The sequence below is a fragment of the Dama dama genome, chromosome 12, assembly GCF_033118175.1.
Source record: "Dama dama isolate Ldn47 chromosome 12, ASM3311817v1, whole genome shotgun sequence".
NCBI classification, from domain to species: Eukaryota; Metazoa; Chordata; class Mammalia; order Artiodactyla; family Cervidae; genus Dama; species Dama dama.
The window spans coordinates 95,868,729-95,997,894 of NC_083692.1; the positions used below are offsets into that span (position 1 = coordinate 95,868,729).

Sequence of the window (129,166 nt, forward strand, 5' to 3'; positions counted from 1 at the left end):
CAGCAAATTCAAACTCTCCTGAAATTCCTGGCAACAAGATGAGATACACAGATCTAGCACTCACCTGTGGACTAACAGGGAACTTCAAAAATCAAGATGAACACCCAGCCCAAGATTTACAAAATATTTGAGAAAAATTCTAACATCAAAACTGATAAACACTACATCTCACAAAAGACAGACATTAACACTTAAGGAAACAGAACTAATAGAGCAGACAGAACAGGCCATGTCTCTTCTCTCCCCTAAGTGAAGGTGAAGAGACTGGCTCCGGACGTCCTACAGCTACACCTGAGCCTCGGCCAGGAACTTCACTAGCCGAGAATTTGCCTCTTTTTCACTCTGATTCTATTGTGACAATCTCCCTCATGGCAAAGGATGACTAAGGGTTTAGTCATCTAAATGGAAAAACAGTTACATACTGGATAAAAACACACAGCTTTAAATACCAAAATATTTTCCCAGCATATCAAACAAAGACTGTGTTATGTATGTTACAATGTTAATGTAACAAATGGTAAAAGTCAAAATGAAAAGCACTAAAAGGGACAAACAGTACTATTTCATATCAATACAAGAACAATTAACAAAGAACAAAGTAGCATTGAATTTTTATTTATCTCACATTAGACCTTGCAAAAATATAAAACAAAATCTAATAGAAACATTAGACTTCTCAGTTACGATGATAAATTTTCTCTTTCAATACCTAATGAAATAAGCAATAAATGGTACACACACACACACACACACACACACACACACACACACCCTTAGACACCCACTCCATCAACACTGGCCAAATAAGATTGGTGGCCAAGAAAATAACCAGAATTGTCTGCAGCAAATAGAGAAGTCCAACTTAGCTGAGCTCCTACTTTCAACCTCATCTCTCAGCAGCCTTTCTGATGAATTAATAAGATCCTGAAAATTCTTGCCATCAAACCTGGAATGATTCAACCTGAGTAAGAATCCTTATCTTTTGCCCCTTCTGACTAAGAAGTAATACATACAGGTCCTAGGGTTATCAATGGGACTGACTCTAAAACAAAAGGGAAAATTTCAGAACTACCCACTAAACTGGGAAAATGTCCCAGAGAAGAAGAAATTCAAATGGACGATACACTTTGCAAAGATTGTTTTAAAGACTACTGACCAAAGACCTTCAGGAACATGTGCTGCACTGTGGTTAGTTGCTCAGTTGTGTCCGACTCTTTGAGACCCCATGGACTGTAACTCGCCAGGCTCCTCTGTCCATGGGGATTCTCCAGGCAAGGAAACTGGAGTGGGCTGCCACCATGCCCTCCTCCAGGGAATCTTCCCAACCCAGGGATCGAACCCAGGTCTCCCACATTGCAGGTGGATTTTTACCGTCATATCCGTAGTTAAAAAAAAAAAAGAAAGAAAAGGTTTCTTTACCTTGCTGCCACAAGGGAGAAAATTCTCCAGAGGAATTATAGGGCTCAACAAGAGGATTGGAAGGGGCTTCTCACAGAACTTGCACTTGTGCTGGGTTATTCCAGAAAAGTTAAAGAAGTGGAGACCAGTTATGGATTGAAGGTTGTCAAGAAACCTTCAATGGGGCAATTTAGTAGTTGGATAGAAACCTTCAATGGGGCAATTTAGTAGCTGGATAGGTTCATAATTTTTATCTAGTAAGTAGCATTAAAGCAAGGCTAAAGTTGTCCTTGGTAAAAGAGCAGCTGTCACTCAGGCTAGGCAGAGTGGGGGATGTTTTATTGTTTCTATGGTTGCAAAGTGGTCTTGTCTCTCTCGTTCCAGATATGTCAGAGTGGCCTTGTGTACAGCTTATCTAGATTCTAGAAAGTATTATGTAAGTTCCTTTGGGAACACCACGGCCTAGATGCTAGCTGCCAGTGAGGAAGCTTTACACTCTCTCGAGATGATAAACCTCACTAACAATAAAGTAAATGCAAATGACGGCAACTAACACCTTTTTTTCACACATCAGATTTTCAAAAATAGAAAAAGTAATGCTCAGTTTTAAGGGAAATGTATGGAAATAAGTTTTCTCGCTAGATATAGTATGACTTGTTAATTTTTGAAAATTATTATTGTGGAGAATTTCAAACATAAAAAAGATCATGATATAATGAACTCCCATAATAACAGCTTCAACAACTATCAAGTCATGACCACTCTTATTTCATTCATCCTTTCATTCACTTCTCTCCCTCCAGCAATTTTCTGAAGTATTTCATCCATAAATATTTCATTTTGTAGCTATACCATTATCACATATAAAAAATAACAAAAATTCCTCAATTTAACAAAATATCTAGTCAGTGTTTGAATTTCCAATTATCTTACAAATGTCATACTTACTTTCATAGTTTGCGTGAATTGAGATCTAAATAAGGTCCACACACAGCTTTTTAAAGTAATATGGCCTTATATATTAAAAACAAAAAGTATACATTTCCTTTGATCTAATGGTTTCAGTTCTAACCATCTAAGGATGACATTATGAGAATATCTATTGTGGCATTATTTATAATGACAAAAAACTTGAAAACTACTTTAATTTCCACAAATGGAAGAAGAGTAAATGAATGTATCCATGTGGAGTATAGATAACTATGTTGCTATTTTAAAAAATCAAGTTGAATCTACAGCTCCTACTCTGGCAGACTACCCTGATAAATTAGGTAAGAAAGGATATAACTAAGAAATGTATATAGTTTGTGATTTTATGATCTCACTTTTGTAAAACCAAATGATAAACTCATAATTTTTCATATATTTTATGTATTTATTTGTACATATCTGTATCTATATATATATAGATATATATTAGATGTTTACATGGTTATGGAGAAAACTGTGTGGGCTCATATACCTGGGTAAATGACATAGCATACATGATGATTGTCGAGAGAGCATAGGCAAAACAAAATAAGAATAAAATCAGATTAAAATATGGAAAACTATTTATGGTACATGTTAAATAAAATGTATGAGTCAAAATTCTAGTAATAATAACATTACAAATAAGTATGTAAAACTGAATGTAGTGGTAACGAGGACAAAGGAAAACATAATTGAAACCATAGATTTTCATCTTGGAGTTTTTGTCAAGTAAGTAACACTGGAAAAAAGAAAATCAGATTAATGTTTTATATGTACTTATATGTATATATCCTCATAATAATCAAATAAATCCATATTTGATCAATAATGAGAACAAACCAATTTTTGTCCCCTTGATTTTGTCTGTCAATAATACAAATGCAGAAAACATCTGTTCAGATATTTATGTTGTATGAAATGGTGTTAATAACTTCATTCTTTACTAACCCAAGCAATCTCAGAATACTAGTTTAATGCAGTTAAAATTAAAAATCCCCATAACTCCTATAAAACTGAGGCTGGCACTGTGGTTATTAATACAATTTGGCCTAAATTGGTATTCTAATCCAGTTATTATTCAAATCAGAAATGTAAAGTTTCTTCACTCTATATTTTCTACCACACTTATCATTAATTAACATGTTAGGTACAAAGACAGGATTTAAGTAATTCATCCTCCACCAAATAGTCTCCTGCATTCTTCTAATCTAATGGGTTGCTTTGTGCAGAGTTTCTTTTGAACTCTGCTTCCCCAGGAGTCCACCAGTGCCACAGGTAACTGACTTAATTCTCCCACTACTTCTCTCTATTCAGTTTAAATTCATGAACTACCACAATGCTAAATGTGCCTTCAAACAGTATGTACCAACTCAGACAGTTGTAAACAGAAATGTAAAGCCAACATAAAAACTGCATGGCCATAAAATGATTCAGAATGTACATACAATTTTTAAACATTATTATTCAATTTAAAATTACAAAGCTATTATAATAGCTATAAAAGCTATAGCTTTTTTCTTTTTTTCTCCATAGAATTTATAGACTCCTGGGAGGTCTGTAAATAGAGAACACAAATAGAGAAGGAGATTTGGGATTTTTCAGAAGCTCACTAATGAAAGCAATGCAGATGATAACATCATCAATTAGACTAATAGTTCAGCTCTGATTTAGAGCTGATGAGCCTCACACTTATGAGAGACTATTTCATTCCTCTTCTTTTCTCCATGTGTACCTTTCCCCCATCAAACAATGGTGTTTTGAAAATTTTGACAAATATTTTGGCTGTAACTAAGGAATTTCATTTCTAAAAATCTAACTTAAAAGGGATATTTGGTACAGATATGTATGTCAGTATAAGAATGTTCAAAACTGCAGCATGATGTTGTAAATGCCCTAAGTGTTCATTATTAGGTAGTTGAATAAATTATAAAATTATGTAATGCTTTGCTTAATAAGCCTTAGGTATTCATACAAATTCTACTGGTAACTTTTTAAAAAATTTTATTTATTTTAATTGGAGGCTAATTACTTTACAATATTGTAGTGGTTTTTGCCATACATTGACATGAATCAGCCATGGGTGTACATGTGTTCCCCATCCTGAACCCCCTCCCACCTCCCTCCCCATCCCATCCCTCTGGGTCATCCCAGTTTACCAGCCCTGAGCACCCTGTCTCATGCATCAAACCTGGACTGGCAATCTGTTTTACATATAATAATATACATGTTTCAATGCTATTCTCTCAAATAATCCCACCCTTACCTTCTCCCACAGAGTCCAAAAGACTGTTCTATACATCTGTGTCTCTTTTGCTATCTCGCTTATAGGGTTATCATTACCATCTTTCTAAATTCCACATGTATGCATTAGTATACTGTATTGGTGTTTTTCTTTCTGACTTACTTCACTCTGTATAATAGGCTCCAGTTTCATCCACCTCATTAGAACTGATTCAAATGTATTCTTTTTAATGGCTGAGTAATATTCCATTGTGTATATGTACCACAGCTTTCTTATCCATTCGTCTGCTGATGGACATCTAGGTTGCTTTCATGTCCTGGCTATTATAAACAGTGCTGTGATGAACATTGGGGTGCACGTGTCTCTTTCAGATCTGGTTTCCTCAGTGTGTATGCCCAGGAGTGGGATTGCTGGGTCATATAGCAGTTCTATTTCCAGTTTTTTAAGGAATCTCCACACTGTTCTCCATAGTGGCTGTACTAGTTTGCATTCCCAACAGTGTAAGAGGGTTCCCTTTTCTCCACACCCACTCCAGCATTTATTATTTGTAGACTTTTGGATAGCAGCCATTCTCACTGGTGTGAGATGGTACCTCATTGTGGCTTTGACTTGCATTTCTCTGATAATGAGTGATGTTGAGCATCTTTTCGTGTGTTTGTTAGCCATCTCTATGTCTTCTTTGGAAAAATTTCTGTTTACTTCTTTGGCCTATTTTTTGATTGGGTTGTTTATTTTTCTGGAACTGAGCTACAGGAGTTGCTTGTATATTTTTGAGATTAATTCTTTGTCAGTTGCTTCATTTGCTATTATTTTCTCCCATTCTGAAGGCTGTCTTTTCACCTTGCTTATAGTTTCCTTCGTTATGCAAAAGCTTTTAAGTTTAATTAGATCCCATTTGTTTATTTTTGCTTTTATTTCCATTACTCTGGGAGGTGGGTCATAGAGGATCCGGCTGTGATTTATGTCGGAGAGTGTTTTGCCTATGTTTTCCTCTAGGAGTTTTATAGTTTCTGGTCTTATGTTTAGGTCTTTAATCTGTTTTGAGTTTATTTTTGTGTACAGTGTTAGAAAGTGTTCCATTCATTCTTTCACAAGTAGTTGACCAGTTTTTCCAGCATGACTTATTAAAGTGATTGCCTTTTCTCCATTGTATATTCTTGCCTCCTTTGTCAAAGATAAGATGTCCGTGGGTGCATGGATTTATCTCTGGGCTTTCTATTTTGTTCCATTGATCTCTATTTCTGTCTTTGTGCCAGTACCATACTGTCTTGATGACTGTAGCTTTGTAGTATAGCCTGAAGTCAGGCAGTTTGATTCCTCCAGGTCCATTCTTCTTTCTCAAGATTGCTTTGGCTATTCAAAGTTTTTTGTATTTCCATACAAATTGTGAGGTTATTTGTTCTAGTTCTGTGAAAAATACCATTGGTAGCTTGATAGGGATTGCATTGAATCTATAGATTGCTTTGGGTAGTATACTCATTTTCACTGTATTGATTCTTCCAATCCAAGAACATGGTATATTTCTCCATCTATTTGTGTCCTCTTTGATTTCTTTCATCAGCATTTTATAGTTTTCTATATATAGGTCTTTTGTTTCTTTAGGTAGATATATTCCTCAGTATTTTATGCTTTTCATTGCAATGGTGAATGGAATTGTTTCCTTAATTTCTCTTTCTGTTTTCTCATTGTTAGTGTATAGGAATGTAAGGGATTTCTGTGTGTTAATTTTATATCCTGCAACTTTACTATATTCATTGATTAGCTCTAGCAATTTTCTGGTGGAGTCTTTAGGGTTTTCTATGTAGAGAATCATGTCATCTGCAAACAGTGAGAGTTTTACTTCTTCTTTTCCAATCTGGATTCCTTTTACTTCTTTTTCTGCTCTGATTGCTGTGGCTAAAGCTTCCAAAACTATGTTGAATAGTAGTGGTGATAGTGGGCACCCTTGTCTTGTTCCTGACTTTAGGGGAAATGCATTCAATTTTTCACCATTGAGGATAATGTTTGTTGTGGGTTTGTCATATATAGCTTTTATTATGTTGAGGTATGTTCCTTCTATTCCTGCTTTCTGGAGGGTTTATATCATAAATGGATGTTGAATTTTGTCAAAGGCTTTCTCTGCATCTATTGAGATAATCATATGGTTTTTATCTTTCAATTTGTTAATGTGGTGTATTACATTGATTGATTTGCAGATGTTAAAGAATCCTTGCATCCCTGGGATAAAGCCCACTTGGTCATGATGTATGATTTTTTTAATATGTTGTTGGATTCTGTTTGCTAGAATTTTGTTAAGGATTTTTGCATCTATGTTCATCAGTGATATTGGCCTGTGGTTTTTTTTTCTGTGGCATCATTGTCTAGTTTTGTATTAGGGTGATGGTGGCCTCATAGAATGAGTTTGGAAGTTTACCTTCCTCTGCAATTTTCTGGAAAAGTTGGAGTAGGATAGATGTTAGCTCTTCTCTAAATTTTTGGTATTCAGCTGTGAAGCTGTCTGGTCCTGGGCTTTTGTTTGCTGGAAGATTTCTGATTACAGTTTCGATTTCCAGGCTTGTGATGGGTCTGTTAAGATTTTCTATTTCTTCTTGGTTCAGTTTTGGAAAGTTATACTTTTCTAAGAATTTGTCCATTTCTTCCAAGTTGTCCATTTTGTTGGCATATAGTTGCTGATAGTAGTCTCTTATGATCCTTTGTATTTCTGTGTTGTCTGTTGTGATCTCTCCATTTTCATATCTAATTTTGTCTGATTCTTCTCCCTTTGTTTCTTGATGAGTCTGGCTAATGGTCCATCAATTTTATTTATCTTCTCAAAGAACCAGCTTTTAACTTTGCTGATTTTTGCTATGGTCTCTTTTGTTTCTTTTGCATTTATTTCTGCCCTGATTTTTAAGATTTCTTTCCTTCTACTAACCCTGAGGTTCTTCATATCCTTTTCTAGTTGCTTTAGGTGTAGAGTTAGGTTATTTACTTGACTTCTCTTCTTTCCTGAGGTAAGTCTGTATTGCTATGAACCTTCCCCTTAGCACTGCTTTTACAGTGTTCCATAGGTTTTGGGTTATTGTCTTTTCATTTTCATTCATTTCTATGCATATTTTGATTTCTTTTTTTATTTCTTCTGTGATTTGTTGGTTATTCAGAAGCGTGTTGTTTAGCCTCCATATGTTGGAATTTTTAATAGTTGTTTCCTGTAATTGACATCTAATCTTACTGCATTGTGGTCAGAAAAGATGCTTGGAATGATTTCAATTTTTTTGAATTTACCAAGGCTAGATTTATGGGCCAGGATGTAATCTATCCTGGAGAAGGTTCTGTGTGCACTTGAGAAAAAGGTGAAATTTATTGTTTTGGGGTGAAATGTCCTATAGTTATCAATTAGGTCTAATTGGTCCATTGTATCATTTAAAGCTTGTGTTTCCTTGTTAATTTTCTGTTTGGTTGATTTATCCATAGGTGTGAGTGTGGTACTAAAGTCTCCCACTATTGTGTTATTTCCCCTTTTATACTTGTTAGCATTTGCCTTACATATTGCAGTACTCCTATGTTGGGTGCATAAATATTTATAATTGTTACATCTTCTTCTTGGATTGATCCTTTGATCATTATGTACTGTCCATCTTTGTCTCTTTTCATAGCCTTTATTTCAAAGTCTATTTTATCTGATATGAGTATTGTGACTCCTATTTTCTTTTGGTCTCCATTTGCATGAAATATCTTTTTCCAACCCTTCATTTTCAGTGTGTATGTGTCCCTTGTTTTGAGGTGGGTCTCTTGTAGACAGCACATATAGGGGTCTTGTTTTTGTATCCATTCAGCCAGTCTTTGTCTTTTGGTTGGGGCATTCAACCCATTTACATTTAAGGTAATTATTGATAGGTATGGTCCCGTTGCCATTTACTTTGTTGTTGGGTTTGCGTTTATACAACCTTTCTGTGTTTTCTGTCTAGAGAGGATCCTTTAGCATTTGTTGAAGAGCTGGTTTGGTGGTGCTGAATTCTCTCAGCTTTTGCTTGTCTGTAAAGCTTTTGATTTATCCTTCATATATGAATGAGATCCTTGCTGGATACAGTAATCTGGGTTTTAGATTTTTTTCTTTTCATCACTTTAAGTGAGTCCTGCCATTCCCTTTGGTCTGAAGAGTTTCTATTGATAGATCAGCTGTTACCCTTATGGGAACCCCTTTGTGTGTTATTTGTTGTTTCTCCCTTGCTGTTTTTAATATTTGTTCTTTGTGTTTGATCTTTGTTAATTTGATTAATATGTATCTTGGGGTATTTTGCCTTGGGTTTATCCTGTTTGGGACTCTCTGGGTTTCTTGGCCTTGGGTGGTTATTTCCTTCCCCATTTTAGGGAAGTTTTCAACTATTATCTCCTCAAGTGTTTTCTCATGGCCTTTCTTTTTGTCTTCTTCTTCCGGGACTCTATGATTCAAATGTTGGGGCATTTAACATTGTCCCAGAGGTCTCTGAGGTTGCCCTCATTTCTTTCAATTCTTTTTTCTTTTTTCCTCTCTGCTTCATTTATTTTTACCATTCTATCCCTACCTCACTTATCCTATCTTCTGCCTCTGTTATTCTACTGTTGGTTCCCTCCAGAATGTTTTTGATCTCATTTATTGCATTATTCATTATTGATTGGCTCTTTTTAAATTTCTAGGTCCTTGTTAAACATTTCTTGCATCTTCTGAGTCCTTGTCTCCAGGCTATTTATCTGTAACTCCATTTTGTTTTCAAGATTTTGGATCATTTTTACTATCATCATTCTGAATTCTTTTTCAGGTAGATTCCCCCCCTCCTCTTTTGTTTGGTTTGATGGGCATTTATCATGTTCCTTTACCTGCTGAGTATTTCTCTGCCTTTTCATCTTGTTTACATTGCTGTGTTTGGGGTGGCCTTTCTGTATTCTGGCAGTTTGTGGTTCCTCTTTACTGAGGAGGTTCCTCCCTGTGAGTGGGGTTGGATGAGTGGCTTGTCAAGGTTTCCTGGTTAGGGAAGCTTGCGTCAGTGTTCTGGTGGGTGGAGCTGGATTTCTTCTCTCTGGAGTGCAATGAAGTGTCCAGTAGTGAGTTTTGAGATGTCTATGGATTTGGTGTGGTTTTGGGCAGCCCGTATATTGAAGCTCAGGGCTATGTTCCTGCGTTGCTGGAGAGTTTGCGTGGTCTGTCGTGCTCTGGAACTTGTTGGCTATTGGGTGGTGCTTGGTTTCAGTGTACGTATGGAGGCTTTTGCATGAGCTCTTGTCGATTAATATTCCCTGGAGTCAGGAGTTCTCTGGTGTTCTCAGGTTTTGGACTTAAGCCTCCTGCCTCTGGATTTCAGTTTTATCCTTACAGTAGCCTCAAGACTTCTCCATCCATACAGCACTGGTGATAAAACATCTAGGTTAATGGTGAAAAGATTCTCCACAACGAGGGACACCCAGAGAGGCTCACAGAGCTACATGGAGAAGAGAAGAGGAAGGAGGGAAATAGAGGTGACCAGGAAGAGAAGAGGAGGACTCAAAAGGGGAGAGAGTAATCTAGCCAGTAATCAATTCCCTATGTGCTCTTCACAGCCCAGAATACACAAAGAGATTCACAGAGTTGGGAGAAGAGAAGGGGGAGGGAGGAGATAGAGGTGACCTGGGGGAGAAAAAGGAGAGTCAAAAGGGGGAGAGAGTAAATCAAGCCAGTAATCACACTCCTAAGTAAAGATGGGTACTGAAGATTGGATTCTTAAAGGTACAAAATTGATAACAAATACCAAAAAGCAAAGATTAAAAATCTAGAGTAGAGGTTAGACTCTTAAAAATACAATATTAAAAAAACAAAACAAAATCACAAAAATTATAAAAAATATACATGAAATTTACTTTAAAAATAGGGTCCTTTTTTTTTGCAAGGTAATAGTAGGTTGTAAAAATGAAAATTAAAGGAGTAATAGAGGACTTAAAATTTAAAAAAAATTTTTTTTTAATTAAAAAAATGATAATAGTAAAAATCTATCTAGGAATTTCTCTGGAGCTGTTGCAGGCAGTGTGGGGTCAGTTCAGTTTCAGATAGTTCCCTGTTCCAGCTTATACTTCTCAAGATCTATAGGCCCCTTCCAATGCAGTTGGTGCTAACTACAGGGTTTTAATTTGTTGCACCTCTCACTTCCAAAGCGGTTCCCTCTGTTTATTTTGGCTTCTTCTGTTTGCAGGTCTCTTCAGTGTCTAATTTCCGCCCTGACACAGGGGGCAAAGGTGGTCACTCATTTAGGCTCGCTTTTTCAGTCGTGCTGTGGGGAGGGAGGAACATTGCAGACAAATGTCACTGGCGTGTGTGGGAAGTGCTCGCAGTGCCTGGGCCACACTGGGTTTGCCCCCGCTCACGGCATGTGTGCTTTCCCGGTCTACACTGCTCAGGCTCCAGGTTGCTCTGCAGGGGAACTGTCTAAAGCGGGCCCTGGGTTGCATGCATTTCCCAGGTCTAAGCCGCTCAGGTTCAGGTTCCCGGGTACTCCACAAAGGCACAGACTCAGTTGGGCTTGCATTTTGTGCCCTTCCCAGGTCCTAGCAGCTCAGGTGACCAGGTGCTTGGCCAGCACACACTCCCCGGTGGGTGGTGCGTCTTATCACCTCCCCCATCCCAGCCGCTGGGTTTCCTGGGTGCGCAGCGGGCGCGCCATCTCAGATGTGCCGTGTGTCTCTTCTGGGGAGCTGACCTCTGGCTGCGACCCTCCCGGAGGATGGCAACCATCCAGAATCCCGGGACGTCTTGGTTAGCAACTGGGAGCCTGCTCGCAGTTTGGTAGAGGATGCCTCTCTGGGGCTGAGATTGCCCCTTTCCAGATCTGGCTGCCTCCCACCTGCCTCCCTGCCTCTGGCGGGTGATGGGCCGGTCCACAGCCAGCTAGCTCTCCTCTGGTATTCGCTCAGTCCTTTGTTCTGTGAGCCAGCCAGCAGTGCCTTAGGTTAGAGATTTTTGGAGGAAAGTTTTCTCTCTCTCTTTCCTCTTTTTTTTTTTTTTTCTCTCTCTCTGGCTATCCCACAGTTTGGGTTGCTATCTCACGTTAGCTCCCTCAGATTGCCCTCAGGGCATTCAGGCTTGGTCCTTACCCTAAGGAATGCAGCCCCCGACTCCCTGTTCAGCCCCCGCTTGCTGGTGGTGGATACAAACATCTGGGCTACTTCTCTGCTGGGAGTTGCCATTAGGCACATAATCTGTGGGTTTTATTTATTTATTTATTTTTCCTCCCAGTTATGTTGCCCTCTGAGATTCCAAAACTCCCCACAGACCTGCCGATGAGAGGGTTTCCTGGTATTTGGAAACTTCTCCTCTTTTAAGACTCCCTTCCCAGGACAAGTCTCTGTCCCTAACTCTTTTGCCTCTCTTTTTATCTTTTATATTTTGTCCTACCTCCTTTAGAAGACAATGGGCTGACTTTCTGAGTGCCTGATGTCCTCTGCCAGCATTCAGAAGTTGTTTTGTGGAATTTGCTCAGTGTTCAAATGTTCTTTTGATGAATTTGTGGGGGAGAAAGTGGTCTCCCCATCCTATTCCTCTGCTATCTTCTACTGGTAACTATTGAAAAAGATGAACAGCCCAGGAGAAAAACACAGTGAATAAACATTTCAAGGAAAAAACTACAAATGGCCAATGAACATTCTTAAAGTATCTCAACTTCACTCATAATATAGTAAATGCAAATCAGAACAAGATACTAATTTTAATGTATTTGATTGGCAACAACTAAAACTTTTGATAACCAATGCCTGTGGAATTTTAGGAAACAAGCCCTCGGACACTTTTGTTGGCTTTCTGGAAAATAATGTACAAGCTTTCTCGAAAATAATTTGGTAATTTCATTCAAAATGTAAGACACATATATCCTTTAACCGAGCCCTCACTTCTTAGGATTCTCTCTGTGGATATGCTGGCAAGACTTCTTAAGATAAATGTTGAAGAGAAGAAGCAATTCTGACTCCATGTTGTAATCATTTCTTTGACTTGCTTTTCACTGTGAATGCAAAAAAGTCACATTCTTTGCCTCAACACCTCATCTCCGATTCATTGGCCTGTTGTGTGGCCAGCAAAACAAGCTTGGACTCAGTGACATAAGTACATAGGTATTCTTGTAATGTTATTTGTAACAGTAAAATCAAAACCCACAATAAACAAACAAGGAAAACTCTAGCAACAGTCAAAATTACCATGATAGGAAACTGATTAAATAAATTGTGGCACATTCCAACAAATGACTTTTTTAGCAGCCCAGAAATATATTTATTATATATTATGTTATATTATATTATGGGCTTCCCAGATGGCACAAGTGCAAATATATACCCACCTGCAAATATAGGAGATGTAAGAGATGCAGGTTTGATCCCTGGGTCAGGAAGATCTGAAGAAAGGCATGGCAACCCACTCCAGTATTCTTGCCTGGAGAATTCCATGGACAGAGGAGCCTGGCAGGCTACAGTTCATAGGGTTGCAAAGAGTTGAACACAACTGAAGTGATGTAGCATGTATGCACATTCTATTACACTATATTATATTTTATACCTTCCTGATAAGGAAATAACCTTATAATATATTAAATGATAAAAGCAAGGTAAGTAACTGTATACTGTGATCTTTTGTGTTAAAAACAGAAAAAAAAAAAGAGACAGAAATAAGAATATGTAAACAATTCTGTATGTTTTGAAGGATTCACAAGAAACTAAGAAAGGCCTTGGGTAAATGAACCTAAGAAAGGAAGGGTGGCTCTCAACATTCACTTTTTATTGTATAACTTTTTGAAAGTGAACGTGAAAGTTGCTCAGTAGTGTCCAACTCTTTGCAACCCCATGGACTATCCAGTCCATGGAATTTCTCCAGGCCAGAATACTGGAGTGGGTAGCCTTTCCCTTCTCCAGGAGATCTTCCCAACCCAGGGATCGAACCCAGGTCTCCTGTGTTGCAGGCGGACTCTTTACCAGCTGAACCACAAGGGAAGCCACCCCTCAAAAAGGGGAACTTTTTGTAGCATGAATTTTCTAATCTCATAGATGTGTTTCTTTTAACTTAACTACTCCCTGTAGGCATTCAAGGTTGGGAGAATGTTTGCTTCTTTGTGCTTTTCTATAGAATAAGAGCAAATCCCATTCTATTTTTAAAAGTATTGTTGTAAGTCAAAAATGGGTTTGTATATATATTCACTGACACAGAAAACTATACAGATTTCTTTTTATAATTTAAAAAAGCAAATTGCAATACAATGTGCATAGTATGATCCTACTTATGTAAAATTATGTGTTGGCACCTGTGGGTAATTACACTAAGAAATGTCTGGAAAGATTATCAAAGTGCATATACACTCTGTTTTGCAACCATTCTAAATTGTCTTAATTTTCTCAGAATGAGGATGCATCATCTTTGAACACAGAAGATAACAATTTTTTAATATAAATTCTGACATATACTTGATATTTCTGTAAACTAGAAGCTGTAATAGAAATGGGAAAAGGAAAAGAAAATGATTTAAATAAAGTTATACACACTGAGAGACTGCCTCCTAAAGCAGCCCTGTGCAAAAAAGAGCAGTGACCCGAAACTGGGAGTCTATACCTGGAATCCAGCAAGGAGAACAGAGTGTTCCCTAGGGCAGGAGTGAAACCTGAGCTGGCCAGCTTTAGCATAAACAAAAGTGGGTCTGCAGGCACTAACCCTGCCACAACAAAAAAAAAAGAAAACTGAAAAAAAAAAAAAAAACTTTTAGAGATACATAGCCATCAAAAAAAAAAAGAAGTCTCCATTAATAAGCCAGGTAGCCTTGCTGCTTAGAACATTTTCACTGCAAACCATGGATTCACATCTCCATACTAAAGCAGATATGTTTTTTGGATAAAGCTGAAAATACATAGCATTTTGATAAGTACATATGAATACAGATAAATATTAAAAAAAAAAAAAAAAACTCTAGAGAAGTAAGCACAGAAGCACTGAACAGGTTTGACTAGAATCAGGATGAAGGAAGTGGTCAAAGAGGGCTCTAACCGTATCTATAATGTTTCGATTTTCTAGTAAACTGGAAGTATTCATATGTTGTGGCTAAAATACATATAAAATTCATATTATAGCCATTTTTAAATGCACAATTCAGTAGTACAGTAAAGTCACAGTATTACACAAACTTTACCACTTTCCATTTCTAGAACTTTTTCATCATCCCAAATAAAAACTCTGCACCCATTAAATAACTCCCCATTTCCCTTCCCCCTACCTCTGATAACCAAAATTTTTCTGTCTCTATGAATTTACCTATTATAAGTAACTCATATTAGTAGAATCATAAAATATTTGTCCCTTTTGACAGGCTTATTATATTTAGCATAGGTTTCTCAACTTTCATCCACGGTATAGCATATGTCATATTTTCCACCCTTTTTAAGGCTGAGTAAAATTCCATTATGTGGATATACCACATTTCGTTTATCCATTTATCTGTTAATGAACACTTGATTTCTACCTTTGGCTATTATGAATAATACTGTGAAGATTGGTGGATAAGTATCTGTTTGAGTCTCTGCTTTCAATGCTTTTGGGAAAATATCTAGGAGTAGAATTGCTGGTACATACGGTAATTCTACCTTTTAGAGGAACTGCCAAACTGTTCTCCACAGCAGCTGCGCCATTTTACATTCCCAGGATTGAGGGTTCCAATTTCTCCCCATCCTCACCAAAACTTGTTTCCCACCCCCACTTCTTTTTTAAAATAATAAGCCACTGTAATGGGTGTGAAATGGTATCTTACTGTGGTTTTGATTTGCATTTTGACATATTATTTTTTCATGTACTATAAATTTTTAATTAAAAATTATTTCAGAAAAAGAAAGTAAGGGATCAGGATTTCTTTTCTTCATCATAGACAAGGGATACTTTCTTAATTGCTAAACTCTGTGGCAACGCTTGCTCCTTGGAATAAAAGCTATGACACACCTAGACAACGTATTAAAAAACAGAGACATTACTTTTCCAAAAAAGATCTGTTTGGTCAAAGCTATGGTTTTTCCAGTAGTCATGTATGGGTGTGAGAGTTGGACCATAAAGAGGCTGAGCACCAAAGAACTGATGCTTTTGAACTGTGGTGTTGGAGAAGACTCTTGAGAGTCCCTTGGACTGCAAGGAGCTCAAACCAGTCAATCCTAAAGGAAATTAGTTCTAAATATTCATTGGAAGGACTGATGCTGAAGCTCCAATACTTTGGCTACCTGATGTGAAGAGTTGACTCATTAGAAAAGACCTTGATGCTGGGAAAGATTGAAGGCAGCAGGAAAAGGGGACGACAGAGGATGAGATGGTCGGATGGCATCACCAATGCAATGCACATGAGTTTGAGCAAGCTCTGAGAGATGGTGAAGGACAGGGAAGCCTGGCATGCTGCTGTCCACAGGGTCCCAAAGATCTGGACTCAATTGAGTGACTGAACAACAATAAAACACTGTGGAGATTGAGGCCAGGGTTGTCTTGCTCACTGTTGCATTCCCAACCCCTAACAAGGTGCCTGGCATCTACTGGGAACTCATTCATGAGGGTGTACACTTGAGGAATAAATGGCTGCATTATTCTCCCAATTTATGTATGATTGAGGGGAATAAGTCATGAAGAAGTGTCACCTTGAAAAATAGACACACAAATATTATTCAACCATAAAAAAGAAGAAAATCCTACCATTTGGGACCATATGGATAGACCTTGAGGGCACTATGCTAAGTGAAATAATTGTACAGAGGAAAATAAATACTCTATGATCTCACTTACATGTGGAATCTAAAAACACCGAACTTAAAGAAAATGAGAGTAGAATGGGGGCTGCTGGTGTCTGGGGGCTGGGGAAGATGTTGGTTAAAATTACAACCTTTCAATTATAAGATGAATAATTTCCAGGGATCTAATGCATAGCATGATGACTACAGATAACAATACTGTATAATATACTTGAAAGTTTCTTTACTGTTCTCACCATAACAACAAAAACAAAATGGTTATTATGTGACATAAAAGATGTGCTGTGCTGTGTGTTAAAAAAAAAAGTCCTTTGTCTCTGACTCTCTGTGACTCAATGGACCATAGACTGCCAGCCTCCTCTCTCCATGGGTTTCTTCAGGCAAGAATACATGGAGTGGGGCATGGATTTGCCATGTCCTCCTCCAGGGAATCTTCCTGACCCAGAGGTTGAACCCAAATCTCTTAGGTCTCCTGCACTGGCAAGTGGGTTCTTCATCACTAGTGCTACCTGGGAAAAGATGCATTAACTAACCTTATTGTGGCAAACACTTCTCAACATATACATACATAAAAACACCACACATTTAAAACTTACACAATACTATATGTCAACTATATCTCATTAAATCTGGAAAAAATAAGCCACCCAGAAGAAAAAGAAAAACACATATACATACTAATTTCTGAAAAAGACATCATCATAAATTTCGAAGTCTTGAGTAAACAGCATACTTCTAGAACGATCCAGGATGGCCAAGAAAACATAAGTGACGCTACTTATGGTTTTAAGAAAGGCAACTTCAGGGCCAGTATTCATCCATCTAGGTTGCCAGCTAAGGACAAGGAACTTTGCAAGTGTACTCACATTATATAACCAGGGATTCTGTATTTCTTGAGTTTCAGGCAGGATGGATGATGAGAAAGATACATACAATCAGAACACTGCTGTACCCCTAAAGTCTTATCACTATTTATATGCTTAAAAGTCAGCTACTAATATTAATCCCTTTATCATATTTTCTGCAACAGAGGTAGATATTTGAATTTTTTCCAATTAGTTCATATATCCATGAATGAAAATCACTTATTATAGATAGCAACCATCCATTTGCTTTTCCCTAGCTAAAGAAGATGCAAGCCATTCATCTTGTTCTCCAATCCCTTCCCACAAGTTTACAGTGCAATAAACTACTCTCTCTACTCCCCAAGATGAGACCTTGTCTCAAAGTCACTGAACTATTGCCTTGACAAGTCCCTGATAACCTTTGTGGTAGAGGAAGGGGGGAGAGAGGGAGTTGATGCTGACAGAAGGGCACCAAGATGGGAGTTGCCTGCATTCCTTTCCTCGAGTTACACATGTAAATTCTCCATGCATGAGTCAACTGGAGAGCATAGAAGATGGCCAAGACTTCAGTCCCTTGCTATCACTCCCCAAGAAGCTCCTCTAGACAAGGATCTCCCAACAACAAAAGGCTGTATGTTAGACTACCCCTGGCAGGGATGGGGATGTCCGGGAGAGAGAGTTGAGACTGACCTCTCCTACCTTAGAGAGGGCACAGGGGAGGCCCTAGAAAGCAAGGATGTTCCCAGTCCAAGTAAGAGAGCTGGCATCTGGGCTCCTGACACATTGGGAGAACCAATGTGTTTGTTACTAAAATAGCAAAAACCAGAAGAAAAAGAGCAGACAACTCTTCATAGACAGTCTTGCAGAGAACACCCTTTCTCCCTTCTCCTCATCCCTACTTAGCAGGACCAAGAGCTAAGGGGAGAAACCTAAAGATGCAAGTGAATACAAGAATTATTTAGGGGGTAAAAGAGACAGGATTTGTTGAGAGCATAAAGCTCAGATTTCTGACTTGAGCAATTACTGGCTGGTGGTACCACCAGTCCCTGAAGGAGGGAACACAGAGAAGAAACAGGCTTTATTTTTGGAGAACAGGGTAGGGGAACAGGTATTTTTGAGTTCACTTTTGGACATACTCAACTTGAGACGCCTGTGAGCTTCAACAGACATTTGGATATATACATCAGGAACTTTGAAGACAGGGCTAGGCTGAAGATAAACATATGGGAGCAACCACCATGAAAATTATCATTAAAGCATGGAAATGGTTGAGATTGTGTAGGGAGAGTATGGGAAGGTCATGAGGAACACTATGATTTAAGGAGTAAGTTAGAGGACTTACTACTAAGTCAGCTAAGGAGAATCAAAAGAAGTGGTAACAGAGTTGAAAGTTACAGAAACCCAGAAAAGAAGTTAAACTAAATGTTTAATGGCATTTGGTGAAGATACAAAATTTAATGAATCCCTTCACAAGGATGATTTCAAACATACCACCAGAACATCTGAAATCTGTTGGCCATTGACATGTGGGTTTTTGATGCAGTGGTCCCCACAATAGCAGCATTAACATCACCTGGGATCTTGTTAAAAATGAATTTAGGCGGCCCCATCTCATACCTACTAAATCAGAAAATCTGGGGTGAGGTCCAGGAGTCTGTTTTAATAAGCCTCTTGCTGCTGCTGCTAAGTCACTTCAGTCGTGTCTGACTCTGTGCAACCCCATAGACGGCAGCCCACCAGGCTCCGCTGTCCCTGGGATTCTCCAGGCAAGAACACTGGAGTGGGTTGCCATTGCCTTCTCCGAACAAGCCTCTTGGGTGATTCTAATCCTCACTAAGGTTAGAGAATCGCTGCTCTAGACGGTGCTTAGATAGCACCTGATAGCCATTCCTTTAGGAACAAATCCCCTTTCTGATAAACTCATTTTCCTTTGGATCTGTTAATAACATGTTGCCAAATTGCTAGAGCCTGAGCAGCAAGATTGGGTCAACACCCCACATTCATTGTAACACAATTCCTATCCTATACCAACTACTGACCACTTCTCCTTCCACTGGGTTATCTTTTTTGCTCTTCATCACATCTAACTATTCACAATGTCTGCTCCTTCACTGCTTCCCTGTGGGCATTTTTTCCCAATCTCTGATCCTGCTATCAACTGAACAAATCTCTAAATCTCAGTTTAAATTCCTGAGTGACACAGATTGTTGGTGAAACTCGCAAATTGGTACAACTTAGTATTCTGCCTCACTTATCGAAAGAACAGCAACAGCGCCTTCGACTCAGTAAGTCCACTTCTGGGAAGTGATCCTACAGAGGGGCCTGCACGTATGCACAAAGAAGGGGGCCTTTCTCCGCCTACTCAACCAAAGGCCAGCTCACCCACCCTCAGTCAGCCTCCCCACCAAACCGCACCCCGCCAGTCCAAGCCTGGGTCCCATCCTCAAAAGGCCTCTCCGGGTGAGTCCGTTGAAGCCCTTACAGTGGTCAGAAAGGCCTGTTCACACCTCACTTCACACTGGAGTCAGTTGGAAGCAGCGGGGAAAGCCCTCACAGCCTCAGCGTTCCGCACGACCGGCCCCAACACCAGCCCAAGCCGGCTGCGACTTGATCTGTCCCCTCTCTCCCTTTTCTCCTCGCGAAGGGAGGACCAGGGCCACTGCCAAGTACCGTGACGGCAGCCCTGACCCTGCCGCCAGCCGCCGGCCGCCAGGGGGCGGGCCCCGGAGGGCAGGGGGCGGGGCCGGCGGGGCGGGAAGGGGCGGGGCCGGCGGGCTGATCGCTCTGGTCGCCGTCCGCCCCCAGCGCAGCAGCAGGAACCGAAGTCGCTGCCGCCTGGGTCGCTGGTCGCCCGCGCGCTGTCTCGGCCGGTCCCGCAGCCATGGAGGACTTCATCGTGATCTCGGACGACAGCGACTCGGAGAGCTCCGGGGGAACCCGCTCGGGCCGGGCGCGGAGGCTCCGCCGGGCCCTGTCCCGGACCCCCGGCGCGCTGCCTCGCCGGACTGTGGTGAGTGAGCGAGCCGCCGCTCGCCGAGCCTCCTGCGGCCGGAGCCCGCCGCCGCTCGCACAGCCCTCGGCCCAGCCCCCTGCTTTCCGCGGCTCCGCCGCCCGCCTCCGGGCGCCTCACGACTGCAGCCGCTTCCCGCCTTCCCGGTGTGTTCCGCCCCGAGGAGCGCGGCGGGCCCCGGGTCTAAACGCGGGGCCTCCCGGGCTCCGCGCTCAAGCCCGAGAGCGGCTGAGGCTGGAGAGTGGCCGCCGAGCACATGGACGAGGTCCTGGCGCGCCAGGTGCGGGGGCCGCTGGAGCCCACAGCCGGCGGCGGTCCTCAGGCCAGGCCGCGGGCTGCCCAGAGCCTTGGGCGGGGGGCGGGGACACACGGGGTCCTCTGGGGAGACCCGGACCTCGAGGCGGGCGTGCGGGAGCGCGTAATTGTTTGGCCTGTGGTGTGTACAGATGTGTGCAGGAGGTAACAGGAGCCCAGGCGGGTAGGGAGGGAAGCTGGGGCCTGGGCCAGACGGTGGCCAAGCTCTAGGGCCTGGCAGTCGAGCGAGGGGCCGGGTTTTGGAGTTGTGCGGGAGGGCGGTTCATGGCGCTTCGCAAACATTTACCAAGCTCTAAAGGAATAGGGAGGGAAACATCCACGGTTTCTTTACCCCTCGGGCTGGTTAGTCTTTGTCCTTCTGCCTAAAGTGGCGAATAAAACATTTGTGGTCCCTGCCTTTCTAGAATCCTCCACAGATATTTATTGAGCCCCTACTATGGGCCAGGTATACTAAGAGCTGGGGATGCGATGAAGAACTCAACATCCCTGGCTTCTGTCATAGAAGGTGATAAAATCAACAGGTAGCTATAGAATACTCAAGGGATGGGAGGTGGGCGGGGCTTTCTCGGTATCAGGAGACTCTCAGCATCAGACTTCCAACAATCTTCCCAGCCTCCTAAAGCTACACTCCAAAAATAACAGAATTGTCACGCTGATGTTATTTGTAAACGCCTTTCTTCCTATGTAAATATTTCATCAAGACAAGTCCAGCTTCTGCTCCTCCAATCCCCTTCCCAGAGTTTTTAGTCCCTAAGCCTCCACTGTGAGCCACTTCTGTCTCGGTTATAGTGTTAAATCTAGGAGGTCACTATAAGAATGAATGGCATGCAAAACCAATTAACTTATACTGCTGTGCTGCCATGGTTCAAGCAAGAGGAATTCTCTATAACTTTCAGTAAAGAATTTAGAAGAGATGGACAGACAAGAGATTTTCAAGGTAAAAGTGACTGGATGTCCCTAGTACAGTGTGGGGGACATACTAGATATATTTGTTGGATGAAAGAATGGTTGACGGAATGGGGGAGAGAGCATTTCAGACAGACGTTTGATGGTGAGAGTGAATGTAACAGAAGCAGGCTTGAGGTGGCAGAAATGCTGCATTCACTTTGGACCTCAGAGGACTTGAACTCTGGAGAACAGTCAGGATTGGAGAGATTTGGTAATCATCTAAATAGAAAGAAGCACTGAAGGCCTAATTATGTTTGAGATAATCAAGGGAAAGAATATAGAAAGAAAAAAGGTGGAAGAAAAAAGTACTGCAGAATAACCCTCAACTGCCTCTCCTAATTCTTCCTCTTCCCTCCTCCTCCTTCTCTCAGTCCCCCTTTAACTTTGTACTTCCTACCAGCTTTGCTTTTTCCTCCCAAGGAGTGTCTACCTCCCATCATCCTGGGCCGGCTTCCTTCTTCAAGTACCCAGATGTCATCCTTAGCCAAGTCTGTGGTATGTGCTATAACCGTTCTTGCACATACATAGGAGTGCTCACAAACTTCCCCTCCTCCTCTGTGACCACTCAATCAAACATTTTGAGCTGGAGCCATTTAGAACTGAAGAGACGTGAAAGGCACATTCCAGAGTAGCACCCAATGTAAATCTCGCTTCTCCAGATATTTCCTCCAGCTTTCTCAGAACTCCTGGCTGGTTCTCCTTTTATCCTTCTTGCAAGTTTATAAGGGTGGTAGGATAACCACACAAAATATCAGAGGCATTAAGAGACTCTCAAGGTTATAAAGCCTAAAGCACCTTTGTCCAGCTTTTCCTCGAGGCCCTGAGGTCAGAGAAACCTCTGTTTAAATCCCAACTCTGCTTCCCAATCTGCCCAACAGCTCTGGGAGCTTTGGCAAGTTCTGTTGTCTCTTTCAGCTTCTGCATTTGAGAATATTAATACCTACCAGGCAGGACCCTTAGAAGGTTTTTAATGAAACTGATGCAAGGACAATGCCCAGCATAAATTGATAGCTGTTGCTACACTTTATGCTGTTTTCTCAATCTTGGCAAGCAATGAAATAAAAGAAACAAGTTTTGTGATTTTTTTTTTCTTTTTTGCAAATATTGACTGAGGGGAAACAACTTGCTTGAATTCAGGAAATAAGGAAATCATTGGAGGTGAATGCTGAAGTTGATGTTTCTGAACTTCTGGCTCTTAACCTGGGCTTTAGACTTCAGTAAGTTGATGAAATATGTCTGTGTTTTTTATATTTGTTGCTTCCCCGTCTCCCCTCCCCCCCGACACACACACTTATAAAAGCAGAACATGTTCAGCTAATTTTGGTTGGCCTAATTACAAAGATTGAGAAATGTATACAAAAGAAAATTTAAATTGCCCTTAATCTCACCTTGCAAAGATAACCATTGCTAACATTTTGAAGTATGCCTGCCTAAACTGTTCTTTGTGAGAGCCAGTGTGTGCTCATATATACCCATGTGTCTCCCACTGTGTTTTTGCAAATATGAAATCTTGCTGTACTTCTTTTTTTTATTTGCCTTTTGTCTTAATATACTTTTCTACATCAACAAATATACATTTTCACCAATATTTATAATGTATTTCATTGTACAGATTTATAATTACATGTACCTTTTCCTATAAATGAGTATTATGCTGCCATTTCTAAACTTTCTCTGTTATAAGACAAGTCAGAAATTTCCTAATAAGTAATCTTTGTACCTTTGTTCATTTGTTTGTTTAGGATAAGTTCCTCTTAGAAGTGAGATTGCTGAGTCTAAAGGTATGCCCTCTTTGGGGATTTTTGATATATATTGTCAAATATCCTACAGAAATTGTACACCAATTATATTCTCACCATACCCCTTTCTCTACTACCTACTCACCCCTAGATATTGTCAATTTACTGAATATGTAAATAATTATGGAACACTTATTATATGCCAGACACTGTTGTTGGCATGCAGTTGCTAAGATTACAGCTAAAAATACAAAATCAAGTCCCTGTTTTTGTGGAGATTTCATTTTAGTCAGAGGGAGACAAAGAGTAAACAATCACATAGGTGTCTAACACAGAGTGTTAGAAAGAAAAGTAAGGCATTTTCGGTTTCTCAGTATTTGCTGGTTTGATAGCTAGATTCTGTGAGCTGTCATGGTTTTAATTATTTCCTTTGGTTGTAGGTAGTGATTTGTTCTCTCATTAAATACTTGTTGAGCACATGCTCTGCCCATGGGTACCAAAGGTGGACAGGGTGACAATGAACCTATGTTCTAGTGGGGAAATAGCAATAAACTAAAAAATAAGTGAACAATATAATAGAGAACAATTTGGGTGGGTTTGGGAACGTTAGATTGTGTCTTCAAAGAAGGCCTCTCTGAAGAGTTGATATTTGATCTGAGACCAAAATGACAGATTTGTTATGAGAAGATCTTGGGGAATAAAGTAACAGCAAAGGGTGTAGCAAAAGCAAAGATTGGAAGTAAGAAGGAGCATGACTAATTGAAGGAATCAAAAGGCCTGTGGGGCTAGAATGTAGGTGACAGAGTTGGAAGCGATGAGAAGTAGGTGGACTAGACTATATAAGGCCTGTAGCCCACGGTAAGGAATTTGGATTTTATTCTTATGTAATAAGAAATCTTTAAAAAAAAAAAGAAATCTTTGAAGGCTCTTAAGCAGGGGAATAACATGATCTAATTTACATTTTTTAAAAGTGACTTTAGCTACTGTGAGGAGAAAAGACTGTAAGGTAAGGTGACCATATAATTTATCATCCAGATGGGGATCCTTTTGCAAATGAAAGAGGTTGCTAACTGGACAGAGTGTCAAACAACAGGCAAAAACTGAAACTGTCCCATACAAACCAGTTTCACCTTACTGTAAGGGGACAAAAGTGAAATCAAAGAGATTTGTCTTGGAGGTTGCAGCAGTAGTCCAGACCAAAGATCATCATAGCTTTGTAGGTGGTGCGACTGGATAACTGGAGGGATATGGAAGGTGCCAATGAAGTAAAATCAGCTGGTCATAAAACAGCAGGACCCTGTGGTCGTTGCCTTGTACGTCCTCTGCCTGCCTTTTGTCTGTGGAAAAACTTTAGCTACATAGTAAGTTTAATCAGAGAAGGGAGAACATGCAGAAACAAAGGAAAGCAGTCAAGGAGACCAATAATAATTTAGTCCGTAAACAAATTCAAGGACCTTTCCTTCCTTCTCAGGCATTATAGATAATATTCTGAGCCAAATCCTGTGAGCTGTCTTCTGGTTACTGAAACCCCCACCAGGCAGAAGTTAACCACATAATGACCAGACTGTAACCATGACATAAGCTGCCACAATTCCAAGAACTGGCTTCAAGGGAGTGAGAACAAACCAACCCTGGAACTGAAGACTAAGTGTACTTAAAACAATCAAGGTGACGCCGATCAGACCACTGTTGACCAATTTCAAGATAACTGTCAGAGCTGACTGTACAGTTTCTGCATGTAGCCCCTTCCCTCAGCCTATAAAAGCTCTTGTCCACTGATTTTCAGGGGGCGGAGTTGGCCTTTGGACAGGTGTCCACCCTCTGTAACCCCCATACCCTAGCTGCTGGCATCCAAAATAAAGCAAACTTTCCTTTCCAACAATCTTGCTTCTTTATTGACTTTTTGAATGACAAGCAGCCAGACCCCACTTTTGGTTACATTCCTGCTCCTTGGTTGTGGTTAATGAGGGAAAGGGGGGAATCCTGAATGATGCCTTGGTTTGTCCCTAGCAACTGGATGCAAGTTGGTGTCGGTCATTGACGTGGGGATGTCTTGGGGAGGAACAGGGTTAGAGGAGAGATTCATGAGTTCTTGAATGTAGTGTGCTATATATGTGTGAGTGTGTGTGTGTATAGTTTATGTGAGTTAATTGCCTGTTCTTGTCCTGTTGGACTTTTTGTGGATTTTTTGTGTTTTTGTTTTTACTAACTTGTCAGTTTTACTTGGACTTCTCAGGCGGTGCTAGTGGTAAAGAGACAAAAGAGACATGGGTTCAATCCCTGGGTTGGGAAGATCGCTGGAGAAGGAAATGGCAACCCACTCCCATATTGTCTGGAGAATCCCATGGACAGAGGAGCCTGGCAGGCTGTAATTGGTAGAGTCAGACACAACTGAAGCGACTTAGCCCAGTTTTACTTACATAATAAAGACTTTGTATAGGTTGGATTGGGTCCTCCAAAAAGATGTGTTGAAGCCCCCGCTGCCACTACAGAATGTGACTTTATTTGAAAATCAAGTCATTGCAGATGTAATCAGTGAAGATGAGATTACAGAAAGTAGGGTGGGCCCTTAGTCTGATATAAGTAGTATCTTTATAAGATGTGAAGACTGAGGAAGAATACTGTGAGACTTTGGGAGTTATTCAACTGCAAATCAATGAACACTAGAAGGTAAGAGAAGGGCACAGAACAGTTTCTCCCTAGAGCATTTAAGAGAACATGGTCCTGCAGACACCTTAATTTTGAACTTCTGAGCCTCCAGAACTGTGAAAAACAACAAAAAGACCAGGAACAAGTCAAGGACATCCTCTGTCACCAATGCTTTTCAGCATTGTACTGGAGGTCCTAGCTGATGTTATTAGGCAAGAAAAAGTATACAGATTAGGAAAGAAGAAATAAAATTTTTACTCACAGATGTCATAATTGCCTATGTAGAAAAAAATCCAAAAGAATTAGCAACCAAAAAAAAAAAAAAACTATTAAGTAATAATAGCAACGTTGTAGGATGCAAGATCACTTTACAAAAGTCATCACTTTCCCGTATACCAGCAGTAAACAAGGGGAATTTGAAATTTAAAACATACTACCATTTACATCAAAACTGTGAAAATTAAATACTTAAATATAAATCTCATAAAACATCTATGAGAGAAATCTATATGAGGAGAACTATAAAACTGATAAAATATATCAAAGAGGAAATAAATAAATGGAGATATATTCCATGTTCTAGAAAAACATCTGCTTTATTGAATACACCAAAGCCTTTGACTGTGTGGATCATAACAAACTGTGGAAAATTCTTCAAGAGATAGGAATACCAGACTACCTGACCTGCCTCCTGAGAAATCTGTATGCAGGTCAAGAAGCAACAGTTAGAACCGGACATGGAACAATGGACTAGTTCCAGATTGGGAAAGGAGTATGTCAAGGCTGTATGTTGTCACCCTGCTTATTTAACTTATATGCAGAGTACATCATGAGAAATGCCAGGGTGGATGAAACACAAGCTGGAATCAAGATTGCTGGGAGAAATATCAATAACCTCAGATATGCAGCTGATACCACCCTTATGCAGAAAGCAAAGAGGAACTGAAGAGCCTCTTGATGAAGGTGAAAGAGGAGAGTGATGCTTAAAACTCAACATTCAAAAAACTAAGATCATGGCATCCAGTCCCATCACTTCATAGCAGATAGATGGGGAAACAATGGAAACAGTGCAAGACTTTATTTTCTTGGGCTCCAAAATCAGTGCAGATGGTAACTGCAGCTATGAAATTAAAATACACTTGTTCCTTGGAAGAAAAGCTATGACCAACCTAGACAGCATATTAAAAAGCAGAGACATTACTTTGCCGACAAATGTCTATCTTGTCAAAGCTATGGTTTTTCCAGTAGTCATATATGGATGTGAGAGTTGGATCACAAAGAAAGCTGAGTGCTGAAGAATTGATGCTTTTGAACTGTGGTGTTGGAGAAGACTCTTGAAAGTCCCTTGGACTGCAAGGAGATCAAACCAGTCAATCCTAAAGAAATCAGTCCTGAATATTCATTGGAAGGACTGATGCTGAAGCTGAAACTCCAGTACTTTGGCCAGCTGATGAGAAGAACTGACTCACTGGAAAAGACTCTGATGCTGGGAAAGATTGAAAGCAGGAGGAGAAGGAGACATCAGAGGATGAGATGGTTGGATGCATCACCAACTTGATGGACATGAGTTTGAGCAAGCTCCGGGAGTTGGTGATGGACAAGGAAGCCTAGCGTGCTGCAGTCCATGGGGTTGCAAAGAGTCAGACATGACTAAGTGACTAAACTGAACTGAATCCATGTTCATGGAAAGGAAAACAGTATTGTTAAGATGTCAGTTCTTATGAACCTTATCTATAGATTCAATGCAATCCTGATCAGAATCCCAGCAAGTTATTTTGTAGATATCAGTAAACTGGTTCAAGTTTATATGGAGAGGCAATTTGTTGTTGTTCAGTCACTTAGTTATGTCTGACTGTTTGAGACCCCATGGCCTGCAGCACATCAGGCTTCCCTGTCCTTCATTATCTCCTTGAATTTGCTCAAACTCATGTCCATTGAGTTGGTAATGCTCTCCAACCATCTCACCCTCTGCTGCCTTCTGCCCTCAATCATTCTCTGCATCAGAGTCTTTTCCAGGGAGTTGGCTCTCCACATCAGATGGACAAAGTATTGGAGCTTCAGCTTCAGCATCAGTCCTTCCAATGAATATTCAAGGTTGATTTCCTTTAGGATTGACTGATTTGATCTCCTTGCTGTCCAAGGGACTCTCAAGAGTCTTCTCCAGCACCACAATTTGAAAGCATCAGTTCTTCAGCACTGAGCCTTCTTTATGGCCCAACTTTCACATCCATACATGTCTACTGGAAAAACCCCATAGCTTTGCTTATATGGACCTTTTTCAGCAAAGTGATGCCTATGCTTTTTAATATGTTGTCTAGGTTTGTCATAGCTTTCCTTCCAGGGAGCAAGCATCTTAATTTCATGGTTGCATGATTTTGGAACCCAAGAAAATAAAATCTGCCACATATTTCCACTTTTTCCCCTTCTGTTTGCTATGAAGTGATGGGACCAGATACCACGATCTTAGTTTTTTGAAAGTTGAGTTTTAAGCCAGCTTTTTCACTCTGTTCTCTTCAGCCTCATTAAGAGGCTCTTTAGTTCTTCACTTTCTGCCGTTAGAGTGGTATCATCTGCATATTTGAGGTTGAAAAGATAATCTTTTTATTTATTTATTTTAAAGGATAATTGCTTTACAGAAATTTTGTTTTTTTCTGTCAAACATCAGCATGAATCAGCCATAGGTATACATATGTCTCTTCCCTCATGAACCTCCCTCCCATGTCCCTCCCCATTCCACCCCTGTAAGTTGATACAGAGGCCCTGTTTGAGTTCCCTGAGACATAACACAAATTCCCATTGACTATCTATTTTACATATGGTAATATAAGTGTCCATGTTACTCTTGCCATACGTCTAATCTTCTCCTCCCCTCTCCCTGTGTCCATAAGTTAGTTCTCTATGTCTCTTTCTCCATTGCTGCCTTGCAAATAAATTCATTGGTACCATCTTTCTAGATTCCATAAATATGCTTTGGCATACAGTATTTATCTTTCTCTTTCTGACTTACTTCACTCTGTAAAATAGGCTCTAGGTTCATCCACCTCATTAGACCTGACTCCAGTGTGTTCCTTTTTATGGCTGAGTAATAACCATTATGTACATGTACCACAACTTCTTTATCCATTCATCTGTTGATAGACATCTAGGTTGCCTCCTTTTTCTAGCTATTGTAAATGGTGCTGTAGTAAACATTGTCTCCCAGTAATCTTGATTGCAGTTGTGATTGAATCAGCCCAGCGTTTCACATGATGTAATCTTCGTATAGGTTAAATAAGTAGCATGACAATATACAGCCTTGATGTGGTCCTTTCCCAATTTTGAACCAGTCCATTGTTCCATATCCGGTTCTAACCGTTGCTTCTTGATCCACAGACAGGTTTCTCAGGAGACAGGTAAGGTGGTCTGGTATTCCCTTTCTCTTTAAGAAGGTGCAATAACCAACTGAATATTGGAGAAGAGCAGAGTCAGAGGACTGCCACTTTTGACTTCAAAATTTACTACAAACCGCAGTAATCAAAACAGTATGAAATTGGTGAAAGCATAGACAGATAGATCAGTGGAACACCATAGAAAGCCCAAAGATAGACCCAAATTACTCTAGTCAACTGATCTTTGACAATGCAGCTAAAGTAGTAGAAGGGAGCAGAGAGTCCTTTCAACAGTGGTGCTGGAGCAGCGGGACAGTCACAGGCAAAGATGTGAATCTAGACACAGACCTTACAGCTTTCATAAAAATCAGCTCAAAACCTGCACCATAGACCTGAACCTAGGATGCAAAACTGTGAAATTCCTAGAAGACAGGAGAAAACCTAGATGACTTTGGGTTTGGTGATGATGTTTTAGATATAACATCAAGAACATAATCCATGGAAGAAATAATTGCTAAACTAAACTTCACTACCACTAAAAACGTCTCTGAAAAACAAGAGAATGAGAAGATAAGCCACAGACTGGAAGAAAATATTTATGAAAGACACATATGATAAAGGACTGTTACTGAAAACATGCAAATAACTCCTAAAATCAACAATAAGAAAACAAGCAACCTGATTAAAAAATGGGCAAAAGACATAAACGGACACATCATAAAGAAGGCATACAGATGGCAAATGTTCAACATCATACATACGCCATTCAATTCAATTCAGTCACTCAGTCGTGTCCAACTCTTTGTGACTCCATGCATCACAGCACGCCAGGCCTCCCTGTCCATCACCAACTCCCGGAGTTTACTCAAACCCGTGTCCATCAAGTCGGTGATGCCATCCAGCCATCTCATCCTCTGTCGTCCCCTTCTCCTCCTGCCCCCAATCCCTCCCAGCATCAGGGTCTTTTGCAATGAGTCAACTCTTTGCATGAGGTGGCCAAAGTATTGGAGTTTCAGCTTCAGCATCAGTCCTTCCAATGAATATTCAGGACTGATTTCCTTTAGGACTGACTGGTTGGATCTCCTTGCAGTCCAAGGGGCTCTCAAGAGTCTTCTCCAACACCATAGTTCAAAAGCATCAATTCTTCAGTGCTCAGCTTTCTTCACAGTCCAGCTCTCACATCCATACATGAGCAATGGAAAAACCATAGCCTTGACTAGACGGACCTTTGTTGACAAAGTAATGTCTCTTCTTTTATGCTGTCTAGGTTGGTCATAACTTTCCTTCCAAGGAGTAAGTGTCTTTTAATTTCATGGCTGCAATCACCATCTGCAGTGATTTTGGAGCCCAAAAAAATAAAGTCTGTCACTGTTTCCACTGTTTTCCCATCTGTTTCCCATGAAGTGATGGGACCAGATGCCATGATCTTAGTTTTCTGAATGTTGAGCTTTAAGCCAACTTTTTCACTCTCCTCTTTCACTTTCATCAAGAGGCTTTTTAGTTCCTCTTCACTCTTTGCCATAAGGGTGGTGTCATCTGCATATCCGAGGTTATTGATATTTCTCCCAGCAATCTTGATTCCAGCTTGTGCTTCTTCCAGCCCAGCGTTTCTCATGATGTACTCTGCATATAAGTTAAATAAGCAGGGTGACAATATACAGCCTTGACCTACTCCTTTTCCTATTTGTATCTAGTCTGTTGTTCCATGTCCAGTTCTAACTGTTGCTTCCTGACCTGCATATAGGTTTCTCAAGAGGCAGGTCAGGTGGTCTGTTATTCCCATCTCTTTCAGAATTTTCCACAGTTTGTTGTGATCCACAGTCAAAGGCTTTGGTATAGTCAATAAAGCAGAAATAGATGTTTTTCTGGAACTCTCTTGCTTTTTCGATGATCCAGCGGATGTTGGCAATTTGATCTCTGGTTCCTCTGCCTTTTCTAAAACCAGCTTGAACATCTGGAAGTTCACAGTTCACGTATTGCTTAAGCCTGGCTTGGAGAATTTTGAGCATTGCTTTACTAGTGTGTGAGATGAGTGCAAATGTGCAGTAATTTGAGCATTCTTTGGCATTGCCTTTCTTTGGGAATGGAATGAAAACTGACCTTTTCCAGTCCTGTGGCCACTGCTGAGTTTTCCAAATTTGCTGGCATATTGAGTGCAGCACTTTGACAGCATCATCTCTTAGGATTTGAAATAGCTCAACTGGAATTCCATCACCTCCACTAGCTTTGTTCGTAGTGATGCTTTCTAAGGCTCACCTGACTTTACATTCCAGGATGTCTGGCTCTAGGTGAGTGATCACACCATCGTGATTATCTGGGTCATGAAGATCTTTTTTTTACAGTTCTTCTGTGTATTCTTGCCACCTCTTCTTAATATCTTCTGCTTCTGTTAGGTCCATACCATTTGTGTCCTTTATTGAACCCATCTTTGCATGAAATGTTTCCTTGATATCTCTAATTTTCTCGAAGAGATGTCTAGTCTTTCCCATTCTGTTGTTTTCCTCTATTTCTTTGCATTGATGGCTGAGGAAGGCTTTCTTATCTCTCCTTGCTATTCTTTGGAACTCTGCATTCAAATGGGTATATCTTTCCTTTTCTCCTTTGCTTTTCACTTCTCTTCTTTTCACAGCTATTTGTAAAGCGTCCTCAGGCAACCATTTTACCTTTTTGCATTTCTTTTTCATGGGGATGGTCTTGATCCCTATCTCCTGTGCAGTGTCACGGACCTCCGTCCATAGTTCATCAGGCTCTATATGCCATTAGGGAATTGCTAATTAAAACAACAGTGAAGTATTATTACATTTGGATTTTAGAATAAACAAAATTCAAAACACAACAGCAAATGCTGATGAGGATGTGGAATAATGGAATTCTCATTAATTACTGGTGGGAAAGCAAAATGGTACAGCAAATTTGGAAAACAGTTTGGCAGTTTTTTACAAAACTAATGTATTCTTATAGTACAAACCAACAGTTTTGCTCCCTGGTATTTACCCAAATGAATTGAAACAAATCCACACACAAAAAAACTGAATATAGATGTTTATATATCAGCTTCATGCGTAATTGCCAAAACTTGGAAGGCCACTAAGATAAGTAAGTAAAGTCCTCCAGTAAGTAAATGGATAAGTAAACTGTTACCTCCAGACACTGAAATATTATTCAGCGCTAAAAAGAAATGATCTATCAAGCCATGAAAATACTTGGAGGAAACTTAAATGGCTCTTTTCACTTAGTAATATGCCGTCTTGGAGAAGGCAATAGAAACCCACTCCAGTACTCTTGCCTGGAAAATCCCATCGACAGAGGAGCCTGGTAGGCTGTAGTCCATGGGGTCGCACAGAGTCGGACACGACTGAATCGATTTAGCAGCAGCAGCAGCAGAAATATGCAGTCTGAAAAGACTATACTGTGTGATTGCAACAATATGACATTCTGGAAAAGTAAAAACTATGGGACAGTGAAAAGATCTTGGTTTTCAGGAGTTAGTGGAGAGAAAGTACTGAATAAGCGGAGCACAGGATTTTCAGGCAGTGAAACTTCTGTGTGATACTCAATAGTAGATACATGTTGTTATGTATTTGTCAAAACCCATAAAATGCAAGAGTAAACCCTGATATAAACTGTAGGCTTAGGGTATTGATAATGTGCCAGGTTGGGTTTATCAGTTATTACTAATATACCACTGTGATGCTGGATACTGATAGTGGGGAAGTTGTACATATGTGGGGATTGGACTATATGGTAACATTCCATACTTTCTGTTCAGTTTTGCCATGAACCAAAAACTGCTCTAAAAAGTAAAGTTTATCAATTTAAAAAATGTACCAGTCCAAAAAATTCAAATACTGGAGAATGGTATGCAGTGAAAGTTAGGGTAGTATTGGTCCCCAGCTCATTATTTTCCAGAGTTTTTTTCTAGGTTTTCTCACATTTCTCCTGTTTTAAGTTATTTATTTAAATTTTTTGGCTTTGTTGATGTGTAATTGACGAAACTAAGATATTTTAAGTATACATCATGGTGATTTAACTAAGAAAGTTTAATTAATTAATTAACAAGGTTTTTACCTTTTAATCAAAGTTTCACACATTATAAATGAACTTTAATGTCATGTTCCCCTTTCCAAAAATCCTTCACTTATTGACATATACCGTTATATTAGTTTCAGGAGTACATCATAATGCTTCAGTATTTATACACACTGCAAAATGACATCCATAATAAGTCCGTCTACATCATTTGTCATAATCAATATATTATAAAACATTATTGATAGGAAGTTTATACCTCTTGACCCCCTTAACCAACTTTGCTTACCCTCCCAACCCTCCCGGCAACCTCCATTATATTCTTTGTACCTGTGAATTTCATATGGTGTGTTTTTGTTTTTAGATCCCACGTGTAAGTGAAATCATATGGTATTTTTCTTTCTCTGACTTATTTTACTTAGCATGATACCCTCAAGTTCCATCTATGTTGTCACAAATGGCAAAATTTCATACTTTTCGTACTTTTTTATGGCTGAGTAGTATCCTGGGGTGTGTGTGTGTGTGTGTGGTGTGTGTGTGTGTGGTGTGTGTGTGTGGTGTGTGTGTGTGTGTGTGTGGTGTGTGTGTGTGTGTGGTGTGTGTGTGTGGGGGTGGTGGGTGTGTGTGTGTGTGTGTGTGTGTGTGTGTTGCTCGGTCATGTCCAACTCTTTGTGACCCCATGGACTGTAGCCCACCAGCCTCCTCTGTTCGTGGAATTCTCCAGGTGAGAATACTGGAGTGGGTAGCCATTCCCTTCTCCAGGGGATCTTCCCAACCCAGGGATCGAACCCCAGTGTCCTGCATCACGGGCAGATTGTTTACAGTCTGAAACACTAGGTTAGCCCCACGTGTATGCGCATATATATACATATATGCACTACGTGTTTATTCAGTCATTAGCAGACACTTATGTTGTTTTCATTTCTTGGCTATTGTAACTAATGCTTCAGTGAATGTAGGGGTGCATATATGTTTTCAAATCAATGTTTTCATTTTCTTCAGATAAATAACCAGAAGTAGAATTGCTGGATGGATCACATGTTGGTTCTATTTTTAATTTGGGGGGAAACTTCTATACTGTTTTCCATAGCACTGTGCTAAACATTACACTAACAGTGCACAAGGGTGTCCTTTTCTAGAACATCCTTACCAACCCTTGTTATTGCCTGTATTTTTAATAACAGCCACTGTTACTGGAATAAATGGATATTTCATTGTGGTTTTGATTTTCATTTCCCTGATGATTAGTGATATTGAGCATCTTTTCATGTGTCTGCTGGCCGTCTGTAAATGTCTATTTAGGTCCTCTGTCCATTCCATAATCAGATTTTTGGCTTTTTGTTATTGAGTTGTATGAGTTCTTTATATATTTTGGTTATTAATCTTTTATCAGATACATGATTTGCAAATAGTTTCTCTCACTTAGGAGGTTGTCTTTTCATTATGTTGATGGTGTTCTTTGCTGTATAGAAGCTTTAGTTTGATGTAGTCCCATTTGTTTGTTTTTGCTTTTGTTGGCTTTGCTTTTGGAATCAGATACAGAATAATCACCAAAACTAATGTCATGGAGCTTCCTGCCTCTATTTTCTTCTAGGAGCTCAGTGGTTTCACATCTTATATTCAAGCCTCTAGTCCGTTTTGAGTTAATTTTTGTGTGTGGTGTAAGATGGCAGTCTAGTTTCATTCTATGGCATGTGGCTTTCCAGTTTTCCTCGCACCATTTACTAAAGAGTGTCCATTGTATAATCTTTCCTCTTTTGTCATAAATTAATTGACCATGTAAGCATGGGATTTGTTTCTGGGCTATTTTTCTTAAAATTGATCCACATGTCTGCTTTTATGCCAAAATCATATTGAGTTTGAAATCAGTGAATGCAGTGTCTTCAGCTTTGTTCATCTTTCTCAAGAATGTTTTGGCTATTTAGGATCTTTTGTGGTTCCATATAAGTTTTAAAATTGTTTGTTCTATTTCTGTGAAATGTGCCATTGGGATTTTGATGGGGATTACATTGAATCTGTAGATTGCTTTGGGTAATATGGACATTTTAACAATATTCATTCATCCAAACCATGAGCATAAAACATCTTTCCATTAATTTGTGTTTTAAGTGTCTTTCATCAGTGTCTTATAGTTTTGGATATACAGGTCTTTTGCCTCCTTGGTTAAATTTACTCATAGGTATTTTATTCTTTTTGATACTATTGTACATGGGATTGTTTTCCCAACTTCTTTTTTAACAGTTTGTTGTTAGTATGTAGAAATACAGCAGATTTTTTTATATTTAGTTTGTACTCTGCAACTTTTCTGAGTTCATTTATTAGTTCTTATAGTTGTTTTTTTTTTTTTTTTGATGTGGTTATTAACATTTTATATATTATCCACAAATAGTGAAAATTATACTTCTTCCTTTCCAGTTTGAATGCCGTTTATTTCTGCATCTTGCCTTATTGCTTTGGCTAGGACTTCCAATACCATGTTGAATAAAAGTGACAAGAGTGGACATCCTTGTCTTATTCCTGATATTAGAGGAAAAGCTTTCAACTTTCACCACTGAATATGATGTTAACAGTGGGTGTGTCATATATGGCCTTTATTTTGTTGAGGTATGTTTCCATCTCTACCCACTTTATTGAGAGTCTTTGGCATAAATGAATGTTGAATTTTGTCAAATGCTCTTTCTGCAATTGTTGCTATAATCTTGATTTTTATCCTTCATTTTGTTCATGTATATCTTGTTAATTGATTTGTGGGTGGTGAACCATCCTTGCATTCCTAGAATAAATTGTTGGGTTTGGTTTGTTATTATTTTGTTGAAGAATTCTGTATCTATGGTCATCAGTGATATTGGCCTGTACTTTTCTTTTCTTTTCTTTTGATATTCTTGTCTGGTTGGTATCAAGGCCATGTTGGCCTTGTAAAATGAATTTGGAAGCATTCCTTCCTCTTCAGTTTTTTGGGAGAGTTTGAGAAGGATAGGTATTAAATCTTATTTAAATATTTGGTAGAATTCACCAATGAAACCATGGTCTTGGACTTTTATTGGGGGGTGGCAGTTTTTGATTACTGATTCCATCTCATTATTAGTAATCTGTCTATTCAGATTTTCTATTTTTTCATGATTCAGTCTTGGAGGATTATGTTTCTAGGAATTTATCCATTTCTTCTAGGTTGTCCAATTTGTTGACATATAATTACTCTTAGTATTTTTTATGATCCTGTGTATTTCTGTGGTATCACTTGTAACTTCTCTTTCATTTCTGAGTTTATTCATTTGAGCCCTTCCTATTTTTTTTCTTGGTGAGTCTAGCTAAAGATCTGTCTATTTTCTTTTCAAGAACCAGCTCTTAGTTTCATTGATCTTTTCTGTTGTCTTTTTAGTCTTTCAATTCTTTCTACTCTGATCTTTATTATATCCTTCCTTCTACTAACTCTAGGCTTCACTTCTTTTTCTAGTTCCTTTAGTTGTAAAGTTAAATTATTTCTTTGAGATTTGTCTTGTTTCTTGAAGTAGGCCTGTATCATTGTCAAGTTTCCTCTTAAAACTTATTTTGCTGCATCCTATAGATTTTGGTAAGTTGTATTTCCATTTTCATTTGTCTCAAGGTATTCTTTTTTAACTTCTCTTTTTCTGAAATTTATTGGGATTTGTTTTATTAAATAGGATCTATCCTGGAGAGTGTTGCATGTGCACATAAGAAGAATGTATAATATCTTGCTTTTGGCCGGAATGTTCTATATATATCTATTAAATTAACCAGGCCTAGTGTGTCTTTTAAGGCCAGTGTTTCCTTATTGTTCTTCTGTCTGAATGATCTGTCCATTAATGTAAATGGGGTATTAAAGTGTATCACATTTTTTATTGCTGTCAGTTTCTCCCATTACATTTATTAATATTTGCTTTATATATTTAGGTGCTCCTATGTTGAGTACATAAATATTTACAAATGTTATATCCTCTGGTTGGATTGACCCCTTTATCATTATGTAATGCCTTTCACTACAGTCTTTATTTTAATGTTTATTTTGTCTGATATAAGTATAGTTACCCCATCTTTCTTTTGGTTTCCATTTGCATGGAACATCTTTTCTATCCCTTAACTTTTAGTCAGAGTGTGTCCTAACCTCTGAAGTAAATCTAACAGGGAGCATATGTTTATTTTTTTAATGTCTTGTTTTTTTAATCCACCCAGCCACTCTGTGTCTTTTGATTGGAGAATTTAGCCTGCTTTATTTAAAGCTATATTTTAATATCTATATTAAAGCTATGTATTTAGCCTGCTTATATATAATTATTGATAGGTGTGTGGTTACTGAGAGATGTATACTTACTGCCATTTTTTTCATTGTTTTCTGGCAGTTTTCTGGTTTGTTTCTCTTCTGTCTTCTCCTGGTCTCTTACCTTGTGGTCTGATGAGTTCCTTTAGTGTTATGCATACATTCCTTTCACATTATCTTTTATGTACATATTAGAGAGTTTTGCTTTGTGGTTACCATGAAGCTGACATATAGGTTCTGGTTCAAGACAGCGCAGTAGAAGGATGTGTGCTCATGTCCTCCTGTGAGAACACCAAAATTGCAACTAGCTTTTGAACAGTCATTGACAAGAGAACACTGGAACCCACCAAAAAAAGATATCCCACATCCAAAGACAAGCCACAGCAAGACAGCGGGAGGGGTGCAACCATGATAAAAATAAAATCTGACAAAGGAACTGGGAATCCCTAGGGAATCTGGCCTTGAAGGCCAATGGGATTTGATTATAGGACTTCCACAGGACTGGGGAAAACAGAAACTCCAGTCTTAGAGAGTAGAAACAAAATTTTGTGTGCACCAAGCCCCAGAGGAAAGGAGCAGTGACCCCACAGGTTACTGAACCAAAACTGCTTGCTACTGTTGGAGGGTCTCCTGTGGAGGCGTGGGTTGGCAGGGGCTCACCACAGGGACAGGCACACGGGCAGCATCAGGCAACGAAGGTTCCACTTGGTGTAAACCCTCTTGGAGTTCACCATAGACCCTACCATACAGCCCCTAGACCCCAGGGCAGGGTTGCCTCAGTCCAAACAGCTACCAGGGATGGAGTGCAACCCCACCCACCGGCAAATAATTGGAGTAAAGCTTTGCTGAGCAAGACCCCGCCCACCAGAGCAAGACCCAGTTTTTCCCACTGCCAGTCCCTCCCACCAGGAAGCTTACACAAACCTGTTAGCTTCATTCATCAGAGGGCAGACAGAAGAAGCAAGAAGAAGCACAGTCCCACAGCAGCTGAAACAAAAACCATATTACAGAAAGGTAATCACGATGAAAAAGCAGAAAGTTATGTCACAGATGAAGGGACAGTATAAAACCACAGAAAAACAACTAAATGAAATGGAGATAGGCAGTGTTCCAGAAAAAGAATTCAGAATAATGTTAGTGAAGCTGATTCAGGATCTCAGAAAAGAATGAAGGGAAAGATTGAGATGCAAGAAATATTTACAAAACACCTATAAGAACAAACAGGTGAATAATACACTAGAAGGAATCAACAGCAGAATAACTGAGGCAGAAGAATGGGATAAATGACCTGGAGGACTGAATGCTGGAAATCACTGCTGTAGAACAGAATAAGAGAAAAGAATGAAAAGAAATGAAGACAGCCCAGGAGAACTCGGGGCCAACAGTAAACCCACCAACATTCACAATATAGGGGTCCCAGAAGGAGAAGAGAGAAACAGACCAGAAGAAATGTTTGAAGAGATAATAGCTGAAAACTTCCCCAACGTGGGAAAGGAAATAGTCAACCATGTCCAGGCAGCACAGGGAGTCCCAAGCAGGATGAACCCAAGGAGGAACACACCAGGATACATAGTAATCAAACTGACAGAAGTTAAAGACAAAGATAAAATATTAAAAGTAACAAGGGAAAAATGACAACATACAAGGGAATTCCCATCAGGCTATCAGCTGATTTCCCAACAGAAACTCTACAAGCCAGAAGGGAATGGCACCATATATTTAAGTGATGAAAGGGAAGAACCTACAACCAAGAATACTCTACCCAGCAAGACTCTGATTCAAATTTGATGGATAAATCCAGAGCTTTCCAGACAAGCAAAAGTTGAGAGAGTTCAGCACTGTCAAACTAGCTTTACAACAAATGCTAAAAAGGAGCTTCTCTAGGCAGGAAACACAAGAGAAGGAAAACACCTACAGAATATAAGCCCAAAACAATTAAGAGAATGGTAATAATATTATTCAGTTCAGTCGCTCAGTCATGTCCAACTCTTTGCAACCCCATGGACTGCAGCACTCCAGGCTTCCCTGTCCTTACCAATTCCTGGAGTTTGCCCAAACTAATGTTGATGATGCCATCCAACCATCTCATCCTCTGTCATCCCCTTCTCCTCCTGCCTTCAATCTTTCCCAGCATCAAAGTCATTTCCAATGAATCAGTTCTTTGCATCAGGTGCCAAAATATTGGAGTTTCAGCTTTAGCATCAGTCCTTCCAATGAATATGCAGGACTGATTTCCTTTAGGATGCACTGGTTTGATCTCCTTGCAGTCCAAGGGACTTTCAAGAGCCTTCTCCAACACCACAGTTCAAAAGCATCAATTCTTCAGTGCTCAGCTTTCTTTATAGTCCAACTTTCACATCCATACATGACTACTATAAAAACCAGAGCTTTGACTAGACAGATCTTTGTTGGTAAAGTAATGTCTCTGCTTTTTAATATACTGTCTAGGTTGGTCATAGCTTTTCTTCCAAGGAGTAAACATCTTTTAATTTTATGGCTGCAGTCACCATCTGCAGTGATTTTGGAGCCCCAAAAAAAAAACAGTCTGTCACTGTTTCCATTGTTTCCTCATCTATTTGCCATGAAGTGATGGGACCGGATGCCATGATCTTAGTTTTCTGAATGTTGAGCTTTAAGCCTTTTTTTTCACCCTCCTCTTTCACTTTCATCAAGAGTCTCTTTAATTCTTCGCTTTATGCCATAAGGGTGGTGTTATCTGCATATCTGAGGTTATTGATATTTCTCCCGGCAATCTTGATTCTAGCTTGTGATTCATCCAGCCTGGCATTTCGCATGATGTACTCTGCATATAAGTTATAAGCAGGGTGACAATATATAGCCTTGACATACTCCTTTCCCAATTTGGAACCAGTCTGTTGTTTCATGTCCAGTTCTAACTGTTGCTTCTTGACCTGCATACAGATTTCTCAGGAGGCAGGTCAGGTGGTCTGGTATGTCCATCTCTTTCAGAATTTTCCACAGTTTGTTTTGATCCATACAGTCAAAGGTTTTGGTGTAGTCAATAAAGCAAAAGTAGATGTTTTTCTTCAACTCTCTTGCTTTCTTGATGATCCAATGGACGTTGGCAATTTGGTCTTTGGATCCTCTGCCTTTTCTAAATCCAGCGTGAACATCTGGAAGTTCACGGTTCACATAGTATTGAAGCCTCACTTGGAGAATTTTGAGCATTACTCTGCTAGCATGTGAGATGAGTGCAATTGTGCAGTAGTTTGAGCATTCTTTGGCATTGTTTTTCTTTGGGATTGGAATGAAAACTGACCTCTTCCAGTCCTGTGGCCACTGCTGAGTTTTCCAAATTTGCTGGCATATTGAGTGTAGCACTTTCACAGCATCATCTTTTAGGATTTGAAATAGCCCAACTGGAATCGAAATAGCTCAAGTGGAATTCCGTCACCTCCACTAGCTTTGTTTGTAGTGATGCTGCCTAAGGGCCTGCTTGACTTCACCTTCCAGGATGTCTGGCTCTAGGTGAGTGATCACACCACTGTGGTTATCTTGGTCATGAAGATCTTTTTGATATAGTTCTTCTGTATATTCTTGTCACCTCTTCTTAATATCTTCTGCTTCTGTTAGGTCCCTACCATTTCTGTGGTTTGTTGTGCCCATCTTTGCATGAAATGTTCCCTTGGTATCTTGAATTTTCTTGAAGAGATCTCTAGTCTTTCCCATTCTATTGTTTTCCTCTATTTCTTTGCATTGATCACTGAGCAAGGCTTTCTATTAAGATCATACAGACTGATAGTTACCTAAAACGTAAATGGATTAAATGCACCAGCCAAAAGGCATAGACTGGCTAGACAGATGAAAACATGTGCATGTATACACTTCCACTTACCACATCACTCTGCTTGATCCCCCAAATTGTATGTAATTATTTTATATTGTTAAGTGAATCATATTCTTATTATGGCTTGCAATTATAATTATCTTTTTTTTTCTGGCTATTCATTGTGAAAACTGATAAATATCTTTTACTGTGGTGACTATGTAACTATTACTCACTTAATACCATTTAATTGTGATTTGTCAACAGAGAAATAATAGAATTCTATATCACCAAAACTATGATTTAATAGAAAAACCTGTAATCACTTTTTAAAATCCAAATGCATATCAGAATTATCTTGAAATTTTTTGAAAAATACAAATGCTCATGTATTGCTTTTTTTTATCTCCAGAGCTCCAGATAGGTTTCTAATAAGCAGTCATGTTTAAAAACAACTGGACTGTATGACGATCTTTTACTTTTATCTAGTTTGTTTCACTTTTTCTATTTAATATTCAGTGCTCTCATTTCATTTAGTTTGTTTTCCAATTTCTCCATCTCTTTTTTTTTCTGGTGTTCTTTCTCATGCCTTTATCAGGTTTACTAGAAAAGCTTTTGTATGCATATATATATAAATAATATGTGTAATATATATTTTTTAGAAAACTTACCAATCTTTGCCTAAAAATTTCTGAAACTTTGATTCCAATTGTTTGACTTAGTATGAGTACAGTGCTAGATTTCTAATTAAAAAAACATGCAACAAGCAACAAAGGTTTACTATATAGCACAGGGAACTATAGTCAATATCGTCTATAACCTATAATGGAAAATAATTTCAAACATAATGTTTGTATGTGTGTGTGTGTGTATGACTGAGTCACCTTGCTGTGCTGCTGAAACAGTGTAAGTCAATTATACGTCAATAAAATACGTACATTAAAAAAAGAAGCCAGATATAAAAGACCACATAATTGTGATTCCATTTATATGAAATATTAGAGTGGGCAAATTCATAGAGACAGGAAAAGGATATATAGGTCAGATAAATGGATAATAGCAATGTTACTAATAGTGCTTAGTTAGAATAAGCTTCATGGATCTGTAGCCCCATTTGGGTTCCCTAAAACTATAATTAAACCTAATGCTTCTTTGTCCCCTTCCTACCTGACAAGTTTCAAGTTAAAAGCCTGCATGGTAACCTTACCCATGGAAAAAGCAGATAGGATCTTTAGGGAAGAGGGCTTAAAACAAAGAAAGGGGACTCTGTGTTCAGCCCTTGGTTCTAGTTTCACCAGATAATGAAGCCATTCCATTTGCCTTGTTGGAAAAGAGTGATAGGTAGAGAGAAACCTGAAGTATCTGTATTATTTTCAGTGTTGGTGAATGGAAGGTCCATATGTGAGGTATGGAAGATGAGCTTTCCCCCTCAAAATTATTTTTTTTAGATTCAGTTGATGTTTCTTGAGCACTTTGACATTTTTCAAAAGATGCTGTGCCAGTCATTATGGCATTATACTCAGTCCTAGTGGGAAAGATAAGCAGCTAATATTGGAATATTGTAAAAAGACCTGGACCTAGGAACTTCTGCCTTCAGCAATATGACTGACTGACTTTAAAGGGATCTCTGCTAAAACAACAACTAGATTCTGAAAGAAACTAATTTTTCCTGCTTGCTGGATGGGCAGAAATTAACAGAAATCTCCAAGGAGAAAAGTAAAACCAAAATCATGAGATAACCTGGAGTGGTAAAGAGCAAATCCCATTATCGGCACCATAATTGGGAAGTAACTTGGACTAGCCCCTTGAAGGTGTAAATGGATGAGACTTCTCATTTACACAGATCCAGAAACCCAAAAGTAGTTTGCTTTCTGGGTTTTAGTTTTTACAGCTAGAAAATATGAATGATATTCACCTGACAGGGTTGTTGTGAGACATCTGGGTCAGAAAATAAGGTTATTGGGGTGGACAAGGACTTTATGGGCTTATTGCTGTGTTTCATTCTACAGATGCAGACTGTTAGAGGGCCTTGTTATTGTTTAGTTGCTATGTCATGGCCAGCTCTTCTGTGACCCCATGGACTACAGTCTTCCAGGCTCCTCTGTCCCTGGGCTTTCTCAGGCAAGAATACTGAAGTGAGTTGACATTTCCTTCTGCAGGGAATTTTTCCAACTCAGGGACTGAATCTGAGTCCCCTGCATTGGCAGGTGGATTTTTTACCACTAAGCCACCAGGGGAGCCCATTGGAGAGTCTTAGTCATCTATGTTTCCATCTGCTGACATAATTATTAAAACTAGAAAGATAATTTGTTATCTCTGAAAACTTAGAGTAATATGTGATGAAAGAGTTAAGAGGACTGTCAGAGGACAATGAGATGAAAGGATAAACAAACAATTGTCATTAGATTACATTTATTCATTTATCTAATGAGTTAATAAACACTATAAGCTGAGTCTAAAATACTATGCAGGGTACAGGATACAAGAATAAGTTACTGTCTAATGAGGGGAAGCATATGGAAGTCTCTGTGACATGCACTGAAGGATATTAGTATGTACAGAGTGCTTTGGAGTCATCAAAAAGGGAAGCAGTAAGCTCTCCAAGGTTGAGCAATGCAGTTGAATTGTGCTTCCAATCTGTGAAACTCCTTGACGTGCCAAAATACTCCCTGAGGGTCCAGTTAAAAATTAGGCAGACACTAGTGAGAAATCTACTGAAAGAGAGCTGCATAGGGCAATATCTATGAATTTGCTGCTCTTTTAACAGACTGCATTCCCTAATCACTTGCCACTTAAGTGACAGAAAGCTGAAATTTTTATGGTTTTGAAATGTCAGGGGATAGAGGTAAAGGATAGCAGAGCAGCAAAGAATTAGGACTGCAATCCCTAATCTCTAGAAGCAAGAAAATCACGGGAAGGGCAAACCCCAAAATTAAAGTAAAATCTCTGCCCAAATCCTTGGCCAATAGTGAAATCTAGGTAGGCACAAGAGAGAACCACCCTGTCCCCCACCCCCAAAAGGCCAGGTTACAAGGGTAGTAGCTAGAAAGCCTAAGAACAAAGTTACCAGCACCTACATTGTATGAAGGAGACAAAGCTTGCAGTTTGAGTTACAGATCAACTACTAGAGCAACAACTATGAAAAGACAATTTTTGGAAGAAAACAATCAAATCGTTACATGTGTCTATAAAACTCAATTTTCAACCAAAAATTACTAGACATGCAAAAAAACAAGTGTGACTCATTCTCAGGGCGAGAAAAAAAAAGGAGGCAGTCAGTGGAATCTGACTGGAGTGAGCTTAAGTGTTGGATTTAACAAAAACTTCAAAATAATTACTATAAATATGTTTATTCGATTAAAGAAAATATGACATCAATGAATGAATCGATAGAAAATCTCAACAGAGAAATGAAAGCTATAAAAAGCAGAAATTCAGTTTATAAAAACAGAAAATTTGGGTATAGAAGAGGCATCCACAGGGAAGAGAGTGTGAAGACACACGGGGAGAAGGTGGCCATGTGATAGGGGTGATGCCTCTACAAGCCACAGAGTGCCGAGGATTGCTTAATGAACAGGAGCTAGGTGAGCCAAGGAAGGAGTCTCACCTACAGCCGCTAAAGAGAGCATGACCCTGCTGACACCTTGATTTTGGACGTTAGAGCTGTGAGGCAATGAAGTTCTGTTGTTTTAAGAAAAGAAAAGTTCAGGAGTTTAAAAATGCAGTAACTAAAATTTTAAAGTAACGAGATGGGCTGAGTGGAAAGAAAGAGGGCGATAGCGGTGGGGAGGGACAGAGCCCTGGAGTGGGCTGCCATGCCCTCCTGTCCCACAACGGGAGAAGCCCCTGCAGTGAGACCCCCGTGCATCTCAGCTGGAGAGTAGCCCGCACTCGCTGCATCCAGAGGAAAGCCTGCCTGGCAGCGGGGAACCAACACAGCCAACAATAAGTAAAATCATTAAAACATAAGGACAAAATAGTGACGTTTTCAGATGGAGTGAGAGAATTTATCATTAGCACTCCTGTACTACAAGATATTTTAGCTGAAGGGAAATGACACCAAATGGAATGTTGGGTCTACACAAATGAAGAGAACTAGGAATTGTAAATATATGTACAAAAAGGAAGTATTTGCTTCTATTAATTTCCTTAAAAATAAATAACTGAAAGTAAATACTTATGCTATATATATATAATATATTTGACAACAAAAATAAAGAATGGGGCACAAGGCAAGAGAAATATTTTATAAGATTTCTACATTTTTATCTTAAGTATTTTAATATTTTTCCTAAGTACACTGGAATAAATTGAATCTGTATACTGTAGCCACATGAAAAGTGTAAAAGTGTTAGTCGTTCAGTTGTGTCCAACTCTTTGGGACCCCATGGACTATAGCCCTCCAGGCTTCGGTGTTGATGGAATTTTCCAGGGAAGAACACCGGAGTGGGTAGCCGTTCCCTTCTCCAGGGAGTCTTCCCAAGCCACGGATCGAACCCAGGTCTCCTGTATTGCAGACTGATTCTTTACTATCTGAGCCACCAGGAAAGCCCCTGTAACCACATGCGTGCTAGGTCACTTCAGTCGTGTCCAACTCTTTGTGACCCTCTGGACTGTAGCACACCAGGCTCCTCTGTCCATGAGATTCTCTAGGCGAGAATACTGGAGTGGGCTGCCATGCCCTCCTCCAGGGGATCTTCCAACCCAGGGATTGAATCCATGTCTTTTACGTCTCCTGCATTGGCAGGTGGGTTCTTTACTTCTGGAGCCCCCTGGAAAGCCCAAATAAAGAGCTGAAGAGAGTAGTTAGACTGTAGCCCACCATGCTCCTCTGTCCATGGAATTCTCCATGCAAGAATGAACACTGGATTGAGCTGCCATTCCCTTCTCCAGGGGATTTTCCTGACCCAGGGATCAAACCCAGGTCTCCTACATGGAAGGCAGATTATTTATCAACGGGGCCACTAGGGAAGCCCTTGAGTAACCATTAAAAATATAAAAATATAATAAAAAAATACAGCTAGAACCCCAACAGAGGAATTAAAATGGAATTCAAAAAAATATATGATTAACTCAAAGGAGAGTGGGAAAGGAAGAACAGAGGAAGAGTGAACAGATAGGACAAATAAGAAATAAATATATAGATGCAAATATAAAAGAAAATATATCAACAGTTAAGTATAAATGAACCAAAAACTAATCAAAAGGCAGAGGTGGTCAGATTGGACAAAAAAGCAATAACAACTATGAGCTATTTATATGTGGCGCACTTTAAATACAAAGGCACAAATATGTGGAGAATAGAAAGATAGAAATACACTAGGCAAACAATATGCGTAAGAAAGTGTCTCTATTATTTACCAGAAAAAATAGACGTCAGTACAAGGAAGATTGCTGGACACTTGAGAGGATAAATATTGTTTTAATAATGATGACTAGGTTAATACATTAAGAAGGTAAAATAAGTTTATTATTACACTTAATAAACAGAATTTCAAAATACATGAAGCAAAAACTAACCGAACACAAGGGGAAAATGGTCAAAGCCACAATCTTAGTTGGACACTTTAATACACTCAGTAATTAATAGCACAACTGCATCCCTTCAAAGGTGAAGGAAGTCAGAGATCCAAAAGCTACTGTCAACAACCATGACCTAATTGACATTTCTAGCCAACAACTGCAGAATGCACATTTTCCCCCCCAAATATACAAGGAACATTCAGCAAGTAGGCCATGTGTTAGGGCATAAAACAAGCCTCAATGTAGTTCAAAAGATTGAAATCTTAACAGGGTTTTGTTTTCTGACCATAGTGAAGGTAAGCTTGAACTGCATGATAATAAAATGACTTTGTATTAAAAATTGTGGGATGAAGCTACAGCAGTACTTCCAGGAAAATTTTTAGCTTTAAATGCTACTGTTAGAAAAGAAAGATTTCACAAATCAAGTTATCTAAGCTTCCACATTAAGCAGGTAGAAAAAGAACTTCCCTGGTGGTGCAGTGGGTGAGAATCTACCTGCCAGCGCAGGGGACACAGGCTCCGTCTTGTCCAGGGAGATTCCGCGCGCTGTGGAGCAGTGAAGCCCACGCACCACAGAGTCCGTGCTTCACAGCCAGAGAGGTCCCCACAGTGAGGACCCACGCCCCGCAGTGAAGAGGGGCCCCCAGCGCAGCAGTGAAGACCAGCGCAACCAAAGATAGGTGTAAGACGAATGAGGTTAGAAAAAGGCACATTCAAACCCACAGTAAATAGAATGAAGGAAATGATAATGATAAGCATAGAAACAAAGGAAATAGATGAAAAACCCAGTCCTTTGTAAATATCAGTAAAATTGATAAACTTCTAGCTAGGCTGATCGGGGGGAAAATGCAAAGGATATAAGTTACCAATACTGAGCATAAAAAAGAAAATTGGGGATAAATCTATATGAAGTTTAGAATTTAAAAGATATTAAACACTATTTTGATTGACTTTATGCTAATAAATTTGACAATTTAGATGAAACAGACCAGTTTCACAAGTCACAAGATTAACACGAGATGTAGAAAATGTTAATAGCCTTATGTCTTCCAAATTTTAACTACAAGCAAATTTTAGGCCCAGATAGCTTCACTTCTATAAACACTGTAGAAAGATGTGGTACCAATCCAACACAACCTGAATAGAGGGGATGAGAATAGCTCCCAAGTCACTTCAAGAAGCCAATTTAATTTTGATAGCAAAACCAGTAAAAGAAGTTATAAGAATAGGAAACTACAAACTAAGGGGAAGGGGACAACAGAGGACAAGATGGTTGGATGGCATCACTGACTCGATGGACATGAGTTTGAGTAAACTCTGGGAGTTGGTGATGGACAGGGAGGCCTGTCGTGCTGTGATTCACGGGGTTACGAAGAGTCAGACACGACTGAGCGACTGAACTGAACTGAACTGAATATCCCTCAAGGATATGTAAAAATTCTTAACAAAATATTGATATGTTAAACCAAACAATGTCAAAAAAGAGTAATACATTATAACCAAGTGGGGTTTTCCCCAGGATTAATTTAACATTAGAAAATCAATGAGTATAATTTTTGACATTAATAGTACAAGGGAAAATCATAAAATATCAGGTACAGAAAAATCATATGACTAATGACCATTCCCAATTAAAACTCTCAGAAAACAAAATAAACTTTCTCAACATGATATGGGGCATCTATGAAAACAACACAGATAATATGGTACTTAATGATTAAAGTCTTGTACGTTTGCTTTCAAAACTTTTATTGAGAATTGTACTGAATGCCTTAGCTACTGCAATGGTGATGAAAAGGAAATAAAGGGCAGATTGAAAAGGAAGAAGTAAAACTCTTTTATTTACGACATGATTTCTTATATGGAAAACCTTAAGGAATCTACAAAAAAGAGTTACTTGAACTAGTAGGTAAGTATTAGTCAAAGGTACTTAGCCAGGTCAAAGGACACAGAGATAATACACATACATAAATCAATAGTATTTCTTTATAGTAGCAATGAATAATTGGAAAATGAAAAAAATTTCCATTTTCAATATCATTTAAAAGCATCAAATTCTTTGGGATTAAAAGAAAAGTTTTGGGGACTTCCCTGGTGGTCTAGTGGCTAAGACTCCTTGCTCCCAATACAAGAGGCCTGGCTTCAATCCCTGGTCAGGGAACTAGATCCTACATACTGCAGCTAAGACATGGTGCAACCAAATAAATAAACAATTTTTTTTAAAGTGTTTCTTCAAGAGGGTGATGTATGTATAATTATGGCTGATTTGCATTGCTGTATGGTAGAAACCAACACAACATTGCAAAGCAGTTTTCCCCCGATGAAAAATAAATTTAAAAAAAAGAAGTGTCCTTTTTCTTTAAAAAGAAAAAGGTTTGTACAGATGCAGTGGGGATATAAGGAAGGAAACAAATAATTTAACTTGAGACCAGAAGTGGTCTAGAAGAATTTTCAGACACAGTGATATCTGTGCTGAGTCTTGAAAGACAAGAAACATTCAAACAATCAAACAGATGATAGTCATTCCAGGCAAAAGAAAGAACCATAAGCAAACATAAAGATATTGAAATACTGAGAAAGCATGGCATATTTAAGGATCTGAAGTATTTCTGTGTGATTTGCTCAAATGAGGAGGAAGAGTAATCAGGAAGAGCCTAAATTATGAAGGACTCTAGTTCAGCTGGTAAAGAATTCACCTGCAATACAGGAGACCCCAGTTTGATTCCTGTTGTCGGGAAGATCCCCTGGAGCAGGGATAGGCTGCCCACTCCAGTACTCATGGGCTTCCTTGGTGGCTCAGATAGTAAAGAAACAGCCTGCAATGCGGGGGACCTGGGTTTGAACCCTGGGTTGGGAAGATCCCATGGAGAAGGGAACAGCTTCCCACTCCAGTATTCTTGCCTGGAGAATTCCGTGGACAGAGGAGCCTGGCAGGTTATATAGTCCATAGGGTCACAAAGAGTGGGACATGACTGAGGGACTTCAGCTTTTTCAAGAGTCTTACTAAGGCCTTTGTCCTTTATCCTGTACCTCATATGGTGGGTTTTAAAAGAGAGAGACATGATAATATTGTGTTTTAGGAATTGACCATGGCAGAGGAGTTGAATTCAGACCCTTATAGCTATTTATGTTGAGTTCAGCTAGCAGTAGAGAGGCAGTGATACTCTATGGCTGCTTCTTAGGAATGAGGCATTTGGTTTCACCAAGCAATCCCTGTTCCAGGAGGAGATGCATGCCAACTTCTCGCTTGACTCACCCGGAATCCCGTGTTCAGCTTTGGTGCTGTTGACAGTGGTAACCATCACGTTTGCTAAAAGAAATAGTGTGGAAACTGTGGTAGCAGCAATAGCATTGGTAGCCCAGCAGTTGCTACCTAATATACCAGAGGCAGTGGTACCCAACCAAGTGAAGAGATACCTGGAAGATAGAGCAATATTATTCCTGGCTCCTGACACAGAGGTTGTTTAAGTGCCTCCAACTGGCATCATTAGGCTTCGTGAACTGCTTAATCTTTTTGCCAAGGAGTGGTAGTGAAGATAGAAGATATTTTTGTTATTAATGTATGCTTAAACTTACACTGTTAGGTTTATAACCCTTATTGTATTATCCTCCATATCTGACTATAAGCTGATTATACGTTGAATGAGGTTGTACATCTTAGGGCCTAACAGGAAAAGAAAGAAACAGGCCTGGGTTTGAGTGTCTTTCTCTGCTTCATGGCTAAATAATTCATAACCCTCTGAACTCTAGTTTCCCAATCTGTATAATGGAGATGATAATGCCTTCCTGATGATAAAATGCCTTCCTGATAGGGTAACTGTGAAAATCAAAGATGTATGCAAGCACTCACCATGTTCTTAGCACAAAGTAGATTCTCTTGTATTAGCTTCCCTTCTTTCACTTCTATTGTAGGTTATCCTGTGTATTTGTTTTTCCAAAGGTTGCTTTTCACTTTGCCTTAAGGTTGAAATCTTCCCTACTGCTCCCCTGTCCATCATGGACCATAAACCATTTCCCTCTGTGCCCTCTGTTCTGTGCTATGGCCTTTGGGTAATATAAGAAGGTATGGAAGTTGGCAGCTTTGACAACAGCGAAACTTTGACCAAAGGAAATAAACCAATACTTACGTTATACAAGATATGCAAATTGTCAGTGAAATGAAAAGGTAAAATAGGTTTAGCCTTAAAAGCTAAGCTTTAAGTCCTCTTAGATAAAGCTAAGAACCCCGCTGCTTAACCTCTTATCTTCTTACAATCCTTCAACAGGACGTCATTGACTTAACTAGAGAGACCAGACCAAGGGCAAAGGATCGCAGTGGACTCTGTGTGATTGACCTGACAGGATCTGAAGAAGAAAATAGACCTATTGCCACTCTTGACTTGACTCTAGAACCTGTTGCTCCTTCCCAGAAAGAGCCAGCCAGTCTTCAAGCATGTGCCAGCCTCTCCAGCAAAGAGATAACTGAAGGGTGGATGGACAGAAGCTCTAGGCCTGCAGCACGGAGAATCATCAACAGTGATCCTGTGGATTTGGACCTTTTGGAAGAAACTGCATTCGAAGGTCCCCAGCTGCCCATGTCTACCAGTGGGGACTCTTTTTACCCAGTAGAGCCAAACTGTAGCTCAACCATATTCAAAGGTGACCTCAGCTTCTTGGCAAACCTACAACCCTCTTCAAATATTCACTCCCTCCCCCAAACCAGCAATAATAGTAGCAGTAGCAATCAAAGGATAGCCCTGCCATGCCCACAGCAAGATGTGCCATACCCACCACAAGCCTTGCCATGCCCACTGCGAGCCTCACCATGTCCACCTCGAGCCTCCTCATGCCCACCGCGAGCCTTGTCATGCCCATCACAAACCATGCAGTACCAGCTACAAACTTTCCCTCGCCTGCCTCAAGAAGAGCCATGTCCTCCTCAAGACATGCCCTGCCCTCAGAATGTGCCAGGCCCCCAGCAGGATATGCTAGGTCCACCTCATGATTCATCATGGCATCCTCAGCGCTCAGCAAGCCCACCTCAACACTCACTGGGCCTACCTCAAGATGTACCAGGTCCACCTCAGAATACATCATGTCTGGAAGATGTGGCCCATCTGCAGGACATGCCACAGTCCCTGGGAGACATGCCACAGACACCACAAGATACACCGCAGTCATCAGGAGACATGCCGCAGTCACCAAGAGACATGCCCCCGTCCCTGGTCAGCATGCTACAGCCACCAGCAGATACATCACAGTCACCCGTCAACACACCACCGTCACCAGGACATGCGCCAGCGTTACCAGGAGATGCACCACCGTCACTAGCAAGTGTACCACATTCATCTAGAGACGTCGCACGCTTATCAGGAAACGTGCTGCATTCACCTGGGGACATGTCATGCTTGTTGGAAGACATGCCACCCACAGTTGGACCTCATTTACCAAAAATCAGGCCTGCCTCTCCCCAGAACCACATACAGAACCATGACACCCCTATGGATGTCTCGGCTCCATCCTCTCCAAGCTCCTCTCCCAGCCCACAGTCCCCAGAGTTTGAGACTTCCTTAGAGAAAGTTCCTTGGATCTCTGCCACAGAAAATCCAGCCAGAAAAGAGAGATCGTTGTCAGAGCCTGTCAACCCCGGGTGTGCCCTGATGCAGGCACAGATACCGCAAGGCGGGTTGTACAACAGACCATGCCTACATAGACTGAAGTACTTCTTACGCCCTCCGGTGCATCACCTCTTCTTCCAGACACTAATACCAGATAAAGACACAAGAGAGGTGAGCTAACATGCCTTCCCTTGGGGATCAAGTGTCCTTTGTATAGGCCTTGTATATGCTCAACGGGGTCCACACATGACAGAACAGGATCTGTTGAGTTTCACATTTTTATCTTTCTCCCGTTTGTGGAACCATCCCATGTAGAATCAGGTCCAAACTCAGCCTCACACTTAGAAACCAGCACTGGAGACATCACTTTGTTGTAGTTCAGTCGCTAAGTCATGTCTGAACTTTGTGACCCTACGGACTACAGCGCCAGGCTCCTCTGTCCTCCACTATCTCCCGAAGTTTGTTCAGATTCATATCCATTGAGTAGGTGATGCTGTCTAACCATCTCATCCTCTGGTGCCCCTTCTCCTCCTGCCCTCAATCTTTCCCAGCATCAGGGTCTTTTCCAATGAGTCAGCTCTTCGCATCAGGTGGCCAAAGTATTGGGAGTTTCAGTTTCAACATCAGTCCTTCTAATGAATATTCAGGACTGATTTCCTTTAGGATTGACTGGTTTGATCTCCTTGCAGTCCAAGGGACTTTCAAGAGTCTTCTCCAACACCACAGTTCAAAAGCATCAATTCTTTAGTGCTCAGCTTTCTTTGTGATCCAACTCTCACATCCATACATGACCACTGGAAAAACCATAGCTTTGACTAGACAGACCTTTGTGGGCAAAGTAATGTCTCTGCTTTTTAATATGCTGTCTAGGTTGGTCATAGCTTTTCTTCCAAGGAGCAAGCGTCTTTTAATTCCATGGCTGCAGTCACCATCTGCAGTGATTTTGGATCCCAAGAAAATTAAGTCTGTCACTGTTTCCATTGTTTCCCAGTCTATCTGCCATGAAGTGATGGGACCAGATGCCATGATCGTAGTTTTTTGAGTTTTGGGTCTTAAGCCAGTCATTAGAAAGTTTAGTTGCTCAGTCATGTCCAACTCTTGGCTACCCCATGGACAGTAGCCTGCCAGGCTCCTCTGTCCATGGGATTTTCCAGGCAAGAGTACTGGAGTGGGTTGCCATTCCCTTCTCCAGAGGATCTCTCTGACCCAGGGATTGAACTCGGGTCTCCACATTGTAGGCAGATGCTTTACCATCTGAGCCACCAGGAAAGTCAAGCCAGTCATTAGGGAACTGAAAAAAAAAAATCACATCTGCTAGGATGGCTCTAATAATATTTTTATTGAAATATAGTTGGTTTACAATATCATGTTAGTTTCAAGTGTATAGCAAAGTGAGTCCATTATTTTTTCAGATTATATTCCATTATAGGTTTTCACAAGATATTGAATATAATCCCCTATTTAGGGGTTTCTATGTGGAACCCCTAAAAGCTGGTTTCTAAGCTGTTTGGTAGATTCGCCCAGTGCCTTCTTAGCCAGGCTCTGTGCTGCCACTTGCCAGCAATCAGCCTGAATTCCTGAGTCTCTTTTTCTTTAGCTCTGAAATGGGCCATAGCACCTGTATCATGTCATTGTTTGGCTTAAAGGTAAACACACAGAAGCACGAAGCAACCTTTCCGTGTTTATAGAAATGCTCTATAAATAGTCGTTCCCCTCAAGGATAAGGGCTTTAGAACAATTTATAAACTTTATCTAAAATTTGTAGAGGTCCCCATTTGTAGGCAAGTAATGAATAATACAGTTTCAAGATCATAAAGTGCATCACACATAAAATAGTCACCAAAGCAAGATTTTCGTTCTTCTCTTGCTCTTAATTCTTATTACGCTCTATTTATAGTGTTGGTGCCTCAGCAGTGAGGTCAGAGTTTACACTTAGGTGGCTTGAGACACAAGAAGGCTAGCTGGACGTCCTTCCTCCAAAACGCTAACTGCCCTGTGCCTAGAAGGGCAGTTCTAGCCATCACTGTTTTACTGTCACACGTAAGCGGTCACAGTTTTGTCTAGTTGGTGTTTCAAAATGAATGCTTATTCTCAGGTTTTGAATAATGCTTGCTTCCTTAGTATAAAACATCTAAAAATATACAGTATTAAAAAATACTTACCCACATGATGCTATCAGTTGGCATTTATTAAAATATTAATAGTTGGGTATATTTCCTTCCTTTTGGCCTTTCTGTAGGCACTTTAAATTTTTTAATAATTGAGGATTTTAACAAAAATATAGTTATTATTTTTGTCTTTGTTGTTTATAGAGAGTATGAATGTAGAGGGTAGCTCTGAATGTAGAATGAATGTAGAGGGTAGCACCATATGAAACCAACTTCTGTTGCATGACAAGGGCTTTCTCTCTAAATCTGTTTCCTTATGTATGAAATAGGAATAATAATAGTGTGTATTTCTTAGAGTTGTAAGAATTAAGTGAGAATAAGTTAGATGTTAAAAAGATTGTTATTATAATTATTGTTATTCTATTCCTATATCAGTGTTTTTAGCATTTGCTTTTCTTCTGATTATTTGTCTATTACAGAAAAATTGAAAAATACAAAGGTACATAGAGAGGAAAAAGCAGCCATCATTTCACCACCTAGACAATGGAAAGTTTTTTCACACATTCTCAGTCTTTATATATGTACTGTTTGGGGGTAGGGGCAGGGGGTGAAGCAGCTTAATATTTACTGTTGACTCAAAAAAAAATCAACAAAATGAAATTCTTCTAATAGTAAAACATATTTAAAACATCTTTCTTCATCTTTTTGTTTCAGTATCTGATATAGTATCATAACTGCCCCTGAATATCTTACCACCCCCACTTCAAAATCACCTTAGGTTAGCTCTTGATTCTTGTACTTTGCTTTCTATGCTATATTTTAACACAGATGAAGTCATGTTTGCGTGTAGAACTTTGAATTCTTATTTACCTATATTAATATAAGCATTTCCCATATCATATCAGATGAGGCTTTCCGATCTCAGTTTTTCTAATTATGAATATTTCAAGTGCTGTCCTCAACTTGTTCTAGAACCTCTTGTGTGTTTGCCTGTAGAAACCTATCCTGATTTATTAATTTTTTTATTTCTACAGAACAAGGGTCAAAAGTTAGAGCCTATCCCTCACCGCAGATTAAGGATGGTAGCAAGCACCATTGAGGAGAACTTCCCGCTGGGGACTGTGCAGTTCCTGATGGACTTCGTATCGCCCCAGCACTACCCGCCCCGAGAGATTGTGGCTCACATCATCCAGAAAATCCTGCTCAGTGGCTCCGAGACTGTGGGTGTGCTCAAGGAGGCCTACATGCTTCTCATGAAAATCCAACAGTATGGACCTCGGCTATTGGCACATCTTTGAGGGAACCTGGACTCGGGGCACAGTTTTCTCTTGCCTAAGATTTATTCAACTAAAACATTAGAGAGGGTGACAGTATATTAATATTATTTGGATTGCAAGTGACAGGAAACTCGATTCAAACTGGCTTTAACAAATGATAAAAGAGAATTTAATGACACATGTTATTAAAAACCTAGAAACCTAGCAGTAAGATGTGACTTAATGCAGCTCCAAAATGGTTACCAGTATCCATTTTTTAGCTTTACTTTGCTTCTCTTTCTAGGCTTCATATGGTGGCTTTCTCAGACACTCTTAATACAAGAGAGCATCCACTTCTTTTATAATCACACGAGAGTTCTGAAATTGAGTCTTACAGGTTTTAATTGGCATAACATAAGACATGAGTCTATCTTTGAGCCAGTCATGTGAACTGTGGGACAGAATATCATGATTAGCTCAACATGCTTCTTGGGCTTCATCCCAGGGTCCTATTGGGTGAAAGCCACTGGGCTAAGAGTAATAAAGAGTTGATTTCTTCAAGGCAAAATTGGAGTGCTAATGCCTCCCAAAAGAGAAGTAGATACTAGGTAGCCAGAAAAAGAAAATGAAGTTCCACTTCCCCCAGATGACATGGGCGGGCAAGAGCACTGAGGATAGAAAGAGGCCTCTCGCTTCTGTCGTCTTCTGTCACTTCTGTCATCTTCTGTCGCTTCTGTTGTCTTCTATCGCGTCTGTCGTCTTCTGTTGTCTTCTATCGCGTCTGTCGTCTTCTATCGCTTCTGCTGTCTTCTATCGTCTGTTGTCTTCTATTGCTTCTGTCGTCTTCTGTTGTCTTCTATCGCGTCTGTTGTCTTCTATCACTTCTATCGCTTCTGCTGTCTTCTATCGTCTGTTGTCTTCTATCGTGTCTGTTGTCTTCTGTCGCTTCTGCTGTCTTCTATCGTCTGTTGTCTTCTATCACTTTTATCGCTTCTGTTGTCTTCTATTGCTTCTGTTGTTTTCTATTGCTTCTGCTGTCTTCTGTTTTCTGTTGTCTTCTATCGCGTCTGTTGTCTTCTATCGCTTCTGCTGTCTTCTATCGTCTGTTGTCTTCTATCGCGTCTGTTGTCTTCTATCGCTTCTGCTGTCTTCTATCATCTGTTGTCTTCTATGGCGTCTGTTGTCTTCTATCGCTTCTGCTGTCTTCTATCATTTGTTGTCTTCTATCGCTTCTGCTGTCTTCTATCATTTGTTGTCTTCTATCGCGTCTGTTGTCTTCTATCGCGTCTGTTGTCTTCTATCACGTCTGTCGTCTTCTGTTGTCTTCTATTGCTTCTGTCATCTCCTATCGCTTCTGTCATCATCTGTCGTCTTCTATCACTTCTACTGTCCTCCAGATCCCATCCTTCCTTCCACTAAAATCTCCAGAATCCTAACTGCTGTCACTTGACTTTCAGGCTACATCCAGCTAATGCCAAGACGGTGGAGTGGGACTGGAAGCTGCTCGCTTATGTCATGGAGGAAGAGGTAACAACAATTTGCATGCAGAAATCTTTTGCACAGGTAGTTTTAACTAGAAACAAAAGTGAAAGTAAATCTGATAGTACGGTCTTTGCCATTATTCCTTCCTTTTACCTTTTACTTCCCTGATCCAGACCAAAATATTTCTATTGAAATGGAATGTGCTGCCTTCCAATTCAAGATTGAATATACTCACTTATCCCTCCCCTTCTTAAGATTTCACTTAAAATAACAGTAAATGAATAGAAGAAGTTATGAACCTATGGCACTGAAAATAAGGGGAAAGACAAAAGATTTGAATGAAGACTGGAAAAGCTAAAGGAAATATAAAAGTGATGACTGATGAAGCCAGGCAGCAAAAGCTACAGGCTAGAACACAGGCTTGCCAAGGAGGAAGGAAGTCTGCCCTTTAGAACAGAGAATTTTGGGACTTCTTATATTGGGCTTCCCTCGTGGCTCAGAGGATAAAACATCTGCCTGCAGTGCGGGAGACCCAGGTTCAATCCCTGGGTCAGGAAGATCCCCTGGAGAAGGAAATGGCACCCCACTCCAGTATTCTTGCCTGGAGAATCCCATGGACAGAGGAGCCTGGTAGGCTGCAGTCCATGGGATCACAAAGAGTCAGACACGACTTCACTTTCACTTTCTTTCAGGGTAGAGTTGGTGCTGCAGAAAAAAGTCTACATTCTGACCTTTAGGGATCCCTGAGCTTAATTGCCAGCTTTCTGTCTACTTACCCAAAAGAACATGGATGGAACAAATTATTATCAATTTAGAATTCTGTAGTCAGCCAAGCTATTGATCAAGTGTGAGGGTGGAATAAAGACATTTCCAGACATGTACAAGCTTGAAAAAATATTCATACACCCCATTTCATAGGTTACTTGAAGATATGCATACAAAGGATAGAGGAGAAATCAAAAAAGGAAGAGGCACAGGATCCAAAGGACACTGGACCTAATCCAGAAGAATAAGAAAGCGAAGTCCTGAGATTACCACAAATAGTAGACCTAAAGAGTCACTCCAGATTGGAGCAAAAAAAAACACAGGGCTTTAAGAAAGGATGATGTGGGAAACACCACCAAGATGGTAGATGAGGACACTCCAGGCCCTTGTTCCCCAATGGAGACACCAACTTAACAACAATATACGGACCGGAATACCTCTGTGAAAACTCTAGAAACCAGTTGAGAAGTTGCAGTGCGCAGGCCAGAGCACAGCCAAGAAGGGGCTCCACTGAAAGGAGTAGGAAAGTTTTTGGTGTTTCTGTGTGTCCATGCGCCTCCCTACCCAGCCTAGCACAGTGCGACTGGGAGGAAGCCTCCCATACCCTTGGGATGCAAACCAAGGAGAGAACATCAGGTCCCGTGTTCTGACTTGTCATGGGGATAGTTTTTGTCTCACCTGACTCAGAACACTATTGAAAACCCTGGCTTGGTTTTCTGGCTGAAAAGAAAGGTGAGCACTGCAGCATTTTAGAGCTTCAGAGAGTATGCATTTCCATAAACAGATACTGGGGGAACAAGAGACTGTGGGCTCTTGAGAAGAAACAAGGGCAAGCTGCTTGGGGAGTTAAGACAGATAAAAGCACACACACAGCTCAGAGAAAACACATCTCCAGAAAAGTTCTGAGAGCGCTAAGGACCTTTAGCCAGGCTGATTGTTAAGGGCCCTGCCCTGCATGAACTCAATGCATAAGGACTGGGAAAGTTGGTTTTTTTTCCAAATGTTTAAATCTCAAAAGAGCATTACAGGGCACACAAAGAAACAGGGAAGTGTGGCCCAATCAAAAGAATGAAATAAAGTTCCAGAAAGTGACCCTAAAGAAATGCAAATCTCCGATGCTCAAGGAAAGCAGAACACAAAACAGAACACAAACAAAATGAAGCAGGAAAATGATGCATGGACAAAATGAGAATATTAAATTTTTAAACTGTAGATAATAATCAAACATATTCTGGACCTGAAAAGTATAATAACTGAATTGAAAAATTCACTAGAGGAGTTCAACAACAGTCTTGATCAGGCAGGAGGAAAAAATATCAGTGAACATGAAGAAAGGTCTTTGAAATCATTGAGACAGAGGAGCAAAAAGAAAACAGTGAAGAAAATTGAGGAGCACCTGAGGGACTATGGGGCGTCATTAAACGGGCCACATATACATTACAGGAGTTCCAGAGAAGGAAAAGAGAAGAGGGCAGAGAGCTTAACGACCAAAAAACTTCCCAAATCTGAGGAAAGAAATAGACTTACAAATTCAAAAAGGTTAACACCAACAAGGATAAACCAAAGAGATTCACACCAAGAAACGTTATAATCAAACTGTTAAAAGTCAGACTTAAAAGCAGCAAGGAAAAAGTGAATTATCACATATGAGTGAGTTTGTATAAGTCTCTCAGCAAATTCTCAGTGAAGCCATGTAGGTCAGAAGGTAATGGGATGATGTATTCAAAGTTCTAAAAGAAAAAAGCTGTCAACCAAGAATAGCATATCTGGCAAAACTTGCCTTCAAGAAATGAGTGAGCATCTGGAGACAAGTGACACATCAAAACAAATCCTCAGTAAGATTTCTCATCGGAAATGAGGCTAGTAGGCAGTGGGGTGATACACTCCTGTATCCAACAAAACTGTCCCTCAAAAATGAGGGTGAGGTAAAGATACTCCCAGATAAACAAACGCTGAGGGAATTCATTCCCACTAGTCCTGCCCAGCAGGAAACACTGAAAGAAGTCCTGTAGGGTAAAATGAAATACTAAACAGTAACTTGAAGACATATGAAGAAATAGATGTCAGTAAAGATAAATACATGGGCAATTATAAAAACTATTGTGACAGTGATTTGTAACTCCACATTGGTTTTCTATAATGTATTAATTGACTGATACATATTTAAATTATTAATCTAAAAGCTAGTGTTATTTAACTTTGTAACTCCACATTGTGTTTTCTACATAATTTGAAAGATTGAAAAGAACCAGAAAGAATTATTGGACCTCCCTGGTGGTCCAGTGGTTAAGAATCTGCCTGCTAATGAAGGGGATGCGGGTTCCATCCCTGGGCTGGGAAGACTCCACATGCCATGGGGGCAGATGAGCCCCTGTGTCACAACTGCTGAGCCCACGCTCTAGAGCCTGCAAGCCATAGCTCCTGAAGCCCGTGTGCCCTGGAGCCCCTGCTCTGCAACAGAAGAAGTCATCACCACAACAGAAGAAGCCCGTGCGTCGAAACTAGAGAGTAGCCCCCACTTGCAGCAACTGGAGAAAGCCTGAGCACAGCAGTGAAGACCCAGGGCAGCCAAAACTAAATAAATAAACCAAAAATTTTTTAAAGAATTACTAGTTTATTTTTGGTCACACAATGTAGTTCTGTGACTTTAACTAAAACGGGTGGGAACACAGCCATAAAGACTGGAGCTTTTGTGTGTTATTGAAGTGAACCTAGTATAAATTCAAAGTATTATAATTTTAGAATGTTAAATGTAATCCCCATGGTAACCACAAGGACACTAGCTATAGAATGTACAGAGAAGGCAGTTAGAGAAGAATGTAAGCATTTCATTACCCAAAAAATCAACTAAAGACAAAAGATGATGATGCAGGAAATGAGGGACCAAAAAGCTGTAAGGCCTTTAGAAAACAAATAGAACAAGGCCAGAATTAAGTCTCTCTTCATCAGTAAAAGGAAACCAACAAATTGTGCATGCCTGCCTGGCTTTGGTAAGGTTATGTGAAGGTTATGGTTATGTAGGTAAGGTTATGGAAGGTAAGGTTATGTCCTCATGTGAATCATGAGGACACTGAGACTCAGAGCAGTAAGTTAAATAAGGAATGGGGCTGAGTTTCAAAGAAATACATGAGGTCTCTGCATCACCAAAGCCCATGCTCTTTACCTGCATTAGCTGGGCTTCAGCAATTAGGATCATTTCACCTGTAACAAAAAACCCATCTCAGCGTTGCTTAAACAATAGACTGTACATCAGCTCATGTTGCTAGAAGTTTAGCAGTGGGATAAAGATCATGGTGGTTTGATCTAGCAGCTTAGCAGTCATTTTTCTGTCTGTCTCTCCAGATATACACAGCTTGGGGGCTATCCTGAGCCCGGGGTTCATCACTGAGGTTCAGTGAGAGAAAGAGACTGACTTTTCAAGCTCTAGGATTGCCCCGCTTGCCCTCTTTTGTAATAGCCTAGGCTGCTGCTCTCTCCCACAAGCCTCTCTTTTAGACACAGACACACTTGCTGACTCATGCATGCTCCCCTGACTTAGTGTTTGTGGGGGCCCAGTGGTGTGTCATCCAGGAGACAGAGGAAATTCTTGCTTCTCGCTTTTTCTCCCCCAGGGACAAAACCTGCCCGGGCGAGTCTTCTTTCTGCGTTACGTCGTACAGACCCTGGAAGATGATTTCCAGCAGATCCTGAGGCGGCAGCGACAGCACCTGCAGCAAGCCATTGCAAGCACCGTGCTGTCCTGCGACAAGCAGCCCCACAATGTCAGGTAAGCAGCGTCTGCAGCCTGGGGCGACAGGCCGTCCAGTCCCGAAAGCGCAGCGGGCAGCTGAGACTGTCCAGTGACTAGATAATATAACAGGGGTGGTTATCATTACTATGAACGTGAAAGTGTGAGCCGCTCAATCCTGTCTGACTCTTTGCAACCCCATGGACTCTAGCCCACCAGGCTCCTCTGTCCATGGAATTCTCCGGGTAGGAATACTGGAGTGGGTAGCCATTCCCTTCTCCAGGGGATCTTCCCGACCCAGGGATCAAACCCAGGTCTCCTGCATCGCAGGCAGATATAGACAGTCCTAGGGAAAAAAGTCTGTGTACCAACTGTGTGTCAGATGCCATAACTTGTGTGGTTTTTCCTCTTGAGACCATCAAACTTCCTTTAATCTATTTCAGTATTGTTCAGACAGCCTCATGAGATACCGGGAAAACATGAACTTGTGTAAAACTTCACAACTGCTACAAGCCTAAATTTATTTCCACCCCCCTGAGTAACTCAGGATAAGCTTCATTTGTCACTGCTACTTTCTGAGAAGTCTTTTATGATAATAGGTTACATGGAACAAGATATAATCAGGTAGCAAACGTGGTTTGTTATTTTTTTCTGTAAAATCAAGGCTAAAGCTTATGGAAGCTTCAGAGTGGGAAACTACCATATCCTTATAAAAGTGGGGGGAAATGTGGCTTCTAGGGTAGGGATCTCAGACTAGAATTTTCATCCTGGAACTACCTACCCCCTTCTTTTGCTTCTTTTAGAAACGGTTCTCTTCAGCATTCCTTTTTTCAAAACATCACTGAGATTTTTTCAGTCATATATACATTCTCATATGTTCTTGCATATTTGTTAAGAATAGTTTTCACAGGCCAATATGGGATATTGACTATTATAATTCCTTTAATTAAAAAGGAAGGACATTTCATTATGTTTTTGAGTATCAATCAGCTGGGAAAATTGAGGGCAGAAGGAAAAGAGGGCATCAAAGGAGGAGATGGCTGGATGGCTTCACCGATGCAATGGACATGAACTTGGGCAAACTTTGGGAGATGATGAAGGCTAGGGACGCCTGGCGTGCTGCAGCCCATGGGGTCTCAAAGAGTCAGACACAACTGGGCAGCTGAGCAATAACGACAATGGCTTTTTCTCCCTTAGTTTGCATGCTTCTATCCATTTCTGTGGATGTGGCATTTTATGTAAAGTTTAAATGTTAATTATAGGGGGTAGAAAATCAGTAAGTAGAGAAACTACAGAGAGCACAGGATAGTGTAATTGGGTGTAAAATTGAAAAACAACAATTTAAATAGTGACAGCAGCTCTCCTGACCATTCTGCTTTGTGAGCTTAGGCATTGAATTGGGAGATGGGAGACATGAACCCAACTCAATCCGTTAACAAGTTGCTGACTTTCATTTCCACCTTTCAGGGTGTAAGCCTCTCAGTATACCCAACACTATGCTCTTGAGTTTAAACATGGGAATTTATGACCTCTAAATGCAAATAAAATACACTATTTTGTGCTTAGTGAAAAAAGTCAATTCCAGCTGGAGGGAAAACAAGCTGTATTTGATTCAATAAAAAACTAAAACTAAATTGAAGTCGCTCAGTCGCGTCCGACTCTTTGTGACCCTGTGGACTGTAGCCTACCAGGCTCCTCTGTCCATGGGATTCCCATGCAAGAGTACTGGAGTGGGTTGACATTTCCTTCTCCAGGGAATCTTCTCGACCCAGGGATCAAACCTGGGTCTCGTGCATTGCAGGCAGACACTTTACCGTCTGAGCCACCAGGGAAGCCCTTTGATTCAATAAGAGATGGCTATTAGATTGAGGTTGTGGTCCATGGATATGTGCATATATTTATCAAAACATCAAATGATATAACTGTGCTATGACCTTTAGTTGTCAGAGAAGAAGCTATTCCTGGGTTGTAATCCTTAGCTTCGTGCAAATAAAATTTCTGTTTTCTGTATTAAAATTAAAAAAAAACTCGTTAAACAAAAACCAGTGTAAATTTATTTTATGTAAGTTATACCTCAAAGATAAGCTTTCAAAAGAGAGTGGTGGTAAGTCAGTCTCCATGTGACCCCTTAAGGGATTTTCTTTTCTTTTTAACTGTGCTTACAAAGAGTAATCTGGTTCTACACAATTTAAGAAATATAGTTGTCCCCAGATGACCTCACCCACATTTTTTCCCACAGGGGTAACTGCTTTCAACTATTTAAGAGATTCCTTGGATTTAACTTCTTCATGGCTGAATAACTTGCTTGTGTTGCTAATTATTGATGTTTCACTGTTCAGTTCAGTTCAGTCACTCAGTCGTGTCCGACTCTTTGCGACCCCGTGGACTGTAGCACGCCAGGTCTCCCTGTCCACCACCAATTCCCAGAATTTACTCAAACTCATGTCCATTAAGTCAGTGATGCCATCCAACCGTCTCATCCTCTGTCGTCCCCTTCTCTTCCCACCTTCAGTCTTTCCCAGCATCAGGATCTTTTCAAATGAGTCATTTCTTCACAGGAGGTGGCCAAAGTATTGGAGTTTCAGCTTCAACATCAGTCCTTCCAGTGAACACTCAGGACTGATCTCCTTTAGGATGGACTGGTTGGATCTCCTTGCAGTCCACTGTTAGCTATAATCTATTGACTCCCCACCTGAAAGATGAGGAGTTAGCTCTTTTTCCTCTTTCCCTCCTCGCACACACACACACACACACACACTTCCCAGCCCCCATACCACAATATAGCTATATCAGAATTCTGTTTAGATCAGTATGTGATGTTCTGATCACTATAACTGTGTGCTACTCAGAGTTGAGCCCAGTACTAAACTATGATTACTTTTCCTTCCACTCATAACTTTTTCTTTTCTGTAGAGTTAATAATTGCCTCATTTTTAGTTTCCTCCTATTCTTTTGCATATCAGAAGTCAGCCCCAAATTATCTGCCATTTGATTTAAATATCCTGTCAAGATGTTTGCTCACACTTACGAGGTTCTTCTTCTTGAAGGTCTGTTGTGGAGTACTTTGACCTCCTTTAACCCGGATTGGCTGTCCTCTTTGCCAAGTCTCTATCATAAATGTGAAATTCTCTTCACCTGTTCCCAGTGTTGGATATGTTTCATATCTTTTCTTTTTTGGTTTGCTCCCTTGTTTTGATGGATCAGTCTCCAGTAGCTTCTTAGAAAGGTATGTGGGAAGTAAAATTTTTGAGCTTTTATATGTCTGAAAATATCTTTATCTTCAACACATTGATTCATGTGAGTATAGATATTTAGGTTACAAACAACTTTTCTACAGAATATTAAAGGAAATTTTCCAAATTTTCCATTGTCTTCTAGCTTCTTGCTGTTAAGAAGCCATAGGCTACTCTGATTACTGATTCTTTGTATGTGCCTTGATTTTTTTCTCTGGATGTTTGCAGACTCTTCTTTTTGCCCAGTATACTTGTTTTAGGTCTGTATTCATCTGTTATGCTGGGCATTCAGTGGGCCATTTCATATCCTTCATTTCTGGAAAATAGAGTTTTCATTGCTGTTACCATATTTTTAATTTCCAAGAGCTCTTTTAATTTTTCTTTAAGTGTTCCTTTTTAAAATTAATAAATAGGAATCTGTTCTTGTCTTTTTCTTTCATGGATCTGTGTCTTTTCATGTCTTTGATGTTACTAATGACAGCTTTTGTTTTTGTTATTTTTCTGTATAATGTCTGTTTATCCAAGTTGCTTTTTTGAGGCGAGAGGAGGGTTGGTTTGGGGTTTTTTCCTTTATCTCTTATGTTAGAATATGTCCATAGATGTCTGGAAAAATCTGGTGCTCTATTCATGTTTAAGGGCAACTCAAAAGCTGATGAAAGCTCTGAGTACAGGTGGGGACTTGTCATTTCTGAGTTTTCCTGCAGGTGGAACCGGCTTCTCATTTCTTAGAAAATATCTTGTCAGTGACTTTAGATCTTTCCTCTTGGGCTGGATGGGTTTTCCAGAAAAGACTTCAGATCTCCTCCATGAAGGATAGAGACCAGGATGCCAGGTTTTTGAAAGTAGGTGTGGGAAGATGGCAAGGATCTCTGCACTGAGCATGCGCAGTTTCACTTAACACCCTGCTTTTGCTTTGATGCCTTTTGTTTCCCAGCTGTGCCTGATATCCTAGTCCAGAGACCCTATTTATCTCTCCACAGAGTTAACCTGTAGTCTTCAGGGTTGGAAAAGAAGATCTAGGACTCTAAAAGTTTCTTAAACAGATTATAAACCATTATATTTATTTTTTAATTTACCCTCTTTTATCCTAACTTCATGGAAACCTTGTACTGCCTTTTAAATAGGATTGAATAGGATTACTCTTCTCTGCTGGTGGCTTAGTATTCAGCTTCCTCAATTCTGCCAAGTCAGTTCAAATGTATCCCTTTGCCAAAGGTATAGAGTTAGTTTAAACATCATCTAAATATGACATTTGCCTTATTTACTTAGCTAATTGGTTACTCTGAATTTTGTAATCAGCATCTCTTACCCCACCCCTTAAATCAAAGGATAGGACCTTGACAATGACCTACATCTAACCATCTATCCCAGGGACGGGGGAGCCTGGTGGGCTGCCGCCTATGGGGTTGCACAGGGTCGGACACCACCGAAGTGACAGCAGCAGCAGCAACCATCTATCGATCCTCTTATCACCCACTTTTGCACCTTTTTGCATCCAAAGTAATTGGCATCCCAAATATTCATCATTTCCCTTTCTTTTTTATGTAGTTTATTGCATCTGTATGTGTTCCTGTGAAGTATATATTTTTATTCTAGTTCCTTTTAGCTGTATATAAGAGAGTATCATGCTATATATAATCAATTGGTACTTTTATTTCACTTAATATTATAGTGTACTAAAATTTGTCCATATTGTTACCTATCCACTGTAGCTTATTCATTTCCACTACTATATAATATTCTGTTTTGTGAAATACTCATTTTCCTTCCAACTTCCAGATTTTTACTGTTATTATCTGCCTTCCTTTTCTTCCCTTCTTTGTGGATTTTTAAAAAATTATTTACTATTAGTTAAATTTTAGAAGGCAACAAAAGTAGATGTGGACTGTATCAGAAGCTTTTATCTTACTAATGCTGAGAGCCTACACCCTGTACAGGTATGACTGCACTGAACATACTATAAACTTTGGTTATTAGGCTAATAATAGAAAGCCAACGAGGTTGTCTAGTCCAACTTTATGCCTTGTCAAGGAATGTTCCTGGTCAGGAAGCCACAGATAGTACTCTTTAACCTTGGAGATACCTTTCAATAATTCTAACTTAAAGAAAAATGTTGACATTTTACTTACCTTGTGTAACCTTCCTGCAATTAAATGTAGGGTTTCCATTAGACTTGTAAAATATTCAAAATAGCCTAAGTGCCCCTCTCTGTCGCCTTTAGGGAAATCTAGGTGTCTAGGAGTCCATGTTAAAGTTGCAGTTCTGAGCACCGTAACAGTAAGACAGAAGTTTAAACTTTCTTTTTTATCTTTTTCTCCATTGCAGGGATGTCATCAAGTGGTTGATCAGAGCAGTAACTGAAGACAGATTAATCCAGCCCCCAAATGAGAATCAGACCTCTCCAGGAAAAGGAATCTTGAAGACCAGCAGTAGCCACCCTTCCTCCCAACCTAACCTGACAAAGAACGCCAATCAGCTGTAAGGAGCAGGCAGAAGCTATCTTCCCTGGAGCTCTGGGGTTTACTGTGTCGGAGACTAGCACCACTGTCTATGAGCAGTTTCCCCAGAATTAACAGCTCTTATGAAATAGGCTGATTCTTACTAAAAACTGCCTTAGTTTGACTAAAGGCTAAGTTCCTAATTCCAGAGGTAAAACAAAAGCAGATGCTTTCCCCCTAGATGAGCAGGACTTCACTAAGTGAATTCACCAGCTGAAGTGGAGCAAAAGCTCAACATCAGTGTGCTCCCCTTCCTAGACTCCACAGCCACTCACCGCTTCATCTGTCCACTGACAGATGCGGAGTCATGGGTAGTGGGTATTCTAGCAGCCTCTAATCCTCAGGGGCCTGGCTTTCTCTCCTCCAGCCCTGGAAGAATAGCCGTTGAACCTGCAGGCTCCAGCAGGCTGTAGCAGCAACGGCTCAGACCAGATCAGGTCCCATTCCCTCAGACTGCACTGGAAAGAAATTCCTGGCATTTCTTTTACGGAACTGAAAGTGGTCTTGGCATTTTTGGGGAAATGCCAGGATTTTGTGGGCTGGAGCTGCCCTTGTACAAGTAACCTGCTATTCTATGTCAATTATGTTTAAAAAGCCAGTTACGCTTGATATTTCAAATATAGCATTTGTGCCTAAATTCACAGAGCTATAATTTAGTTGCACTGACCGGATTCTTATATAAATACTATGGATTTTAACTAATCTAGGAGACAGTCATATATCTAAAGGGAGAATGTTTTGGAACAATGAACCATTTGCTTGGGCAGAGTGGGGAACGTCCTAAAGTAGGAAAACAAGATTATGTCAGAACCCCAGTATATAGACCAAGAGAGAGGCAGACACTGCTCCCTAAGAGAAAGCTAATATAATAATAGTAATTATAAGTAGATATTAGAAAAATAAAATTAGAGCCCTCAAAAATCAATTTATCATGATCTTAACAAGAGTAGGCACTGCTGTTTACCATTAACTAGTGCCTATATGCCAGATCTCTTACTCAGCACAACTTTCTGAAATAGGTGGCGTTATTTCCCCTTTTTTGAGATGAGAGAGTTTTGACTCAGAGCAGTTTAGTAATTTGTCAAATATTGAATAGCTTGTCATTGCAGAGCCAGAATCTGATCTGACTCTGGTCTACCTATTGTGTCCCTGGCTGCAGATTTTCTGCAAACAGAGCCCTTCTTTGCCTCACAAATAACAGTGCACATTAGAAAGTAATTAGCCTCCAACTAATAAAAATAATTGGGAAAAAAAAATAAAAGAGACATTGGAAAGAAAAGCCTAGCTTCAGGCGAGGCTCACCTTCTGAGGGGTTGCTCAGATTCCTTCTTTCAGCCTGGGTCTCTCCCACAGTTAGGTCTGATGGGAGAGAGGGTCACGTTTCACCAGTTGAAATTCTGACACTGAACTTAGGGAAAGATTGTTGTAAAGGAACCAGTAACGGGAGAAAACTACGTAGTAAATTTGTATTTTCTCCTATCAGAGAAATTCAGATAATTGTTAGTCATTCTGGACCTGTTTCTTCATCCGTAGAATATAGAGGCTTTAGGTTAGATATCCTTAAAGTTCTCTAGATCCTTAAGATTATATGTTCCTAGGGACTTCCTTGGCAGTCCAGTTGTTGGGATGCTATGCTTCCCAATGCAGGGGCAGATTGAGGAAGGTTCTAGAGGTTTGATCCCTGGTCAGGAAACTAAGATCCCACTTGCCTCATGGCATGGCCAAAATTTTTTTTTAAATAAATAGATAAGCAACTATATTTTTAAAAAGATTGTATGTTTCTATTTTTTAATTTAAAAGCAGCTTGCTTTTGCAGCGCAACCCCAGGTTCTGAGAGGTTGATAGTATGATCTGGCAAAAGGGCTTCAGGTAGGTGAAATTGCTAATAAAAGCATGCTGATGCTTGAGTAGTTCTCCCTGACCTAGTGTGTGCTTTACGAGAGCCTTTAGTACGCCGGCGGGTACCTCATCCCAGCCAGCAGGGACCCTCCCGCTCATTTGTGTTCTGTGTTCTGGACTCAGGATTGTGTGCCAGCTCCAGAGGATGCTGTCTATTGCTGTCGAGGTGGACAGGACCCCCACGTGCAGCTCCAATAAAATTGCCGAAATGATGTTTGGGTTTGTGCTGGACATTCCTGAGAGGAGTCAGAGGTGAGTCTTAGTTTTCTTTTGTTTTTTGATCTGGGAACATAATTTCAAAAGAAAATTCCAAACAGTAGTTAAATTAGGGAGAAAAAAGGTAGAGAAATAGTTCCTGTCTCTTTAAGCTTTTGAAAGAAATAGTTTCTCAACCAATTATTATTTGCAACTAAAGCATAATTTCTTAGGAAGAGGCAGGGTACCTTAAATGCAGCCTAAATTTCCCACTTTATCCATTTGTCTAATAACTTTATTTATCCCTCGAGTTTTCAGCTGTTAAGAACTACCATCTTCTCTAGCCCTCAGCCATAGAGCCTGGTATAAATGTTTACTAAAGTCTTGCTGGGTGAAATAGGCCTGTCCGTCTCAGGGGAAGAAGAGTTGATCCAAGAGTGAATACAGCTGTACCTGTAAAATGAGCCCAGTTATCAGGAATAAGGGATTCACTTTCTCTAAACATTAATCAGTGAAGCGTTCCATCAGGAGGAGACAAAGAAATAAGAGTTGGCTAGGACCAATGATTCCTCCTTTGAACCAGTCATTTTAGAACCCAAAGGAGGGAAAATAAGCTATCTTGACTGTAATTTCGTGAACAGTTGCTGGGACAGGACTCACCAGGGGAGAGCCGCCGTAGGCTGGCGACCCCCTAGGGAGTCTCTGTCAGCTCCTGTCTGCCTCCCACCCCACCCCTAAGCTCCCAGCTGGTGACCAAGACTACTCTTGTACATTTCTGGTTCCTCTGTTAGAAGAAAATGTCATTCCAAATAGAATTGTAGTAAAGATTTAGTTAAACTATCCTGCTAAGATTAAGACAAACATGTATTGGATCCATACAATGCACCAATCATTGTTACATTAATTATCCCATGTTTTTGTAAAGCTTTATAATGGTGTTCCCATTTAACAAATGAGAAAAATACTCTAAATAGTTAAATAACTAGCCAAAGTTTACATCGCTAATCAGATTTAGAATCCAGATTTAAACCTAGGACTTCCTAATTCCAAGGTCAGTTCAAAGAAGGCAGTACGTTACAGTGGTCAGCCAGAAGGAAGCATTCATAAATATCATGCTTGCTCTATCACTTCGTTAGTATTTCATTTGGATCCAGCGTCCATACTGTTTATTTATTTATGCCCAGATTTTAGTGAGAGATGGGAAATCTAAGGAGTAGGTAACTGTAAATAAATTTAAACTAAACATAGACAAAAATAGCTTAAATGAAACCTGGTCCTAATTTAAAACTTTTCAGGAAGGGAAAATTTGCAACCACCCCAAATTATACTAGAAGATACTTTATATGGCCTTACCTTTTAATCTTTTAAAGTTTATGTATAGTTTACATTCTGTTAAATGATATAAACTAATTTACATAGGTATCATTCCAAAGTTTTGACAAAAGTGTAACTTATGTAACCTATTATTTTCCAGTGACTCACTGATAGTGGTAGAAATCCTGAAGCCTTGCTGAATTCAGTTATTTTAGTAGGAATTTTTCTGTGATTTCCTTAGAGTTTTCTACCTACACAATATATTGTCTGCAAATAAAAAATTTAATATCTTCCTTTCCAATCTGTATACCTTTTCCTTCTTTATCTTACCCTATTGCAAGGGCTGATACCTCTAATAGAATGTTGGAGAAGTGACAAGAACAGATATCCTTGCCTTATTCCTGATCTTAGAGGAAAAATATTCAGTCTTTGACCATTAAGTATAATAGTAGCTGTGGATGTTTCATAGGTGCCCATTGTCAGATTGAGGAGGCCTCCTTCTTTGTCTAAGATATTCCGTGTTTTATGAAGAATAGGTATTGGAATATATAAAATGTATTTTGTTCATCTATTGAAATAATCATAGTTTTTCTTCCCTCATTCCATTGATATGATGAATTACATTGATTGATTTCTTCATATTATAACCAACCTTGCATTCCTGGAATAAAAAACCCTACTTGATTGTGATATATTATTTTTTTCTATTGACAGATTCAACTTGCTAATATTTTGTTAAGGGCTTTTTCATCTATGTTTACTAGAGATAGTAATTTTATTTTTGTATAATGTCCAACTTCACTTATAAAGAAATGTATATAAAAAATAAATGTAAATTAAAACTACACTGAGATACTATTTCCAACCTATACAAATAATAAAAATTTTAAAGTACTATAAAACAGTCTGTTAGTGAAGGTTTGAGAAAGCAGGTAGGTGCCCATACATTCCTGGTGGTAATGCAAAATGGTACAAGCGTTATGGTCAGTGGGAGGCAGGGGTATGTGTGGTGGAATTTTACAATATCTAACAAAGCTAAATGTACATTACCTCTTGACCCAGAAAAATCATGTGTAGAAGTTTATCCTAAAGATACACATTTAAGAATATGAAAATACATATGCAAAAGGATATTTACAACAGCATGTTTATAATTGCAAAATACTAGAAACAACCCAAATTCCCATACATAGGACAGTGGTTGAAAGTCTGTGGTACATCTACACAATGAAGATGTAGCTATATAAAAGTAAATATTAAAAATAGGAGCAAAATTTTAATGAACTGTTTCCCAAAATATATTGTTAAGTAAACAAAGCAAAATACATAGAGTATGCATAATAAAGATACATATAAGAATGAGAAGTTTTTTAATATACTTGATTATAATTGTAAAAAAAGAAGCAAAGTTAAGATAAATGCAGACCCAGTCCAGTTGCTCACATGTGGGGACAGATGGGCTGGGCAGGAGCGAGGGCGCAGGCTGGAGTGACGATGGCCTCAATAGTGGTGTTGGCAGTGTAGCGCTCCCTGAGTGCACTGCTTCGTATAGTTATAGCTTTTAGACTTTTAGAACCATGTTAATGTTTTATATACTCAAAAAAAAATCAATAAGGAAGTTGGAGGATAGCCTAACAAACAATACAAACAGATAGAAATTAACCTGTGTTTTAAATGAATTATTATTCAATTAAATGGGGCTGAGGGGAGAGAGTTGGGGGGAGGAAAAACCCAAGCAACTTTTTTTTCTTTACTTTTTATTTTTAAATAAAGATTCACAGGAAGTTGCAAAAACTAGTACGAGCGGTCCTCTATACCCTTCACTTTCTTTCCCTTAGTGATTACATCTTGCATAACTGTAACAATATGACAAAGAAGAAACTGACATTGGTATAACCTACAGCACATATTCAGATTTCACCCATTTCATCCAGATTGCGCTCATCATATGTAGTTCTAAGCAGTTTTATCACATGTAGCTTCATATAATCACCAAAACAATCAACATATGCAGAACTGTTCCATCACCACAAAGATCCCTTGTACTACCCTTTTACGATAACTGTTCATCTTCCCCAGCGTATCCAAGTAAGTTAAAACGCAGTATTTGACCAGCCCAGGATGGATGCATGAGACAAGTGCTCGGGCCTGGTGCACTGGGAAGACCCAGAGGAATCGGGTGGAGAGGGAGGTGGGAGGGGGGATCGGGATGGGGAATACGTGTAACTCCATGGCTGATTCATGTCAATGTATGACAAAACCCACTGAAATGTTGTGAAGTAATTAGCCTCCAACTAATAAAATAAATTAAAAAAAAAAAAAAAAAGTAGAGCCCCCCCCCCCCAAAAAAAAAAAAACGCAGTATTTGGACTAAATACCCTCAGGCTAAAGACAAACAAATGAAGTGTAAATAAATATTAAACTCTAGTTAGTAAATTTCTTTTTCACAGGAAGTGTTAACAATTCAAACACTATCTTATATGTATTCTAGGATTTAACACTTAAATGTAGTGTGGATAGTGAGAGCCAAGTTTCTCACTGTCAGAGAAGAGAGTTGCACATATGAAAAGGGGAGAGGATAGAAGGAACGCTGTGGTGCTGGATTGGATTTGGAGGCATCAATATGAGCTTGTGGTTTCTAATAAATAGGTAGATACAGGAATAAATATAGATGTGTGAGCATTCATACATGTATTATGTGTGTGTATGTGTGGATTCGTACATTTCTTTCCTACCTCTACCCACCAAGAGAGCATAGGAACAGCTACACCCTAGGAGCAGTGCGCAGACCTTTGTTCCTAAATACTAGTTTACACTGAAAGGAACCAGAGTTTGTTAAGGAATGCCTGATTCCAGAGCTGAGATAATGTGTGAAATGAGCCTAGAACATCTTGATCCAAAAAGTGAGGAAATGTTCAAAGAATGTTCAGAACATGACAAAAGAAGCTTAAAGAGCTTCCACTGACTAAATCTGAGATAATTTGAGTGTCAAAATAAATATTGACAGTAAAAGACTATAAACTGTTGTGTAGAATAATAACCCATGATTCTAATACTGATAGGAAGGAAGAGAAGGGACTCTCTTCCTTATAGTAGAAAGCCAACTAATAAATATAAGAAGAAATGATGAATTCAGGGGGAGAATACCATTTGGCATCCATCATAATAAGAATTAATTCAGGTATGACCAGATACTAAAATGATGAAATTTTGTGAAGTACCAAAATATTTGCATAGTCTGAAAGTATATTCTCACAAGATATTAATTATGAAGTGAAAAATTACTATGGAGTCAAGTAATCAAAATTAACACCAGCAGTGGGGCAAACTGATAGCATATGCTCCTTGATAGGATGCACAAAACATTTTCGTAGTCCTCTTGCCGAAAAATGCATAACCTCCATCCAGTCATGGATAAATATCAGAGAAATTCCCAATGAGAAATGTTCTACGAAAAAAACTGAACTGCACTTTTCCAAAATGTCAATGTCATAAAAGACAAAGCAAGAATGTGGAACTGTTCCAGACCAAAGGACACTGAAAAAAACAGGCAACTGAATGTGGTGCATAACCTGCGATTTTCTTTTGCTATTAATAGCAACATTAGGACAATGAAAAGAATCTGATTAAAGTCTACAGTTAATATAATACTGTTGCATTAAGACTAATTTTCTGATTTTTTTTTTTTTTTTGGTCATTGTACTTGGTTACTTTGGAAAATGTTCTTGTTTTTGACCTTTTATAACCCTACCCACTCCCCTCCCACCCCACCCCTGGCAACTACTCATCTATTTTCCATTTTTATAATTAGATCATTTCAAAATATATAAGTGGAATCATACAGTAGGTAACCTTTTGGGATTGGCTTTTTCACTTAGCATAGATCTCTTGGGATTCATTTAGGTTGTGATATCTTTTTATTGCTGAATAGTATTCCATAGTATGGGTATACCTTTGGTATTTTTCTTTAAACCATTTTACCCATTGAAGGATATCTGTGTTGCTTCCAATTTGGGGCTATTATGAATAAAGCTTTTATAAATATTCATGTACAAATTTTTGAATAAACATAAATCTTCATTTCTCTGGAATAAATGCCAAAGAGTGCTATTTTTGCATTATATGTTGGTTGTTAGTTGCTCAGCTGTGTCTGACTCTTCGCGATCCCATGTACTATAGCCCACCAGGCTCCTCTGTCCATGGGATTCTCCCAGCAAGAATACTGGAGTGGGTTGCCATTCCCTTCTCCAGGGGATATTCCTAACCCAGGGATCAAACCTGGGTCTCCCACATTGCAGGCAGATTCTTTACCATCCACACTTGTGTGTGTGTGTGTTTGAGAGAGACCTTCATCCTGTTCCTGGCACAGAGCTCTTTTGGAGTTTTTTAAGTGATGAGAGTAATAAAGTTATCTTTTGTCCCATTAATGAGGTATCTCAGAAAACCACTTGGGGACCTGAAGGATGGGGGCCAGTTGCCAGGGGAACCATGTGATTAGACAGCAGAACTTTCCATTCCAGCTCTCCACTGCCCTCCCTCCTCCCGCTCCATCCCCTCCTCCCTGGAAGGGACAGGGGCTGGAGGTTGAGTTCAGTTACCAATGGTCACTGATTTAATCAGCCATGCCTGTCTAATGCGGCTTCCTTGAAAACCCCAAAGGACTAGGTCCAGAGAGCTTCCAGGTTGGTAAATAGGTGGAGATTCTCTGTAGAGTGGTGTACCCAGAGAGCATGGAAGTGCCTCACCCTTTCCCCGTACCTTACACATCTCTTTCATTTGGCTGTTTTATAATAAACTGGTAATCTAGTAAGCAAAGGGTTTATCTGAGTTCTGTAAGCTGCTGTAGCAGATTAATCAAAGCTCAGTGGGGGTCCTGGGAACCTTCCATCTGTAGCTGTGTTGTTTCAGAAGCGCACAGCTTGACAACCTGGACTTTGGGTCGGCATCTAAAGAGGGCAGCCTTGTAGACTGAGCCCTTACCCTGCGGAATCGGACGCTGCGGTGAGTGGTGTCAAAACTGGGTTAATCGCTTAGTGTCGTTGGAAAAAACACACATCAGATCCACACAGTTACCATGTTTGGTGTTCTTTCTTTCTTGATTATCCAAGTTCCATTTGGTATTATTTCTCTTCCATGTAAAGCACTTAACTTCTTTTAATATTTTTTATACTGCAAGTCTACTTGTAATGCATTCTTTGAGCTTTTGTTTATCTGGATTTGTTGTCTCACCTTCATATATGAGTAGTAAATTCTAGATTGATAGGTATTTTTACTTATTTTAAAGATGTTCCACTTTCTTCTGGCTTGCTCATGGGAAGTCATTAGAGCTTCTCACTGTTGTTCCCTTCTACGTCGTGTGCCCCTTTTCCCTCTGGCCGCTGCCTTTTTTTCCGTCTACTTGGTTATGGTAACTAGTTGTAGTCTCCATTATGTTTACCCTGCTTGGGGTTTATTGAGATTCTTGAATCTGTGAGTTGATATTTTTGATCAAATTTTGAAATATCTTGGGCATTTAAAAAAATTTTTTTGGCCTGAATTCTCATCATCTTCTGGGAATTCGAGTACATATATGCTAGGCTGTGTCTCACTGTTCCACAGAATATTACAACTCTGGTGTTTTCTACTATTGTTTCTTTGTTTGTTTTATTTTGTTTGACTTGTCTTTTTTTCTCTCTCTGTTTCACTTTGGATAGTCTTCATGCTCCTTGATCTTTTCTTTTCTTTTTTGTGCTGCCTAATTTGTTGTGGAGCGTATCCAATGGATTTTTTTTTTTTTAAATTTCAGATATTATATCTTTCAGAACAAGAGCTTCCATTTGGTTCATCCTTAGAGTGTCCATTTCTCTTTGCTACGAGTCCCCATCTAGTCACTCATATATCTTGGTTAGTTGGTTGGTTGGTTAATCTTGAGCATATTTTTAACAGCTGTTCTAAAGTCCTTGTCTACTAATTCCAACATTTGTGTCATCAGTCTGCTTCTGTGGGCATTTTGATCCTGGTTATGGATTCATTTTCCTGTTTTTTCCCTCATCTAATAACTTTTATTGTATGCGTAACATTATGAATGGTCCGTTGTTGAGTCTGAAATTTGCTGACTTCCTTTAAAGAATATTGACTTTCATTCTGACAGACAGTGATTTCTTAGCAGATTAGCTTTCTTCTTTTGAAGCTTGTTTCTAGGACTTGTAAGGGTATTCTAAAGCAGCCTTTCTTAAGAGACTAATGTTCTATAGCTTAGTCTTCTGGGGTTGTACCCGCATGCCCAACATGTTCAATGAGATTTCTCCTCTACTTCATTGAAACCTCATCTCTCTCAACACTGGGCACTTTCCTGAATCCCCATTCATCTCACAGCCCTCACTAACTGTTCTACACCAGGCTTTGGCTATCTCCCTGTCCATGTGCCAAGGGGGACCATTACAGATATTCCAGCCACCTCAGCTCCCCGGACCTCCAGTCTCTGCTCTGCCCAGCAGATCCACTGCTTTCTGTTTAGGACCCATACTTTCCTTGGCCTTAGTTAGAAAGTGCCCCCAGCAGGAAATCTGGTGTAAACATGGAGTTCACCACCTTTGTTTCCCTTTCTCTCCAGAACAATAGTCATTTATAGTAGTTTATCCAGTGCCTGAAAATAGTTATTTCATATATTTTGTTCAGGTTTATAATTGTTGATAAAAGAGTAAATCTAACACCAGATATACTTGTTAAGGCTGGACGTGGAAGTTTAGCCTTCCTCTCTATCTTGTTTTTAAAATTTGAATTTGAATTGCTATAGATAATTGTACTTCCATTTCCTACTGTGTCCAACACATTAAAATTACTTTCTTGTCCTTTGTATATTTCTGGGTTTGCCATCTTGGATTATAAAACCCAGGACAAATGCAGGCTCTGGAGTCAAAATTGGAAGAGAAAATACAGTTTGAAATTAAAAGTTATTGAATAGAACAACTGTCTGTGAAAGTCATAACACTAAATGCAGAGTAGAAATTAGACTTTAAAAGAAATTGGAGAATATCTTATGAATGTAATAATTTGTCCTTTGTATTAAAGAAAATTTGACAGAGAAGGTATAGAATGGTACTAACAAATACATTAAAGAGATCAAATGGGTTTTCATAAATATTTTAGACTTTTTTTAAGCTTTAGAATGGTAAGAAGCAAAGGTTTTAAAAGTATTTACTCTGCTTTTTTAATTTCGCTTTTACACTAATAACACGTGTCTGGTGGAACAGCAAAAGGAAAAGGAAGGAGAAAATAAAAACAAAGAGGCACTTTGTTATTTATCATTGTTATAAGCGGCAGTGGCACCAAGAGCCCCCTATTTTTCCAAATGTTGCCCCACTGCAAAGGGGCAGCTGTAGAAGAAAGAACCCTGATACCTGGGGCAGGTTCTGTTGCTGCCATCTCCTTATCTGCTCACTGCCTACTCCTCAGAAACTGTTCTGATGCTCAGACCTGGCAAGAACCACCAACCACACCTTCAGTCAACATCCTTTAGGCAGTCCAGAGATGCTCCCTGTGCCTCTGAGATCCGTCGCGTTCTGGGGGGGAGCCGACACTGCGTTTAGAACAGTGAGTGGGACTCACCTTCCCGAAGCTCAGCCCTTGTTTTACAGCTCTCTTCTCAAGCCTCTGAGTGTGCTCCAGCCCACCCTCGCTGGCCACGTCCCTCGGGGACTCCTCAGAAATGGAAGAAGGCCGCAGTGCCCCAGATGTGTGTCTTTTCTCCTCGGTTGTCGCCGTGTGTTTCCTGGCGTTGCAGTGGACCTTGTTTACTCCCCTCGGGCGCTGTCACCCGCGCCGCCTCCCCCGTCAGGCTGCCTCCAGCCCCTGACCACGTGTGCGGCACGGGAGCACCGCCGCACCGTACACCCGCCCTGCACTTCAGCTTCCTGTTGCACACTTCTTGCCCTGTTCAACCATCAGCTTTTCGAGAGCAATGTCCTCTTTTATTTCTCTTAATAATAATCTTCATTTGCGCCAATTATGGCACTTTATGGCCATTGAGAAACATTTAATCTCATGATCAACTCTCTCGGTTAGAGTATGCTGTAATTCATCTTTAAGTGTCCTAAACTAGTCCTTCACTTTCAGACGTCAAGGTGTTCCCACCCCCCCGCCCCCGGTCTGGCAGGTGTCAATTCATGAACAAATCCGTTTGTGCCCTGTCCATAGGCCTGATTTTGAAGGATATTGAGCATTACCTTGTTCCTTCTTGGCCTTCTCTGGTTTAGGCAAAGTTTAGAGCATTCAGGGAGAACTGTGGTATATGTTCCTTGAAACAATAGTTGTGATGGTGCCCTATCTCTTCTCCATGCAGAGAGATGTTCTTTACTACCATGGAAAGCCACCTTCTACGCTGCAAAGTGCTGGAAATCATATTTCTCCACAGCTGTGAGACGCCCACCCGCCTCCCCTTGTCTCTGGCCCAGGCCCTCTATTTCCTGAACAATTCAACATCACTGCTCAAGTGTCAGGTACGTTTTCCCTACTTCAGTCTAGGCCTAACCACCTTTTCCTTAATCCTGGAGCTTTTTATAAAAGTTACTTAAAAACTGTATACACCTCTTACTGAGGAAAGAATTTATTACCAACTGCTTTTACTATCTCTGCAGTCGGATAAAACCCAGTGGCAGAAATGGGATGAGCTGGTCGAGCACCTGCAGTTTCTGTTGTCCAGTTACCAGCATGTTTTAAGAGGTAAGGAGCATTTGGGCACAAACCAGGTGGTGTGGGAGTCTGGCAGTGGACATTATTATGAATTAAAGTCACATAAGGGACTCTATTAACTTCAGTAAATCCTTGTTCCTTGGTGTCATTGCAAGAAACGAGAAGGGACATAGCTGGAATCGCTGCTCTGAAACAGAGGAATTCACTTAGTGTTTTTGTTACGGCAGATGCTACAGTGCTCCTCGCAGTCCTTCGGGTTGCGTGGGTAAATGAAAGTCGTCCTAACATGAGCAAGATTCACTGATGTCCTGACAGCCCTGGCAGCTTTCCCTGGCCCATCACTGCAGAATCTTTGTTGGGTCTACTGCTCACTGACTTGGATGTTGTAAACATCTGCCAGTATGATACAAATACACAGAAAATCAGTGGCAAGGTAAAAATGTACATCTTGCAAACGATGTAAGACTGTGAAAGTGGCTCTGCCCCAGTCACAGGCAAAGCCAGTAATCTACTTAGGATCTGGGAGAGTTAGGCTGATTAGTTAACTAACACTCAGGGGCAAATATAGACAAGGATAGGGGTGGAATAGGTGCTTCAAATAAGAGTGATTTGATCAGCCAAGGATTAATGAGGCCCCTAGGAAAACTAACGTAATTATAAATTACATAAGGAAAGATAGTAAGTTTACAAGGGAGAAAACTGACAGTCCTCTTGTGATACCCTGAGCACACCTCATCACTTAGGTAATGTTCTTGCCAAAAATTCATGACCTGAATCTAATCAAAAGGAAGCATCAGACAAACCCAGATTGAAGGGCCTTTTACAAACTAACTGGCCTGTACTTTCAAAAGTCCCAATATCTTAAAAACAAAGGAAGAAAAAAAAAAACAAAGGAAGACTGAAGAACTATTCCAGATTAAAATCAAACTAAAACACATGAATATTATATGCAAAACATGATCCTGGATGGGATCCTGAAAAAGAAGCTTCTTTATGGTCCAACTTTTATGTCCATACATGACTATGGAAAAACCATAGCTTTGACTATACAGACCTTTTTTTGGCAAAGGGATGTCTCTGCTTTTTACTGTGCTGTCTGGGTTTGTCATAGCTTTTATTACAAGGAGCATGCTTCCTTTGACTTCCTGGCTACAGTTCACCAACCACAGTGATTTTGGAGCCCATGAAAATAAAATCTGCCACTGTTTCTGCTTTTTCCCCATCTATTTGCCATGAAATGATGGAACTGGAAGCCATGATCTTAGTTTTTTGAGCATTGAGTTTTAAGCCAGCTTTTTCATTCTCCTCTTTCAATCCTCATCATGAAGCTCTTTAGTTCCTCTTCACTTTCTGCCATTATATTGATATCATCTGCATATCTGAGGTTGTTGATATTTCTGCTGAAGTCTTGATTCCAGCTTGTGTTTCATTCAGCCCGGCATTTCTCATGATGTACTCTTCATAGAAGTTAAATAAGCAGGGTGACAATACACAGCCTTGACCTACTCCTTTTCCTATTTGGAACCAGTCTGTTGTTCCATGTCCAGTTCTAACTGTTGCTTCCTGACCTGCATACAGATTTCTCAGGAGGTAGGGAAGGTGATCTGGTATTCCCATCTCTTTCAGAATTTCCCACAGTTTGCTGTGATTCACACAGTCAAAGGCTTTAGCATAGTCAATGAATCAGAAGTAGATGTTTTTCTGTAATTCCCTTGCTTTTTCTATGATCCAACAGATGTCGGCAATTTGATCTCTGGTTCCTCTGCCTTTTCCAAATCCAGCTTGTATATCTGGAAGTTCTCAGTTTATATACTGTTGAAGCCTATCTTGAAGGATATTGAGCATTACCTTGCTAGCATGTGAAGTGAGCTCAGTTGTAAGATAGTTTGAACATTCATCAGCATTGCCTTTCTTTGGGATTGGGTAGGATGAAAAGTGACCTTTTCCGGTCCTGTGGCCACTGCTGAGTTTTCCAAATTTGCTGACATACTGAGTGCAGCATCATCTTTCAGGATTTAAGATCGCTCAACTGGAATTCCATCACCTCTACTAGCTTTGTTCATAGTAATGCTTCCTAAGGCCCACTTGAATTCACACTGCAGGATACCTGGCTCTAAGTGAGTGACCACACCATCATGGTTATCTGAGTCGTTAACACCTTTTTTGTACAGTTTTTCTGTGTATTCTTGCCACCTCTTTTTAATCTCTTCTGCTTCTTTTAGGTCCTTGCTATTTCTGCCCTTTATTCTGTCCTTAATATATATATATGTATATATATATTGCATACATATGTGTGTGTGTGTGTGTGTATACACACACCTATATACACACATACATGATCTACCTGCCATGATCATATTGAGGTTGATTTTAGCTCAGTAATGCTCTTGGGAAGATAAGATGGTCTGTACACCCTCTTGTGCCTGGAATTGAGGAAGGTATTACAGAAACATTTAAAAAAAACTAAAAGCACCGAATTTAATGTAGAAGGTCTGGGTTTGAATCCCAGTTCCATCACCTAGTCACCTACTCTGCATTGGGCAGCTAATTTTATATCTCTAGACCTCAGTTTCTTCCTTCTATAGAATGGGGATGATAATACATAACTTGCCAAGACTAATTGCTAATAGGCATGAAATAAAGCAGAAGGTGCTCAGTCAGCGTTAGCTGGCTCTCAGGCTGCCTGTTGCCTGGCCAGGAGGATGCTACAAGGGTCCTCTCTGTTTCAGACGCTTGTAACTAAAACATAACAGAGCACCGTCAGGGCCACGACATGTGGCTCTGTGGTTTGTGCTGTTTTTAACATGCTCAAAGAAAGGTATGTGTCCTTCTAAGAACAAAGCCCCAAGGCAGATTCCATGTGTCCTCAGCCTCACTGAAGTTTATGTAATTGTTTCTTTTGGAGATCTAGCAGAAAGTTTAATATTAAAGCAGCTTGGTTTTGTTTAAAGTTCACCTTTAATACTTGTTGTTCATTTCTGTTTTGTTTCCCAGGGAATATACCTGGGTCATGGGCAATAGTAATTTAAGGTGGACATGGGATCTATTTTTATTACAGAATATTCTCTTCTACCTTGAATAAGAGAAAGGAAGCTCTCAGACCAGTGTATACTAACCAAGAATAAATGGGGTGTTCAATCCTATTTTATCCTTACCATCCTTTTCAGCTTCTTTGGAAAAGAGTTAAGAAGGAGAAGAAATATTTAGAACCAGCAGTTTGAAAATAGTGTCCTGCAAAGAACAGAACTGAATGGTTCCCTGAAATAGTCAGTGTCTTTATCAGGAGGCACTTTACTGCGACGGCTCCTTAGTCATCTCTGCCCTGTTCAAGTGGGCGGAGGACGTCATTGAGTGCGTTTTGAGGTCAGCCAGAGTTGTCCAATGGGCTTCCCAGGTGGCGCAGCAGATAAAGAATCCCCCTGCAATTCAGGAGGCACAGGTTCAGTCCCTGGGTGGAGAAGATCCCCGGGAGGAGGGCATGGCAACCCACTGCAGTACTCTTGCCTGGGGAATCCCGTGGACAGAGGAGCCTGGCGGGCTGCAGTCCATGGGGTCGCAAAGAGCCAGACACGACTGAGCGACTGAGCACGCACAGAGTGTTGTCCAACTCCAGGGGCGGGGGAGGAAAGAAAGAGGCTGGGGAGTCCACGTTTGCCCTTTGTTGAGAACTTTTAAGGAGGAAGAGAGGAAGGGGGCATAGATAAATTCACATACACTGGCTTAGCTAACCCAGTAAGCTTGTGAGATGAGTGCCAACCCCCTCTCACATGTGGGCAAACAAAAGCTGAGAGGAAAGCACATGCAGAGCCAGGATTCAAACTGAGGTCTGTTGCCAAAGTCTGTGTACGGTGGAAACACACTGGAGGAGATTAATATTCTGTGAAATCCCGGATGAGATTAGATGAGGTTCTAAGGAATTTCTGATGCCCACTTCCTAAACTCTCTATACATGGTTAAATTACTCATACTGACCCTTGACCTTGGGGAGCAATGTATCTTGAACCCCCCACATTTTTTAAATGTTCCCGTAGAGGGCACAGCAGCCCCAGAGAGGTGGATGCTGGGCTGTCACCTGAGCTGAGGGAAGCGTGCCCCCACACCCCAGTTTCACAGCCGTGAAACTCAAGTCCGAGCCTCAGCAAAATTACAAGTTGCCATATGCTGTGAGTTCTCCTGATGCATGTGAGTAATTAGAATATACTTTAAAGCTATGAATCTAGGAATTTAAACATATGGCATTTAAATGAACAAAATGCTTTTCCTGAATTTCACTCTGGGCCACTGAGGGTGATGCAGAAGTCAGACACCTGTCCATTCCAAGGAGAGTCTCACACCAGCCTTCCTGCAAGGGGCCTCACCCACAGAGGGGAGAAGATCAGACTCAGGCACCATCAGTTCATTCCTACATTCCTCCAGACAATAAATATTTACCCAGTGCCTCCTCTGTGCCTGGCTCATTGGAAAAACTTCAGTGTCTAAGACCAGTGTGGCCCCTGCCCTCCTAGAGCTTAACTGTCTGGTGAAGTGATTGGCTGTAAACAAACCATCACACTAGTAACATAATTGCAATGAAAATAAATGCTGTGATGGGAAAAAGTAGGACTTACATTGTTTATGGAGGAACTCAGGAAGGCCTCCCTAAAGGAGGAATACTCAGACTAAGATGTGAAGTACTGGTATTAGCCAGGCAAACAGGGAGGGCAAAGTTTCCCAGAAAGAAGAAACAGCATGTCCAGAGACCTCGAGGCCAGAAGCTACTTAATGAGTCCAAGGAACATAGAACAGACTAGTAGGACTAGGATTCAGTGAGCATGGGGAGAGCAGCAGGAAACAAGACCTAGACTCCTAGACCGGAGTGGGCGCGAAGGGCCCCCCAGTTAGCGCGCTCATTCACCTTGGCTCCAGAGTGAAGGGAACCCAGCAAAACGCCTCGTGTGTGGCAGACAGCTTGGCCGAGGACGCGAGAGGTCAGGGAGGGTGATGGTGACGAGGGTGTGGGTGATGCCGTGGGGTCCCAGTGGTGGAGCAGAAGCACTCTGAAGGGTATTGGGGCTGAAGACGACACCCAGGGTTCCGCCAGCACTGACAGGGCGGTGCGTGGAAGAGCCGCAGAGAAGGGCTCCACGGGACCGTTAGATGGGAGGTCCTCGTGACGATGACCCTGACAAATGATCGTCGCTAGCCCTAGTATTGATCCAGGACCTAGTAACAGCACTACCAGCCCCAGTATCATGAGGCAGGCCTTGTCCCACATAAGCCCTGTGCATAAACTGCCTCACACAACAATCCCAAGAGCCTCTGCAGTGAGAACTCTCGTCCCTACTGAAGCATAAAGTCCAAGGCCCCGCCGCCTGGGCCGGGATGGTTCACGTCCACTGGCCAGGACTTCTGCCCCTTGGGCGATGGCTCGGTGGGCACTGCTGACCTTCGCTTCTCTGAATTTCCTGCATTGATTCTGAGTTCCTCTTGCTCCCAAGTCTCCCATCCCTCTCTCTGCAGTCAATCCTTTCTGTTATTTCGCAGTCATTCTCCTGTTTTTCAGAGTAGCACATGCTTTAAGAAAACCAGATTCTACTAAGAGGATTCTGTCCCCTGTGGCCATGCTTCCCAGGAGCAGACTGAAGTATTGCACATGTCACTGCTTAAAACCCTTCACACCCCTCCTTTTGCTTGTGGAGAAGACAAACTCCACATTGGTCTGTGAGCCAGGCTGCCTGCCAGTCTCTTCTAGTCCTGTTTTCCTTCTTACTTCCCAGATCTGACCTCTAGTTTTCCAATCAAGCTTTTCCTGTATCATGGCATTTGCACTTTTTCTTGCTACATGGACTGCTTTTCCCCTAGACTGCTTTTCTGCGAGACTTTGGCATGCTTACCTCTGTCTCATCCTTTGGGACTCAATTAAGACACCCTCCCCAACTAGAATGCACCGCTTCCCTTATATCCTCAATGTTCCTGTTTATCACAGCACCCAGTTTATTTGGTTGCACTCACCAAAGCCACAACTGTTTCTGTTGACTGGTTCACTGTCAGGCTTCGTGCGGCTGGAATGTCAGTCCGTGAGGGCTGGGCCCAGGTCTCTGATCCCACTGTCTCCCGGAGCCTGGCCCTGTCCCAGAGGCAGGGTGGGCGCTCACTGAACGCTGGTTAAATGTGGAAAGGCCCCTACGATGCATCTCAGTGCAGCTGTGCCTCCTGTTCCCAGACTTTCTGGATATTCTACAATCTGTTTATTACACTTTTTTTTTTCCAGTTGATTGTTTCCCAAATTTCTAGACCCTGTAGTTCAGTCCTTCTAGGAACCCTGTTAATGAGGGTGCCATTACCCCCTTTTATAAATGAGATGGAGAAAATGACGCTGCGCGGTCTCTGGTGCAGCTGGGACTCAAAAGGCCCGCAGGGCCCTCCCGCTGCGTTTGCCTCACGTGACCCTGTGTGCCTCAGCCCCACACGCCGCCAGAGCCCTGCTGGGACTGAGCCGTGGCTTCGTAATGCATACTTTTAGGAGTTTTTACTTTTCCTGGCATTATAGTTTTGGACCTACAGAAAGGTTTACAGAGCAGTACGATGTACACTCATATAACCTTTGCCTTGATTCAGAAGCTTTTAACGTTTTGTCATATTTGGCTTATCTATTGATCCATCCACATACTTCTTTTGCTGAACCAGTTAAGAGTAAGTTGCGCTATCATAATCCTTCATGCTTAAATACTTCAGCTTAAGAATATTCTCCTACATACCATTATTCATTATGCCACTGATTTTATCCTTGATAGAATGTTATCTAATATGTGCCAGTAATATCCTTGACGGGTGTTTAGTTTTGCTTTGGGTCAGGATTCAGGCAAACATCACACATTGTACTTGGTTGTTATGTGCTTCGGCCTCCTGTCATGTAACGCAGCTGCCAGCCTTTATTTGTCTCTCGTGATGGGACATTTTTGAAGAGTCCAGGTCAGTTATTTCATAGAACACTGCACAATTGGGGTTGTCTAGTTATTCTCGCATCATCAGCAAGAACACAGAAGAGATGAGGGTGTTCACCCCTTCAAAAGGCAGTAACATATCATTGATGTTAAGTTGGACCATTTGGTCAAGGCGTGTCTATGAGATTTCTCTATTGTTCTCTTCCCAGATGGTAGAACTTTGAGACTCAGTATCCTGTTCAGCCTTTCATTTGCTGAACTACTTAACTGATTTAGTAGATTGAAAAATGGTCCCTTTCTAGTCATGTATTCCTTCTACATTTAACTGGCCTTCCGGTAAAAATGACCTTTCCCTTCTCCCTGCACTCATTCTTATTTACTATGGATTTGGGACATTTTAAAATTCAGTGTGTTATCGTCCCATTTTGGGGGCCATTATTTACCATCATATTGTTCAAAATGTGGCCAACAAGACCTCTTACATGTCCCCATTAGTTTCTAAGCATTCCCTTACTTTCTTATAAAAAGAGTTCCAGGTTCACCTTGTAACTTCCTTGCCATGATCCTAAAATCAGCCTTTTTGCCAAGAGCTCTGGTATCGTTTAGTGGGGAGGGGGAAATAGTATTTAGAAACCAAGATCTAGGTGCTAAGTATGCTGATTGCTACTGGGACAGCCATCAGTTATTATTGCTTCTAGGCCCTTTCTGACAAGAGCTAGTAAATTATGTGATTAAAAAAAAAATACAAGTTCATACTGATACCTGTTTCCACTTTCATAGAATTCTTCCTCTTCCTGTTCCTTAACTCAATCTTTTCTCCCACAGTGAGTACTCTTACTTTATTCTCAACAACACGAGTAATATTTATCCATTTGGTCTATCCTGCAATACATACAAAATGGATTCTTTTAAATAGAATTACAATAAACCAAAATCACAACAAACTTACCATGTAAATTTTAATATTTCTTTGCAATTCTTTTCCAAGAATAGTTTTCTGATTATATTCATTTGAAATAGTTTCATTATTTAATATAGGTTCATTGTCTAAATCAACAAAAGAAAAAGAACTAAAAGCGAGGCTTTTTTTTTTTTAAATACTAAAACCTGAGGTCCAGAGAGAACCAGAACAAAGGACCTTTCAGAAATGGGCCTTTGACTTGTAGCCTAGTCACTCATCAACAAATCTTTGCCTAGACCCTACCTACCAAAATTCCACCTTCCCCAGTCATAGAGGAATAGAAAGTCGTCCAGAACAGTGCCATTGACTTTTCCCCTCTTGCAGAGCACTTGCGGAGCTCAGTGATTGACCGGAAAGACTTAATAATCAAAAGAATCAAGCCCAAGCCCCAGCAGGGGGACGACATCTCGGTGGTGGACGTGGAGAAGCAGATCGAGGCCTTCCGCAGCCGCCTGGTCCACATGCTGGGGGAGCCGCTCGTCCCGCAGCTGCAGGACAAGGTGCACCTCCTCAAGCTCCTGCTCTTCTTTGCCGCAGACCTGAACCCCGACTCGGAGGCCTCCCCGTAGGCCCGGAGCAGCCCAAGGCCGCCCGAGGCCCTCAACACCAAGAATACCTCCTGAACTCCACCTCCAGCTGCTTGGAGGTCCCAGAAGCATAGAAAGTAGTTTAAAATCTAACAGGACCAAACCTACCTTATTTATCTGTAGGCTGTGAGAACTTTCTAACTCTTTAGTAAACATCTTTTTTTTAACAACCCTGTCCTAGCCTCTTCTCAGATATGACTTAAATACATACAGTGTATATATTTTTTAATAAATTATTTATGTATACCTTTTTTGAAACAGGTAGTACTGTATGCACTATATGTTTAACATTTCCATTCAGGATGTGAAAAAAAGAATCCTTGTGCTGAACAAATTCTAGACGTCAATGTTATGTCATTCAAGGTACTGAGAACCTGTTTCGAAAGATGTTTGTCTCCCTAATGGAAAACAAACATCCCATATTGGACCTGTGATATTGCCTATGAATTTGTGGCCAGTCTATTAAGACCTAATGTAATGAAGGGGGATAGAAACAAAAAACTACTGAGTGTGCTGCAAAAAAATTGATGTTAAAAGGATACAATAAAAAGGCAATGGTGTTTCAAAATATCTTTCAAAATATCAAGTTTATCATGCTTAGGTTTCATGACTGAGTAGGCAGAATGGAATAACTTAATGAAAAAAAACTTCCATCTACATTTGAGAAAGTAGTAAGGATTTTTATTGTCAAAACAAGTAAGAGATACAAGCGTTAACAGAAGACACAAATAAATTAATTCTGATCATTTGAGACTCCAGGGTGCCTCTGGGGGAAGGTCAGCTCGGCTCCTTGAGTAGACACAATAACGTCCAAAGCAAAAGACAGCAGGAATGGGAGACAGCGTTCAAGACAGTGGTTGTACATGTACACGGTGAAGAGAAATGAAAAAGTGGCTTCCCCAGTTCCTTTCCTCAGTGAGGTACATGTTTACAAAGGTATGAGGCTCATTTGAGGGGAAAATGATTGCATACAGAAATTTTTTAATTCTTCTACCTCCCAGGAAGAAAATTTTCAAGCCCTAGCCTGAACAAGAAAATCAAAATAGAGTGACACTAGTTTCATATGAACCTCAAGACTATATCCAAACCCCAGTTGCCACCTCTTTTTTTAAAGTTTAACATCCATTTATCTATAGCAAGCCAGTAGACTGAATTTTCTCCTTAGGAAGTTTTCAACCAAATGGAAGTTAAATTAATCTCACTGTAAAGTGCAACAAAGGATATGTTAAGACTAGTGTTTGTTCTGTGACACGCAGAAGAGAAGCACCCCTCCCGCAGCACGGGCCCCAGAGGTCCCAGAGGAAGGGCTGGCTGCGGGACTCAGGGGCCCGTGAGGTCCCCCAGAACTCGAGGAGGCTGCTGCCAGCACAAACGGGGGTCCCTGCCGGGCTGGCTCCTAGCTGCACCCACATCTCCAGCGGGTCTAGGGTTCCCTAACAGCAGACTGGAGCACCCAGCGCCAGCACGGCCGCGAGGGCCAAAGCCGCCTGCACTAGTCCGCGGACGTCCCTACGCCGTGTTCTGTCCATGCGCACCTGGACACTGCTGAAGGAATCCTGAAGCCTTGGTTCTGGAACATCGAAGACAGTCACCTAGTAAGCGGTGGCCCAAGTTCTAGGGAGGTCCCCATACATCACTGCTCAAGTTTAGTCTAAAGCTAGAGCAATACAAAAATGGCTTTTCCACACAAGGACAAGCTTTGCACTAATGTTTCGCAAAAACCAATTATGTCTCCACCTAGCCTCAGTTTGATTTTCACAAAGACAAAACTTTTCCTATGTCAGAGCCACGGTAAAGGGAGCTGGGCTCGACACCCTCGATGCAGCGTCCCCGGGACAGAAAGCTCTAGAAGCCAGTGGGTGTGAGAACATTCAGATCGCGGGGCTTGAGGCTGTGGGCCCGCGGCAGCTGTCTCGTCCCTTCCGTCACTGGGATGTCCATCTTGGGCGGCTTGGACGCTGCTGGCTCCTCCCCGCTTCGGGCAGCTTGTGCGCGCATCACTTCCATTGGAGAAGGCTTCTGAGCTCCTCGGTAGGCCTGGATGGCAAAGCCTCCTGCAGAGGCAAACCACAGGGCAGGCGATCTCAAGGTCTGCCAGCAGCCCCCAGCACACGTGGTCAAACGCCCGCCACGCTGCCTTCCTTAGTGAAGAGGGTGCCTTACCTGACTCAGACTTCTGGAGCGGTCTTGGTCCAAAGAGGCTCCATTTATCGGTCGAGCTTCTGTCTTTATCCCCGCTTCCAGAATCCATGGTGCTAAGACTGGGGCCAGGTAAGGCTGTGGAAGGACCAGAAGTGAACCAGCCTCTGGAAGAGAAAGGATAAGACGCCAGGTAACGCATCCTTTTGCTACAACTCTAGAAGTGGTCCCTGCTGAGGCCAGGGGCCACCAGCTCCCCCTCCTGACTCGGACGCCACAGGCTGAGCTCCCAGTGTGGAGGGGACACTAGCCCTTCTTAGCCCCGGCTGCTGGGGTCTGGGGAGGGGCTCACCTGGTCTTCTGCTTAGGAGAGGCCTGGGGACTGCTGCTCGGGGTGGACTGCGTGGAGGCTGGCTGCCTCTCCTCTCTTGCTGTCTCTCCACTCTGGAGCTTTAGTTTCTGCTCACATGGGTTAAGGAGAGAGACTTTGTAAAAATCAGAGCAAATACAAAACAGCTAAGTTAGGGTGTAAACAACCTGGTTCACACTAACTTCAGGAAAAGGAAACGTTAACAGGTGCAATCATCTGGAGGACAGGACAGATATCCTTCAGGCTCTGCCATGCTAGATAAAAGTCCATCTTTTAAAAATACATCTCAAGCATCTCTGTACTAACTTCACACCAGAGCTTCTGACTTCCGCACATTTACAGCCAGTAAGTGGAGGAGCCAGCAGCCCCACAGCGGGCCCCCCTCAGCTCCCCTCCCTGCTCTCCTACCCCCAGCCTCAGCACGCCACTCTCCAGCTCAATGCTCCCTGTGCAACCTCGCCCTCCCGCACCCAGTCACCCCGGTGCTCTGGGTGCAGTAAACGGGCGCCTAACAACAGACCAGCAGTTTCCCGGGGGAGACAAGCCCCTGGGGCAAGGCTTCCACATGTCTCCAAGCCCCATGGCCAGTACGCCAACGCCCAGGCTAGGCTTCAAGTGCCCATGTGTGAATCCTCTCCATCCTTAGCACATGAGGCCATGTGAGCCGGCATCTCAGCCATCCTCATGTTCTACTCCTGTGGCCAAGATGCAGATGATGTGCCAGACTCTGTTCCACGATGTGCAGCTGAATTCAGACTGACACTTGCCCTGAAGAGTTCTCAGTGTCAGAGGCTGACAGTGCTCCTCTCCAGAAGCATCTGTCTTGTCAGAGCTGCAGCTGGACACCAAGCCAACCCTGACTCCCGGACAGCACGGTTTTAAGTGGAGTGTGCAAAAGTCATCCGGATGCTCATTACAAAATGCAACCATTGTCTACAGCGTCTTCCATCTCTGCCACAGGCCACTAACTCTACATCATTCCTCCTTCTATATATTGTGTATCATGCCTCCGAGTAAGCCCCTGCAGGAGCCAGATTCTCAGAAGATCTTAGAATATGAGAAAGAATCCACAGGGAATAGGGTATCCAGAGATTTGAGTTCAGATACTGTGGATATTTAAATACATAACCCCAGACCCCTGTTTCTTCATTTACAAAACATGGGTAATAGTGTCTATGTTAGAGGATTAAGAAGATGAAGTGAATATGAGTACTTGATAAATCTTAAAAGCAGCATTAATTATAAAGTGATAGTCCCTGAAAGAAAATCATTTTATTTATACAATTATTTGGTCATTATTAACCTTACTGAAGGGGCTTCCCAGTGATAAAGAATCTGCCCGCCAATGCAGGAGACGTGGGTTCAATCCCTGGCTCTGGAGAAGAAAATGACAACCCAGTCAACAGTATTCTTGGGAAATACTGGGAAATTCTCCTGGGAAATCCCATGGACAGAGGAGCCTGGTGGACTACAGTCCATGGGGTCATAAAGAGTCAGACATGACTTAGTGACTAAATAACAAAAGCCTTACTGACAATTCATTTGTTCCAGTTTTAAAAATGAAAGAGCAAAAACATCCCAATTCTACACTTTTTTAATTTTTAATTTAATTTTTAAAAATTAAATTAGAACCTGAGACTCCTCCCCAGCCTCTTCTGAGGCTGCCCAACTCTTTCTCACCCTCGGTCGCTCACTAGTACCCAGAACGACCCACGTTGGCTCTGTTCATCATGTGTTCACACGGATGAGCCCAGAATCTCATCTGACCCTCCAACCCAAGTTTTATAGACAGATAAGCAGAAACGATGAGGTTAAGAGCCCTGGACCTTTCAGCTAAAGTGCGACCACTTTCCAGGGGTACTACACCACTCTAAATTCCTCATTCAAGTCTCTCCCGACCACTCTCCTCAACCCCCAACTAGCTGAGCTGGTAACTTGTGAACCTCAGCCAGGCTCAGCCATAAATGATGAGGGTTTGGTGTGTGTTCCGTCCTAGGAAACAAGCTTACGTGGAGTGCTTCTGCCACTCGAAGGTACTTGGTCTCCTCAGTGGTGAGGCCCTTGTGAGGGGTGTAGCCAGCATCTCGCAGCCCTGCCTGTTGCTCAAAACGCTGAATGCTCTCCTGGGTCTGTTCTGGGGACAGAGGAGATATAGTCACGGCCACCCCCTCTCCCATCGAGACCTGGGGGAGATCAGCAGATATCCACTGTTCTCCCCGGTGCAAGAGCTCACACTGGCCGTCTGAGGGGATCCCCCCAGACAGGCGTCGTAGCAGCAACTCTGAATCTCCCACAAAGCCTCTCTGAGCAGAAGGAAGCCTCCCTGACACCAGCTAAAGAGCAGGTTACTCCTAAAGAGACAGCCGGACGACCTCCAGGAAACACTCCTTACCGTCCTCTCATCTGTACCCCAGGACATTTCCTGTGTATTAATATTTAGAAATGCAACACGGAAAAGGCAGCTGACATGCAGAAACAGGGCAAGCTCTCCAATACAAAGCTTTCTTGGACAGACTGACCACCCTCCCTAAGACCTTTGCCCAGAGAGAAACCAGGCCACATTTAGGCCAGATGGCACCAGGGTAGCAATTAGATCCAAACCAGAGAGAACGTGCCTTGAACTAGCCAAGGTCTACTGATGCAGTGGTTCCTACGTCCGTGTGTGCAACTGCCCCCCACAGTGCCGGGCACAGCATCTGATGACCTCATCACCAATGTCAGCGGTACCTTGGACGACAGTGGAATTTTTGCTTAATCTGTACAATCTACATAATACACCCCTCATGGATGAGAATGTGGCAGCTGTGGACCAAAAATCCAGATGCCACAGGTCCTTTATGACTTAGTTCTTCCCCTTCGAAGGGACTAGTTTATTTCCATCAGAAATAGAAGCAAAGGAAAACATACACACACACTAATGTATAATGATGTTTTCCAGTCTTGCCAGGCAGTCACCTGAAAATTTTAAAAGCAGGAAAGGACTTCTTAATGAATACAATACACTAATTTAAATGCAGCTTGTTTAAAAAAAATTTTAAGACTATAGCAACATCAAAAGTCCATGGCAGTATTAACTGGAAAAAATAAAATGGTTTATTATACCTGCAATTATATAAAAATATGCTTACAGGTGGACATAACTAAGCGAAATATAAGTATCTGAGTTATAATAATATATATGATGATGTTTTATGCTGTTGGAAAGCTGTGTTTTCAATAAAGAAGTTCTACTGCACAGAAGAACAATGACTAAGCTTCTTAACACTGCCAGGACACATTCTCAGGGTTGCAAAATACAAGCAGTAGCTGCTGATTCAAACGGTGCATTTCTGTGTGAATAAGAAAAAAGTCCAGGTAAGAATTTGGACTTTTGGTTCCTGAGTGAGTTCTTCAGGAATTGCCCAAGGCTAACTGACGCCCTCCTAGAGCACATAAACAAGGGCTTCTGACTTCCACGGTGCCCTGCCCTGGCAGAAGCGGCTGCTGACAAGCAGAACTCTGTATACTTCCCACAGCAGCTAGAAGGACCCTCCAGAACCACTGAGTTTAGATAACTTGTTAGGATTTTTTTTAATTCAGGCTATCTTGTTTCTAGTCTTATCAGGACCATAAATCACATATTCTTAAGACTAAAGACTGGGGCCTCAAGGTCCAGGAAAAAGGAACAACTCTGAGCCATTTAATTTTAAAAAGTTACGTGCAGGGCAGGTGGGCGATGCCTCAGTGGGTCTCCTTCTCTAGCCGAGCCTGAGACAGCAGCAGCCGCCGCTGCCCCTGGCCACCAAGCACTGTGCTGTCTAATCCTGCCGCCTACTGCCGGCCAGACCCCCGCCTCGTGGAGGGGGAAGAGCCGCCACAGCTGAGACAACTTGCCCGAGGCCACGCTGACGCACAGGGGAAACAAGGCTGGAGCGAAGAGCGGCGGGAGACGAGGCGCGACGCTGAGCGCTGGCCTCCCGCCTAAAGGGAGCTTCAGCACTGGTACCGCCTGAGCAGCCAGGCTGGCCCGGCGGCGCTGGCGAGGACAGGCTGCGGCGGGCGGCTGCAGGAACCCCGATCTCCCCGGCCCCCGTTGACTCTCTTCCCAGGGCGCAGAGGCTTACTTGTGATCAAAGAGCTCATGATGACGTGGGTGGCTTTGGCCTTCACCACAGGAGCCTTCTCACTGTCGCTGGCCGACGGCGGGGCCGGGGCTCGCAGGGAGACGCCGGGCTCTCCCTCCTCCACCTGCTCAAGAGGGGGAGGGGGGGCGTGAGCCGCACACGCGGTCAGCCTCAGCCCCTCCTTCGGGGCGGTCAGATCCAGGAGGACATAGGGGAAAGGGGCTATCGTCCCCACCCGGTTAGATACATGGGATGCACAGCGACAACACGTGACGTGAAGCAAAGAGCCTGTATTTATGTATTTATAGATGCGGGAGGGCCAGAATTTGCCGCTCTGGGCTTTACTGTCGTCCCAGACTGTGTCCAATACACTGTACTACCATGGCCCTAAGGATGCAGAAGAAACACCTGTTACTAACACCTGTTGACTGTGTTCCAAGCACCATGCCTGCTTTGGCTTAATTAATCACTGCATTTACTAAGTAGTTCTGAAACTTTGCCAAGGACCAGAAGCCACTGGAGGGCTTGTTAAACAGACTGTTGGGCCCCACCCAGAGGGGATTCAGTAGGTCTGGGTTGTGGCTCAAGAATTTTATTTCCAGCAAATCCCCAAGGGATGCCAATGCTGCAGGTGCCTGAGGCCACCCTTTCTGGACCACGGCTCTAAAGGCCCAATATTGGTCTGTTAAAACAAACTGGAAAGTCTACACAGCCTGGCATCTTTAACGTGAGAGCTGGAGCACGCTGCCCTCCTTCATCTCAGCACTGGACCTGGTAGGCAGGGCTGACTGGAAGCAGAGAAGTGGGTTTCCTCTTTGTTCTCTGCTTCTCCAAAGGAACTGAGAAGAAGGATGGTCAGAAAGGAGGGGAGTAGAAGGAAGCACTGAAATGTTGTATCCCTGTTACAAAACAGGATTTAAACTTCTCAGCTACGATCTAACAACTCAAGTAAAACCTAAACCTCTGCTTCCTCACTTGGAGGACAGCTGAGGGTGGGGATGCGGATGCCTAGGGTGTGGAGAGTTAGGACTAGTGGAAGCATGCACGCAGTCGGGCTGGGCTCCTGGTGGACAGCGGCTGTTCCAAACGTCAGCTGTCCCAGCTGGGGCGCAGTCGAAGACTGGACGCACATTCTTTGCCTCGTGAAGCAAGTAGGAGCCTTCACAGATGAAGAGGGTGGTGGGCCACCTTCCAAGCCCTAAGCTCCATCAGGAGCCGCCCTAATTTTCTGCTCCAGTCCTGTGAGTCTGCTGCTTTGGCGTCACAGGCAGGCTGCCAGGGCCCTTTTCTCCTGATACTGCCAGCATGTTTTACACAGAGCGTCTCCACCTCAACAACTGACTGGGTCAGATTTTGGTGGATGACTAATGCAGGGAATGTGCCCTGGAGCTGCAGGGGGCTCCTTCATGGCGACAGCAACAGGCACCCCATCCTGAGAGCCTGACGGGGTGGGCGGGGCACCCTCAAAGAAAGGAAGACTCAGATCTGGCTCTACCGAGAGAGGGGGGCTGGGAGCCGCAGTCGCAGCATCGGCTCCACAGCAAAGACGGGACGAGCCTCCCCTGTCTCTTCTCTAACCCCCACAGCAGCGCCGTGGCAACTTTCATCTCTCAGTGTTTACTGAGACGCTGGCTCGGGGCTGAGGCCAGGCTCACGGCGGGGCATAGGCTGTTAGGGGCTCACTCCTGGGGCTGCTTCCGCGGGGGCTTCACCTGCCCTCAGGACCTGAGCGGTCACGGATTCCTTGGTGCTGCGCGACTGTAGGTGCGGGTGAGGATTCACCTGAACTGGGCAGGCCTAGCTAATTCAGGCAGTGGGGCCGCCTTTCTGGCATCTTGGTTGTTGGGAAGTTAGAGGTGAGAGTCAGGAAGCAGAGGCCCCAGTAACATGCCTGCAGCCAGCATGTAAGAACCATGAGCCCAGCTGCACAAAGGGCTCTGCGTACAGATCGGCGAGGACAGAGGGCCGACAGAGACAGGACAGCAGGAGGAGCGCAGCTCGTGTTCAGGAAAGAGCCGATTTTTAATCGCTCAATGAGCAGCCTTTTGCCACGTCCTCCACTAGATCCGGCAGATGGCGTACAAATCAGACACGGCCCTGCCCCCTGGATGCTAGCAGCGGGCGGCAGTGACACAGCAGGGACGGGGACGGGGACCCAAAGTACACTGGGGACCTGAAAAGGAGGGGTGACGGTTTAACTGGGAGGACAGAGGAAGATCACAGAAGGGACTGAGCTAAGACTTAAAGGATGCCGCCTGTCAGGCGGATGGAACAGGACAGGGTGGGACTGGGACTGCTCCAGGCAATCGGAGCAGTGACAAGCAAAGACTCAGGGGCATCAAATACCCTATTAAGTACAAGAAATCTTAGGGAAGTGGCAAGGTTGGATCACGCGTGTGGGGGGCGTGGTGTTCAGAGGACCGGGATCAGGCAAAGCCAGACTAAGACTAAGGAGCTTGGACTTAATACTGTGGCGATGGTAGGGCGGGTAATGGGAGAAGACACGGCCGTTCTAGTTTTGAATGATACAGGATAAGAGGCCCACCAACCCCAGAGAGAACATTACCATGTACAGAGAGGAGCGGCTGCCCCTTTCGCTGGGTGCCGGGAGCCACCGACAGCTCCAGGAGCAGAGGAAGGGGAAGGAAGGGGTTGGGCCTGCCAGGGCACTCAGCAGGGTCAGATACCTTGGCGAGGTGCTGATACTTGCGCTCTGGAATCACTGGCTTCCAGGGGATGCTGCCCATGTCCGATGGAGGAGGAGTCATGGGCGTAGGGTCTTCGAGGGCATCATCATAGCTGAATGCCCGGCGGTACATCCCGATGGGCAGGGACATCTTGCCTAGGGGCCCACTAGGCTCAAGAGCTAAGAACAGAGACACCAGTCAGGATGGGTTCAGCAGCTGAACATACTGGTAGCTTTAAATTAACTCGTTTGTAGGCAGGAAGGCTCTGAAACACCTCTTCTGGGACAAAGCAATAGCAGCTGGTTCTCGAAGAGATAACCCGGGCAAGAGAAGGACACCAAAGCCCTTCCTCTCGGCCTGCCGCTATGGATTCTCCACTTCACCCACACAGCGGCCCTAACCCATCTTTACGGACTAGGGAACAAACAACTTAATCTACCTGAGCCAGGTCACATGACTTCAAAGTGCACTAAGGAATCAAAACCCAAACCCACCTGATTTCAGAGCTCGTATTCTTGAGGCCACAGAAGCTGCCCCGTGGCAATCCCAAGCACCTCAACTCAGGTGAAACTGAGGATATGAAATCTGAGGAATCCCCTGGCAGTCCAGTGGTTAGGACTCGGCGCTTTCACTGCTGAGGCCCCGGGTTCAATTCAGGGTCAGGGAACTAAGATTCCACAAGCCTCATGGCCCGCCCCTGCCCCTAAAAAATCATTAAGTTTTGTTCCCATGTTATATTATGGATGAGTAAATGAAGGCTTAGAGGTGGCAAATCCTGTCTTTCCTACCTCACCTCAGAAAACAAGAGCAATATGACATGCTGGACTCACTGGATGTCCAGCAGCATCCAACAGTTTCAAATATTCTTTATGACTCAAAAGAGCAGAGGCAATTTCCATCCAGAAACTACTGACAATCGTTCTCACAAAGCACTGCCGGCTGACCCTGCTATTCCTGTCCACTGGAACGCCACACCGTGACTGCCCACCTCAGGAGTTCAGCTCTGCCAGACCAGGGAGCAAAGTTCACTGCTTGCGGATCCTTTCAAACCAGGACTAATGCCTGAGCCTGCCTTCAAGCTGACATTCTCCTTTTGCTATAATTACACAATCACTCTCTCCAAGACATCAACCAGTGTGGCAGTTAAGTCCCAAACCAGCAAAGACATTCTACGTAAACAGAGCGGAACCAGCAGTTACCCTTATTATCATGATTTACAACAATTACCAACAAATCCACAGAAAGAAAGTAGTTGCCTGCAGCTGGGTGGAGAGAGGAGCCACAGCAGGGATTAAGGCATGACTACTAAAGGGACAAGGCTTCCTTTTGGGAGGAAGATATTCTGGAATTAGACAGTGGTGATGGTTGCACAACTTTGTCACTACACTAAAAATCGCTACTGACCTGTTCACTTTAAAATGGCTGAATTGTATGGTATGTGGATTATCTCAATCAAAACAAACACATAAGCAAATAACAATTACCAAGTACCCTTACTTGTCAAGCACTTACACCCCTCTTCTTTTCTAATCCTCATTAAGCAGATATTCTTCCCCTTTTCCAGCTTGGGAAACTGAGGCACAGATCTTAAACTAAACAACACCCCACTACCAAGTGTGAGGTGAAATCAGCTAGCACTCACACCCTCCATGTAACCCTCCATGCTCCCCACCCTACAAGCAGTAACCTGGTGCATGCAACCCGGGGGCCCAGAGGCCCACAGGGAGTTTACAGTCATCACAACCACAATGAAAGACAAACGGAAGCACAAGCTGATGGAAGTCTGAGACTCAAGATGGATCTGTATCGAAAGACAGAGGGGAGACTCCTATCCCTCCACTTAATTTGGGAGCAATTTCACAAACATCTTAAAGACATCCCAATAGCCTTCCTAAAAATAATAAAGTCAGGTAGTATTTATGAGGAAATATATTCCCTAGTGGTTCAGCTGGAAAAGAATCCGCCTGCAACGCGGGAGACCTGGGTTGGATCCCTGTGTTGGGAATATCCTCTGGAATAGGGAACGGCTACCCGCCCCAGTATTCTGGCCTGGAGAATTCCATGCACTGTCGCAGAGTTGGACACGACTGAGCTATTTTCACACATATTCCCATAAATAGAAAACAAAAATGTTTCTGGGCAGTAAGTGACAATTCAGTATTAACTTTTGACTCTCATTTATTTTATGTTTGATCTTCACAGTAACCCTGAGAGGCACTATCACCTACACTGAGAATCAAAAATTGACTCAGGGATTTCCCAGGTGGTTCAGTGGTGAAGAACCCACCGTCCAGTACGGGGGACACGGGTTCGATCCCCAGCCAGGAACTAAGGTCCCACACGTGACGGGGCAACTAAGCCTGTGCGCCATAACTAGAGAGCCCGGGCCACAACTGCTGAGCCAGCGTGCTCTGGAGCCCGTGCATGGCACAAGGCAGGCCTGCAGGGGCCGAAATGGGAGAAAGAAGCCCGCGCACCACAAAGACCCCGTGCAGCCAGAATGATGAGAAACAAATTTTTAAATTTTTTTTTAAAAGTTGAGTGATTCAGATTTTAAAAATCACTAACCCTTCCCACTAAAACAGTCCAAAGAAGGATCAATGACTTCACTAACCCAGAAATTACCACCCTGTAAAGAACCCAGGACTCACTAAATGTTGCAGTGAGTATTCTTATAACTAAGTTCAAGTTGCCTTGAAATCAGTCTTTTTTGCTTTGACTTTCATTCCTCCCAACCTCCTACCTCCTCCTCACAAAAAAAAGCAGTGAGTCTAGTCATTTTGGTACAAGAACTACTCTGAATTTTGATTTGATACATAGGAAAGTGACAAATTTGTCATACCCTTAAGTGCAATAAGGGTGCTCTTTCAAGTTAGATTTGGGGTTCACACCCTGGGTGGGTTAATAAGATAATAAGGTAAGATTTAATGTGATAATAAGATAATATTAATCATTTAATAGAATTATATTAATAAGATAATAGATTGGCATCATTTAAATATTAAGTCTAAATAGCAGAGAGTAACTATTAACATATGGTTCAGAAAAAGTGGTTTCTGTCTAGTTTAAAACCTTAAAGGGTAAAACATAACTTTACCAAAAAGAACTAAGTTTACCAGGCACTTCTGGTTGTCTTGAAGCCATTGAGAGACTGGGATCCAGGTGTTTTTCCTACACAGATTTTGAGCCGAGTCCCCGCCACCTAATAAAAATAACAAAGGGTATTTTCTCACAGCGAACACCAAAGACTAGCTCCAACGCTGTTCTTTCAACAGGCACAGAGTTTCATGGCTTCACCACGTGAAAGAGCCAACGAGTGAATAACATGCCAAGGGAGGAGACAAGGAAAATGTCAGAGGACTCAGCGTGTTACTGATCTTAACACCCACGACAGGACACTGACACTCGGCACAGTGAAAAGGTCCCCTTACCAGAGAGAGGATGTGAAGATTAGGCCGACAGACAGGTATCAGTGAGGAACATTGTCCAGCTGCTGCAAATTAGCAAAACTGCTCAGGAAGAGTCCATCCATTCTAGAGGTTCTGAGAACAACAAACAACCAGCGTTGGCACAGCCCTGCAGAGTCTGCCATACATCTCCCTGTATTTCATGTTTTTGCCAGAACAACCTAGAAAGAGATACTATACTCATTACATTTTTCAGTTAAGTTAGGGCTCAGGGTCAAAATAACCTGACCCGCAGCAAGGGGCTAGGCTTGTTGATCAAGTCAAAAAATTCATTCCTTGTTGCTAGTACTAATACTCAGACAACCCTTATCTTGTGTTTTAACCCTTGCGGCAATCCTGCAAAGTAGGCATTGTTTACTCCCACTTTAGAAGAAAGAAACTAAAAAGGAGAAGTGACTTGTCCAAGGTCACAGATAAGCGGCCCATCTGTAAGGCAGATTTCAGCCCCATTTTACCGAGGAGTTCAAACAAAGCTCTGAGGAAGCCGTTATTTGCTTTTCAACTTGCTATACTGCCCCCCTCTATCCTGATGAAGCTCAGGGGGCAAACTCGTAGTAAAGAGCATCGCAGAAGCCAAAGTTCGTCAACCCCGGAGTCCAGGGAGCGTTCCGACAAGGACACCTCCCCTTTCGCTTCCCGGGGCCGGCCCTTCCCCCTCCCCCGCAGAGCTCTGACTTCTCCTTTACCAGAGAAGACAACGCCACTAGGACGTGACTCAACCGCCTCTTCCACCCAGCGAGGCTAAGAAAGATTACGGAAATTAGGGGCAGGGGCTGGCTAAAGATGAAGGTTCCCCGGGGCAAGGCAAGTAGGAGGCTGGGGAGCTGAAGGCGAGGATGGCTGGTCCAGGACTAGGCCGGCCTAATAGAGGCGAAGCCCGGTGCCGCACCGGGCTGCGGGGCCGTCATCCCTGAGAAACGCCGCGGTGGGAGGACCCCGAGAAGGCGGAGCGAAAGCTGCACGGTGCGGACGGCCAAGCTCTGAACCTGAGTAAGCCAGCCTGAGTGAGGGCACCACGAGGCCCCAGACCCGGGCCTGGCTGGGGATGGGGGTCCAGGCCCCTCCTAAACAGCGGAGCCCGAGCCCCCGGAGGGCCAGGCTCGGCTCCTCTAGTTACCTTTCCGTCCGCCGCCGTGGAGCTGCCTGCGGCCCGAGCTCCGGGACTAAAGAGGCTCCAAAGACCCACGTCTCTCGAAAGGTTGTTGTGCAGTCCGGATCCAAGCCATGGTGTGAGCGGCGCTGTGCCTGAAGCGACACAGAACGTCCCAGACGCCAACCTGGGAGGGAGAACAGGATACCAGCGGCCGGCAGCCTCCCTGATAAACTCTCCCGAGGCTGCGTCACTTCACGCGAGACCTGGCAGGATGAAGGCGGGGCTCGGAGCATACTGGGAGTTGTAGTCCACGATCCCGCAAGTCCCAGGACATTACGGGCACTGAGGGTCTTGGGGCCAGAGTTTCGTGTGTCGAACCCGCCAGCTCCCAGAAGAAAAGCGCCCCTTGACCAGCATTCTATGCCTGGGCCTGTGACAGGCTGAGGGCAGACTGAGATAGCACGGTAAACTGAGCCTTTCAAACCTTTTTCATCTAGGGAAGATGAGGTTCAGAGAGATGTGAAGGCACTTTGACTAAGAAGAGGTGAAGTGAGCAGGGACCCTCTTCCAGGAACTGCTGGGTTCATATTAGTAGCAGGGTTCACACTTGTAAGCAGGACCAAAACGGAAGCAAGCAGCACCTGCCTCCTCTAGGTGGTGGTGGTGGTGTTCAGTCGCTAAGTTCTGTCCAACTCTTTGGGACAGCATAGACTATAGCCAGTGAAGATCCTGTCTTTTGCTATTTGCTCAAATTCATGTCCATTGAGCTGGTGATGTTATCTAATCATCTCACCCTCTGCAACCCCTCTTTTTGCCTTCAGTCACTGCCAGCATCAGGGTCTATTCCAACGAGTTACGTCTTCCCATCAGGTAGCCAAAGTGTTGGAGCTTCAGCATCAGTCCTTCCAGTAAATATTCAGGGTCGATTTCCTCTAGGATTGACTAGTTTGATCCTGCAGTCCAAGAGACTCTCGAGAGTCTTCTCCAGCACCACAGTTCGAAAGGACCAGTTCTTCCTTGCTCAGCCTTCTTTATGGTCCAACTCTCACATCCATACATGACTACTGGAAAAACCATAACTTTGACTCTTTTGATCTTTGTCGGCAAAGTGATGTCTCTGCTTTTTAAAAATACTGTATGGTTTCCATACAGTACCAATAAAGAAGGTTCAGCATCCTAAGTGTTCACCAGCCTTTTCTTCTATGAAACGCCTATTTACTGTTTGGTTTATTTTTCTCTTACGGTGTTTCTGTTTTACTTACTGATGTATATATACTTTAGATACTTATCTTTTAGATCATAAATAACTTATCCTACCGTGTGATATCTCTCTCGTTATTTTTAGGGTATCTGGCAAAGGGCATTAACTCTTAATTTTAATGTAGTCAAATATATCAACCTTTTTCTTTATGGTCTTCTTAATTTATGCCCCTGATGTGCTAGCAATAATTGAATTTGTGATATTCTGTGCCCTTCTGATACTTGCATTCATTCCTATGGGTATATTATTTCTCCTGATTGAAAGGGACAGAATAAAGGGACAAAGCAGGTGATTAAACTGTTAACCTCACTAGAGGACCGTAAGTAAAGAAAGTGTGGAAGACCCCTGTAAGTGAACGATCACTGAATAAAGCAGGCTTGCTTAGCAACACCACCCTCCAACAACAGCATGAGACATGCCCCCAGAGAATGAAACAGGGGTGGCAGGAGGCCCATCCTGCCCAGGGAGCTCGGGAAGTTAACGACCCCTAGGACGTGCCCTCTGGATACATAAAAACAGTCACTGTTGGAAAGAGGACATTTCCAAATGAAAGGCCCTCACTGCACTGAGGCCTGAAATAACTGTTCCATGGTGCCATGACAGTCCTGGCTTGACCAAGTAGGGACAAGAAGACTCCCTGCCCAGCCTGGCGGAGGAGCTGATGAGACAGCTGAGAAAGAGGAAGAAGGCGGTCTTTCCCTCCTCCTCACTTTTCCTTTCCGGGCCTGGTACCCTCTCGTCTGCCCACAGCCCTTCCAAGCATCCTGTTCTAATAAATCACTTCTGATCCATCACTTTGCCTCTCACTGAACTCTTCCTGCACAAAGGACCAGAGTTCCCGGGAGCCCCTGAGGCGCCACCTAGAGGTTACAGAGCGACACGTGCCCGCTAAGTCCCTTCAGTCACCCAGCTCTCTGCAGCCCTGTAGGCTCCTCTGTCCACAGGGTTCTCCAGGCGAGAACACTGCAGTGGGCTGCCACGCCCTCCTCCAGGGGATCTTCCTGACCCAGGGATTGAACCCATGTCTCTTATGACTCCTGCACTGGCAGGCAGGTTCTTTACCACTAGTGCCACCGGGGAAGCCCTTCACAATTATATACCTTTCTTCATTTTAATTATCTTTCATACCACAGCTAATACTCCAGTGCAAGGACTTCTGAAGCGTGATTTTAAAAATTGATCCCTTATTGGGGATTACAATTTATTTCTTGAAATTGCTAACTTCCAGACACATGGGGTGATATTGTACTTTAGAAAATACATTTTTAGTATACGCGCTACTGAAGCAAACACAGAAAATACATTTTTAAATCATAAAAAAGAGGAAACCTTTAATTACTTTGTCAAGGAGAACTCATGCATTTTATAATCCCACAGATCAAATATAATAAATCTTGATCTTACTTGCAATTTAAAGAAAAATATTCATTCATCTTTGAGATTCGCACTTTCTGCTGCCTTGTTTCAGGACTAAAGTTGGCTACCTGTGGTCCGGGATTTTGAAATGCCAAGCATCTTAACTGCCCCTATCTATGGCTATGAAACAAATAAAATGAATTAGTATGAAGAACCTGATAGTTTTATCTGTTTTACATTGCATCAAGACGAAGTTTCTGTAACTTTTACCATAACAGCATGACAGTTCAGCTCTTTACCTAGAGAAATAAACAGTTCAATCTAATTAAGTTTCAAAAGATGATGTAAAATTTTTCAAATGAGGTCATTCTTTCTGAATAAACAAATACTTAGTGTAAAACTACATGTAATAAAAGACAAAACACAATCAAGGGGGAACAGAAAAATTTCCTTTAAACCTGCAAAACACCCCTTGGCTTTTCTAATCTTCTGAAAGTCTAACTTTGCATTTTATAGTAAATAAGGACAAGGGAATTAAAGCCATTCCCCCATAGGCAATGTCTCAAAACACAGTGAGAACACATTACACACAGCCCTCCCTTCCCACACTCTAGTACAGGGGCCCCTACATCTGGGATATAAAGCCTGATGATCTGCGGCGGAGCTGATATAATAATAACAGAAATAAAGTGCACAGTAAAGGTAATGAGCTCGAATCACCCTGTAACCATCCCCTCCCCTCGCCCCGCTCCCCCTCCTCCCTGCCCCAGGAAAAATTGTCCCCAGTGCCAGAAAAGGTTGGGACCACTGCTCTAGAGCATGTGTCCAAACTCACTGCCCTGGGAGTCAGAATATAGCCACCGGAAGGATCCCCTCTGAGTCAAAGCCAGACTGCAAGAAGAAAAATCTTGCTCCAATGACTTTCTAGGATGTTAGTGGAAAATTTCAAATATCTGTTTGGGAGTATTTATAATTCAAAGTTGGGTCTTCTCTGGTAGCTCAGCAGGAGAAGAATCTGCCTGCAATGCAGGCAACATGGGTTCGATCCCCGGGTGGGGAAGATCCCCTGGAGAAGGGAATGGTAACCCACTGCCGTATTCTTGCCTGGGAAGTCCCATGGACAGAGGAGCCTGGCGGGCTGCAGTCCATGGGGTCGCTAAGACTCAGACACGATTCACCGACTAAACAACAACAACAAATTGGAAAGACAAGTAATAAAGATGCTTCAGTCAATCCTGATAACTAATTTGACCATGCAGCACACATATCAGGAGGGAAAGCAATGCTCTTTCAAAGGTTGTTAGAAGAAAGTAATCCGAGTTGCCCCAAAACACTCAGGCTAACACATATATGAAATATGACATTTCTAAACCAAAGGGAATCTTTCAATGTATTAATTTCAGTGAAACAAATTACCAACAGAAACTTGGGTTTTCTCTGCAGTTTTTTTAGCTTAAAAATAGTTTAGTAGTCCAAAACAATATAGGTATGTTTGTTTAAAATTTCATTTTGGTTGGTGTGTATGGCTCTGTTTTACAGACGACCTTAGGAAACAATTCTGTATTTAGGTATCGGTGTGCAATAGACACAGCTCAGCATCATCTTCTATTCTCTGCAGCACAGCGAGGGACTAGATGTCTCTGCTCAAACCCTGCTCTGCCGCTCTTCCTGGGGCGCCTTGAGTGAGTTCTTACTGCTTCTAAGACTCAGTTTCTCCTTTTGCAAAATGATGGAATCTTGTCTTTGTAAGGTAACTTAAGGGAGTTAGAGAAGGTGAGGTTCAGAAAAAGAACCAGACCAGCAATTTACAGGAACAGGTCACTTTTAACGAGGCAAGGGGCAGCAGTCAGATCAGTGGGCTGCTGCGCTAAGTCAGGAAGAGAGCAGGTATATATAAAAAACATATATGTGCGGGGAGACATCATTTTGAAGGGTCTGCTTTTCCTCATGATTATTTTGATTAGTTAGCTTTCAGCAACCAGGGTAAGGAATTCCTGAGACTGGGATATGCTGGGAGCTGAACGTACTCAATCTTACTGTCCATTCCTTTCTTCGGGGTAGAAAGTTCTTTATTCTGTATAGAATGGTGGGGAGGACATGGAGGGGAGTTTCAGCCCCAGGCTATTTTGAGCCACGTAGCTTAGGTGTGTTAACACGGGCCAAGTTTTAGAACCAGGATAGCATATCATGCGGAAAATACACAAAGATTTGTTAAATGAAAATACTTGACCATATTCTCGACAAGTATACTACTCCAAGGGTAGGACTTCATTGCACAGGACACTGGGAAACGAGAGGCACAGAGGAGACAGGCGAGTTGAGACCAGCCTGGTGGTGAGCAGGGTGAAGATGAGGGAGCAGAGATCTTCCCTATGGAATGCTGACGGGGCCACCTTCCCACCCAAATCCAGGGCAGCTCAGAGATCCCCACACAGAGCTCCCCAAATACCACGGAACCATGGTATCCACCTGCCATACCAGCTGCTTCTGTCTGACCTGACAGTTCTTCTCAGGAGAACTTTGACCTGCAGGTCTCTCTTGCGTGGAATTGTTATTTTCTGATTGTTCACTCACTTCTGATCACTAAGAAAAAATAAATGAAAAATGTAAACACGTTAACGTCATATATCCCAAGTAACTTAACCCTGTGACTTTCCTGCTCTCTCCCTACATCTTATTCTCTTTCAAAGCCAGACTTACTGGAAAAACCAATGCTTTCCTGGAAATTTTTCTTTCTGTCCTTTTTTTTTTTTCTTTTTTAACCACTCTTTAATCCTTCATCTGACTTCCTCAGAATGCTTTACTGACGTCTTCTTGGGCTGGTGTTCAATGAGCAAAGTACCTGTGACAGTTCTTAGCACTGCAGACCTCTCTGGAGCAGGTAGCCCTGGGGCCATCCACTCCTGCTCAAGAGGACTAGAAACTCTTAGACCTGGGTTCTTCCCCTTACGCTTACTTCCTTGAAAAGCAGTAAGACGTGTTAATGTCATACACACATCCTCAGTAACTTTGCAAACATCTCTGCTCTCATGGTTTCATTATCACATCTTCCAAAATCATTGCCCAGGTTGCCTCCAAAAGCCCCAACTTCCTCACTCAAGTTTGCTGACAAATTTCTAACACAACTTGTGCTAAATGGAAGCAATCAGTTTTCCATACAACTCAGCTGCTTACATGCCTGTAATTTACTTTGAAATACTTCAATATACATACAAGACGTCTCTGCAGACACGTGTGTGTGTGTGTGTGCACGCGCGCATCTTAGGTGACGCTAACACGTGGTGCCAATGATAAATGCACACTCTGAGCTTCTCTGCAGTGTTCTGCCAGAAAGGACCACGCTCCAGGGACGGTACTGCCGCCCTGCTGGCTGCCGCCTCTCTCATCAACCACCCATGCTGGGAGCCGGGCGCTGTTTCCAACACAGGACCTGAGGGTTACGCTCAGTTATGACCAGTCTATCCACACCCCCGCTCTGCCTGCCAACCAGAAGCTCCAACCCCACCGCCGCCTCTGCACGCTCCCCTGTCTGTGCCCCTCCCGGGGGCTGCCCGCTCTTCTGCGCCCTCTCCAGGTCCCCAAGCGGGTCAGAAGTCACGCTGACTTTTCTTTCTTTCTTTCTTTTTTTTTTTTATTAGTTGGAGGCTAATTACTTCACAACATTTCAGTGGGTTTTGTCATACATTGATATGAATCAGCCATGGATTTACATGTATTCCCAATCCCGATCCCCCCTCCCACCTCCCTCTCCACCCGATTCCTCTGGGTCTTCCCAGTGCACCAGGCCGGAGCACTTGTCTCATGCATCCCACCTGGGCTGGTGACCTGTTTCACCATAGATAGTATACATGCTGTTCTTTTGAAATATCCCACCCTCACATTCTCCCACAGAGTTCAAAAGTCTGTTCTGTATTTCTGTGTCTCTTTTTCTGTTTTGCATATAGGGTTGTCGTTACCATCTTTCTAAATTCCATATATATGTGTTAGTATGCTGTAATGTTCTTTATCTTTCTGGCTTACTTCACTCTGTATAAGGGGCTCCAGCTTCATCCATCTCATTAGGACTGGTTCAAATGAATTCTTTTTAATGGCTGAGTAATATTCCATGGTGTATATGTACCACAGCTTCCTTATCCATTCATCTGCTGATGGGCATCTAGGTTGCTTCCATGTCCTGCCTATTACAAACAGTGCTGCGATGAACATTGGGGTGCACGTGTCTCTTTCAGATCTGGTTTCCTCAGTGTGTATGCCCAGAAGTGGGATTGCTGGGTCATATGGCAGTTCTATTTCCAGTTTCTTAAGAAATCTCCACACTGTTTTCCATAGCGGCTGTACTAGTTTGCATTCCCACCAACAGTGTAAGAGGGTTCCCTTTTCTCCACACCCTCTCCAGCCTTGCTTGTAGACTTTTGGATAGCAGCCATCCTGACTGGCGTGTAATGGTACCTCATTGTGGTTTTGATTTGCATTTCTCTGATAATGAGTGATGTTGAGCATCTTTTCATCCCTAACACTGATTCTTCCTTTTACTCCCTATCAGGTAGAAACCACCCTAAGACAGCAGTGTGTTGTGTGTGTTAGTCCTCAGTCGTGTCCAACTCTCTGTGACCCCATGGACTGTAGCTCACCAGGTTCCTCTGTCCAGCAAATTCTCCAGGCAAGAATACTGGAGTGAGTAGCCATTTCCTTCTCCAGGGGATCTTCCCGAGCCAGGGATCAAACCTGGGTCTCTGGCACTGCAGACAGACGCTTTACTGTCTGAGCCGCCAGGGAAGCCCTAAGACAGCAGCAGTAGTAGTAACAGCAGCAGCAAGACTCACCCTTACCAAGACGCACTTAACCTTCACCTCAGTCTGACCAAACTTCTGCATTTCCTGACTCTATGCCTTGACCTCCCTTTTCTCAGATCCTTTACTTTAAAAATGTGTCATTGTGAATTCTTTCTCTGCTCCACTGAGATGTAAATCTCCCAGCCTCCAGCCAGTTTTACAGCCCCCAGAAGGTCTTTCTCAAGGACTATGAACTATCCCTTTGAAATGCTGCTGCTACTGCTGCTAAGTCGCTTCAGTCGTGTCTGACTCTGTGCAACTCCCATAGACGGTAGCCCACCAGGCTCCACCGTCTCTGGGATTCTCCAGGCAAGAATGCTGGAGTGGGTTGCCATTTCCCTCTCCGATGCATGAAAGTGAAAAGTGAAAGTGAAGTCGCTCAGTCGTGTCCAACTCTTTGCGACCCCATGGACTGCAGCCTACCAGGCTCCCCGTCCATGGGATCTTCCAGGCAAGGGTACTGGAGTGGGTTGCCATTGCCTTCTCTACTTTGAAATGCAATCAGCCAGAAAGACCAGGCTACCATTTATCAGTCTCTGAGAGAAGGTACCTGAACCATGAACTTCCAGATGTTCAAGCTGGATTTAGAAAAGGCAGAGGAACCAGAGATCAAATTACCAACATCCGTTAGATCACTAAAAAAGCAACAGAGTTCCAGAAAAATATCTATTTCTGCTTTATTGACTACGCCAAAGCCTTTGACTGTGTGGATCACAACAAACTCTGGAAATTTCTGAAAGAGATGGGAATACCAGACCACCTGACCTATCTCCTGAGAAATCTGTATGCAGGTCAGGAACAACAGTTAGAACTGGACATGAAACAACAGACTGGTTCCAAAGTGGGAAAGGAGAACGGCAAGGCTGTATATTGTCACCCTGCTTATGCAACTTACATGCATAGTACATCATGCGAAATGCCGGGCTGGATGAAGCACAAGCTGGAATCAAGACAGTAGGGAGAAATATCAATAACCTTAGATATGCAAATGACACCACCCTTATGGCAGAAAGCGAAGAAGAACTAGAGAGCCTCTTGATGAAAGTGAAAGAGGACAGTGAAAAAGTTGGCTTAAAGCTCAACATTCAGAAAACTAAGATCATGGCATCCGGTCCAATCATTTTGTTAGGCGAAGCACAATGATTGAAACCATCCACCCTGGCCAGGCACCATAGTAACCATCTGCATAAGTTGTTTTACGACAGGAGGTCCCGGTAAGGAACACAGAACTAATAAGCCACCACCAACGGGAAGAGTTTGGGAAAGGTCAAAATGAGACACATGTCTGACGACCTCCCAGAATCCTTCTCTCTGGCATCCATCTTGGCTGAACAAGGCGTGTACCACCAGGAAGGACCCTGAGTCAAAATGATTGGCTAAAGACAACCCAGAAACTAATCCCATCACCATAAAACCCCAAGACTGCAAGCCATGTGACAGAGCTGTTCTCCTGGGTTCCCTTACCCTCCTGCTCCCCACCCAGGTGCCATTTCCCAATAAAATCTCTTGCTTTGTCAGCACGTGTCTCCTTGGACAATTCATTTCCAAGTGTTAGACAAGAGCCCAGTTTCAGGCCCTGGAAGGGGTCCTCCTTCCTGAAACAACTTCATGGCAAATAGATGGGGAAACAATGGAAACGGTGAGAGACTTTATTTATTTGGGCTCCAAAATCACTGCAGATGATGACTGCAGCCATGAAATTAAAAGACGCTTGCTCCTTGGAAGGAAAGCAATGATCAACCTAGACAGCATATTAAAAGCAGAGACATGACTTTGCCCACAAAGGTCCATCTAGTCAAAGCTATGGTTTTTCCAGTAGTCACGTGTGGATGTGAGAGTTGGACTATAAAGAAAGCTGAATGCCAAAGAATTGATGCTTTTGAACTGCAGTGTTGGAAAAGACTCTTGAAAGTCCCTTGGACTGCAAGGAGATCAAACCAGTCAATCCTAAAGGAAATCAGTCCAGCATATTTATTGGAAGGACTGATACTGAAGCTGAAACTCTAATACTTTGGCCACTTGATGCAAAGAACTGACTCACTAGAAAAGACCCTGAAGCTGGGAAAGATTGAAGGTGGGAGGAGAAGGGGATGACAGAAGATGAGATGGTTGGATGGCATCACCAACTCAGACATGAGTTTGAGTAAGCTCTGGGAGTTGGTGATGGACAGAGAAGCCTGGTGTGCTGCAGTCCATGGAGTCACAAAGAGTTGGACACGAGTGAGCAACTGAACTGAACTGAAGTGAGAAAAGGTAGAAGCCTAACTCGCTCATTGGTGGATTGATGAGAGTCAGTTAGTAAACAGAAGTGGCCTAATCACAGAGAAGAACCTTTGCAAGTTTTGGAATTACTCAATGTGCTCAACACATCCCATGGATCTCTCCCCTAAAATCCTCTAATATTTCACTCCCACCTTTATTTCAGTGGAGTTGAGTTCAGACTGAGTTCTGGCTTTCCTTCTCTATGATAGCATGGTGTAAAATCTACTTGGCCTGTTTCACTTGGTCGGGTGCGGTTTTTGCTTTGACACTATCCCATGCAACTTCACATTTCATCAGCCAGACATTCCCGGGGAGCATTTCTCCAGCCATCTGGAGATAAAACCACACAGAACTATTTAAAAATGATCAATTCCTTGTCAGATGCCAGCCCTACTGGGGTGACCACTTGTGGAGGAAAATCGTGATGATCTGCAATAATTAATAAGCTCTCCAGGTGAATCTTATCTAGGCAATTACTGGTGATGTAAGGATAGGTATAATTTTCTTCACTCAGTTTTGCCATCTCATCCTAAAGTGACTGTCTACAATTTCTCCCTACCTTAAATTTATCTAGAACATTGTGGTCATGTTGATACTTAAATCAGAAATGTCTTTATCTGATTCCTATGAAGACTTCAGTGACTCCCCTCTGCCAATAACATCCCACATCCCTGGCATATCAGTGAAGATCCATTGAAATGGACTCTGGTGACCTGTCTAGGCTCACCTCCCCACATTCCTTCCCTTGGGCCAAAGCTACTGAGCTACCCACTCCTGTTACCACTCCTCCCATTGCTTACCTAACTCAGTGAGTGAGTGAAAGTCCCTCAGTTGTGTCCAATTCTTTGTGACCCCATGGATAGTCCATGGAATTCTAGAGGCCACCATACTGAAGTGGGTAGCCCTTCCCTTCTCCAGGGGATCTTCCGTACGAACCCAGGTCTCAGGCATGCAGGCGGATTCTTTACCAGCTGAGCCACCAGGGAAGCCCTGCCTAACTCAAGTCTTCCCCTTGGAACTCTGGCTTATCTCTTCACTCCAAGAAGCCTCTGCATCACTCTCATCCTCAAAAGAGTCCTTTCTCTCTTGGGCTGTTTGAAGCTTCCTCAAAAATACTGCCCCAGGGGGTCCTAAACCTTGGAGCTGTTTCATGTAACAAATTTTCTTCCATATGGGAATAGGCATGACTTTATGATCATCTTTGCAAGCAAGAACATCTTCTGAAAGAGCATCCATTTAACTGCATTGGGAGAAACAAATATTTTATGCAAATCCTGACCCAAGATGCTTTTGTTTAAGTCCTTTATGAAATGTAGGTCTCCATAAACAAATTAGGGGGGCAATTTACTCCTTCGTACTCTGAATAAAGCAAATAGAAATTTTAACTGAATTTTGCCAGGTCCTAAAATTGTAACTGGATTTTATTAGGAGCCCAAAATAAGTGACAATCATAAGTAATTTTAAATTAACTTCAGGTTACAGAAACTTCTTTCACAGGACACTGCTGTGACTGGTTTTTTTTTTTTTTTTTTTGGTATTGTTTTTTTAAAAAAAAATTCTCAAGGTCACTAACATAATTGGGTAAAACTGCACTAAGCAAATTTCAAACCAGTTTTAGAAGATGCAAACGTTATGCTGACTTCATATCATAACTACTGATACTGTATGCTGCTAAAACTATTTCAGATGAAATTCTTACAGGACTTAAATAATCTAACTCTTTTAGAACCAAATCCAGCCCAAATCCATTCCAGCCACAGAAGTGAATGATTATCTTTGGAGGAAGGATAATACCTACTCAGCCATTAGAACAGTATCTGAGCCTGAGGAGCCCAGTCTAGCTGAAATGACCTTTTCAATAAGCTCTTGATATAAATCATCAAATTGAGGGGTACAGGCATTTTGTTACAACCCAGGTTATTCTGGCTATGGGTTAGCTAAGGATTTGGCCCAGGTCCTTAACAATGTGAAAGCCTGTAGTCCTACAACTCACGATCAAAGGTTGTTTAGAGTCACATCCTGGCAGAGGATGAGAACTGCCCGCCACCCATGCCCCGTCCCCAGATGACAAGCAAACATAAAATCCACATTCAGCTGCTTCGAACAGTCACTTGCAAAAGCCATTGGCCCAGTTTTCCTCCTTCCCGCCACTTCCTCATTTCCGCACCATCCTCAGTCACACATTCTAGACCTGCTTTTAGCTCTGTCGTCAGCATTTGCCTCATAAGTGAAAGTGAATCGGTTGGGTGTAAGGGAAAAACAGCCTTCTAGATGGTAAACATGTAATGTTTCCACATTTTCTCCCCAGACTCTCAGGGGAATGAAGTTTTAAAGTCACATATTTTAACTTATGAGTTGGTTATGTGCATGTTCCTATTTAATGTGAGATACGTTAGGAATCAAGAAAGCATAAATGTAAACGATTCCTCGAGTATTTGCATACCAGGATGTGAGGTGACAAGCAAGCTGGAAGCTTAGGGGAAGAAGAAAAGAAGGAATAGCACTGGACGCCCCTGGTACCACAGTGGGCCTGACTCTGCCTGCCAGTGCAGGGGACACGCTGCGAAGCAGCTTAGCCCCGGGGGCCACAGCTCCTGAGTTCAGGTTCCACAACCACTGAAGCCCCTGCGCCTGGAGCCCGCTCTCCACCACAAGAGGAGACACCGCAGCGAGAAGCCCGCACACGGCAGCGGAGTAGCCTCCACTTGCTGCAGCCCGGGGCTCACACGCAGCAGCAGAGACGCAGTGCAGCCATACATAAATTCATTAATTACATTTTTTTAAAAAGAAGGAATAGTATCAAGGGCGCAGGCCACATTTGTTCACACAAACAGTATTTATGTTCACCCACCTTTAACTGCATGGAGAGTGGGGGAGGGAATGGGAGGGAAACTTTTATTAAAACTTAAAATATATATGTACACTTTGTGATATATGAACAGATCCCCTTTCTAGTCTATTCTCAAATTTAAACTTGAAAACCATCTCAAATGATCACCTCTCCATTTTCATTTGCACCTGATTTCCTCTACTCACCCTCTCAGAGACCTGTGCCATTAACAGGACAGGTATTCACACGTAGGATGTGTGAAACGTTGGGTGGTTTCTTCAGTAATTTTCATGAGTGAGCACAATTTGAAAAGAATTGGATGATGCTTTCCTTATAGACACACCCGCAGAGGCACAATGGCCGACTTCCCTCTACTCAATGGCTAGTAAAGGATATTAAAACAGTAAATACCACAAATAGGAAACAGAAAAAAAGTCCACCCATCAACAGTGAGCAAGCAGGGAAGCACCACGCAGCATTTAATAACACACTTGAAATAAGCGTCTGCCAAGACAAGAACGAGCGTCTGTATTGCCTAACATGTATCCTAGAGGTGGTCCCCAAACTGCTGAAACAGTGCTAGGAAAAGAAGGCATCCACAAGCCAGAATTCTCTTTATACTCTCCAACTTGGGGAGGAGCAGAAGGTGTGGGGACTGTGCCAGCTGTCGGCCAAGGCGAATCATGGGACATCCTCAGAGAATACACATCTGTGAAGGCAGATGCAGGGCTCCATGGGGGATGGGGGAGCCCCCGGGGAGCTAGTCTTCTAGTGACCCTCGGGGAAGGGAAACATAGACCAATAAAGCAGGAAAAACAGGTATACTGCACACAAGAAACAGATGAAAAGTTCAATCTAGAATAAAACATAACTTAAAAGAAGAAAATGCCAGCTGCCACATGACTGCTCAAGACAGAACTTAATACGAAAATAAATTCAGTGGAACAAGAGCTAAAAGATAACCTGATGAAACAACAAAATTTGATGTAAAAGGCACTGCAAAATCAAAGAAAGAAATTGAAGACTAAGAGCACATCGTTTCCTAATATGTAAATCAGAAACTGGAAGAAACAGACTAGATACAACTGCAAATTGAATTATCAACAGAAAGGAAGGGCTATTCATAGCAAATGCAAAGGAGAGAGAGAAACGCAAAGTAGATGCTGAGAACAAAGAAAAGTCAACCTGAGGATAACTGTGTCCAGAGCAAGAGTCCAATAAAGACAGACACAGGTACATTCGGCCACTGTCATAAAGGGTCTGACTCCATTTTTTCTATGACTGCTGACAGCTTTCAAGCCCCATTCTTCCCTCTTCCCTTCTGACCCACATCTGGGCAAACTGATGAGGAAGGCCCATCCCTCCCCCCTGAGGCACTGGCAGGACGTTCAAACTGCACAAGCCCCTAACTCTGTAGAACTCTCCTCCTGGTCCCCCCTCCCTAAACACCATAAAGCCCAAGCCATTCACCTCCCCGACTCTCTCCATTTCTGGACCTGTTGGGAGCGGGTCCTGCTTACCCCAGAAAGGCTAATGTTGTGAGTAATAAGCCTTTTCCTGTCTTCTTGGAGTGTATGTGTGATACCATCAGTCTCAACAGAAAACCAAATTTGGGTTGGGGAGTCCATCTCCCCTCTGTGAGATGATCAAAATGAATATATACTCCTATAATGTGGGGGAAACTGACTCTGTACTTTGATGGAAGAGTAAAGTCGTATTTTGGAAGAACCTGACATAGAATGATGATGGGAAAAATTCTGGTGAAATTATCAAACTCCAAGGATAAAGAATACATACTTCAGGAATCCAGGTGAAAAAAGTAAGTCACAAGAGGAAAGAAGTCAACAAGTCTCAGACTTTTCCACAGCAATGTCTGTAAGTTTTGAGAAAAGCATATTATGTTCAGTCACTAAGCTATTCAATTATTAAAGCAAAAGCCAGATATTCTCAAATATGATCGTATTTGTAGTTTTCATGAGTTCTTTTTGGGAAACCTGATAGTTAAAAACAAGCCAACCAAGAGATTATCAAAATAAAGAGTACAAGAATGAAAATGTGACAACATACAGTGGACATTAAGTTCATTTAGAACCAAGAGTTAAAGTGGGAATTATGGTAATGAAATTAAATCTAAATATTTTAATGTTTGAGAACATAAATTTAATCTATAGATAAAAGAGCTAATTTATATAATGCACAAAATAAGTGAAATAAAGTTTTAAGAGTACTGGTTTCTTCATCTTTCATGGCATGGTATCAGTCAATTCTATCTTAAGTGAAATACATCACTTAAAAAATAAATTGACTGTTAACTTCTTCAGTTCAGTTGCTCAGTCATGTCTGATTCTTTGCAACCCCATGGTCTGCAGCACACCAGGCTTCCCTGTCCATCACCAACTCTCGGAGTTTACTCAAACTCACGTCCATCGAGTCGGTGATGCCATCCAACCATCTCATCCTCTGTCGTCCCCTTCTCCTGCTGCCTTCAATAATCTTTGCAAGGGTAACAGCCTAGAGAGCTGTCGGCTGAATATGGCTAATGGACTATGGAAATATTTTACTTCTTCATTTTCTTTGACCTACTCAGTGGTGACATTGCCAATGTAATCAGAGGGATTTTTATTTTGAAAATAATACCAACAATTTAATATCCATAGCTTACTTGTCATGTTGTCATATTGTCATTGGTTCATTGGTCCTAAGGCTGCTTGAGTTTGTGACCTCCACCTTAGAGGAATATTTGACTTTGTTAAAGAAACAACTTTTTCCAGTCTGAAATTTCTTCCATTTCTCTTCTTTCCTTATCCACTTTGATAAAACTCTTTCTATATAGCCATATATAGCTTTCAAAAACTACATATAGATTGAGATCTAGAAAAATATCCATCTAGAGGCTACTGGAATTTGGTTTGGCTAATGTTTACAGTATAATTTCAGGTTGTTAAGATTTTCTATAATTTTTTACCCTCTACTTTGTACTTCTCTGTACTGCTTGAATTTCTAATAGTATAAAAACAATAAAGTTATTATTCAAAATAGGAGGACAAAGTGAACTCATTACACATTCAGGTTATTTTTTAATACATTCTTGAAAGAGGTTACATATCAATAAAGATACTTTGATCCAAGTATAAACATCATTCTCACAGTAATTTATAATATTAATTTATTAATTATAAACAAATTTACTTAAGATATTTTTGTGTTCAAGGAAAAGTCCAAAATAAATTATGAATTATAACTGCATTTGAAGGGAATGCAATCATATGTCTCTTCAGCATAACTCCGTTATTTATAGAAGATTTTTAAAGGCTTTCTCTATACTGTGTGCTTAGATTAATAAATTGACCAGACGGCATAGTTCCTATCCTCTAGGAACAGTCAGAGTAGCATTACCAAAGACAGAGCAGTGCTTCTAACCAACCAAACAGCCGGAGAGGCCCTAACCTGCCTCCTTAGAGCCACACGTAACAACACGGGGCTTGTCTGATTCTTCACCCAGCTTCCTCATTGTTCTAATCATATAGGACAAGCCAATCAAATCTAATCTGCCCATTCTCAGTTCTATATCTAGCATTGAGTAGCTTCTCCTTTGCAATCTGAAAAAGCATGGGATTTCATTAATATTGAAGTATCAGTATTGGTACAATAATTGTAACATTAATTGGTTCACTAATTATAACAAATATGTTGTATTAACCTAAGATGTTAATAACTGGGAAAATTGGGTGTGGGGTACTCTCTGTATGGTATCTACAATTTTTCTGTTTTCTAAAACTGTTCTAGAAGAGGTTTATTTTTTTTTTAAACCTATTAACTATTTGCAAGTTTTTGAATTATAAAGGAAATACTGCTGTTAAAATGACAGGTATAAAACTTAGAAATATCATCAACTCCTTGGGCTTTCTCAGATCAGCATCTCTTGATCACGGGGGCGGGGCAGGGGAATGCCTTGCTGTGTAGTCCATTTCCTCCCCACAAAGGAGGGCGATATTCCCCCAGCTGCTGAGAAGGTTGTCAGGCTTCTCCACGGATCTCCTCACCTAAAGAGCTCGAGGCCACTTCCAATTCTCAGGGTGGCCCAGCTCCAATCTCTGTAATGTAAATGCTCCTGTTGTTTTTGTTCAGTCGCTCAGTTGTGTCTGACTCTTTGCGACCCCACGGACAGCAGCACACCAGGCTTCCCTGTCCTTTACCATCTCCCAGAGCTTGCTCAAACTCATGTCCATCGAGTCAGTGATGCCATCCAACCATCTTGTCCCCCTTTCCTCCTGCTTTCAATCTTTCCCAGCATCAGGGTCTTTTCTAACATGTCAGCTCTTTGCATCAGGTGGCAAAGTATTGAAGCTTCAGATTTAGCATCAGTCCTTCCAATGAATATTCAGGAATAATTTCCTTTAGGATTGTCTGCTTTGATCTCCTTGCTGTCCAAGGGACTCTCAAGAGTCTTCTCCAGCACCACAGTTCAAAAGCATCAATTCTTCAGTGCTCAGCCTTCTGTATGGTCCATACATGACTATTGGAAAAACCATAGCTTTGACTAAATGGACCTTTGTTGGCAAAGTAATGTTTTTACTTTGTTGCTTTTTAGTATGCTAAGTTGGTCATAGCTTTTCTTTCAAGGAGCAAGCATCTTTTAATTTCATGGCTACAGTCACCATCTGTGGTGATTTCAGAGCCCAAGGAAAAAAAAAAGTCTGTCACTGTTTCCGTTGTTTTCCCATCTATTTGCTATGAAATGATGAAACCTGATGTCATGATCTAAGTTTTCTGAATGTTGAGTTTTAAGCCAACTTTTTCACTCTCCACTTTCGCCTTCATCAAGAGGTTATTTAATTCCTCCCTTTCTGCCATAAGGGTGGTATCATCTGCATATCTGAGGTTATTGATATTTTTGTCAGCCATTTTGATTCCAGCTTGTTCTTCATCAAGCCCAGCATTTCACATGATGTACTCTGCATAGAAGTTAAATAAGCAGGGTGACAATATGCAGCCTTGACATACTCTTTTCCCAGTTTGGAACCAGTCAGTTCTACCTGTTGCTTCTTGAACGGCACACAGGTTTCGCAGAAGGTAGGTATGGTGGTCTGGCATTCCCATCTTTTAAGAATGTTTCAGAGTTCACTGTGATCCACACAATCAAAGTCTTTAGCATAGTCAGCGAAGCAGATGTTTTTCTGACATTCTCTCACTTTTTCTATGATCCAATGGATGTTGGCAACTTGATTTCTGTTTCCTCTGCCTTTTCTAAATCCAGCTTGAACATCTGGAAGTTCTTGGTTCAGGTACTGTTGGAGCCTCACTTGGAGAATTTTGAGTATTACTTTGCTAGCATGTGAAATGAATGCGATTGTGCAGTAGTTTAAACATTTTTGGCCTTGCCTTTCATTGGGACTAGAATGAAAACTGACCTTTTCCAGTCCTGTGGCCACTGCTGAGTTTTCCAAATTTGCTGGCATATTGAGTGCAGCACTTTCACAGCATCATCTCTGAGGATTTGAAATAGCTCAGTTGGAATTCCAAACACTAGCTTTGTTTGTAGTGATGCTTCCTAAGGCCCACTTGACTTCACACTCCAAGATGTCTGGCTCTAGGTGAGTGATCACACCATCATGGTTATCTGGGTCATTAAGATCTTTTTTGTATAGTTCTTTTGAGTAATCTTGGCACCTCTTCTTAATATCTTCTGCTTCTGTTAGGGCCATACCATTTCTGCCCTTTATTGTGCCCATCTTTGCATGAAATATTCCCTTGGATCTCTACTATTCTTTTTTTTTTAATTAATTAATTTATTTATTTTACAACATTGTATTGGTTTTGCCATACAATGACTTGAATCCACCATGGATGTACATGTGTTCCCCATCCTGAACTCCCCTCCCTCCCCATCCCATCCCTCTGGGTCATCCCAGTGCACCAGCCCCGAGCATCCTGTATCATGCATCAAACCTGGACTGGCGATTCGTTTCACATATAATTTACATGTTTCAATGCCATTCTCCCATATCATCCCGCCCTCGCCCTTTCCCACAGAGGCCAAAAGACTGTTCAATACATCTGTGTCTCTTTTGCTGTCTCGCATAAAGGATTATTGTTACCATCTTTCTAAATTCCATATATATGTGTTAGTATACTGTATTGGTGTTTTTCTTTCTGGCTTACTTCACTCTGTATAATAGGCTCCAGTTTCATCCACCTCATTAGAACTGATTCAAATGTATTCTTTTTAATGGCTGAGTAATATTCCATTGTGTATATGTACCACAGCTTTCTTATCCATTTGTCTGCTGGTGGACATCTAGGTTGCTTCCATGTCCTGGCTATTATAAACAGTGCTGCGATGAACATTGGGGTCCACGTGTCTCTTTCGATTCTGGTTTCCTCAGTGTGTATGCCCAGCAGCAGGATTGCTGGGTCATATGGCAGTTCTATTTCTCTACTATTCTTGAAAAGATTTCTAGTCTTTCTCATTCTATTGTTTCCCCCTGTTTCTTTGCATTGTTCACTCAAAAAGTGGGAAACTATTCTTTGAACTCTGCATTCAAAGGGATATATCTTTCTTTTCCTCCTTTGCCTTTAACTTCTCTTCTTTTCTCAGCTATTTGTATGACCTCCTGAGACAATCATTTTGCCTTTTTGCATTTTTTTCTCCTTGGGGATGGTTTTCATCACTGCATCCTGTACAATATTATGAACCTCCGTCCTAGTTCTTCAGGCACTCTGTCTATCAGATCTAATCCTTGAATATATTTCTCACTTCCACTGTATAATCATAAGGGATTTGATTTAGGTCATACCTGAATGGGCTAGTGGTTTTCTCTACTTTCTTCAATTTAAGTTTGAAGTTTGCAATAAGGATTCATGGTCTGAGCCACAGTCAGCTCCGGGTCTTGTTTTTGCCGAGTGTATAGAGTTTCTCCATTTTTGGCTGCAAAGGATATAATCAATCTGATTTCAGTTTTGACCATCTGGTGATGTCCATATGTAGTCTTCTCTTGTGTTGTTGGAAGACGGTGTTTGCTATGACCAGAGCATTCTCCTGGCAAAACTCTGTTAGCCTTTGCCCTGCTTCGTTTAGTATTCCAAGGCCAACCTGTTACTCCAGGTATCTCTTGGGTTCCTACTTTTGCATTCCAGTACCTTATGATGAAAGGGACATCTTTTTTGGGTGTTAGTTCTAGAAGGTCTTGTAGATCTTCATAGAACTGTTCAACTACAGCTTCTTCAGCGTTACTAGTTAGGGCACAGACTTGGATTACTGTGATTGTGAATGGTTTGCTTTGGAAACAAACAGAGATCATTCTGCTGTTTTTGAGATTGTACCCAAGTACTGTTGACTAGGAGGGCTATTCCATTTCTTCTAAGGGATTCTTGCCCATAGTAGCAGATATAATGGTCATCTGAATTAAATTCACCCATTCCAGTCCACTCTAGTTCACTGATTTCTAAAATGTCAAAGTTCATTCTTGCCATCTCCTGTTTGACCACTTCCAATTTATCTTGATTCACGGACCTAACATTCCAGGTTCCTATGCCATATTGTTCTTTACAGCACTGGACTTTACTTTCACCACCAGACACATCCACAACTGGGCATTGTTTTCTCTTTGGCTCCATCTTTTTGTTGTTTCTAGAGTTATTTCTCCACTGATCTCCAGTAGCATATTGGGCACCTACTGACCTGAGGAGTTCATCTTTCAGTATCCTATCTTTTTGCCTTTTCATACTGTTCATGGGGTTCTCAAGGCAAGAATGCAGAAGTGGTTTGCCATTCCCTTATCCAGTGGACCATGTTTTGTTAGAACTCTCCACCATGACCTGTTCATCTTGGCTGACACTACACGGTATGACTCAAATAGTTTCATTAAGTTAGACAAGGCTGTGATCCATGTGATCGGTTTAGTTAGTTTCCTGTGACTGTGGTTTTCATCCTGCCTGCCCTCTGAGAGATGAGGATAAGAGGCTTGTGGAAGCTTCTTGATGGGAGGGGCTAGCTGTGAGTAAAACAGGGTCTTGCTCTGGTTGGCAAGGTAAACACTCCTACCATGGCCCATTTCAAATCAAAGTTTTGCCAATGCATGCCTATTTGGGAAGAGATGCATGCAAGCTCTCCTCTCTGGAGCTAGGAGGAGCCAGCTCCAGCACATCACTGTGTCTCGCTGAGGTTAAACAGGGACAATGTCAAAGAACCATTTCAGCTGCAGAGCTTCTTGGGGCCAGCTGAGTGCCTGGTCTGTCTGCATTGCAGTCCACCCTCTCCCTCCAGCTAATCCTGCTTTCTTCCCACCCCATTCTAGGTGCCAAAATCAAGAACCTTTCTTAACCAACTTCCTGCGTGCTAACTGAAGATCAGATTCTACTTCCTGGGGAACCTAAGTTGCAGCAGGGATTCTTTTTTTTTTTCCAATTTATTTTTTTATTGAAGGATAGGTACACATATATCCCCTCCCTTTTGAACCTCCCTCCCATCTCCCTCCCACCCCACTGCTCTAGGTTGATACAGAGCCCCTGTTTTGAGTTTCCTGAGCCAACAGCAAATTTCCAACAGCAAATTCCCGTTGGCTGTCTATTTTACACATGGTACTGTAAGTTTCCATGGTACTCTTTCCATACATCTCACCCTTGCAGCAGGGATTCTTATTGGACAAATTTTCAAGATTATTATTCAGTGATTACATCAGGTACTTGAAGACAATTCGAAGGTAATGATGATGGTAGTGAAGGTCATGGTGATAGGAAGACAAAGGAAAGGAACAGTTCTTATCCGAAAGATTCTTGAATTTTATTTGAACAAGGTTCAGGATATTTGTCAGGTGGGACCAAAAAAATTAAAATGATAGCCATACATGAAAAAAATGTATGCTACTATCTAGGAAACCCAGAGGATCTTTCATAACCACGCCAACTTTACTTTCATATTCCCCTTAGCATGTGGCCCATGATGTCTATCACCTTCACCCAATCTGCATTTATCCAGCATCTTCTGTGTGCCAGGCTCTGTGCTAAGGATCTACTATCCAACAAGCACAGTCTTCCTGATAAGGAAGTTACAAACTGATGTAACTAATGTGAGGTCTAATAAAAGAAAATGCAAAAAAAAAAAGAAAGAAAATGCAAAGCAAAAAGGTGCCAGGATTGGTGTGAGCATGGGCCAGGGTAGATGTTCTGAATACACAACGATAGCCACCACTTATCAAGCTACTCTTATTGGGTTCCCAGCACTGTTTTGAATGCTTGGTGAGCATTGTTTCATTAAAACCAACAACAACTCTGCTGGCAGGCCCACTCTCACTGATAAGGAAACTCACAACGAGTGGCTTTCCGACAGTGACTCAGTGAGCTGCAGGTGGAGACAGGATTTGGACCACACGTGCTAACTCAAGACCTGGGACTCCCAACCTTGGTCCTGGTGAGAGGTGGAGAACGACTGCATCTAACAAGGAGTATGCAAGTGGGCTGAAGACAGAAACTCTGTGATGAAAGAACAAAAAGACCACAAAAGAGACTGGGAAAAAATGGAGAGGAAGGAGGGGGAAAGAAACAAGGGCAGAGATGGTTTCAAAAAGCAGACCAGAGCCAGCAGAGTCAAATATAGGTCCCTGGGCTTTAACCACAGTGCGGTTCTTGGGGGTCTTGCCCAGGAAAGTTTTGGCTGACTAGGGGGAAGGCGGAACCGATAACAGATAACAGCAGTTGAGAAATGAGTAAATAAATAACCAAGAAATAGCCGAAGTGTTGAATATTATTGTTAGAAGCTCAGTCTTGGCAAAAGGTGGAGGGGTAAATAGACAGGATGAAAGAGAGACTTCTCTGTAACAGGTTTTTGCTTTGGTTTTTCTAAGAAGGGAGAGACTTGAACATGGGTAGTGCATAGATGTTGAGTTAACCTGACTTGCTTCCCTTTTATCTTTTTTTTGCAACAGCCCCTGGTTTTATCTGAGTCAATCCCCTTCTCCCATTCTATGCTGTTTTGGTGGGGTGCTACAATGAGTGGGTTCTGACTTACTGTAGGACAGTTCAACACTTTCCCCAGGGATTGACTGACAGCAGGACACACAGACACACAGACACACACACACACTCTTAGGAGTTGATTCATCTGCACAGTAATGAGATGTACAGCTCCTGGTTAAAAAACCTATGTGTGATCTTTCAGGCCTGACTATGGGCAATGACTGTGGACTGAAGCCATGAAATTAAAAGATGCTTGCTCCTTGGAAGAAAATTTACAACCAACCTAGACAGCATATTAAAAAGAAGAGAAATTACTTTGCTGACAAAGGTCCATCTAGTCAAAGCTATGGTTTTTCCAGTGGTCATGTATGGATGTGAGGGTTGGATTATAAAGAAAGCTGAGCGTCAAAGAATTGATGCTTTTGAACTGTGGTGTTGGAGAAGACTTGAGAGTCCCTTGGAGACAGAGAAGCCTGGCATGCTGCAGTCTATTGGGTCACAAAGAGCTGGACACAACTAAGAAGCTGAACTAAACTGAACTGATGGGCAATTACAAGAGCTCTCCATGGATGCCTCAGGGGAAGGCCTCCCTCCCCGCCTTGGAAGACAGACAGTTCACTGCAGTCTCTGAGGGTGTGGCAGTCAAGGATTCTCAGGCCCAGTGCTCTGCACACTTGCATTCCTAGCCCCAGGACCTTCTTCAATCCTTATTCTCTTTATCTGAGGCCTTGGGCACTTGTTGTTATTGTTCAGTGCTCAGTCTTGTCCAACTCTTTGCAACCCCATGGACTGCAGCACACCAGGCTTCCCTGTCCTTCACCATCTCCCAGAGCTTGCTCAAACTCATGTCCATTGAGTCAGTGATGTCATCCAACCATCTCATCCTCTGCAGTCCCCTACTCCTCCTGCCCTCAATCTTTTCCAGCATCAGGATCTTTTCCAATGAGTCAGCTCTTCACAGAAGGTGGCCAAAGTACTGGAGCTTCAGCTTTAGTATCAGTTCTTTCAATGAATATTCAAGACTGACTTCCTTTAGGATTAACTGGTTGGATCTCCTTGCAGTCCAAGGGACTCTCAAGAATCTTCTCCAACACCACAGTTCAAAAGCATCAGTTTTTCAGTGCTCAGCTTTGTTTATAGTCCAACTCTCACATCCACACATGACTACTGGAAAAACCGTAGCCTTGACTAGATGGACCTTTGTTGGCAAAGTAATGTCTCTGCTTTTTAATATGCTGTCTAGGTTTGTCATAGCTTTCCTTCTAAGGAGCAAGCATCTTTTAATTTTATGGCTGCAGTCACCATCTGCAGTGATTTTGGAGCCCCCCAAAATAAAGTCTGTCACTGTTTCCATTGTTTCCCCATCTATATGCCATGAAGTGATGGGACCAGATGCCATGATCTCAGTTTTCTGAATGTTGAGTTTTAAGCCAGTTTTTTCACTCTCTTCTTTCACCTTCATCAAGAGGTTCTTTAGTTCCACTTTGATTTCTACCATAGGGTGATGTCATCTGCATATCTGAGGTTATTGATATTTCTCCCGGCAAACCTGATTCCATCTTGTGCTTCATCCAGCATTTAGGGAATCCTAAAGACACCTTTTGGCTTCTCTTCTTTTCACAGCTATTTGTAAGGCCTCCTCAGACAGCCATTTTGCTTTTTGCATTTCTTTTTCTTGGGGGATGGTCTTGATCCCTGTCTCCTGTACAATGTCACAAATCTCCGTCCATAGTTCATCAGGCACTCTGTCTATCAGATCTAGTCCCATAAATCTATTTCTCACTTCCACTGTATAATCAAAAGGGATTTGATTTAGGTCATACCTGAATAATCTAGTGGTTTTCCCTACTTTCTTCAATTTAAGTCTGAATTTGGCAATAAGGAGTTCATGATCTGAGCCACAGTCAGCTCCCAGTCTTGTTTTTGCTGACTGTATAGAGCCTCTCCATCTTTGGCTGCAAAGAATATAATCAATCTGATTTCAGTGTTGACCATCTGGTGATGTCCACGTGTAGAGTCATCTCTTGTGTTGTTGGAAGAGGGTGTTTGCTATGACTAGAGCGTTCTCTTGGCAGAACTCTATTAGCCTTTGCCCTGCTTCATTCTGTACTCCAAGGCCAAATTTGCCTGTTACTCCAGGTGTTTCTTGACTTCCTACTTCTGCATTCTAGTCTCCTATAATGAAAAGGGCATCTTTTTTGGGTGTTAATTCTAGAAGGTCTTGTAGGTCTTCATAGAACTGCTCAACTTCAGCTTCTTCAGCATTACTAGTCGAGGCATAGACTTGGATTACCGTGATACTGAATGGTTTGCTTTAGAAATGAACAGAGATCAATCTGTCATTTTTGAGATTGCATCCAAGTACTGCATTTCAGACTCTTGTTGACTATGATGGCTACTCCATTTCTTCTAAGGGATTCTTGCCCATAGTAGTCGATCTAATGGTCATCTTAGTTAAATTCACCTTTTCTAGTCCATTTTAGTTCACAGATTCCTAAAATATTGAAGTTCACTCTTTTGCCATCTCTTGTTTGATCACTTCTAATTTGCCTTGATTCATGGACCTAACATAACTAAAGAGCAATATTGCTCTTTACAGCATCAGACCTTGCTTCCATCACCAGTCACATCCACAACTGGGTGTTGTTTTTGCTTTGGCTCCATCCCTTCATTCTTTCTGGAGTTATTTCTCCACTGATCTCCAGTAGCATACTGGGCACCTACTGATCTGGGGAGTTCATCTTTCAGTGTCCTATCTTTTTGCCTTTTCATATTGTTCATGGTGTTCTCAAGGCAGGAATACTGAAGTGGTTTGCCATTCCCTTCTCAGTGGACCACATTTTGTCCGAACTCTTCACCATGACCCAAGAAAGATAAATGCAAAAAAGCAAAATGGGTGTCTGAGAAGGCCTTACAAATAGCTGAGAAAAGAAGAGAAGTGAAAGGCATAGGGCAAAAGGAAAAATATTCCCATCTGAATGCAGAGTTACAAAGAATAGCAAGGAGAGATAAGAAAGCCTTCCTCAGTGATCAGTGCAAATAGAGGAAAACAATAGAATGGGAAAGACTAGAGATCTCTTCAAGAAAATTAGAGATATCAAGGGAACATTTCATGCAAAGATGGGCTCAATAAAGGACAGAAATGGTAGGGACCTAACAGAAGCAGAAGATATTAAGAAGAGGTGGCAAGAATACACAGAAGAACTGTACAAAAAAGATCTTCATGACCCAGATAATCGCAATGGTGTGATCACTCACCTAGAGCCAGACATCCTGGAATGTGAAGTCAAGTGGGCCTTAGAAAGCATCATTCTGAACAAAGCTAGTGTTTGGAATTTCAATTGAGCTATTTCAAATCCTCAGAGATGATGCTGTGAAAGTGCTGCACTAAATATGCCAGCAAATTTGGAAAACTCAGCAATGGCCACAGGACTTGAAAAGGTCAGTTTTCATTCCAATCCCAAAGAAAGGCAATGCCAAAGAATGCTCAAACTACCCCACAGTTGCACTCATCTCACACACTAGCAAAGTAATGCTCAAAATTCTCCAAGCCAGGCTTCAACCATGAACTTGAACCATGAACTTCCAGATGTTCAAGCTGGATTTAGAAAAGGCCGAGGAACCAGAGATCAAATTGCCAACATCCGCTGGATCATAGAAAAAGCAAGAGAGTCCCAGAAAAACACCTGTTTCTGCTTTATTGACTATGCCAAAGCCTTTGACTGTGTTGATCACAATAAACTGTGGAAAATTCTGAAAGAGATGGGAATAACAGACCAACTGACCTGCCTCTTGAGAAATCTGTATGCAGGTCAGGAAGCAACAGTTAGAAGTGGACATGGAACAACAGACTGGTTCCAAATAGGAAAAAGAGTACGTCAAGGCTGTATATTGTCACCCTGCTTATTTAATTTACATGCAGAGTACATCATGAGAAACGCTGGGCTGGAGGAAGCACAGGCTGGAATCAAGTTTGCAGGGAGAAATATCAATAACCTTAGATATGCAGATGACACCACCCTTATGGCAGAAAGTGAAGAGGAACTAAAAAGCCTCTTGATGAAAGTGAAAGAAGACAGTGAAAAATCTGGCTAAATGCTCAACATTCAGAAAACGAAGATCATGGCATCCAGTCCCATTACTTCATGGCAAATAGATGGAGAAACGGTGGAAACAGTTTCTGACTTTATTTTGGGGGGCTCCAAAATCACTGCAGGCGGTGACGGCAGCCATGAAATAAAAAGACGCTTACTCCTTGGAAGGAACGTTATGACCAACCTAGACAGCATATTAAGAAGCAGAGAAATTACTTTGCCAGCAAAGGTCCATCTATTCAAGGCTACAGTTTTTCCAGTAGTCATGTATGGATGTGAGAGTTGGACTATAAAGAAACCTGAGTGCCAAAGAATTGATGCTTTTGAACTGTGGTGTTGGAGAAGACTCTTGAGAGTCCCTTGGACTGCAAGGAGATCCAACCAGTCCATCCTGAAGGAGATCAGTCCTGGGTATTCACTGGAAGGACTGATGCTGAAGCTGAAACTCCAATACTTTGGCCACCTGATGTGAAGAACTGACTCACTGGAAAAGACACTGATGCCGGGAAAGACTGAAGGCAGGAGGAGACGGGGACGACAGAGGATGAGATGGCTGGATGGCATCACCGACTCAATGGACATGAGTTTGAGTAAACTCCGGGAGTTGGTGATGGACAGGGAGCCCCAGCGTGCTGCAGTCCATGGGTCCACAAACAATCAGACAGGACTGAG

The 129,166-nt window shown here is 42.0% G+C and overlaps 2 protein-coding genes across 8 annotated transcripts; one reads left to right on the forward strand and one right to left on the reverse strand.

The window, feature by feature from the left end:
• The first annotated feature begins 19,970 nt into the window (after positions 1 to 19,970).
• Positions 19,971 to 88,600, forward strand: SIMC1 (SUMO interacting motifs containing 1). Of its 2 annotated transcripts, XM_061158172.1 has the most exons (11): positions 19,971 to 20,197; positions 23,203 to 23,241; positions 51,097 to 52,599; positions 55,571 to 55,803; positions 57,250 to 57,319; positions 61,651 to 61,805; positions 67,325 to 67,477; positions 69,520 to 69,648; positions 79,226 to 79,382; positions 79,521 to 79,605; positions 87,784 to 88,600. In XM_061158172.1, exons 1-11 carry the CDS (start codon positions 20,069 to 20,071, stop codon positions 88,026 to 88,028), a joined length of 2,898 nt encoding a protein of 965 aa, XP_061014155.1. In that variant the 5' UTR covers positions 19,971 to 20,068; the 3' UTR covers positions 88,029 to 88,600. The 2 variants fall into 2 exon arrangements, with proteins under 2 accessions (XP_061014155.1, XP_061014156.1); XM_061158173.1 differs by lacking the exon at positions 23,203 to 23,241 and having other exon boundaries at positions 87,784 to 88,599.
• A 101-nt stretch (positions 88,601 to 88,701) lies between these two features.
• On the reverse strand, positions 88,702 to 102,069 carry KIAA1191 (KIAA1191 ortholog). Of its 6 annotated transcripts, none has more exons than XM_061158177.1 (9): positions 101,930 to 102,069; positions 100,777 to 100,887; positions 100,462 to 100,547; positions 97,346 to 97,524; positions 94,659 to 94,782; positions 92,565 to 92,689; positions 90,538 to 90,644; positions 90,210 to 90,352; positions 88,702 to 90,100 (listed from the first exon to the last, which is right to left on the reverse strand). In XM_061158177.1, exons 3-9 carry the CDS (start codon positions 100,487 to 100,489, stop codon positions 89,892 to 89,894), a joined length of 915 nt encoding a protein of 304 aa, XP_061014160.1. In that variant the 5' UTR covers positions 100,490 to 100,547; positions 100,777 to 100,887; positions 101,930 to 102,069; the 3' UTR covers positions 88,702 to 89,891. The 6 variants fall into 6 exon arrangements, with proteins under 6 accessions (XP_061014160.1, XP_061014157.1, XP_061014161.1 ...); XM_061158174.1 differs by having other exon boundaries at positions 94,659 to 94,785; XM_061158178.1 differs by having other exon boundaries at positions 94,659 to 94,785; positions 100,443 to 100,547.
• Between the last annotated feature and the right edge of the window lie 27,097 nt (positions 102,070 to 129,166).

Bases quoted from the DNA above. Each gene is read 5' to 3' on its own strand.
- SIMC1 (XM_061158172.1), top strand. From the start codon at position 20,069: ATGGAGGACTTCATCGTGATCTCGGACGACAGCGACTCGGAGAGCTCC. The intron at 20,198-23,202 runs GTGAGTGAGCGA...TTGTTTGTTTAG, and splicing joins CGCTGCCTCGCCGGACTGTG to GATAAGTTCCTCTTAGAAGT. The intron at 55,804-57,249 runs GTATGGACCTCG...CTTGACTTTCAG, and splicing joins CTTCTCATGAAAATCCAACA to GCTACATCCAGCTAATGCCA.
- KIAA1191 (XM_061158174.1), bottom strand. From the start codon at position 100,489: ATGGCTTCAAGACAACCAGAAGTGCCTG. The intron at 97,525-100,461 runs GTAAACTTAGTT...CTCTGTTCTTAG, and splicing joins AAGACAACCAGAAGTGCCTG to CTCTTGAGCCTAGTGGGCCC. The intron at 90,645-92,564 runs GTAAGCTTGTTT...CCATGTGAGCAG, and splicing joins GAGTGGCAGAAGCACTCCAC to AAACTAAAGCTCCAGAGTGG.